At 41.1% G+C, this 137,322-nt stretch overlaps 5 protein-coding genes across 13 annotated transcripts; 3 read left to right on the forward strand and 2 right to left on the reverse strand.

Annotated features, from left to right (window-relative positions):
• The first annotated feature begins 13,153 nt into the window (after positions 1-13,153).
• LOC119723083 lies at positions 13,154-23,810 on the forward strand. 5 transcript variants are annotated; one of them, XM_038193589.1, is made up of 6 exons: positions 13,160-13,276; positions 19,164-19,305; positions 19,932-20,416; positions 21,298-21,517; positions 22,466-22,675; positions 23,357-23,810. In XM_038193589.1, exons 3-6 carry the CDS (start codon positions 20,003-20,005, stop codon positions 23,629-23,631), a joined length of 1,119 nt encoding a protein of 372 aa, XP_038049517.1. In that variant the 5' UTR covers positions 13,160-13,276; positions 19,164-19,305; positions 19,932-20,002; the 3' UTR covers positions 23,632-23,810. The 5 variants fall into 5 exon arrangements, with proteins under 5 accessions (XP_038049513.1, XP_038049517.1, XP_038049515.1 ...); XM_038193588.1 differs by lacking the exon at positions 13,160-13,276 and adding an exon at positions 18,799-18,891; XM_038193585.1 differs by lacking the exon at positions 19,164-19,305 and having other exon boundaries at positions 13,154-13,276.
• A 2,654-nt stretch (positions 23,811-26,464) lies between these two features.
• LOC119723084 (cytochrome c-type heme lyase-like) lies at positions 26,465-31,275 on the reverse strand. Of its 3 annotated transcripts, none has more exons than XM_038193593.1 (5): positions 31,187-31,275; positions 29,200-29,563; positions 28,145-28,416; positions 27,624-27,707; positions 26,465-27,204 (listed from the first exon to the last, which is right to left on the reverse strand). In XM_038193593.1, exons 2-5 carry the CDS (start codon positions 29,542-29,544, stop codon positions 26,982-26,984), a joined length of 924 nt encoding a protein of 307 aa, XP_038049521.1. In that variant the 5' UTR covers positions 29,545-29,563; positions 31,187-31,275; the 3' UTR covers positions 26,465-26,981. The 3 variants fall into 3 exon arrangements, with proteins under 3 accessions (XP_038049521.1, XP_038049520.1, XP_038049519.1); XM_038193592.1 differs by lacking the exon at positions 31,187-31,275 and adding an exon at positions 30,833-30,972; XM_038193591.1 differs by lacking the exon at positions 31,187-31,275 and adding an exon at positions 30,825-30,972.
• LOC119723085 (small integral membrane protein 15-like) lies at positions 31,181-36,291 on the forward strand. The gene is made up of 2 exons (XM_038193594.1): positions 31,181-31,310; positions 35,765-36,291. The coding sequence occupies exon 2, from the start codon at positions 35,781-35,783 to the stop codon at positions 36,078-36,080; it is 300 nt and encodes a 99-aa protein (XP_038049522.1). The 5' UTR covers positions 31,181-31,310; positions 35,765-35,780; the 3' UTR covers positions 36,081-36,291.
• A 3,400-nt stretch (positions 36,292-39,691) lies between these two features.
• Positions 39,692-77,357, forward strand: LOC119723086. 3 transcript variants are annotated; one of them, XM_038193596.1, is made up of 25 exons: positions 39,692-39,803; positions 41,678-41,747; positions 43,871-43,998; positions 47,851-48,007; positions 48,706-48,768; positions 51,081-51,142; positions 51,946-52,023; positions 52,846-52,973; positions 54,121-54,297; positions 55,152-55,254; positions 55,811-55,941; positions 56,521-56,701; positions 58,427-58,549; positions 59,816-60,077; positions 61,471-61,497; positions 62,661-62,787; positions 64,768-64,891; positions 66,556-66,890; positions 67,470-67,604; positions 68,654-68,710; positions 69,968-70,128; positions 71,177-71,387; positions 72,452-72,528; positions 73,237-73,459; positions 75,811-75,945. In XM_038193596.1, the coding sequence occupies exons 1-24, from the start codon at positions 39,786-39,788 to the stop codon at positions 73,410-73,412; spliced, it is 3,111 nt and encodes a 1,036-aa protein (XP_038049524.1). In that variant the 5' UTR covers positions 39,692-39,785; the 3' UTR covers positions 73,413-73,459; positions 75,811-75,945. The 3 variants fall into 3 exon arrangements, with proteins under 3 accessions (XP_038049524.1, XP_038049526.1, XP_038049525.1); XM_038193598.1 differs by lacking the exon at positions 73,237-73,459 and having other exon boundaries at positions 75,811-77,357; XM_038193597.1 differs by lacking the exon at positions 61,471-61,497.
• Positions 77,358-95,064: 17,707 nt separating this feature from the next.
• On the reverse strand, positions 95,065-125,272 carry LOC119723087. The gene is made up of 31 exons (XM_038193599.1): positions 125,133-125,272; positions 123,417-123,461; positions 120,427-120,962; positions 119,971-120,172; positions 119,331-119,568; positions 118,575-118,845; positions 117,823-117,951; positions 117,323-117,486; positions 116,731-116,961; positions 116,069-116,309; positions 115,457-115,783; positions 114,846-115,049; positions 114,216-114,436; positions 113,461-113,664; positions 112,891-113,094; positions 112,422-112,576; positions 111,829-112,180; positions 111,028-111,280; positions 110,375-110,606; positions 109,812-110,074; positions 109,324-109,609; positions 103,758-108,643; positions 102,035-103,564; positions 100,952-101,876; positions 100,381-100,778; positions 99,656-100,147; positions 98,994-99,516; positions 97,907-98,671; positions 97,250-97,665; positions 96,714-96,954; positions 95,065-96,099 (listed from the first exon to the last, which is right to left on the reverse strand). Exons 1-31 carry the CDS (start codon positions 125,176-125,178, stop codon positions 95,921-95,923), a joined length of 15,159 nt encoding a protein of 5,052 aa, XP_038049527.1. The 5' UTR covers positions 125,179-125,272; the 3' UTR covers positions 95,065-95,920.
• Positions 125,273-137,322: the final 12,050 nt, after the last annotated feature.

The following is a 137,322-nucleotide window of genomic DNA, read 5'->3' on the forward strand; positions in this document are numbered from 1 at the left end:
AGTTTCGTTTTTGTGCAGTAAGTCCCATAGCAAGGGCTGTCAGCGCCAGCCAACATGGCTCTCATGAGTCGCGGTCTAAAGGTACCTTACATGGATGGATTTTGACAACTATAACTTGTTGGATGGCGGATGAATAGGCCAACAAGCTGACAAATCGGCAAGGCTTCAGACTTGAAACTTTTGGAGTGAGCCCCAGACATAGGTACATGATGCCCCCAGTTTCGTTTTGTGCAGTGAAGTCCCATAGCAGGGCTGTCAGCGCCAGCCACATGGCTCTCATGAGTCGCGGTCTAAAGGTACCTTAACATGGATGGATTTTGACAAACTATAACTTGTTGGATGGCGGATGAATAGGCCACAAGCTGACAAATCGGCAAGGCTTCAGACTTGAAACTTTTGGAGTGAGCCCCAGACATAGGTACATGATGCCCCAGTTTCGTTTTTGTGCAGTAGTCCCATAGCAAGGGCTGTCAGCGCCAGCAACATGGCTCTCATGAGTCGCGGTCTAAAGGTACCTTAACATGGATGGATTTTGACAAACTATAACTTGTTGGATGGCGGATGAATAGGCCAACAAGCTGACAAATCGGCAAGGCTTCAGACTTGAAACTTTTGGAGTGAGCCCCAGACATATGTACACATGATGCCCCCAGTTTCGTTTTTTGTGCAGTAAGTCCCATAGCAAGGGCTGTCAGCGCCAGCCACATGGCTCTCATGAGTCGCGGTCTAAAGGTACCTTAACATGGATGGATTTTGACAAACTATACTTGTTGGATGGCGGATGAATAGCCAACAAGCTGACAAATCGGCAAGGCTTCAGACTTGAAACTTTTGGAGTGAGCCCCAGACATAGGTACATGATGCCCCCATTTTCGTTTTTGTGCAGTAAGTCCCATAGCAAGGGCTGTCAGCGCCAGCCAACATGGCTCTCATGAGTCGCGGTCTAAAGGTACCTTAACATGGATGGATTTTGACAAACTATAACTTGTTGGATGGCGGATGAATAGGCCAACAAGCTGACAAATCGGCAAGGCTTCAGACTTGAAACTTTTGGAGAGTGAGCCCCAGACATAGGTACATGATGCCCCCAGTTTCGTTTTTTGCAGTAAGTCCCATAGCAAGGGCTGTCAGCGCCAGCCAACATGGCTCTCATGAGTCGCGGTCTAAAGGTACCTTAACATGGATGGATTTTGACAACTATAACTTGTTGGATGGCGGATGAATAGGCCAACAAGCTGACAAATCGGCAAGGCTTCAGACTTGAAACTTTTGGAGTGAGCCCCAGACATAGGTACATGATGCCCCCAGTTTCGTTTTTGTGCAGTAAGTCCCATAGCAAGGGCTGTCAGCGCCAGCCACATGGCTCTCATGAGTCGCGGTCTAAAGGTACCTTAACATGGATGGATTTTGACAAACTATAACTTGTTGGATGGCGGATGAATAGGCCAACAAGCTGACAAATCGGCAAGGCTTCAGACTTGAAACTTTTGGAGTGAGCCCCAGACATAGGTACATGATGCCCCCAGTTTCGTTTTTGTGCAGTAAGTCCATAGCAAGGCTGTCAGCGCCAGCCACATGGCTCTCATGAGTCGCGGTCTAAAGGTACCTTAACATGGATGGATTTTGACAAACTATAACTTGTTGGATGGCGGATGAATAGGCCAACAAGCTGACAAATCGGCAAGGCTTCAGACTTGAAACTTTTGGAGTGAGCCCAGACATAGGTACATGATGCCCCCAGTTTCGTTTTTGTGCAGTAAGTCCCATAGCAAGGGCTGTCAGCGCCAGCCAACATGGCTCTCATGAGTCGCGGTCTAAAGGTACCTTAACATGGATGGATTTTGACAAACTATAACTTGTTGGATGGCGGATGAATAGGCCAACAAGCTGACAAATCGGCAAGGCTTCAGACTTGAAACTTTTGGAGTGAGCCCCAGACATAGGTACATGATGCCCCCAGTTTCGTTTTTGTGCAGTAAGTCCCATAGCAAGGGCTGTCAGCGCCAGCCACATGGCTCTCATGAGTCGCGGTCTAAAGGTACCTTAACATGGATGGATTTTGACAAACTATACTTGTTGGATGGCGGATGAATAGGCCAACAAGCTGACAAATCGGCAAGGCTTCAGACTTGAAACTTTTGGAGTGAGCCCCAGACATAGGTACATGATGCCCCCAGTTTCGTTTTTGTGCAGTAAGTCCCATAGCAAGGGCTGTCAGCGCCAGCCAACATGGCTCTCATGAGTCGCGGTCTAAAGGTACCTTAACATGGATGGATTTTGACAAACTATAACTTGTTGGATGGCGGATGAATAGGCCAACAAGCTGACAAATCGGCAAGGCTTCAGACTTGAAACTTTTGGAGTGAGCCCCAGACATAGGTACATGATGCCCCCAGTTTCGTTTTTGTGCAGTAAGTCCCATAGCAAGGGCTGTCAGCGCCAGCCACATGGCTCTCATGAGTCGCGGTCTAAAGGTACCTTACATGGATGGATTTTGACAAACTATAACTTGTTGGATGGCGGATGAATAGGCCAACAAGCTGACAAATCGGCAAGGCTTCAGACTTGAAACTTTTGGAGTGAGCCCCAGACTAGGTACATGATGCCCCCAGTTTCGTTTTTTGTGCAGTAAGTCCCATAGCAAGGGCTGTCAGCGCCAGCCACATGGCTCTCATGAGTCGCGGTCTAAAGGTACCTTAACATGGATGGATTTTGACAAACTATAACTTGTTGGATGGCGGATGAATAGGCCAACAAGCTGACAATCGGCAAGGCTTCAGACTTGAAACTTTTGGAGTGAGCCCCAGACATAGGTACATGATGCCCCCAGTTTCGTTTTTGTGCAGTAAGTCCCATAGCAAGGGCTGTCAGCGCCAGCCAACATGGCTCTCATGAGTCGCGGTCTAAAGGTACCTTAACATGGATGGATTTTGACAAACTATAACTTGTTGGATGGCGGATGAATAGGCCAACAAGCTGACAAATCGGCAAGGCTTCAGACTTGAAACTTTTGGAGTGAGCCCCAGACATAGGTACATGATGCCCCCAGTTCGTTTTTTTGTGCGTAATCCCATAGCAAGGGCTGTAGCTGTCAGCGCCAGCCAACATGGCTCTCATGAGTCGCGGTCTAAAGGTACCTTAACATGGATGGATTTTGACAAACTATAACTTGTTGGATGGCGGATGAATAGGCCAACAAGCTGACAAATCGGCAAGGCTTCAGACTTGAAACTTTTGGAGTGAGCCCCAGACATAGGTACATGATGCCCCCCAGTTTCGTTTTTGTGCAGTAAGTCCCATAGCAAGGGCTGTCAGCGCCAGCCAACATGGCTCTCATGAGTCGCGGTCTAAAGGTACCTTAACATGGATGGATTTTGACAAACTATAACTTGTTGGATGGCGGATGAATAGGCCAACAAGCTGACAAATCGGCAAGGCTTCAGACTTGAAACTTTTGGAGTGAGCCCCAGACATAGGTACATGATGCCCCCAGTTTCGTTTTTGTGCAGTAAGTCCCATAGCAAGGGCTGTCAGCGCCAGCCAACATGGCTCTCATGAGTCGCGGTCTAAAGGTACCTTAACATGGATGGATTTTGACAAACTATAACTTGTTGGATGGCGGATGAATAGGCCAACAAGCTGACAAATCGGCAAGGCTTCAGACTTGAAACTTTTGGAGTGAGCCCCAGACATAGGTACATGATGCCCCCAGTTTCGTTTTTGTGCAGTAAGTCCCATAGCAAGGGCTGTCAGCGCCAGCCAACATGGCTCTCATGAGTCGCGGTCTAAAGGTACCTTAACATGGATGGATTTTGACAAACTATAACTTGTTGGATGGCGGATGAATAGGCCAACAAGCTGACAAATCGGCAAGGCTTCAGACTTGAAACTTTTGGAGTGAGCCCCAGACATAGGTACATGATGCCCCCAGTTTCGTTTTTGTGCAGTAAGTCCCATAGCAAGGGCTGTCAGCGCCAGCCAACATGGCTCTCATGAGTCGCGGTCTAAAGGTACCTTAACATGGATGGATTTTGACAAACTATAACTTGTTGGATGGCGGATGAATAGGCCAACAAGCTGACAAATCGGCAAGGCTTCAGACTTGAAACTTTTGGAGTGAGCCCCAGACATAGGTACATGATGCCCCCAGTTTCGTTTTTGTGCAGTAAGTCCCATAGCAAGGGCTGTCAGCGCCAGCCAACATGGCTCTCATGAGTCGCGGTCTAAAGGTACCTTAACATGGATGGATTTTGACAAACTATAACTTGTTGGATGGCGGATGAATAGGCCAACAGCTGACAAATCGGCAAGGCTTCAGACTTGAAACTTTTGGAGTGAGCCCCAGACATAGGTACATGATGCCCCCAGTTTCGTTTTTGTGTGCAGTAAGTCCCATAGCAAGGGCTGTCAGCGCCAGCCAACATGGCTCTCATGAGTCGCGGTCTAAAGGTACCTTAACATGGATGGATTTTGACAAACTATAACTTGTTGGATGGCGGATGAATAGGCCAACAAGCTGACAAATCGGCAAGGCTTCAGACTTGAACTTTTGGAGTGAGACATAGCAGACATAGGTACATGATGCCCCAGTTTCGTTTTTGTGCAGTAAGTCCCATAGCAAGGGCTGTCAGCGCCAGCCAACATGGCTCTCATGAGTCGCGGTCTAAAGGTACCTTAACATGGATGGATTTTGACAAACTATAACTTGTTGGATGGCGGATGAATAGGCCAACAAGCTGACAAATCGGCAAGGCTTCAGACTTGAAACTTTTGGAGTGAGCCCCAGACATAGGTACATGATGCCCCCAGTTTCGTTTTTTGTGCAGTAAGTCCCATAGCAAGGGCTGTCAGCGCCACCCATGGCTCTCATGAGTCGCGGTCTAAAGGTACCTTAACATGGATGGATTTTGACAAACTATAACTTGTTGGATGGCGGATGAATAGGCCAACAAGCTGACAAATCGGCAAGGCTTCAGACTTGAAACTTTTGGAGTGAGCCCCAGACATAGGTACATGATGCCCCCAGTTTCGTTTTTGTGTGCAGTAAGTCCCATAGCAAGGGCTGTCAGCGCCAGCCACATGGCTCTCATGTCGCGGTCTAAAGGTACCTTAACATGGATGGATTTTGACAAACTATAACTTGTTGGATGGCGGATGAATAGGCCAACAAGCTGACAAATCGGCAAGGCTTCAGACTTGAAACTTTTGGAGTGAGCCCCAGACATAGGTACATGATGCCCCCAGTTTCGTTTTTGTGCAGTAAGTCCCATAGCAAGGGCTGTCAGCGCCAGCCAACATGGCTCTCATGAGTCGCGGTCTAAAGGTACCTTAACATGGATGGATTTTGACAAACTATAACTTGTTGGATGGCGGATGAATAGGCCAACAAGCTGACAAATCGGCAAGGCTTCAGACTTGAAACTTTTGGAGTGAGCCCAGACATAGGTACATGATGCCCCCAGTTTCGTTTTTGTGCAGTAAGTCCCATAGCAAGGGCTGTCAGCGCCAGCCAACATGGCTCTCATGAGTCGCGGTCTAAAGGTACCTTAACATGGATGGATTTTGACAAACTATAACTTGTTGGATGGCGGATGAATAGGCCAACAAGCTGACAATCGGCAAGGCTTCAGACTTGAAACTTTTGGAGTGAGCCCCAGACATAGGTACATGATGCCCCCAGTTTCGTTTTTGTGCAGTAAGTCCCATAGCAAGGGCTGTCAGCGCCAGCCAACATGGCTCTCATGAGTCGCGGTCTAAAGGTACCTTAACATGGATGGATTTTGACAATATAACTTGTTGGATGGCGGATGAATAGGCCAACAAGCTGACAAATCGGCAAGGCTTCAGACTTGAAACTTTTGGAGTGAGCCCCAGACATAGGTACATGATGCCCCCAGTTTCGTTTTTGTGCAGTAAGTCCCATAGCAAGGGCTGTCAGCGCGCAGCCAACATGGCTCTCATGAGTCGCGGTCTAAAGGTACCTTAACATGGATGGATTTTGACAAACTATAACTTGTTGGATGGCGGATGAATAGGCCAACAAGCTGACAAAATCGGCAAGGCTTCAGACTTGAAACTTTTGGAGTGAGCCCCAGACATAGGTACATGATGCCCCCAGTTTCGTTTTTGTGCAGTAAGTCCCATAGCAAGGGCTGTCAGCGCCAGCAACATGGCTCTCATGAGTCGCGGTCTAAAGGTACCTTAACATGGATGGATTTTGACAAACTATAACTTGTTGGATGGCGGATGAATAGGCCAACAAGCTGACAAATCGGCAAGGCTTCAGACTTGAAACTTTTGGAGTGAGCCCCAGACATAGGTACATGATGCCCCCAGTTTCGTTTTTGTGCAGTAAGTCCCATAGCAAGGGCTGTCAGCGCCAGCCAACATGGCTCTCATGAGTCGCGGTCTAAAGGTACCTTAACATGGATGGATTTTGACAAACTATAACTTGTTGGATGGTGGCGGATGAATAGGCCAACAAGCTGACAAATCGGCAAGGCTTCAGACTTGAAACTTTTGGAGTGAGCCCCAGACATAGGTACATGATGCCCCCAGTTTCGTTTTTGTGCAGTAAGTCCCATAGCAAGGGCTGTCAGCGCCAGCCAACATGGCTCTCATGAGTCGCGGTCTAAAGGTACCTTAACATGGATGGATTTTGACAAACTATAACTTGTTGGATGGCGGATGAATAGGCCAACAAGCTGACAAATCGGCAAGGCTTCAGACTTGAAACTTTTGGAGTGAGCCCCAGACATAGGTACATGATGCCCCAGTTTCGTTTTTGTGCAGTAAGTCCCATAGCAAGGGCTGTCAGCGCCAGCCAACATGGCTCTCATGAGTCGCGGTCTAAAGGTACCTTAACATGGATGGATTTTGACAAACTATAACTTGTTGGATGGCGGATGAATAGGCCAACAAGCTGACAAATCGGCAAGGCTTCAGACTTGAAACTTTTGGAGTGAGCCCCAGACATAGGTACATGATGCCCCCAGTTTCGTTTTTGTGCAGTAAGTCCCATAGCAAGGGCTGTCAGCGCCAGCCACATGGCTCTCATGAGTCGCGGTCTAAAGGTACCTTAACATGGATGGATTTTGACAAACTATAACTTGTTGGATGGCGGATGAATAGGCCAACAAGCTGACAAATCGGCAAGGCTTCAGACTTGAAACTTTTGGAGTGAGCCCCAGACATAGGTACATGATGCCCCCAGTTTCGTTTTTGTGCAGTAAGTCCCATAGCAAGGGCTGTCAGCGCCAGCCACATGGCTCTCATGAGTCGCGGTCTAAAGGTACCTTAACATGGATGGATTTTGACAAACTATAACTTGTTGGATGGCGGATGAATAGGCCAACAAGCTGACAAATCGGCAAGGCTTCAGACTTGAAACTTTTGGAGTGAGCCCCAGACATAGGTACATGATGCCCCCAGTTTCGTTTTTGTGCAGTAAGTCCCATAGCAAGGGCTGTCAGCGCCAGCCAACATGGCTCTCATGAGTCGCGGTCTAAAGGTACCTTAACATGGATGGATTTTGACAAACTATAACTTGTTGGATGGCGGATGAATAGGCCAACAAGCTGACAAATCGGCAAGGCTTCAGACTTGAAACTTTTGGAGTGAGCCCCAGACATAGGTACATGATGCCCCCAGTTTCGTTTTTGTGCAGTAAGTCCCATAGCAAGGGCTGTCAGCGCCAGCCAACATGGCTCTCATGAGTCGCGGTCTAAAGGTACCTTAACATGGATGGATTTTGACAAACTATAACTTGTTGGATGGCGGATGAATAGGCCAACAGCTGACAAATCGGCAAGGCTTCAGACTTGAAACTTTTGGAGTGAGCCCCAGATATAGGTACATGATGCCCCCAGTTTCGTTTTTGTGCAGTAAGTCCCATAGCAAGGGCTGTCGCGCCAGCCAACATGGCTCTCATGAGTCGCGGTCTAAAGGTACCTTAACATGGATGGATTTTGACAAACTATACTTGTTGGATGGCGGATGAATAGGCCAACAAGCTGACAAATCGGCAAGGCTTCAGACTTGAAACTTTTGGAGTGAGCCCCAGACATAGGTACATGATGCCCCCAGTTTCGTTTTTGTGCAGTAAGTCCCATAGCAAGGGCTGTCAGCGCCAGCCAACATGGCTCTCATGAGTCGCGGTCTAAAGGTACCTTAACATGGATGGATTTTGACAAACTATAACTTGTTGGATGGCGGATGAATAGGCCAACAAGCTGACAAATCGGCAAGGCTTCAGACTTGAAACTTTTGGAGTGAGCCCCAGACATAGGTACATGATGCCCCCAGTTTCGTTTTTGTGCAGTAAGTCCCATAGCAAGGGCTGTCAGCGCCAGCCAACATGGCTCTCATGAGTCGCGGTCTAAAGGTACCTTAACATGGATGGATTTTGACAAACTATAACTTGTTGGATGGCGGATGAATAGGCCAACAAGCTGACAAATCGGCAAGGCTTCAGACTTGAAACTTTTGGAGTGAGCCCCAGACATAGGTACATGATGCCCCCAGTTTCGTTTTTTGTGCAGTAAGTCCCATAGCAAGGGCTGTCAGCGCCAGCCAACATGGCTCTCATGAGTCGCGGTCTAAAGGTACCCTCAACATGGATGGATTTTGACAAACTATAACTTGTTGGATGGCGGATGAATAGGCCAACAAGCTGACAAATCGGCAAGGCTTCAGACTTGAAACTTTTGGAGTGAGCCCCAGACATAGGTACATGATGCCCCCAGTTTCGTTTTTGTGCAGTAAGTCCCATAGCAAGGGCTGTCAGCGCCAGCCAACATGGCTCTCATGAGTCGCGGTCTAAAGGTACCTTAACATGGATGGATTTTGACAAACTATAACTTGTTGGATGGCGGATGAATAGGCCAACAAGCTGACAAATCGGCAAGGCTTCAGACTTGAAACTTTTGGAGTGAGCCCCAGACATATGGTACATGATGCCCCCAGTTTCGTTTTTGTGCAGTAAGTCCCATAGCAAGGGCTGTCAGCGCCAGCCAACATGGCTCTCATGAGTCGCGGTCTAAAGGTACCTTAACATGGATGGATTTTGACAAACTATAACTTGTTGGATGGCGGATGAATAGGCCAACAAGCTGACAAATCGGCAAGGCTTCAGACTTGAAACTTTTGGAGTGAGCCCCAGACATAGGTACATGATGCCCCCAGTTTCGTTTTTGTGCAGTAAGTCCCATAGCAAGGGCTGTCAGCGCCAGCCAACATGGCTCTCATGAGTCGCGGTCTAAAGGTACCTTAACATGGATGGATTTTGACAAACTATAACTTGTTGGATGGCGGATGAATAGGCCAACAAGCTGACAAATCGGCAAGGCTTCAGACTTGAACTTTTGGAGTGAGCCCCAGACATAGGTACATGATGCCCCCAGTTTCGTTTTTGTGCAGTAAGTCCCATAGCAAGGGCTGTCAGCGCCAGCCAACATGGCTCTCATGAGTCGCGGTCTAAAGGTACCTTAACATGGATGGATTTTGACAAACTATAACTTGTTGGATGGCGGATGAATAGGCCAACAAGCTGACAAATCGGCAAGGCTTCAGACTTGAAACTTTTGGAGTGAGCCCCAGACATAGGTACATGATGCCCCCAGTTTCGTTTTTGTGCAGTAAGTCCCATAGCAAGGGCTGTCAGCGCCAGCCAACATGGCTCTCATGAGTCGCGGTCTAAAGGTACCTTAACATGGATGGATTTTGACAAACTATAACTTGTTGGATGGCGGATGAATAGGCCAACAAGCTGACAAATCGGCAAGGCTTCAGACTTGAAACTTTTGGAGTGAGCCCCAGACATAGGTACATGATGCCCCCAGTTTCGTTTTTGTGCAGTAAGTCCCATAGCAAGGGCTGTCAGCGCCAGCCAACATGGCTCTCATGAGTCGCGGTCTAAAGGTACCTTAACATGGATGGATTTTGACAAACTATAACTTGTTGGATGGCGGATGAATAGGCCAACAAGCTGACAAATCGGCAAGGCTTCAGACTTGAAACTTTTGGAGTGAGCCCCAGACATAGGTACATGATGCCCCCAGTTTCGTTTTTGTGCAGTAAGTCCCATAGCAAGGGCTGTCAGCGCCAGCCAACATGGCTCTCATGAGTCGCGGTCTAAAGGTACCTTAACATGGATGGATTTTGACAAACTATAACTTGTTGGATGGCGGATGAATAGGCCAACAAGCTGACAAATCGGCAAGGCTTCAGACTTGAAACTTTTGGAGTGAGCCCCAGACATAGGTACATGATGCCCCCAGTTTCGTTTTTGTGCAGTAAGTCCCATAGCAAGGGCTGTCAGCGCCAGCCAACATGGCTCTCATGAGTCGCGGTCTAAAGGTACCTTAACATGGATGGATTTTGACAAACTATAACTTGTTGGATGGCGGATGAATAGGCCAACAAGCTGACAAATCGGCAAGGCTTCAGACTTGAAACTTTTGGAGTGAGCCCCAGATATAGGTACATGATGCCCCCAGTTTCGTTTTTGTGCAGTAAGTCCCATAGCAAGGGCTGTCAGCGCCAGCCAACATGGCTCTCATGAGTCGCGGTCTAAAGGTACCTTAACATGGATGGATTTTGACAAACTATAACTTGTTGGATGGCGGATGAATAGGCCAACAAGCTGACAAATCGGCAAGGCTTCAGACTTGAAACTTTTGGAGTGAGCCCCAGACATAGGTACATGATGCCCCCAGTTTCGTTTTTGTGCAGTAAGTCCCATAGCAAGGGCTGTCAGCGCCAGCCAACATGGCTCTCATGAGTCGCGGTCTAAAGGTACCTTAACATGGATGGATTTTGACAAACTATAACTTGTTGGATGGCGGATGAATAGGCCAACAAGCTGACAAATCGGCAAGGCTTCAGACTTGAAACTTTTGGAGTGAGCCCCAGACATAGGTACATGATGCCCCCAGTTTCGTTTTTGTGCAGTAAGTCCCATAGCAAGGGCTGTCAGCGCCAGCCAACATGGCTCTCATGAGTCGCGGTCTAAAGGTACCTTAACATGGATGGATTTTGACAAACTATAACTTGTTGGATGGCGGATGAATAGGCCAACAAGCTGACAAATCGGCAAGGCTTCAGACTTGAAACTTTTGGAGTGAGCCCCAGACATAGGTACATGATGCCCCCAGAGTTTCGTTTTTGTGCAGTAAGTCCCATAGCAAGGGCTGTCAGCGCCAGCCACATGGCTCTCATGAGTCGCGGTCTAAAGGTACCTTAACATGGATGGATTTTGACAAACTATAACTTGTTGGATGGCGGATGAATAGGCCAACAAGCACAAATCGGCAAGGCTTCAGACTTGAAACTTTTGGAGTGAGCCCCAGACATAGGTACATGATGCCCCCAGTTTCGTTTTTGTGCAGTAAGTCCCATAGCAAGGGCTGTCAGCGCCAGCCAACATGGCTCTCATGAGTCGCGGTCTAAAGGTACCTTAACATGGATGGATTTTGACAAACTATAACTTGTTGGATGGCGGATGAATAGGCCAACAAGCTGACAAATCGGCAAGGCTTCAGACTTGAAACTTTTGGAGTGAGCCCCAGACATAGGTACATGATGCCCCCAGTTTCGTTTTTGTGCAGTAAGTCCCATAGCAAGGGCTGTCAGCGCCAGCCACATGGCTCTCATGAGTCGCGGTCTAAAGGTACCTTAACATGGATGGATTTTGACAAACTATAACTTGTTGGATGGCGGATGAATAGGCCAACAAGCTGACAAATCGGCAAGGCTTCAGACTTGAAACTTTTGGAGTGAGCCCCAGACATAGGTACATGATGCCCCCAGTTTCGTTTTTGTGCAGTAAGTCCCATAGCAAGGGCTGTCAGCGCCAGCCAACATGGCTCTCATGAGTCGCGGTCTAAAGGTACCTTAACATGGATGGATTTTGACAAACTATAACTTGTTGGATGGCGGATGAATAGGCCAACAAGCTGACAAATCGGCAAGGCTTCAGACTTGAAACTTTTGGAGTGAGCCCCAGACATAGGTACATGATGCCCCCAGTTTCGTTTTTGTGCAGTAAGTCCCATAGCAAGGGCTGTCAGCGCCAGCCAACATGGCTCTCATGAGTCGCGGTCTAAAGGTACCTCACATGGATGGATTTTGACAAACTATAACTTGTTGGATGGCGGATGAATAGGCCAACAAGCTGACAAATCGGCAAGGCTTCAGACTTGAAACTTTTGGAGTGAGCCCCAGACATAGGTACATGATGCCCCCAGTTCGTTTTGAAAATGATGCCTACACGTTATGGTAAAATAGAGCGCTTTAAAGGGCCCCAATTCATTAAAATTGAACGGAACTACAAGCTCACAGTCCTGTGCACGGCTTCCCCCATATTTTTTTAAACCATCAAGTTCATGGCCCAAGCATGCCCAAATACCGAAGATTTTGAGGGCATGCAAATCGTGATTTGGCCGGCGTAGGCAATTTCGGACCGATTTACTGGTCTGCAACCTCTATGGCGGCGTCGGACTTTACGACCCACAAGTACAAGAGCCGGTTGTACGCGTACAGCCTGTGCACGGCCGGCGCGCTCTACACATCCCCAGGATCCGTGGGAACCCGTCTGTGAACCAAGGTCCGCGCTAGGGCGACCGTTTTAGCCGATTCTCGGCTAACTTTGACAGAATTTTTGGTTAAAAAAATGAGAGTTTGACAAAAAATTTGACAGAATGGATTTTGTTTTGGAAGGTTGCAGGGGGTGGAGTACAAATTGTTTCCGGGCAGAATTCTGCAAAAATGGTTCTGACAGAAACAGCTAATTTGAACCAAAAATCGTATTTGTTGAAAAAAGCTTCAATCCTTTTCAAACAAACCCTTGCGTAATGGTTCTACTTCTAAATAGATCGATCTATCACTGGGAAACGGAATTTGTCGTGGCCGGATCAACGTACGTTTTGCCCGAAATTTACCTATGTTAATAATTTCATAAACATCTTTATGCGACTATAAATCTGCATGTAATTTTAAGTGTTTATAGCGTATTTCGAGTTATGTGAATTTGGCAGTTTTTTTGATAAATCTGACAGATTTTTGATGTGTATTTAGCAGAATTTGGCTCTCTGACTTTACGGTCACCCTGGTCCGCACCGCGCCGCGTAGTGCAGTGAACGTGTGCGTGCGTACTCTACTAGTCGAGAGAATCAGAAGGGGCTCGACCTGAGCTGAGGAAAGTTCGTTTTCAGCCGACAGTCAAGCATGGATGTCAAGTTTGATGGCAAAAGAGCGTTGGTTACAGGAGCAGGAAAAGGTGTGATTATCGTTCAAACAAATGATTCTTAGGCATGTCAATTTAGTTGTCATTTAGGCCTATCTATTAAATGCTCATCAGGATTTCCAATGGCAATAGGCCTGTGAGTGTGTAGCCTAGCCTGGTGGACTTCCTTTCCTCCCTAGTTAGTATTGCAGTGAAGACTTTGTCCAACCTGGGCTATGTGTAGCCCTGTTGTGCCCATTCTTGAAATCACGCAATCTTAAGAATGTGCGCGCATTCTTAAGAATGAGCGCCCATTCTTAAGAACGAGCACGCGTTCTTAAGAATGAGCGCTCATTCTTAAGATTGGGTGGGAATATCACGTGCACAATTTATGAATTTTGCCCAATCTTAACAAACATTGCACGACATAATTATGTTGAATGAAATGTATAGCGGTTAAAAGGGAAACAATTTATATTTAGAGGAAAGAAAATGTTCTATGCTTCTGAACTCGTATAACTACGATAATTTGAATCAAATTAAACTGTTATTATTGCTTTTTTCTGCCCACTATGGGAAGTTTTGTAATAACGGAGGACTGGGAACTAGTCTGGGAAGTGCTTTGTTTAGGCTAGACAAGTTACAAGTCCTTGTATGTATCATATGCATGCCACGAAAAAAAAAATGATGTCCAGAAGCTGCCAAAATTGCTCTTTTGACTAGACAGAATCCAGCTCTGCGACGTAATGGTGGGGTGTGAACAATAAATTGTGGCAATTTAAATGGGAATAGCATTAGCACTATGGGATGTCGCAGTATTCATTCTCATTCTTCACATTCTTCATTTCTTACGTCCCCCCCCCCCCCCCCCCCCCCGCTTTTATTATCCCAAAAAATCAGAATTCTTTCCACTAGTATTATCATGATTATTATGTCTCTTATTTTTTCCCGGTCCCCCCCCCCCCCCCCATATCAATACGCCTATAGATACTTATCATAATCCACTCTACTTTTTCAGCGCCTTGCGTTGCAACAGTATAATTATTGAGAATCAGTGAACGAGAATGCAGCTAGACTTGCCAAGCGCAGCCGGTGCTCGGCATCGACAAGACCGTTATCTTGTCGCGCATTCTTAAGAATGTGCGCTCAATCTGGAAGAGTTATTTTTTGCGAAGATGGGCGAGGATCCAGTTGCACATTCTTAAGAATGTGCATGCATGCACATTCTTAAGAATGTGTGATTTTCAAGAATGGGCACAACAGCCCCATAAATGTGGCCTATTTACTGGGCTGCCTCCGTAAACGTTACATAGGCCACACATCACATGTACAAAGACGTGTCGCACTTTGCCAAATTTTGATTTTCACATTTAGGCTAGTTTGTAGGGTTTTTTTGCTTTAGAAGCATACTAACCCTCTTTATAGGGTCGCACTTAGTCCGAGTAACTTGGACCCAACTTATCGCCTTTTTAACATTGGGACATGGTCTGGCGATAGTAGGGTCCAAGCTAATACCGCGAGCTGGACAACACCATCCCAAAAACCAACATTTTCCAACAAAAAAAACATCAGATTTCACCTTCAAAACAGCCTCCAAATTACTAGATATGCCACCTGAGGTACAAGTAGACATCGATGATTAAGATGGTTGTACTGAAGTTTACTTACGATCCGGAAAAAAAAGTGAAATTTTCCGTTCATTTCGGAGAGCTTCCCTCGCGATCTTGAACACGTTAAATCTCCTATCATGTTTAATGTTTGAACAACGCGATTTCTTCTTCATGCCCAGCGTACATTCGATGGTCCCCGTACCGAGTGCGATTCCTTTACCGAGCGCGCGCGATGCATCGATTATGATAATGAGTCACGTTTGTAAACACATACATGTGCATTTCGAACTGTAAAAGGAACCGGGAACCAGCTGAACTGGTATCCGCCATAAAAAGCTGCGCTAGTTCCCGACTCTCTATTTAATATCGTTCGAAATGCACATGTGTTTACAAACGTGATCCAGTCTACTCATTATCATAATCGATGCATCGCATATAAACCATGTACAAAACCCATCTCAAACGCCACACGTCGATTTAGCCTGTACATGCATATAAACCATGTGCAAAACCATCTCAAACGGCACAGGTTGATTTTGCCTGTACATGCATTAAAACATGTACAAAAACCATCTCAAACGGCACAGGTCGATTTTGCCTGTACATGCATTAAAAAATGTACAAAAACCATCTCAAACGCCACAGGTCGATGAGCCTGAACATGCCTAAACCATGTACAAAACCCATCTCAAACGCCACAGGTCGATTTAGCCTGTGCATGTAAAACATGTACAAAAACCATCTCAAACGCTGCAGGTCGATTTAGCCCGTATGTATGCATACGTGTAAACCATGTACAAAACCATCTCAGACGCCACAGGTCGATTTTGCCTGTACATGCATTAAACCATGTACAAAAAACCATCTCAAACGCCACAGGTCGATGAGCCTGAACGGTGGCTATGCCACTCAAAATCTCAGTGGGGGGGGGGGGGGGGGGGGGGGGCGACGGCCCCCCCATGAAACCTTGTCCCCCCAGTCGCCCCCCCCCCCCCCAACTGAGATTTTGAGTTTCTAAAAAAATTATCATTGATCTACATGACTCCATGGGCGTCAATCACTTTTTTGAAGGGTGGGGTACAAAATATCAAATGTCCCCCCCCCCCCCCCCCCCCCCGGATTTTTGAACTCGTGTCTCATTTACAGGGCCCTATTATGTACTACAATGTATCTTTTGCTTAGAAAATATTGGTTAAAGTGGTCAGAAATTGCCTCAGATAGCACCACAGAGCATTTAGAATCCAAAATTTTTCTGGGCCCTTAAGCGGGCCCCGAACCCCACGCCTAAAACTCAGAATTCTGGTAGCTGATTCAATGACTCCAACCTCGAAAACAATGTTAAAAAAATTTTCTTATGCCTTTAGCTGAGAAAAATTATGTTTCAATTATTATCTTTTGTGCTAAGATAATTATTGGTTAAAGTGGTAAGAAATTGCCTCAGATCACACCACAGAGCATCGAGAATCCAATTTTTTCGGGGCCCTAAAGCGGGTCCCGAACCCCACGCCTATAGCTCAGAATACCGATAGCTGATTCAATGACTCCACCCTCGAAAACGATGTTCAAATAATTATCTTTTGCTAGGAAAATATTAGTTAAAGCATGGAGGGAAATGGTAAGAAATTGCTTCAGATCACACCACAGAACATCTAGAATCAATTTTTTGTTCGGGGCCCTTAAGCAGGCCCCGAACCCCACGCCGTAAAGGCTTCAAGCGCATCAGTCCTGATCAAGGTATGTCTGCCCCCCCCCCCCCCACACTTTTGAGGAGCGATTGACGCCCCTGCATGAAGCCCCCCCCCCCCCATGAAATGTTCCAGCCCCCCCAGCGCCACTGAAAAATTCCTGGCTATGCCACTGAGCCTGAACATGCCTAAACCATGTACAAAAAACATCGCAAACGCCACAGGTCGATTTAGCCTGTATGTGCATATAAACTATGTACAAAACCATCTCAAACGCCACAGGTCAATTTTGCCTGTACATCATGTACCTGCATTAAAACATGTACAAAAACAATCTCAAACGCCACAGGTCGATGAGCCTGAACATGCCTAAACCATGTTCAAAAAACCATCTCAAACGCCACAGGTCGATTTAGCCTGTACAAGCATCCATGTTCAAAACCATCTCAAACGCCACAGGTCGATTTTGCCTATACATGCATATAAACCATGTACAAAACCATCTCAAACGCCACAGGTCAATTTTGCCTGTACATGCATTAAAACATGTACAAAAAAACCATCTCAAACGCCACAGGTCGATGAGCCTGAACACGCCTAAACCATGTACAAAAACCATCTCAAATGCCACAGGTCGATTTTGCCTGTACAAGCATCCATGTTCAAAACCATCTCAAACGCCACAGGTCGATGAGCCTGAACACGCCTAAACCATGTACAAAAACCATCTCAAATGCCACAGGTCGATTTTGCCTGTACAAGCATCCATGTTCAAAACCATCTCAAACGCCACAGGTCAATTTTGCCTGTACATCATGTACCTGCATTAAAACATGTACAAAAACCATCTCAAACGCCACAGGTCGATGAGCCTGAACATGCCTAAACCATGTTCAAAAAACCATCTCAAACGCCACAGGTCGATTTAGCCTGTACAAGCATCCATGTTCAAAACCATCTCAAACGCCACAGGTCGATTCGCCTATACATGCATATATAAAACCATGTACAAAAACCATCTCAAACGCCACAGGCCGATCGATTTTGCATAAACATGCATTCATAAATACCTCAGACAGTTTAGCTATTCCTATTGGTCGAGAGCCCGTCACGTGGCCGGTCTTAAACAAATGATAAAGACATGGCTAGCTGGTCTTAAACACTTTTCCAGTGTCACAATAAAATGTGGACTCCTAAAAATCAAGTGCCTCTTACCGTTTCATTGGTTGAACGTTCACAATCCTCACGTAGGCATGCGCAACACTACAAGCGAGTCAGAATTTTATAGTTCTAAATTCAAAACGCAACGCCCCAGGTGCGTTCTGCGTGACATCGCGCAGAACATGTTACGCGCGCGTCAATCTCCATAAAAGGGTTGTTTACATCTTACTCACCAGCTGAACACTCCATTATTTTGCTAGAGGGATGTTTCAAAAAGCATGAAGTGAACTTGTTGAACAAAATCGGGATTTTTGAACGAATTATTTGATATTTTTTTACGGATAAGGTATTTATGAATGGGAATAAATATGTGCTCGGTCGGTATTTATCACTCTGTTTAATACCGCTTAGAGTCTGGGTGCTGATAATTACCCTCGCCTCCGGCTCGGGTAATTATCAGCACCCAGACTCTAAGTGGTATTAAACGAGTGATAAAAACCTCCGGAGCACACATTTATTCCCTTATTAAAAACATGTACAAAAAACATCTCAAACTTGAACGCCACAGGTCGATGAGCCTGAACATGCATATAAACCATGTACAAAAACCATCTCAAACGCCACAGGTCGATTTATAAACCATGTACAAAAACCATCTCAAGGCGCCACAGGTCGATGCACTCATGCAGATTTATTCCGTGGCCAGTGCCAAAAACAGGTCGACTTATTTGTTATAACTCCACAGAAATACATGAAAAAGATTCAGGAACAATAAACCACTGAAGAAGGACCGGGTCCGAACGCTTGAGAATTATTTTGGTAAGCACTACTTTGCCGGAAATTTTCTACATCTCCATATAACTTGCATGAAATATTGATAATAATTTATGCACTTAATTCAGACGTAACTAATAATACAAATTAAAGCACGATAAATTTGGCAAAAAGGACACGTAAAACATTCCACAATTAAAATCAGCCTGTACATAATAAAGAAAAACACACAACAAACTTTTTTATAACGAAACACTTCCAGGCTAAATTATCAACGCTAAGCCAGTGAATGACTTGATCAAGTCTAAACCAGCCTCGCACGGCGCCCTCGTGTGGTACGAAACCCATTTTCTTTCGGATCTTTCTGCTGATGCAGCGTTCGACCTGTGGCGTTTGAGAAATAATATCGACCTTTCCTGCTACATGTAGTTTCTGCTAGGTAGGTCGTATCTGCTACTGCCCTGCAATTGCTAAGCCTAGTTCAAGCAGTTTAATTTTGAATTGAGTACAACAACTAAAGTATATACTTGCATTCCTTTCTCCATGCATGGTTGCACAAAGTGGAATATGGGAATAAGTGGAAACCTTGGAAGGAATGCAGTGTCCAGTCGCCACCACTTTCTTTGCCTATGTACAAAGTCTATGGAGAGTCAAGTGCACTTTTAAGACCAAGTATTTTCTAACAAATTTGCAAATGTTTCTCAATCTCAGTCCCAGATTCGTGTCTCTTCAAGTTACGTTTCTGCAATGACCGACCTTCATTGAGATAATTATGATGGAGACAGTGGTGTCGAGATGCAACACTCTTTCTGAAACCTGTTCCTACTCCAGTCCTAGAACTATCATGACTCACGTGAGCGGAGTATCATAGTTCTAGGAGTAACCCGTTCCATGACATGAAGGGATCATTTACGTTCAGCTTGAGTAACTCCAGCTCTAATGCCCAATGCGATAGGCATTAGAGCTGGAGTTACTCAAGCTAGAGTTACTCCAGCTCACTGCTCATCAGAAATTCGACATGGAGCTGGAGCTAAAACTACGATATATAGAAACTTCCAAAAGGCCCTAAAAAAATGGAACTCTCTGTATCTGTATCACAATCCCAACACCGATTCCATGAAACATAATGTCATTAATGAGGTATGTTTGATGGAATCTGGATTGTAAATCCAATAAAAAAATATATCTACAAAATGGTCCAGGTCTATATGTTGAATTCCTGATGAGCAATGGAACTGGAGTTACTGAAGCTATACCGTTCATAAATCACATTTTATTTTCAGTGGCAATCCCTGTGCTGCAGTGCAGTCCAGTCATCTACATAACTTTGCATTGTTGATCATGTTGATGATGAGGAAGTGGCATTAAGGTGGGAGTGGGGCCGGTGGTGGTTGGAAACTTTGTTAACCCCCAAAAAATCAACTCCTTTCTTATCAAATTAAAAACTTCATCTTCGTCTTTCTTCCTTTTGATTCCCAGACTACATTTCAAGTGATTGGCAAAGTTTGGAATGAACAATTAACATGCACTTGTTGATGTGACAAATTTGAATGAACTCGGAACCAGACATCGGCAAGATGTGGCAGTTTATCAAGGCATTGCCCCGTGAACCAGTTATCCGAGGCAGTTCCCTGCAACCCGTCCTCATCTGCCTGGCACTGCTCGGGCATGCCTTCGTGACCCCTGCTGTCGGGCAGTCTAACCGCGTCGTCAAGAAGACGATCACCATTGACCCCACTTCGGGGACAGAAGGGTTCACGGAAGAGGAGAAATACAAGGACATCTTTGAGCTGACGGAAGAGAATTTTGAGGAGTGGGTTGTGGAAGCCGAGGATCCATGGATTGTCCTGTTCACGGATGGCATGCTGAAGAAAGAGTGGAAGACATTGGCCGTATCACTGCGGGGCATCGTTTGGTTCGGGATGGTGCACAGACTACAGCAGGAAGATCTGTTAGATGAAATTGTAAGAGAGGTGTTAATACCCCAGCTATAGTTGGGACGATCCAAACTACAGTTTGGATCGTCCCAACTATAATTAGGAATTCCCAATTTAGGTTTTTCCCTTCACCAACGTTTAAACAAGTATACTCAGTGTGTTACCTCCCGAGTTAAATTTGGAAAAAATCTCTCGGGTGGGACGAACCCACGACCTCCTGCTTTCTAGTGCAGATGTCTTACCACTCGACCACCGAGCTAACGGGATCGGTTGGCTGGTTCGAATCTGATGTACATAGCGGCGGGTACCGCATAAACTATTATAAGATGGAATTTTGCGTCAGGGTAGTGTAAATCAAATTAGGTTTTTGCCCTTCACCGACGTTTAAACACTCTATACTCAGTGTGTTACCTCCCGAGTTAAAGTTGGAAAAAATCTCTCGGGTGGGACGAACCCACGACCTCCTGCTTTCTAGTGCAGATGTCTTACCACTCGACCACCGAGCCAACGGGATCGGTTGGCTGTGTAGCCCGAACACGTACGTGTCCACCCAGAGTTTCACACACAGCTCTTTGGACCACACCATTTGCGATAAAGGGCCCAAGGAGTGGGCTTTCTTAAGAACCATTTACCAGCATTTCCACCGTTTCAAAATTACAAATAATACTCTTTATGAAGTCCAAAACATTTTCTTCTTTGAAAACAAGTTATTCAACGTCACAATATAATTTTCGTAAAGAATTTAATCGAGAAACGATGTAAAACTCCCCCAAAAAGGTGGAAGTTGGTATGATAGTGTACTTTTTACATCAAATTAATCCATTTGATTCAGCCATCAGAGAGTACAGCCTGAGCCTGAAAAGTGACACAACTAGAAAATGTCCAATGTTATTTTTTTTCATTCACAGGACTTTAATGTCCGCAAAAACCCACCAGCTAGGGTCTACCCTTACGGGGGTGGCAAGACGGCCAAATGGACCGATGTCCAGACACCTAGGGAGGCCAAAGAGATTGCAGTCAATAGCTTGCCAGAGGTCACCACCGAGTTGGACCCCCAGCTTCTTAACAATTTTCTCTATGATTCCTACATGATGCACCCGTCAGCATTCCCAGCAATCTTCATAACAGGTGCATTTTAAAGTTTAAAGACAATTTGGAAATTGTGGAGACTCAAAACCACCAGTAGGGCCTAGTGTTCATGAGAAACTGTGTTTGAAAATGGTGACGAACTCCGTTCACGAGTAGTAAATGACGCATTGCGACCACTTTTGAAAGGCTAATAGGGCGGGACACATGCCATTTGCATACTTGTTTACACTTGTCTGTATGGCGTCTAGTACACATGAAACAATTTAAAAGAACACAACCATTGTCTAACAAAGAGACAAAACAGGATTTCATTAGCTTTTAAACTTCGTGTTTATTTGAAACATTTAAATTAAATTAAAAAGGCAATTAAATTCCAGGGTGTCTTAGTCCTCAACATGGCCACCATCTCGTTCATTGCACAGCTGGGCTTGGCACATCGTTCCTGCGACAGCACGGCGAATCACCTCCCTGTCTTGTCTGAGAATGTCAATTTCCCGAGTTATCCTTTCCTGGAGGTCATCCAGATTTGCCGACTGAAACTCTTGCAAGCAAGATCCACAAATCTGAACTGATTGTGCATTCCATGACCAAAACCAAGACAATGTTCTTTTAAATTGTCTCCTTCTTATCCAGCCCTGACCAGTTGGCGCAATTCAGATTTCACCCAAACCCTTTAATCGTCTCCTGTGCAGTCATGCATTAAAATTAATCCAGTGAAATGTCACCAAAAGAAGCAGGAAAAGTTACTCTAAAAGTACATATGAAAATATCTTATCTATATTGCTACAGAATAAAACTGTGGCCAATTTTAAAAGTGTATAATTTTTTGACTCGCACTGTATATGGTATTTTTTCATGAGGCCAATTGGAGGATTTTGCAGGATTGAGGTTACATCCTAGCAAAAAGGCCTAGGGAGTTAGGGTCAAGGCTCATTTTGTGGGATACATGCAAAGCTGATAACAACTTTGATTTTTCTTGGTTTACAGATAAAGAAACGCCTCCAGTTTTTAAGTCCATCGCCCTCCACTACAAGAGATACTTCAACTTTGGTGTGATACGTAACCCAGATCCTTCGTACCTGGAGACCCTGAAGTACGACCTCGGTATCCCAGGATTCCTAGTTCTGGTATCTGATGAATATGTAGATTCGTACGGGTCGGAAGATCAAGATACTGAGTATACCTTCCAGAGCATAGGTATTACAATACGTCTGCCTTTTGATTCATTTGGTTGTCCTTGGCCCAATTAAGTTGCCTCGTTTAACTTGGCCCCATAGAGCTATATTACATTACTAGAGTGCTAACTCCTCATTCTTGCGCGCTAACTCCTCATTATTGCACGCTGAGATGCTTTGAAGCTGTCCTGGGGGCAGACATTTTGAATTCATGTGCGTTTTTGTAGAAAACAATGAAATTATATGGATTGAATTTTGAGAGTGTACTCTAAATGCAATGCACAAGTAGAGCGTACGCAAACAACTTAAGCGTGTCATGACAGTTTTTAATTAAAAAAAACACGTCACGGCTAATCATCTGCAGCGGATACGCACAGGCGTTGCGCTGTTTTGCGTAGAGCAAAATGAAACGCTCATTTGCTGATCGTGTGTTTTGGTTTTTGGCGTATCGGCTTCGGTAACGCACCTGTATAGAATACAAACGCAGATATGCAAATAGCCGTACAAAAAACGTACAAAATTTTGAGTTTTTCCATACATGTAGGTTTGTGCACAAACATGGATGCGCCCAGCAGGCGTCACTTTGTTCATGAGTCAGCGCTCTAGTAATTTTATATAGCTCTATGCTTGGCCCTTGTTCTCAAACTTGAAGATGTACAAAATTAACCAAACTGTTTTTGTTAATTGTTTTCACTTTCATCAGGATACACAGTTCAGAGGCAAGGAGAACTCAACTACCCCAATCTGGTCAAGTTCCTGTATGGCGTCAACCTGCACTATCGGCGCACCTTGCCGGGAACCAACATGGCCGACGAGGAAGATGTGCTCAGGATGGAAGAGGTCATGGATGTCGAGGGACAAAGGTTCGACGTCCGGTACATGGAAGACCTGCGCAACATCCAAGGCCTGGAGCCTGATACTCTCGCGAAGGGCATTAGGGTGAGAGGGGATGCAAGAAAAAGCAGGAACGAGTTGTAAATTCTTTTCCCTACAAAATTGAAATGGGTTTATCACAAGTCTTTTACAAGTAAGGATGCGTTCCACTCAGGCAAGCGTTGCCAATGTTTTTGGTGTTTTTGCGCATAGCCAATGGGAAATTATTAACAATGTTTGCGATGTTCATAAGTGGAACACCCCTCCCCCCACCACCCCCCTTGGGGAATTCACCAGGAATTCCTAATTCTGCTGGGAGCCAATGCGAGGGACGCGACGGATAGGGCCAAGTGGAGAGGAGCCATAGGGAGAAAGCAGGCCAACCCAGAACGGACTGGATAACGGCCTCAAAACCGACGATGATGAATTCCTTAGACAATTGAGGGGAAAAATGTTGCAACCTGATGCCACTTCCGCGATTGTGTGCAAAGTGTATGGAGAGTCGAGGTAAATTTTCTAAGTATTTCCTAACAAAACTGGAAAAAAAATTTCAGTCCCAGATTCATGTCTTATCATTATTTTTGCAATGAATGAGGTTGCAACATTTTTTCCCAATTGAGAATTCCCTCCATGCTGAAACAGTGGTGCATCACTCTGTCAGGTTCCCGTAAGCATGGAAAATTACTGGAATTTCACGCCATTATGGAAAGTCATGGAAACCCACACGTGGTGATGTGTTACATTTGGCTATGGCAGTCTTCCAGTTTACATTCCAGTTTACTATATATTCAATAGGCTTCTTACTTGACTTTTTGACTTGTGATGACAATGTTGACAATCACTGTGTCCATTAGAGGAGTCTGTATGTCATACAGAACCCTCTAATGGACACAGTAATTGTAGCAAGATATATGTAGCAAGATATGTGTTGGAAATTGTGTTGGTAATTGTGTTACTGGAATCTCAGGAATTCGGGGGGGGGGGGGGGATACCCCTGAGCCACAAATTGTGCAGAGTATAGCATGACAGAGTCTGTATGGAAAAAGATGCTTTTCATATCAATTTTTTTTGCCAAACTGATTAAAATAATCATCTTAAGAGGAGCTTCAATACTGAAAACATTTTTTTTTCAATGGAAATTCCTAATAAATTAATGGTTATTGAATTGTATAGAGATGCTTAAATGGTAAATCCACTTTGCCGAAGATTTTATGCAAATCAGTTGCCGTCCCGTCTTTCCAATGAGTCGTGTATTAAAATAGTGTTTTATACATTTTGCACTGAAATTTGTATATTTTAGGTTTAAAAAAAATTTCAATGTAGAGAAGTAGTCAAGTCCATCACAAGTCAAATCTCATATGAGGCCATAGGTAACAGGATGAACGATAGTCATTTTCACATTATTGTCTTGCCTACCCATTTTTAAATCAACACGGGTTGGATAATGTGAAAGGCCCGAGGGGTCGTTGAAAAATTATACAAATATTGAGTGGCTCATTCTGGTATGGGAGTAATTTTATTGCAGGGTAAAATCTGGACTTTTTCATTCACGAGGCGAAGCTGAGTGAACTGGAAAAGTCCAGATTTTACCGAGCGATAATATTCCTCCCATTTCACAATTTAAAGCCACTCAATGATTGTTTTATATAACTGACATATAAATCCTTGTAACCTCTATTTCAATACAAAATTGGTGGGAAAATGTGTTTCTCTCTTCCAAACCACCCCTTAACGAAATGTTTGAACCCACTCTGTAGCTACTGGCTCTTGGGAACAATACGCGTACATTACACGTACGTATGTAATGCTCAAACCAGCATGGATTCGCACACAAATACCGCGCCATGGAACAAGGATGATCCTAACTGTTGAATAGTAAATCCCATTCCCCATGGGCGAATGGGACTTTTTGAGCCGCGGCATGAATGGGAGCAATAACGAATGTCACATGGTGTGAGTTCCACCAATCAAATGACATGGATCTGTATGTCAGTTATATAATTCTTTTTAATTTCTTGTCAGTCAAGACTGGACAAGTTGTGACGTGAGGATATGACTACCACATATACATATGAGGACATATAAGCACATATAAGCAAGATATTTTCTAACAAATTGTCCAAGGAAGGGGAAAGGCTATGCTACTTTTTGTATAAAACCAAAACTATATTTTTTAAGATTCAATATGAGGAAAGTGAGGAAAAAACCTGTTTTGTATGTTTACTGTAGAGTCTAGTAATAATTAGTTGCACAAAGTGTTTACAAACTGTTAGATATGAGAAGTATATTTCAACTAAATTTTTTATCTGTGCACATTTGTGATGAATCGTTTGCATTGAGTGAAATTGGAGAAAGAATTTCGACACTAACACAGAAATGAAATGAGCTGGAAATGGTTAGTTCTATTTTAAAATACTGAAACTTTTTATTGAAATCATCATACAAATTGTAATGCAAACCTGTTTAACCCTAACTCCCTAGCTAGGCCACTTTTTGCTAGGATGTAGCCTCAATCCTGCAAAATCCTCCAATTGGCCCCATAGAGAAATAGCATATTGCCTCAATCCTGCAAATTCCTCCATTATTTCTTGAATAAGTTCCATGGAGGGTTGACCACTGCCTGAATCCTGCAAAATCCTGCGGCAGTGACTGTCCATATGTTGAGGCTTGGCCAGTGACATCCTGGAGCAGTGCGGAGGATTTCAAGCATAATCCAGGCCTGTATTTATGCATATATTTGAGCAAAAACAACACAAGGTCCAGCCCAAGACCTTGACAAATTGCATCCTACAAAATCAGTTACGCACTTTTGCCATGTACATGTAACCTCAATCCTCCAAATTCCTCCACTTTGGCAAAGAGGATTTTGAAGGATTCAGGGTGGTTAGGGTTAATTAGACACCATTTTTATAGTAAGTGGAAGTGAAACATACAGTAATACTGGTAGTAACTAGGGATGATATTGTCAATTTAAAACAAAGTCTGGAAATGGCATAATAAACTAAAAGTAATATTTTAGTGTTAAAAAAACCAAAATCAAACAATTTGAAAACAAAAAATGGAAAATTGAATTTCCTATTTACACTCATTGATGAAAGATAATAATTGGAGATTTCTAATGATAATAACAAAGACACTTTCTGATAAACATGGAAATGAAAATCATGGAAATCATCAACCTGTAAAACGAATAAATATGAGACAGCTAAAAAAAAACAGGTTCATATTGTAAGGGAAATTGCGAATGCCTCAATAAAACTTCTTTGTCCTACATGTATTCTCATTCTTAAACATAGAGCGAGGGGTGCATTAACTTGTTAACATTAAATAAAAAACATGTGAAACCGAACATACTTATAAAGTCTGATTGGACAAGCAACCTCCATTTCAAATCCCCAATTCGAAACTTGCAAATAACTTAAATCATTCCAAACTTAATGACAGCAGTGTATTAACTAAACTCCATCATCTTTTGCATCGTACATCCACCTCCAGTAAGCCACCTTCATGCGGTCCCAAACGGCACCGGGCGAGTCTAGTGCCGGCCTCACGTCTAACAGGGCAAACTTGTAGGTGTCTGTGTCCACCACGCCGCTGTCGTAGTAGTCAATGATGTAGCGGACCTTCTTGCCGCACCGATCAACGATCCAGTCATGGCGGTCAAATGGGCGTTCGTAACTATACATCAATGAAAAAAAAATTAAAATAGTACCAATGCGTATAATTTATTAAGTTCACATATCCACCAGGATTGATCTTTGGGACCAAAAACCATTCAAAGACCATCTCAGCTCCCCGGTAAGTATACTGCTATGCCGCCATTTTGTTGCAGAGCACCTAAAATCATCAATCGTCCTCTGTCCTCGCATGTACCCATCTACTCTTGGGTTTGAGGAAGCAATTGGCGACAAGTGTCTTGCCCAAGAACACAAGCAGGCCTAAGACTGGAAATTATAACCAGCAGAATTGCCTACACATATTGAGTTCCTGCTCGAGGCCACTGCACTCTACATCAAGAGAAAACAGGTTTGATTTTTATTTACAGCTCTAAACTTGAGAGCAGAGTTCCTTTTTTTGTTAATTGCAGTTTGACTTACCCGAGCCACATTCTGTACTTGGCTCTTGGTGAAAGGGCAGTGTACTTTCCTCCAAAGCTTTGTAACTTGGGGTCGCCGCACTCCCTACAAAAATAGAGAAAAGAAGATCAACAAGAAATAAATGTTATGTTGTAGGTTTAAAAAAAGTACATATTATGGTGTTCTCTGAAAGAAAACTATTTAACCTTAACCATTCGAACAGATGGCTAGTGTGAAGAGAAATTCTTTGAGGGTCACAAAAAGCTGCCTCTTGATCACAAAAGACGATTTTGTCAACGGCACTATTTCCAAAAATCAGTCAGATCACTGAAAATCACCTACATTTCTTGATTTCTTCTCAATGACAGCAAGCCAGATAGACAAATTTCATGGGGTGTTAAGAACCAGTACGATCTCTAATCCAAGCTTTTTTGATAATAATACAGTGGGTTACTTCTGGGATAAATGCAAATGATCCTATATCCCTTTAAACTTGGCTTGGAAATGATTCTTGTCAGCCTGGCCAAAGACCCCTCACTCACTTGGCGTGCAGCGCTTCCCACTTGAGCACCTCCTGCCAGGCTTGCTCGTTGTTGGCGTTGTGGATCTTGATGATGTTGTGCATGTCGCCCTGCGAAATGTCGTCCGGCTGCCAGCGCCAGCCTTTCCGCAGCATGGCGTTCCAGAACATCTGCTCCGAGGGGTAGACCCAGTGCTCCCCGTCCTTGTTGCCCTTAGGGATGTTGGAGACTTGTCGGTCGGTGGAGAGGGAGAAGGGCTGGTCGGGGGCGGGTCTTTGGTTTGGGGGCGGCATCTGTATTAAGAAGAAAAGGTTTGTATACATTCAGCAAGTTCGGGCGAGGACCGTTAGACGACGAGTGGTTGATTTGTGACGTAACTTAGACCAAAGCACTATAGAAATGTGCAAATGTCTCTAGTCAAGTGATGGTCAAAATGTCATCACAAAACTTCTTGGTCCTGGTTCCCTGCTGTGCATTATGATGTGTGCGGCTATTAGTAACCAGCTATTGGTAAGGCCCAAAAAAATTGTTCTGCTTCCAGTTACCCTACCTACCCTATTTTGACAGCCCCTACCCTAATTTTCTTTTAGGAAAAATAAGGAAAACCCCCAAAACCATCAATTACATGTGTACTACCTTTTACCCTTGACTACATGCAGACACCTCCATATCGTACACAGAAAAAAATTGCCCCCCCCCCCCCATTTTTTTCCAATGCCATTCAATTCTGGTCAAAAGTGCATGCATGTGGGCCCACTTCAGACCAATACTGAATGACAGGCAACAGCTGTACCGAATACCGATGCACTTTGCAAAAATTTGATAAAATTAAAGTGATAAAATAATTTTGATCTTGATTTGATTTTCTGCTCCCTTAGCAACGGGGGTGTCCATGCACAGGGTATATGTACATAGAGAGTGTGGCTGAATATACGGAGGAAGTCCAGTATTTAAGCCACATTTATGAGGCTACCCTTTGATGCAAAAATATAGGAATATCAAGTACAATGAACACCACGTTAATTAACGACTATTCAATACCTCCCGTCTACACTGGTGGGTATCTGTGCACTCACCATGTTCAGTGGGTCGATGTCATCAGTTCTGCTGTCGGTCATCAGTGCAGGGGATGAAGCGCCTGTCATTGGACACTCGCTGACCGCTGCCCCCGTGGTCATCACTTCAGCCCCTTCCTTCTTGTGCATTGGACATCCGCTGGGTATCTGTCCAGTCTTAGCCATTTTCCGAATGTCTAACTGCTCGTCTTTTCGACTAGAGTGCATGGGGCATTCTTTCGGGGGCGATGTACTCGAGGTTACTCTGGTAGTTGCGGGGTTATCTTCTGTCGATGTGGGTGATGGTATGATGGTTGTGGCAAGGGTGGTGGATGCCTGAACTGTTGTGGAACTAGCGCCGCCCATTTTGTTACGTCACTGATTTCTACAATGCAATAAACAACAGATTAGATGTGATCACAACAAAGCTCTTGATTTTCTCAAGTTATTCCAAGTTCTTAGTGGTACAGCTCAACTGGATCAATTGGCTTAAATAGACCTGTTTTGATGGGTTAATCACGCCAAGAAAAGAATTGGGTTCCGTTTACATGCCATTTCAAAACTAGGTTAAGTAGGTTGGGAATTGTTTTAATTTGCATATTTGTTTATTTAGTGCTGATTGCCTACATGTATTTATTCACATATCGGTATTTTCAGATTACTTTCATTTGCACCAAGACATCTTCCCACTCCCTTCAAAAGGCAAAAATACATAAAACATACAATTTTGTTTTTATTCCTCCATGTTATGGATATTAAGCTGACAATACTTGATCAAAATGGAGAAATGCACAACGTTACTCATGACGCAAAAATGGCAAACGTGATCCGTAACATGCAGTATCAGGGTACGTGAGGGGGGGGGGGGGAGGCAAGAGTCGACAGAAATTGAAAAATTATTGAAATAATGAGTAACCCTTCAAAAAATCTAAAAATTTATTTTAAACATTACTTAAACACAAAAGTAAATTATAAAAGATTTAAAAGCAATGATGAAAAAATAATAGAGAGTTTAATGCAACTACATTGTAGAACAAGAACATTTATTGTGACAGTACACAATAGTTAACTAATGTTTTTTACTTAGTTTTGGACCCCTACTTGTAAAAGTATAAACATTGGTTAATTAAAGTAAAAACATTAGTTAATTAAAGTAAAAACATTGGTTAATTAAAGTAAAAACATTAGTTAATTAAAATGTAGTGAAATAAATATTCCTACAGAAAGTAGGCTGGTATTATTAGTAAAATGATGTTTGACATTTTATTTAGTTAATAGAATAGTTTATCATGTATTCACTGAATCCTGACAGCAGCACAAATTAAATTCATAATCATATGGAGGAAAATCCAAGACAGTTACACTAAATCAGCCTGATGTAATTTACATGACTTAGAAATACAATTGACGAAATGTGCATAATTATCCGTTCCTTGCTCTATATGATTTATATTGATGAAGTGAACAGCTGAAAATGAAGTGGAGAAAGTTACATCATGCATCATCGACGGATTGGAGGTGGTTACTTAACTTAAAATAAAAACTAGTTTTAATTATTCAACCACACGTATGCAAGGGACATTGCGCCGTCATCTCTGACTCTGTATTGTCGGCTAACAAAGGAAAGAAAGGTTTTTTTCCCTTACCAGTGGTCCAGTCTTCAAGATTAATCAAACTTCAACTTTCACTTTATTAAGACAAGTTCCGTTCTTCGGCCCTGTACGATCGACGATCGAACACGCACACGAGCGACCCCGAGCGAGAGATCCTCCTTACATTGCCTTATTACGCAAAACTTACTACATCATTTTTTTTTAATTTGATGAAAGTATAGAACCCCAGTCAACAAAAAAGAAATTTATTTTACAATTAAAATATTTTAATTAAATTAAATCTAATCAAAGAAGTAAAAGTTGATACAATTTTTTTTTAATATTTAAATAAAAAGAAATATAAACGATATATTTAAGGTTTATAAAGAAGTTATAAATACATGCTTTAAAATTACCCAGGAATCCGTTCACAATATGGCAGCGCCCATGGAATTGCGACCTTGAATTTCTTTGTGCCGAAAAAAAACAGTGTCTTGCAGAAAACGGAGCATTGAATTCGGATAGAAACGCCAATCTACTGTAAGGTAAAAGTGTGTTTCCTGTTGCATTTCATGAATGAGAAATGAAGTCAGTATTTGTTAGGGCCAAGCATTTTCCGAGTATTTTCAAAAGCCAATACTGCAAATGTGCAATCAGGATGTGCAAGAATGAGCGCGCATTCTTAAGAATGAGCACGCAATCTGAAGAATGAGCTCTCATTCTTAAGACTGCGTGAGAATATCACGTGCGCAATTTATGAATTTTTGCGCAATCTTAACGAACATTACACAGTATAATTAAATATGTTAAATGAAATGTAGGCCTATAGCAGTTAATAAAGGGGAAATAATTCATATAACGAGGAAAGAAAATGATCTACGCTTCTGTACTCGTAATCGTATAACTACGATTATTTGAATAAATTTAACCTGTTATTAATTTTTTTTTTTCTGCCCACTGTGGGAAGTTTTGTACGGAGGACGTGGAACTAGTCTGGGAAGTGCTTTGTTTAGGCTAGACAAGTTACAAGTCCCTTAAGGCTGTATTTATGAAATGCATGTCACGAACAAAACGATGTCCAGAAGCTGCCAAAATTGCTCTTTTGACAAGATAGAATCCAGCTCTGCGGCTTAATGGTGGGGGTGTGAACAATTAATTGGTGTAAATTTAAGTGGCAAATAGCATTAGCGCTAATGGGACGTCACAGTATTCATTCTCATCATTCTTCACATTCTTCATTCTTATGTTCCCCCCTCTTTTGTTATCCCAAAAATCAGAATTCTTTCCACTGCACTATTATAATATTAATAATATTATGTCTCTTATTTTTTCCCGGTCCCCCGAATATGTGTAAATACTTTCATATCCACTCTACTTTTCATCGTTAAATCTTTTCCTAGGTACCTTGCAACCTCGTCCCCAGTGCTTACTTTATTTCCAACCTCGTTGCCAATAGTAAGCCCTGGATAGGAAACTTTCTTCCTGTATCCTGATTCGATACCGCACTTTGCTGGTAATGGATTTATATCGTGTAGTTGGTGTTGTTATTTCCAACGTGCATTTACACATGTACACTGTACGTGTTTTCACGTTAATTGTAATTTTAACGTCCAAGTCTCAAAAATACTCCTTTCTTTTCCAGTTTGCTCATATTAATATGAAATGTGATACTGCATATTGGCGGGCCAGATTGTAACATGTTGAAAAAAAAAACATTTTTTCGTAACTCACGGCGCCCCAAATTGATGCTGTTTTTACCCCAGACACCGCATACAAAAACAAACGGTAATGTAACGCACAGGCAGGCACCAGACTATTCCTTATTTGCATATGTGTTCAAAAATCTTGCACATGGAAATGATCCAATACCAGGATGAGAGAGCAGGTAGTGGTGGGCGCGTACTGCTCGACACCCGTCCCTGGGGACGAGGTTGGTGACCTTGCGTTGCAACAGTATTATTAAGAATCAGTGAACAAGGATGCAGCTAGACTTGCCAAGTGCAGCCGGTGCTCGGCATCGACAAGACCGTTATCTTGTCGCGCATTCTTAAGAATGTGTGCTCAATCTGGAAGATTTTTTTTTGCGAAGATTGCGCAAGGATCCAGTTGCGCAATCATAAGAATATGCATGCGCATTCTTATGATTGCGCAAATCACAAGAAAGCGCACAACAGGACCCCTGTTTTGTTTTGATCAGATTAGAGTTAAACATGTTTTTTTATTGCTCATAAATCACCTTTACAATCAAAAACAGACTTTTCTCAATCCTAATCCTTTTCTCAATCAAGCTCTAATGCGATAGGCATTAGAGCTGGAGTTACTCAAGCTAGGAATAGCTTATTTTTTTTAAAGAACCCTGAAACAAACCCTTGCACAACAATGGAACAGCAAGGCAATGCTCTAACGATATCCATGCGATTTTAAATGTTCATTGTGAATTTGTGCAATGCTGGGTGATTTGGCAGATTTTGAAGTGGATTTAGCAGAATTTTAACATGGTATTACGGTCACCCTGCCACGTAAGACGGGTACCCACTGGTGGGACTCCCACCGTTTTGCGCATGCAGAACTCAGGGTACCAGAGTACCATGCGTGTCTTTTATTTTCTGATCATTTTGAATACGTTCGTTGTGCCGTATTTTTCATCAAATTCCTTGGCAATGACAGATCCAACACTCATGTAAATTCACAGAAAGCCTAACAAGTAAGTGATTAACCTATAGGGCAAAATTATACATGGTTAACGTCGCGGATCAAAATATAAAATTCATTGAATGTTTCAAAATTACACCGGAACGTTGCGTTGTTTACAACGCCACGTTCACAGGTCTACCATTGCGCATGTTCATTGCAGTGCTGGTACAAAAACGAAAACAACCGGGGACCGGTTTATGGTCAAATATACACTGCCTCTACACTATAACATTTTTGGTTTCATTACATTTTTTGGTTTTTGCCATAACAATCTGTATCCAGAGGAAAGTTTGGGACAATAATTTTTTTTTGAAAATTTCTTTTGAAATTATCGGGATACTAGATATTAAGGAATACAGCTTATCCAAAGTAATTCTTAAATGCACTTGTACACAAAGTAATTCTCAAATGCACTTGTACACAAAGTATCCTAGTTTGTATTGGACTTGAATTTGTTATTACCTCCGCCAAAGAGGTTTAAAGGGACACTAGGTCCTGGAGCAGCCCAATTGGGCTACAAACCGCGCTTTGAACGAGATGATGATAATCGGAAATAACTTTTAAAAGTAGGATATAAACATCCACACAACTATCCTTTCAAAACTGGGCGTTTTTGTTTTATTCCTGTATTACATGTATGCGTGCGAGAACGAATTTCGGGGTCCACTTTTGCGACCCCATAAATTCAAGCTGTTTGGATGCTAGTTGTGATTTCATTCGTACGCGTAAAGTGTTCGCCTTTTGCGGACGTTGAAGAAACCACAATTTTTTGCATTGGTGATTGGTCACCGCGCGCTGTTCCCGAGACACACAACGTGTATAGCGTACATGAGAACGACACGAAAAACGTATTCGTACTCCGTCATATCCGATGTAAACAAGCGGGTTTTTTTCGTCTTTTCTCGGGAACGGTAAGACATTAGGTTGGTTTCCTTTCAACCAGATGTTTGAAATAGGCTAAGTAAACAATCCAAAACATAACATTTTCGGGGATTTCAGGACCTACATGTAGTGCCCCTTTAATGTTTCATCGGCATTGGTTGGTTGGTTGGTTTGTTTGTCTGTTATAACAGGATAACTCAAAAAGTTACGGACGGATTTTCATTACATTTTTGTAAGGGGTGGTGCTCGGTTCATGTAACAAATCGATTAGATGTTGGAAGTGAACTTGGTCTGGGTCAGGATGCGGGAATTTTTTTAAAGGATTCTTCACCATGTTGTATGTGCCAATATGCTACATATGTGTAGAGACGTGTGGGTAATGCAGCAGGGCAATTCCATGGTTACTCACGTTACATATTTGATGTACTTTTGAGTTTCCTTGGGCTGTAATTACCTTACTGAAAAGGTTTAATAACTGTTATCCCCATGGTAGATAGAGTAGACCTACATGTAGACCTACCTAAGCACCAAAGATGTCATCCAGAAAAATGTGTTATGTATGATAAACAAGACGCACAAAATCGGTTACTCACAATACATTTTCGTAACGTGAGTAACATTTTTCTGGATGTCATCTTTGGTGCTTAGGTAGGTCTAGGTCTACTCTATCTACCATGGGGATAACAGTTATTAAACCTTTTCAGTAAGGTAATTGCAGCCCAAGGAAAACAAAAATGTAACGTGAGTAACCGTGGAATTGCCCAGCATGCAGTCTATGAGCGCATAGCGCACACACCATTGAAACCAACAGGTCAATGGACTCGACCAATTGATGCTATGGGGGAGTGGGGAACGTGCAATTAAATGTGGAAGTCCAGTGGAAATGCGAGTATTTCTATTGGGTGTACTGACAACATGGACAATATGGCGGGGATTTGTGTAGCCTTGGCGGAGATTATGCTCTCTGAGTGCTTTCTAATTTCTTTAGCCCTAACTCCCTACATGTAGGCCTTTTTGCCCCTCAACCCTGCAAATTTCTCCATTATTTCTTGAATATGGTCCGTGGAGAGGTGACCACTGCCTGAATCCTGCAAAATCCTCCGGCTATGACTGTCAATAGGTTGAGGCAGAGGCAGTGACATCCTGGAGCAGTGTGGAGGATTTCAAGTATAATCAAGGATTCAATTTATGCTAGGCTGAGCATAAACAACACATGGTCCGGCCAAAGACCTTGACACAGTGCGTCCTCCGAAATCAGCAACACACTTTCACCATGTAACCTCAATCCTGCAAATTCCTCCTATTTGCAAAAGGATTTTGGAGGATTTGGGATGGTTAGGGTTAGTGACTCCTTGAGATATGGGAAGCAAATCAATTTTAATCTTTTGCTTCCCCTGTTACTTACCATGTTAACCCAGGGAGCAGGCAGCAATCATGGCAGACGGTGCTGACGATCCAACCGAGCCGAAAAACCTCGACGACTTCCCCGGCGAAGATGACGGCACGTGGAGATACTGGTTTGAGAAGAACATCATCCTGTGGGTGGCCAAGGACCCCTACGGCTTCCTGTACACGGTGTTTCTCTTCCTGACACCACTGTTCATCATCAGCGCCATCTTGTCCTACATCCTGATGAAGGACATTGACAAGAAAGAGAAAGAGAAGAAGAGGAAAGCGAAGCGGGAGGCCAACATCGCTCGCGCTCGAGGTCGGTCCTCCAAGAAAACCGATTGATTGCTGATTTTTATTTGGTTTTAACCCTGGCAAAGCAGAGTGCTGCTTTATATTGTGTTGATAATGATATCCTTTCTGTTGTTTTTATGTTGATTCACTGCGTAGAGACGGTTGTGTAGTAAACACGGTAAACTGCTGTCAATTCGCCGTCACACTCTTAAGGCTACATGTAAGTGTTTAAAAAAAAGCTTTATGAATTAGAAATAGAGGCCCCCCAAAAAAGGTTTTCAGCATATGTACTTAAGGCCGAGTAAAAAAAAAAGAGTTTCTCGTCGGGGCTTTTAAAAAAAAATGAGGCGGCCCCCTTTCTTTCCCAAGATGTCAGATGGATTCTTCCATTTCCTTGACTCTTTTGCTGATACAAAGTGGTTTCCAAATAGATACAATTGTGTTGGAAACAAATAAAAAGACAACATATTGACACCATTTGCAAATAAATTGCAAACATATGTGATGCAATCAAGCTACATTTTGTAAATGAGTCGTTTGTCAACCCCACTGGTCAACACAAATTTATTACAGATTTGAAAAGAGCACAATCTCAGCATTACTGATGTAAAAACCGCATGCTGATACCAGCGTTAGTTAAAAACTTATGGAAGTCGGAACACCAAGAAATGTGATGAAGTGATGTGATGAAGTGGCCCTATTTTGGCCTGTATTTCCAAATAAAAATTCCTGACAAACGACTCATTTAGCTTGATCGCATTACATATGAATTAAAAAAGAAAAGAAAAAAAAAGGAGGAGGCTGACGTGAAAAAGGAAAAAGCCATGGATGAGAAACTTGTATATTTTTTTGGCTTGGCCTAACACAGAAAAGGGAGTCACATTTGTGGCATTTTCAACAAAAGTACATGTAGTATATGCTTATTCACACTGATCTTGATGTGCATAATGATCTTTGGTGAATTTAGTATCATGGATAAGTTTTTTTACAATCTTAACATGATAATTTTGTTGATTGAAATATAATGTAATATAATCAATGTACATGTAAATGACTCGAAGGCAATTTCAAATGCAAAGTGTTACAGGCAGCAAGTTTTCATGTAATCATTATCATGATAATGCCACTTTGTAATGCATTTCAACTCAAGTGACATTCGTTTTCCCAACTTAAGTGCTCGAGATGGAACAGTTACTTAAGTTGGGAGCTTAGGGTCAAGTTGGGCGTAAGATATTGAAAGATTTATCAGAACATCTGAAATATAAACCCAACAGTTGATATTAGCAGATTTTATATGAGTCTAGAAGTAGTGTTTTTAAGTGTCTAGGGTTTGGAACTCGTAGCTAGAAAACATAAACTGATTGTAAACTTCTTATCTCAAAGGGAAAGTTGGTTAATACAAAAGGCAAGCCAGATTGTGGGGGTGTTGAGCCAATTTATCAGATGTCTTTATTATGTTTTGATAAAAACAAATAGTAGTATAACATAAATGAACTTTAAAAAGTATGCTGTAATGTTTGCAAAGCTGATTGATTAAGATCGGCAAATGTTTTATCATTGGAAATGTGTATTCCAAGATCCATTTAGCTTTAAAAGCTCCATATGTCATTATTAAGCTATAAAATGAAATCATTTTACTTTTTATTTCATGTTTGAAAGAAAATAAGCATATCATTTTCCCAAAGATTGCTTTTAAAGGTAATATTTGCTTTTGCTGTAATTTTCAGAAATGGATGAATTTGGGGGTTAGTATTTTACAGAAAATATTGTTACATTGACCTGTTTAAAGTTTTGTGTTCATAGAAAAAAATACTGTTTTGCAGTCTGGTCGCCTGACCCTACTTCAGACAAAAAGTTATACACGTTGGGGAACTGTCAGGTCAGGGAACCAGACTAGCTGGCTTCACGAATGTGTAACCAATTACATACATGTACAAACAAAATGTGGACTTACTAACTGCAGTATTTGAAAAAAGTTATTTTTTCTCCAGTGATGGATGACCACAAATAAAAATTCAACTTTTCTTGAAAATGACAGCACCCCAGACTTGAAAATTCTAGTTTAATATAGGATTGCAAGTTTTTGATTTACGTCTTGCAACATCTTAAGGGTAAATATACAACATTTGCTTTTGCTGTAGTTTTCCGAAATGGATGGCTTTGGGGGTCAATATTTTATAGCAGATATTGTTTAATACACTGACCTGTTTAAAGTTTGGTGTTCATAGATGCTGGAAAAACCAAAAAAACAAAATGCCGTTCTTATAGTCTGGTTCTGTGACCCTACTTGACAAGGAAAGGTGCAAATTGTGGTTGTCGGGAGTTGTCAGGTCAGGGAACCAGACTAACTAGCTTGCGGATGTGTAACCAATTGCAAGCAAAATGTGGTCTCACTATATTTAAATTGAGGCCAGTATGTGAAGAAAGTCAGTTTTTTTCCAACAATGGTCGGCTGGCAATCGTTGGAAATTGATACAAAAATTCCACTGTTCTTGTAAATGGCAGCACACCAGGTGCCATGATTTCGCAGGATGCATGAGACTATTATTCACTTACAGTCAAGTAAGGAATTTCACAATAATTTTGGTAGTTTTGTTTAATTGATGTTTGCAAATGTTGTATATTACCTTTAAACCCACCATGCCAAGGTGATAAAATTTGGCAAAGTCCTGAAAAAAAGGAACAGAATATGTTTGCTTTCATTAAAAAAATTGCCTTTAGATTCAATTTGTTTGTCATTGAGTCATTCCATTGTTGGGTGTAAACTTTCGTTTTCAGTAATTTTGTTTTTAACCCCGCATACCCTTATATATTAATATCTTCTATTGACCGTATTCCTTGATTCTCAGGAAGATTTGTAGTAGTTTCATAGATGGCTAAGATTAAACAAATCCTTAAAAATGAGTAGTTTCTTCATTTTTCTTTCGAAAGGATGTGATGTAGTGTTATCTTTACTTCTTTCTTACAAGATTAGGCTTCTTGTTGATCAAAATCTGAACTTGAAGTGTATGAAAAACCGTGGGGTAAAATTGAAATTGTTGATTAAATGAAGGAGTTGCATGCTTTTTTCTATGTGGGTGTTGTTCTTTTCACTGTTGAGAAACAAATTTGGCAATCCTGAAGTTTTTTGGTAATTACGTCAACATATTCACCAACTTCACTCCATGTGATCTGGATACAGCATGATTTGCTGTAAGAAATATTCACAGGTGCACGCGATACCTTAATTGAACACTTTTTTTTCAAAATTATTGCCATACCTTAAACAATTCTGGTGAAGTGGATAAAAAAATGGACTATGTATGTGCAATTAAAAGTAAACAGAAATTTCCAAATCATGGTGTCATACGCGTTTATGTACTTAAGAATTTATTAACATACCCATTATCCATCATGCCTGGATAATTTACTTGTGTAACTTGTTAGACAAACAGACTTGAGTTTGGTATAATTTTAATGTTCCAAATAAATCAGTTTTAAATCACATATTTCATTCTCTTGTGTATATACTTCTACTGTCTGAGTACAGATTGTTTCTTTTTTGCTTTTTTTTTGGGGGGGGGGTAGGGGCGGGGTTTGGCTTTTTCCACAATGCACCGACTAATATGGGGCGAGGTGACAAATGGGGGCGAAATTTCCTCGGGGCAAGAGATTGTCTGAATCCCTGACTTGTCTGTACAGCAAGTGAACGTATAATACCCTGGAACCACACTATTCTGTCACCGTGCAACCAAGAACGCGAAAGATGAAGTTACGATGCGACTGACATCGAAGGTTGGTTACAAGTTTTTGTTTTTGGGGGAAATTAATGTAATATTTAACCTAGACTTGATTTAGAAAGAATGTTGCAACCTGACACTACTTTTTTTCATATATCATAAAGGTCAGTCATTGCAGAAATGGGAAAGAAATAATGTTGCATCCTGACGCCACTGTGTGTCACTGACACTGGTGACTGGCAGTGGCAGTTGTGTACCGGTACAAAGTCTATGGTCGCGTCTGGAGAGTCAAGATGTTGTGCGCTTTCTTGAAAATCACGCATTCTTAAGAATGCGCATGCACATTCTTATGATTGTGCAACTGGATCCTTGCGCAATCTTCGCAAAAAATAACTCTTCCAGATTGAGCGCACATTCTTAAGAATGCGCGACAAGATAACGGTCTTGTCGATACCGAGCACCTGCTGCGCTTGGCAAGTCTAGCTGCATCCTCGTTCACTGATGCTTAATAATTATACTGTTGCAACGCAAGGCGCTGAAAAGTAGAGTGGATATGAAAAGTATAGGCGTATTGGGGGGGCCGGGGGGGGGGGACCGGGAAAAAAATAAGACTTTTAGAGACATAAGGCCAAAAAAAAAAATAAGTCGGTCTCTGGTCAGCGCGTGCGTCGATTTTAATCATGCGCGTCGATCTTTTTTTTTCCAAAATGTTCCGCGGTAGCTCCAACAGCGCCCTCTATTTCCGCACCTCAATTTTTTTTACCAAAGAGCACCAAGGAATGGGAAATTGCACCAAGGCAAATGATCGAAAGCACCAAAGCAAATTATGGAGGACACCAATGTACATGAGGACACCAAAAAAAGCAAAATAGTACCCCACCTTGTCTGTAAAATCCAAGCTTGAAGAAAAAAAAAAAAAAAACCAAAAAAAAAAAAAGCCGCGTGGCGACGTCAATTCCGGAACTTTGGTCTGACCAGAGACCAAATATTTTTTTTTTTGGCCTAATACTAATAGTGTATTGGAAAGAATTCTGATTTTTGGGATAATAAAAGCTGGGGGCGGACGTAAGAATGAAGAATGTGAAGAATGAGAATGAATACTGTGACATCCCATATAGTGCTAATGCTATTTCCCATTTAAATTGCCACCAATTTATTGTTCACACCCCCACCATTACGCCGCAGAGCTGGATTCTATCTAGTCAAAAGAGCAATTTTGGCAGCTTCTGGACATCATTTTTTTTTTCGTGGCATGCATATGATACATACTGGGACTTGTAACTTGTCTTGCCTAAACAAAGCACTTCCCAGACTAGTTCCCAGTCCTCCGTTATTACACGAGTACAGAAGCATAGAACATTTTCTTTCCTCTTTATATGAATTGTTTCCCTTTTAACCGCTATACATTTCATTTAACTTAATTATGTCGTGCAATGTTTGTTAAGATTGCGCAAAATTCATAAATTGTGCACGTGATATTCCCATGCAATCTTAAGAATAAGCGCTCATTCTTAAGAACGCGTGCTCATTCTTAAGAATGCGCGCTCATTCTTAAGAATGCGTGCGCATTCTTAAGATTGCGTGATTTTCAAGAATGGGCACAACAAAGACAATTTTCTAGTATTTCCTAACAAAATTAGAAATGTTTCTCAGTCACAGATTCATGTATTTTCCGCATTTTTGCCATGACTAACTGTAATTGAGATGATATATGAAAAAAAAGTGGCGTCAGGTTGCAATCATTTTTTTTCCCAAAGATGTTGAAAGTGGGACGACTGATGAGAAACATTTCCAATTTTGTTACAAAAAACTTAGAAAATGTTCTTGACTAGGCCTATCCATAGACTTTGTACACAACCGCTGAAGTGACGTCTGGATACTACATTCGTTCCCTTGATTTCATACAAACTTCTTTGTTTTGTTCTATAGTTGGTGCGTTCCAGATCACGCGGCCCACTTTATTCCGTGGAATATCTCGATCTTTCTTGTCTTGGAATCGGTGAGTTATTTGGTTTAGTTTAAGATCGGACAACTCGACAATTTGCCAACTCAACTCCAGACAACTCGACCGTTGAGACAACTCGACCGGTGGGACAACTCGACTGTCTGTACTTCAAATGGAAAGACAAGTCATCCGTTGAAGCAAGTCGTCCGTTGAGACAAGTCGACTCACAATTGTTGGAGAGGCATCATCATGCAGGGGCACACCACCGTGCATGGCATGGTGCGCCGCATCGCCGTCGCGGCTGTGCACCACGCTGCATCCTCCGTGCGGCACCGGGCCGTGCCACTGTACACCTGACCGGGCCACTGTACACCTGACTGGGTCCCAAGGGCAGATCCAGGGGGGCCCAACAGTGGCCATGCCCCCCCCCCCCCACCCCACCCTCTCCAACTCCCCCCCCCCCCAAAAAAAAAGTTAACCCAATTTTTTTTTTTTTTAAGTGACATTGCAATAAAGGCATCTTTTCCTCCCAAAAGATTGGTTAAAGTGGTCAGAAATTGCCTCAGATCGCACCACAGAGCATCTAGAAATTAATCCAAATTTTTTTCGGGGTCCTTCAATGGGCCCAAACCCCACGCCGTAATTTTTTGGACCCACTTGTTTGGGGACCACAATTTTTTTGGCCCCCAAAAAATTGTGTTCTGGATCCGTCCTTGCCAGGTCCCGGCGCAGGGTCATGCCACAGATTCTGCGACTTGCTCGCAACACAAACGCAAATGCCCAAACATCGACGGGCAATTATTAACCTCCGCTAGCTACATGCACATGTACATGCAACGTTTCAGCTCCCACAGTGGAGTTGTCTCCATGTCAAATTCGAATTGTCTCAACTTGGTTAATGGTCAAGTAGTCCCACTGGTGGAGTTGTCTCAACGGTCGAGTTTTCCCGAGTTGTGTTGGCAAACCATTGAGTTGTGCGACATATTCCTGTCATTGACATCATAAGCTGTGGTCGATCCAAGACTGGATTTCGATAGTGTTCTCTAGCAATACAGGTGGCCTAGGGGGCGTCAAGTCTCAGGAACTTTGGCACTTCACCCGGGAAATTCTGAGCGTCTTTTGGCTGCACATAACTTGAAATAATATTCCAAAACAAGTGGGTGGACTATTTTTTGGTTCGATGTCTCAAATCTCATTCAAAAGTTAGGCCTAATAACTTTTGTATTGCTAGAAAAATAGCGATTTAAAACGAAATCTATTTTTCTGGGTGAAACAAGAAAATAGCACGGGCGGGGAGAGCAATTTTAATTTTTACGTACCTAAGCACTGTTTATCAGAATTGTATTGAAAATATTCATTATATCCCATGTAAAAGTTAAAGACCATTAAGATGACACTTTGATTTAAAAAAAAAAAAAATCTGAAGTCCCAATTTTCCACGGCTATCTCTGGAGCATATTGCTCAGACTTTTTAAAACAAATCTCAGCAGGGCTGTAATGTAATATTGCTCTTTATACAACACCTGAGTAAATCCCAGTCATCTGATTAGTGGATTGTTGATCACATGTCATTGAATTATTTGTACCAACACACGGCGCGCGCGTGGCGTGCAGCGCACAGTGCAATGGAAGTTCTATTGCACGGTCAATAGAACTTCCATTGAACGGTGTCACTGCTGCTGGTGGCGGCGCTGTTTTAAATCGAGATAAATTGAATATGATGGTTCTCAACCTGTTGAACAGTTTGCATTAATGTAATAATGATGAACTTGTCAAACTTTTAAACAGTTTTTAACCTGAATAAATTGGCTATTAAAAGTCAACCAATCAGATGACAAGGATTTATTCAGGTGTTATATAAAACAAATAATGAACGTTTCACGTTCGTGCAATGGAAAGAATAATTTCATGAGGTGACAGATAAAATATTCCATTCCACTTGGCTTCGCCTCGTAGAATGGAACATTTCATCTGTCACCTCATGAAATTATTCTTACCATTGCACTTTCATTATAATAATAGTTTTGCAATCTTTTAATTGTTTTCATATCCTGCTTGCTTCTTTTTTCCCGCCTGCTTGGGAAAAAAGGGCCTGCTTCTCCATTTTTTCAAAGAGCCTGGATGAGAAACTAGTTTGTTCTCCTCGGCCTTTAGTACTTACATTTCTCTGCTTACAGTTACCATTGATGGGTTGAAGGAGTGTAGTCGGTTGCAGGTCCTGTTACTGCAAGGCAACAACATTGGCATTGTGCAGAACATAGAATCATGCTACAGTCTCTGGAGACTAGACCTATCCAATTGCAAGGTAAAAATTCATTGAATTCAATTAATTCATTCTAATCTTTTGGGTAGTTTTTTCTATTTGGTGGTTTTATGTATATAGTTTGTGTAGTAAAGATATAACTGGACTGTCACAATTGACCTATTGTCGTTTGCGAGTTAGCCACACCCATTAGACAACCCTACATGCCGTTTTTGTCTTTTAAGTTTTGTTTGTCTCAGATTTTGCGCATTCCGCGTCCATTCGTGTATCATGTAATTGGACAATATTTCACAAGCTGCGTTGACGAGATTCTAACGTGATTCTACAGCGATAGGTCAATTACTGTTTTCCCAGCAGTTATTTTCAACTGACCTTACGTGAATGTTTTGTTATTGTGCTAAAATGCCTTTTGGCGATGGGTGATACGTTTTTAAAAAAGCCTTGAAAAAGTTGTCTCTTACGGCTTCGGTGTTAAACCTTTTTGGGGGGGCCGCCTTATTCACAAGTGCATCCATGAATGCAAGATCAAAATGTTTTTACTGCTTATGACTTTTTGCTGTACTGGGGAGTGCGGCCTAGTGGCTACGGTTCGTGACTCATGATCAGAGGGTCAGAGGTTCGAATCCAGCTGCTGATCATATGTTGTGTCCTTGGGCACGCCACTTCACCCTTACTTGCCTCTCTCCACCCAGGAGTATAAATGGGTATACCAGCATTAGTGATGGACTAGCATCCCATCCAGGGGGAGTAGAAATATTTCATGCTACTGAAACTGGAGATATACGCCGGCCCGATGGGCCACATCGGCTCGTGACAGACTTTACTTTACATCTTATCTTTACTTTCACTTAAACAAAACACACAGCAAAACCCTACTTTTGATTTGGCGATAGCAAAGCACAGGAGACATGAGGTCACCATTTATTGACTGACTTGGGGACTTGCAAGTTTTACACTTTGTAAAGTTTACATAATTTAAATCCCCACTGTGCGAATTGCATCTGCAACCTCCACATTATGAAACAGCAGTCCGTACAACTTGACCACCAAATTTTTTCAAATTTTACTGTGGGACTTGAACCTGTGCCTACCAATGACTCTATACAAAACATCTGATGCACTGTAGAATCTTACTACATGTATAACTACAAGACCTCTCACTGAATAATCATGTGTGCCATTGTTGTAAATATTTTAACTGTCGTACTTAAACGCTTCATCAGAGAAGTCAACGTCCAAGCAAAATTTTTTAAAATTTTAAAATCCTCTGAAAAACCTGTGCCCCAAAACATTCAGAATTTTCCTCGTTGAGGGTGCTTGACTTTACCCTTTATCACATTATACAAGTACCCAGATTTTTCAAAACATTAAAAATTAATTTTCACTAAAAATTAAATCTGTGCTTCTCGTGTGCAGTGCTTGCTAGAACTGATCGAAATACTCTCCTCTTCTGTATTTAAACCTTCTGACGCCCTTATTACGTAATCTTTTCACCAGTAATGCGTTGCTCGAATTCCTAAGGCAATTATTTTCCGCTTTACTGTACTTCGAAACGCGGAAATGTATATTACTAGGCCATGGGTCATTCTATGAGTTTAGTCGCCAAACATTGACATTATCCCGGTCCTTGTTATCTTTGTACTTTGTAAGTTGCCATTCAAGTATCACGAAGAATAACTTCAAATGATTTTTATTTGTTGATTGGGTAGTTTGCCATTTATAATAACTCGTGGAGGACAACTGCCTTCATAGATGTCAGATGTAATAGGGACAGGAAAATAAAGTGGACCCCAAATTTATAGAATGACCCATATATCTTTGAACTGTCATTTGATCTTTCTGTGTCAATGGGCCTTATTCACGAGTCGGCCATGTTGAATTGAAAGTGAGGTAAACTCTTCATTTTTGGAACTTGCGAAGAGAAATGAAAGCAAGTAAATTACTAATTAATTCAAGTCTGCTTAAATGAATGGTTTAAAATTTGTAATTAAACATTCCCTAATGTTTTAAGCCAGATAAGAAAAAAATGAAAGTAAAATAAGGCTGCATAAATAGTCTGGCGCCATCCCATTCAACAGTTAACAATTTATAAAATACATTCAGGGAACACGACAAAAATGGCCACCTCGTGTATAAGGTCCATTAAGCCATTGGGGATAGACATCCAATTTATAAACCCTTTGATAAATTTAACCCTAATTTTGCTTCAACCACATTTGAATCTTAATCAATCAATCAATCCAGTTTCATTTCAACTAACCCGTTTATTTACTCAGTTTCTATTCAACTGTACCTCTCTATTCCTGCCGTAGTTGCTAAATATTTACTTTCTCCATTCAATGGAGGATGCCTACCTAGTTATTTGACACTGTTAAAGTTTATATTCAACAGTACCCCCTCCGTACACACAATGGTCCGGGAATGTCAATATTCAAACAGCAGTTTCTGTCAATAAAACGAAAGTCAGGATTCGCATCACAGATTGGCGTTAATTTCCTATCCAGCCTACTGGTACATGCAATTCTGTTTAAGATCTGTACATGTATGTGTGTGTGTTATAGTAATTAAATGTAAATGCCAGTGTTAATTAATACAGAAATTGGATCCTGTTGGAGTACTATTGTGAAACTCATTAATAAAGCTTGTCAGTGAAGACAGTTATGTGGAATGCTTAATTCTTAATTAAGGCAACACACTGAGACCAAGATGGTAAATTAGAATGTTGCCATCACATTGACATAATTGAAAGAAGATTAATTATTATTATAATATGGAATTTTGCGTCGGGGTGATATAAATCAAATTCGGCTTTGCCCTTCACCGACATTTTTAAACACTGTTATACTCAGTGTGTAATCCTCCCGAGTGAAAGTTGGAAAATATCACTGATTATATTGTCACTTCACAACACGAGGTATATAAGGCCGGAAAAAAACAAACCACAAATTATGTGTTTGCTGTAACACACTAAAATTTATCCAGAAAAATGTAGCACAATAATTTCATGTTGCAATTTTTTTTTAATGTTTCCCCTCTGTTGTTTATGCTTCATTTGTTTACTTTTGGGGTGTATGTACCTTAAACTGCATTCTGTAAAATTAACCTTTTTTATTGTTTAATTAACCATTATGACAAGACACTCACATCTACATGTACAGGGTTTTTTATTTTCGAGTAAACTTTAGGGTAAGATTTGAGGCTTTGCATGGTGAAGATACTAAATAATGAAAGGTTTGCGGAAACACCATGTGCGAATAATTTCTCAACTAAGAGAATGGTTCTGAAAAGAACCAGAGGTATAAACTCGACGTTCCGGTCAGTATGCTCTGACCGTCTTCAGGAGAGTGCCTAAACTCTAAGAAAGTGAATACTTAAGTAGCGAAAACTTTAGGGGCCTATTTGCCAAATGTGGCTATAAAAAACTTGATTTTTAATTTGGCTGCAAAAAAATCCACTGGTTGGGCTACTGTAAAAAAAATTGTCCTTACTACAATTTTAAAAATATTCAGATTATATTTTTGATTTTTGATAGTTTAGCACTTTTGTTTTTGAGTTTCAATTTGTGATCCTAATACATTCAAACCATAATCTCGCCTCTCAAGGTGATTTTGGATACTTTTGCAGGTACATGTAAGTAGGTAAGTTCAGGCACAAAAATCGGACCCATTTGCCCAAGCCAGATATACTGGTATTCAGGGTGTTTTGGGTTGGTTCGGGTCGGTTTTCCTTGAATTTCTGGGGAGTTGGGGAGTTCAGATTGGTTTCGGTTCGGATTTGGTGTATACATTGTATCTATAATGTTTCGGGTCGGTTTGGCCTGGTCAAACCAACCAAATGCACAACATTAACACATATCACATATCGTTCATTTCTTTTTTCTTCTTCTGTTTATAGATAAGCAATCTGGATGGGCTGTCAAAATTCATTGCCCTGGGCTGCCTCAATCTTGCCAACAATGACCTGGCCTGGAGCGAACTCATGAAGATACGCCACATGCATGTCTTGGACATGAGTCTCCATGGCAACGAAACATTGGAGAGGGATAAATACTGTGAGTCCTTCAAACATTAACTTATTACCCAGATTTTTAAAAAAGTTGCCTAAGATAAATTGACACTTTTTAGGGTATATAGAATCATTTGCTTGTCATGTATTTTGTTCGTTTCCAATAACAACAACTCTCAAAATACAAAGACGAATGTTCAAAAGCTAACCTGTTGAAGTTTCAGTTCATTGGATATTACACTTTTCGAGAAAATAGTAAAAAAAAACATGCACAACCTTTTTTTTCACGAAAAATAATTTTGTCAATAAAACTTTATTTCCAACGATCAGTCAATTGCCTGATCATTGGAAATCACCTACATTGCTTGATTTCTTCTAAATGACGGCAAGCCAGACGGAATAATATCATGTGGTGTTTAGTACCAGTACGATCTTTAATCCAAATAATAATTTTAGGTAATACTTGTCGGATAAATGCAAATAATCCTACATGTACCTTCAGGGGGGGGGGGGGGGCAATAAGTTACAGTGTTGCAGTCAAATCCATCTCAGCCCTCACAAAGTCCTCACAAAGACTCTGCTGCAAAAGCGTGGGTGGTGCTGGTGGTTTCAATAAAAAGAGTTACAACATACATCAGTTCTGCATTATTTTCTAGGTTGGGTAGGGTAACCGGAAACACAGGTATTTATTTTCTTGGCTTTAAGTTTAAAAAAAGCTGTTTTGTTTCTCCCTTTGTGTTGCAGATCGTATCCATGTGATTGACAGCTTGCCTAATGTCTGGACATTAGATGGCCGAATCGTTACATGTAAGCACACTTTTTTTCCTTTTTTTACCCCTCAGCCGAGAGGCTCGAGGGGTATTGTCATCGCCTAGGGCGTCCGTCCGTCCGGATGTGTGTGTGTCTGTCCGTCCGTCCGTCCGTCCGGGCAGCTTAGTTTCCGGATGATAACTTGAGTTAGAAATGTTGTTTGGGGTTGTAACTTCGGTAGGGGGTTGCCCTTGGGAGTAGGCAAGTTGGGATTGGTTTTGAGGTCAAAAGGTCAAAGGTCAAGGTCACCGTGGTGAGTTAAATGTAAATGGTTTCCGGATGATAACTTGAGTTAGAAATGAGATTTTGGTGTCTAACTTTGGAAGAGGGTTGCCCTTGGGAGAAGGCAAGTTGGGATTGGTTTTGGGGTCAAAAGGTCAAAGGTCAAGGTCAGCATGGTGAGATAAAGGTAAATGGTTTCCGGATGATAACTTGAGTTAGAAATGAGATTTTGGTGTCTAACTTTGATAGGGGTTTGCCCTTGGGTACAGGCAAGTTGGGATTGGTTTTGGGGTCAAAAGGTCAAAGGTCAAGGTCACCGTGGTGAGTTAAATGTAAATGGTTCCGGATGATAACTTGAGTTAGAAATGAGATTTTGGTGTCTAACTTTGGTAGAGGGTTGCCCTTGGGAGTAGGCAAGTTGGGATTGGTTTTGGGGTCAAAAGGTCAAAGTTCAAGGTCACCATTGTGAGTTAAAGGTAAATGGTTTCCGGATGATAACTTGAGTTAGAAATGCGATTTTGGTGTCTAACTTTGGAAGAGGGTTCCCCTTGGGAGAAGGCAAGTTGGGATTGGTTTTGGGGTCAAAAGGTCAAAGGTCAAGGTCAGCATGGTGAGTTAAAGGTAAATGGTTTCCGGATGATAACTTGAGTTAGAAATGAGATTTTGGTGTCTGACTGAGGTAGGGGTTTGCCCTTGGGTACAGGCAAGTTGGGATTGGTTTTGGGGTCAAAAGGTCAAAGGTCAAGGTCACCGTGGTGAGTTCAATGTAAATGGTTCCGAATGATAACTTGAGTTAGAAATGAAATGTTGGTGTCTAACTTCGGTAGGGGGTTTCCCATTGGTACAGGCATGTTGGGACTGGTTCTGGGGTCAAAGGCCAAAGGTCAAGGTCACCACGTTGAGTTAACGGTTAATGGTTTCCGGATGATAACTTGACTCTGGCTGAGGGGTTTCAACAGCAACGCTGTTATTTTTGTCTCTGTTTTTTTTTGTAGGATTAAGCTTTAATGGTAATATACATTGTACAACATTTGCCTTTGCTACAATTTTCAGAAATGGATGGATTTGGGAGTTAGTAGAAAACGTTGTTACACTAACCTGTTCAAAGTTTTAAAACCCTAGTTTTTTTTATGTTTGCAAACGTTGTACATGTATATACCTTTAAGTACTGGTATGATTGTTAAAAATTACACGGGAATCTTCATTTTCCAAGCAGAAATAACTTGATAAAATTTTCTGGCTCGGTAGATGCATCAAATAAAATGTCTTTACAATTGGATTTTCCCATTAACTGTTTAGTCACTGTAGTGCCCTGCCTATTACTCACTGTAGCGCCTGGAACCGCCCCAGCACTCCCTGGTTTCATTGATTCTTCAGTAAATAAACACAATGTAATACAATGTAGAACAGGTTCTAATGGGTTAAACGACTGCAAACCATTTGAGATACATGGAAATGTAGGATTCAAATGAAGAAAGTGGGCGAAGGTAAAGACAGAAGATTCTCAAGTACTGAAAATATCTTCAAGGCCATCCTCGGGTCGACCTTGCGGCGACACTGATCAGTCGGCGTCTGACGTTTCAGGATCAAGCTGCGCCTGAGCTGCGACTGTCAGGAACATATCAGTCGCCATTTTTTGAGACCTGAGTGTAACTCCGACACATTAAGACAATCTGCATCAGTCGGTGCTCACAAAAATCAAGTCGCAAGAGTAAAAAAATTTCAACATTTGTGCCGCGGCAGAACGTGTTCCCGACAGGAGGGAATCAATCGCAGTCGACCTGTGTGTAGTTACGACAGCGCATATGGCTCATCATTTTTTTTTGTGTAGCCAATCAGCATGCAGCAAAAATGGTTGAATGAACAGATGTGGCCGTGGAAGATCTTTTGATTGTTATCAACACGCGCACCGCCAGTTTGAAGACGTCACATAGTGTCTATTCCGCGGAATCATCGTCGTGTCGTGCATGACGTGAGCATGGTTGCGATTTTTTTGTGTCGAGATGCCGCTTGTTCCACGAGAATCACACAATTTCTCAGTTTTGTGAAAAATCAGAAATGATCTTTTAATGGTCTTTTCTTTGCAGCTGCTGAACGCATACAGGTCCAGCACTTTTTCCAAGACTCGGCACTTTCACAACGACCAGTTGTAAGTAATGGTTTTTTTCTTCATGAAGACAAATGAAAACGTAGTGCTGCATATGGACAGATATTCTTGACATGCTTGAGTACAAAATCTTACAGGAGGAGCCTGGTCCAGTCTCGCAATGAAAATATTTACAATTTCATTGTTATTATTAGTTCTGATTTAAAAAAAAAAAAAAATGTTGCAGTCCACATTCTGAATTAAAGACAATTTTATAAATTAGTATAGTTTAAAAATGTAAAATTCATAAAATACAGATTGAATCAGAAAAAGAAAACAGTGGCCAACTAAATATTATACAACGCCTGAATAAATCCCGTCATCTGATTGGTGGATCTTTGATCCCATGACTTTGAATTATTCATCCCAACGCACGGCGCGGCCACACTGCAAAAATAGAGTTTCTATTCCATGGTGAATAGAACCATTGCAGGGTTTCATAACTGCTGGTGGTGGCGCTGTAACACAAATCTGATTAACAAAATGGCAAATTGGCGGACTGATTCACAAAATGGCAAATTGGCGGACTGATTCACAAAATGGCAAATTGGCGGACTGATTCACAAAATGGCAAACTGGCGGATGATACGTGTGAATCTCCATTTGTTCTCCTAACATAAGAAGAAATATAGGAACTCGTAGGTGATGCTGACACTGCTAACACAAAGAAGCAAATAAGATATGCTGCTAAACGATTAGACAAATTTGAATATGGTAGTTCTGTACAGTGTACAGTGTACATTTTTGTACACTGTACAGTGTACAATTTTGTAATGTGTGCTTGCTGTTTATGTTTGTATTTACAGAGACATAAACTGACACGGGAGCAGTTTGTGCCGTCATCTTTGAAGAAGATTCAGGTCAATGGAATATACGGAGAAAGGGTTAGTGAAGAGTTTATGTTAATAGCACCTGACACTCACGTGAAGACGTTACGGGTTTGTGCAGAATTAGTCATGCATAATTTGCACAATGTGCACGAACCATTACACACACAAGATGCATCCCTCCCTCCAGGGATCTCGAAAGTGAGTATTTAAACCAGTTCATATCGGATGACGCGTATACAGGCAGAGGTTTTGTGGTATTTGGAACAGATGACGGATAAACACGCAACGAGCAAGGCCGGAAATATCTGTCTGCGACCCGCTCGCAGCGAGCGCGGCTGGAAATATCAAGGTGTGCTACCCGCAGGTGATGGCCTGAACCCGTCTGGCATCGAGGTTCGTGAAAACAATCCCGCGCCTGGGTCCGGTCAATGTCAAAGTTATCCTGGCACGAACTGGTTAAAGCTTGGAACTTTCATTTTAATAAATTTCACTCATTGACAGTTTACTTGTGTCTCGATGGCTATTTTTCCTCACATTTGTGGGGACTCAGGTTTGGGCAGTGTTTCTTTCATCACCCTTTGATTCCTGCCCTGGTCCACATGTGGATTGGGTTTTCAGTCCCTACCTGATTCCGTTGGTTTTCCCAGAATATTCTTCTGGGGTTTTCTTCCCACTTCTAAAAGTGTACTTTTTTCTTATTTTCTCTCTACTGGTTTCTTCAGGCTTGCGAGATACAGTGCCAAGGGCGCTTTTGAGGAATCCTTGGTTTCATGACCATAAAATAAATAAATAAGCTACCTGCTGCTGTTACTCCTGGTCATTTAATATTAGCACGTGAATGGTGCGTTGATTTCTTATCTCCATTTTACCATGCAGACCACTCACTTCATGATGCGATTTCCAACGAACGGCGCCCTGAACGTCGAGACGGACAACAGGAGACTGAAGTATCTGTGCTTCTGTTTGCAGCGCGATCTTCAGCTGGAAGTACAGCACAGGAAAAGGTGACGTGTGCTCGTAAACGTCTTGGGTGTACTTGGTTCAAATTGAAAAGTAACATTTCAGTGGTATTATGAAAAAAAAGAGAAAAACATTTTTAGCAAAACTGCATTTTTACAGTTATTTCTTCCCTTACTATTTACTATTTACTATTTTATTTCTCGGGAATAAATCAACAAATACATGTAAACAAATGACTAAACTTACAACACAAAAAAACAAAAGCTTTAGATACATAAACAAACAAACAAAAACAAAATACCATTCAGCTCCCGAAGGATTGCCCAAAAGAAACATTGTTTCTGTCTAGGGGTTCTCCTTCCCTTGGGTGACATTGAACTTAGCAGCCAAAAATGGCAAGAAATGAAATGAGAATGGCAGCCCAAATGTGAATGGCAACCCAATTGTGAATGGCAGCATTTTCCAAATTCTGTTTATTTTAGCAAAAGAGACCTTAAATTTTTGCTTTTTTTTTTTTAGCCATTAATTCACTATTGTCATGGGCGTCGATCGTAGGGGGAGGGAGGGGGAGGGGGACATGTCCCCCACTTTTTAAAGTGGGAGGGATATCATATACATGTACCGGTAGTTTGGTCCCCCCCCCCCACTGTTTTTGTACCTGAATAAAAATTGTATCCTACATTTGATTCTAGTTTTCAGAATAGCTGATTGGTTAAAGTGGTCAGAAATTGCCTCAGATCGCACCACAGAATGTCTAGAATCCAAAATCCCTTAAAGCGGGCCCCGAACTGCACGCCGTTACTTCTGATCAAAGAAAGTCACTTTTGAGAAGCAATTGACACCCTTGACATTGTAACTTATTGTAGTGACGTGTTACACCCCAATAATGCCACTGTCCCAACTGTTGTTTGGATTGTCCCAGCTATAGTTCCCAAACTATAGTTTGGGCCATTACTATAGTTGGGTGTAACAAATGTACACATGTTCCAGATTCCTAAGGCCATTTCTCAAACTTAGGTTCATCTCAAGCTTTGGCTTAAACTTTGTACCTACCCTAGTTGGCTTTATTGGCATATAATGTTCAAACCATTTCAAAGATGTTTGCTTCCAATTGCATAAGCCTCAGTTGTAAACAAAGTCAAGGTTTGAAAAATGACCTATATTAAAACCGTGAGTTGTCTGTTCAAACAGTGACCAGAGGTTGAAACTCTACCAGTCCACTTTCATGGAGAGCCTTCTGGATGCCAGACCCAAGGAGCGGGATCGATGTAACGTCCTCCTGCTTCTGTTGGTAGCTTCTTTAGAATTCTCCCTGCCCACCTACCTCGTTCAGGAAACGCTAAGTGCTGCCAAACTGACAGATGTTGGGTAAGTGAATGAATGAATTTTTTTTTTTTTTTTACATTTATTTATTTAGTTTTTTTAATTTTTTATCAAAACATGGTTTTGAATTAAAAAAATAAGAGGGGTATATTTAAATTCAAACATCATTTTTTTATTGGCTTAATTGTGAATTTCTTATTTCAGTGTTCACACAGTTACAGAAAAATTCTGAAAAATCCTGGAATTTAAGCTATTATGGAAAGTCATGGAAAAGTCATGGAATCTCATTTTAAAATTTTGGAGGGAAGCCTGGTTTGTGTACAAACATCTCTTGGATTGTTTACTTATCCTTTTCCAAAGGTCTGGTTGAACGAAACTAACCTAATGTTTTACCGTTCCCGAGAAAAGAAAAAAAAACGGTTGTTTACATCGGGACGTGGCGGAGATTCTGTGGCATACCCATATGTAATTCCAGCCGTGTCCGTTTAGTGTAAGGCCTACACGTTGTGTGTGTGTGTCACATAATACACACAGCACCAATACACACAGCACCAATACACAAATGTTGTTTCTCGCACGTCCACAGAATGAAAAAACTGCGCGGCAGTATTCACAACTGGCACTCAACAGCTCAGTTTTTGAAAGTCAAAAATTTTACCCCCGAAATTTTTTTCTCGGAAGAATTACACAAAAATACCTAGTTTTTATAAGATGGTTGTGTAGACGTTAATATCCTCCTTTTAAGTGTTCTTTCCAGTTAACATCATTTTATTTAAAACGTGTTTTGTAGCCCAATTGGGCGCATACCAAGATGTTATGTCCCTTTAACAGAGGGGCAGTGTGCTAGGAAAGATTGTACACGATGCCTAATTAAGACTTTTTGTCTGGAATGATTTCAGGGGAATCAAAACACTTGAGTTGTTCCTGATGCCTCGAGACCACCGATGTCAAATTGCCTCACTGCTTCTCAGCGCTGTCAAAGTGGACAGAGACAGTAAAAAAGTAAGTACCTCAGCCTAGTGGTCTAGCTTTGGATTTCAACGGTGAAAAGTGGCTAATATTCATTTTGAGAAAACAGAAACAAGTTTTGCGGTATTCAGAACGGATGACAGATAAACACGCAGGGAGCGAGGCCGGAAATACCTGTCAGCGACCCGCTCGCTGTGAGCTAAGCCGGAAATATGAGTGTGCTGCCCGAGGGTGATGGCTTCAACCCGCCTGGCTTGAGGTCAAGTGAAAAGTAGTCTCGCGCCTCATTCCATTCTTGTCAAAATAATCCCAGCGAGAACTGGTTAAGAATATATCACAATTACATAATTACCCAACCAAAAGCCCTGATCCTCAATAATGTTTGGTTAACCTAACTGTTAATTCCAGACTTTTGTGAGGTATCTCACGGATATCTTGTGTGATAGTGCCCATTGTTTTTTGTTTACCCTTTTGGGCAAAAGGCATCCTTGTTTTGCCTCAGCTATCATGCCCCCCCCCCCACTCCCCTTCCGGTGAACAAAACCTCATTGACCATGTCTGCCCTTCTCTTCCCCTGTCTGTCCTATAGGATGGGGGTCTGTATGACCGCTTGTATCTCTGTCTCTATCACACCGTTACTGAGCTTTACAAGAAGATGCATGCAAGTCCTCATACCGCTTCACCACAGGCGTCACCTCGGAATATCGTTTCAGCTGAGGAGTAAGTTAAGAGCGTAGTTGAAATGAAAATGAAATAATAAACTTTTGTACAGGGCAAGTAAAAAAAAAAACGCAACCCCAAAAAACAAAGAAATATATTTCACATAAAAAAAATATCTAGCACCAAATTATTTAAGACTCTCCAGCCCATGTATTTAACTACTTTTAAGAGAGAAAATTATTGCTCTACACGTAAAAAATGTTATCACTATTTCAACAAAGTAACACAAAAATCAGTTTCATCCAAAAAAGCAATTTATTATGTGTTCTAACTGTTCGGAATAATTGGATGTTTAGTCCCATTTTGATCCAAGTAAGCTTTTTTGATAATACATTGTCATTTTGTAGGTTGCTTTTGGGATAAATGCCACTGATCCTGTATGCCTTTAAAGGCTTCTAAGAGTTAAAAAGACGGATGAAGGGATGACCCTGGGATTATCCTAGACCTGACCCTTGACCCTTGACCCTTTTCATTGCTCAAGTTGTGTAAAAAGGCCTATATCACTTACGTGACTTATGACTCATTTTGGGGGGTTGGGTTTATACAGATTTCATAATTTTGTTGTTGTTGGAATTTTAGTTTCAAGGAGTTCAAGTCGCTCCTTGCTGCCGAGGTGGTCCAGCTATTCTGCATCGTGCCCGTCTTCTTTGACTACATCACCAAGGAGTCTGGTGTCATGCACCTAGTATCCATGGCAACGGCAGATGTCTCCATCGTGGATAAAGTGGCGAATCTCATTGAGAGAATCAAGCAACAAGGGGTAGGACATGATTAGGCTCAGGCAATTTTTCTGTAATACTGTATAGCAATTTTTTTTTTACTGAGCAATACCGAACAGTGTTGTAAAAATAACAAGATGCCTACGAACTCGGTACAGAAATTCAGTACCACGGTATTTCCTCTTAACAGTGGCCAGGGCCCAATTTTACGACGCTGCTAAGCACACGATTTTATGCTTAGCGAGCCTCCGTCTATTTCATGGAGACCGCAAGCATAAGCTCAGCAAAAGGCACGCTTACTTCAGAGGAAAAATTTGCTTAACTTAGTGACGTCACAATAGAAATCTCCATGCACGTGCGACTGTTAGCATATCCTCGCCGTGAAATAGTGCTTAAGGTTAGCAAATTTTTCTGCTACGCTAAGCACAACTTTTCTGCCATCTGATAAACAGCGCCGTGAAATTGGGATCTGATACACCGTGCCCTCTGGAGACGTGCACACAATAGGGAACAAAAGATTGTATACGTCTCCACAGGGCAATTTCTATAGATGAATACCGGTACGTCTCCACAAGGTTTTCACGAAGTAGATATATGGATTTTACTCAAAAACTAGGATTTCCAAGGTGGGTTGATCCGTCGCAAATGGAAGAGTTTTAGAAAAGGGATATTAAGTCCGAACTTCAGCCAAAGAAATTAATTCTGGTTAAAACAAGAGCATTTTGAAACTTCACTTTCAAACTCGAAAACCTTACTAAACGAGAACAAAGAAATGTCTCCGCAAGGATACAAATTTCAGTGTGTGTGCCCAGATGTGTGCAAAAAAAAAAGGAATTACAGTCAGGGTATTTAGACAGGCTGTGTCTATTTCTCTATTAGTGACATAGTCCTTGAAGAAAAGTGACTGGCAATACCGAATATGATGGTGTAACATGGACTCCTAAAATCCAATACTGCACAAGCCTAATCCTTATTATAATTTTTTATTTTGTGACATGTTTTTGATCCTTTTCAAAAGTTTTTTGAAGGGATGGGCAAAGTTGAGATGTTGTATTGATTTTATTACTTGCTTGGTGATTGCAGAGTGCTATTCCATCAAATTCCATGCACACATCCACATTTTCGTAATCTTTTGTTTGAGATAAGGAATCTGCTGTAGGCCTGTAAACTTGAAGAGGGTGTTGGGGCAATTTGAGAATAGATGTAATTCTTCATTAGTAATTCTTCATTAAATACAATATAATAAAAAGCATTTTTTACAAAGATGCAAATAATTTTCACAATTTGGAAAGTGCTCCATTATTCACAAATTATTTAGATCTTTGTGTATTTTCTTTCTGAATATGTGATGTGATCAAGCTAAATGAGTCGTTTGTCGGGAATTTTTGTTTGGAGATACAGGCCAAAATAGGGCCACTTCATCACATCACTTCATCACATCTCTTGGTGTTCAAACTTTTATAATTTTTTAACTAAAGATGGTATCGGCATGCGGTTTTCACAGCAGCAATGCTGAGATTGTGTTCTTTTCAAATCTGTAATAACATTGTTTTGACCAGGGTCGACAAACGACTCATGTAGCTTGATAGCATCACATATTTAAAGTATATGTAACACTTCCCAATTTTGTTCAGTGCTAAACTCTTTGACTTATTTGTTTTCATCTTTTGAAATGGATAGTTACATAAGTAAAGACGAGAGTCTCATGTGTGTGCCTGTAACTTAAGTGACAGAAATATTAAGCGTCTCTGGACTTTTCATTTTAGGGTGAACTTCGGAGAATTATTGAAGAGGTAGCTGAGTTTCTGATCGGTGCGCTGAACAGAAACACCAAGAGCGTCCTGAACAAAGGCATCCCAGCCAAGAGCTCCTCAACCTATGTGCTTTCTGTGAGTATCATATGCTCTGACACTTGGGAGAGGGTGGATGGGGATAGGAAGGGGAGATAGGAGGGGGAAGGGATCAGTGTTGTAGTACTCGTACTCAGTACTCGTATTCGAGTACTACTGGAGTACTTTTTTTGGAGTACTCATACTTGTACTCGTACTCGAATGTCAAAGTACTTGTACTCGAAATGACGGTACTCGTACTCAGGCAGCAAAGTACTCGTACTCGACATGTCAAAATTGTACTCGATCATCGAAGTACTCGTACTCGAATAGCAGTGCTCGGGGGGAAAAAAGGTGTAGCTTGACTACATACCACGGCCTTATTTTATCGATAATTTCAGTTTGAATGGTTGATTGGCTTGTGGAGAAATCGAAGTTTCCTGAGTTTCTTCTGTGCACGTCCGGACAAACACATCTAACAGCCAGCCGTGAGTGGGTCTGTATATCTGTTTGACTGGACCTGGGCCCATTACGCACAATGAACCATTTGCCATATGGCCGTATTCGAAAATACAAGTACTTGTACTCGTACTCCTACTCGGAAGTACAGTACTCGGAAGAAAGTACTCGACTACAACACTGGAAGGGATGGGGAGGGGAGGGGGGGGGGGATGGGTTTGAAAACTCTCAACAAATCATCAAGAATGTCCTGTACAACAGAATCCCAGCTAAGAGCTGCTGAACCTATTTGCTTTCTGTATCATGGGCTCATATGCCTCGTGGAAGGGGTGGGGTGATAGGGTTCACGCGTTCGTGCGTGTGATCGCCACCTTGGTGTTTTAAACGGGCAGACTGGAAGAAAGCCAGTCTGCTGCGTCATCGTCTAGATGCCTTCGAAACCATGTGGAGCTTGGTAGATGTTGCAGTTGCAGGCAATATACTCGATGGTTTGCGATTCGCCGCACTCACAGGTGTCGGATGGCTCAGCTTCTGTTTTGTACAGGAAATGCTTAGTACGGCCGACACCTGAGCGTATTCTGTTGAGATTGACCCATGACTTGCTGGGGAGGTCACAGCCGGGTGGCTTGTTTGAAGGGCTGTCAATATACTTCCTGGGGGGATGGGGAGGGTGGGGTGAGGGTTTGAACATACTCAACAGAAACACCAAGAGTGTCCTGAACAAGGGAATCCCAGCCAAGCCAGGCTTGTATACTTGGGGGGGGGAGGGGTTTTAAACCCTCATGGGTTAAAGCAACTAAATATTCTTATTACTGGCTTCCAACACAAACAACTAGTATTTGCCAATTTTACATTGCAACCGTTCAGACGCCCAAAGCCCTACCCAGGAGACCCCAGTCCTCCCCCGTCCACGCCAGCAAGTACCTGACCATCGGCCGGCCCAGCCCAGAACGACCTCTGACCTCCCGCGGCCGACCGGCGACGGCCCAGGGCCTGAGGGTCACAGGACGACCGCAGCAACGCAAGCCCAGGCTGGGGGACAAGATGCTGCTGGCCCCGCAGAATCTGGGGTTTATCATTGCACTGCCGGAGTGTGACGTCGCATTGGTGCAGATGGATAGTATTCCAGGTGGGATATTGTACAAATAGTAACTGCTTTGAGTGATATTGTAAAATTATCTCCCTCAGGTGAAGCTAGTTTTACTGCACCACAAATTGAAGCAGAAAGTATATGTGTTGTATAACACCTCAATTTGGGTTCCATTTATTAATTGTTTTAGGAACACATTTTTGCAACTTTCTACTCCTCTTAAATGTATGAAAACTGTTTGAAATCCCATTTTGGTTAATTTGATTGAAAAGAGCACTTAAACCCATTTAAACTTTAAACAGCATGTTCCATGCTGTTCCAGACAACTGATGGCGCTGTTGCTGTGATATCATTTCAGGACATGCAGGAACCCGAAAATTTGCTCAGTCAAAGGAATCGTGGGGAAAGTTTGCTCATTGGCTTACTGCCATTTACTCAAACAACAACAAATCAGCAAAATATCAAAAAAATTTAAAACTTTTTGTGCTGAACTAGCTGCAACAATGAGGTTTCTGCCTGAAATGATATCACACTTTTGCTCATGAATATGAAAATTTGCATTAGCATAAAAAAGCAAGTAAATACCTTGAGAATGGCAAAACTGAAATTGAAAATATGGTTAACTGGGACAAAAATGTGCATTTTCAAGGATTGCATTAAAAAACACATTGCATTGGACCTTATAGGATTCCTCAAAAGCACCCTAGGCACTGTAGCTCGCAAGCCTGAAGAAACTATAGTCGAAAGGAGACAGGGGGCAGATTTACAAGTTTTAGAGGTGGGAGAAAAACCCTGGAAGATTATTCTGGGGAAACCCACGGAATCAGGCGGGATTCGAACATGGCCGGTCACAGAGGTGGAAGGCGAGGAAAGTACCGCAGTGCCAACCTGACTCCCAGAGTGTGGCTTTTTCCTTTTTCAGAATGAGACGTTTAGGAGGTGTGGAGTTATAGTATTGTCAGCATTCTACAATTTGTATACAATATTTTCCATTATACCTCTGTTGGGCACGATTGGTGGATCTGCTTGATTGGTCGATCGCGCCGCACTATCGATCGATCCTACTTTCACCGGTTATCCTGCTGCCATCAGTCGGTAACCTTGTCTTTTTAATTGAAGGCTCTGGAGGATTGTTTTGAAAAAGGGAAGTAAAGTCTGAGATTTTGTACAGGATCGACCGGTCGCACAAGTACGTTTTCTGCGCGATCGTATGGTAGCGCAGATCCGCCGATGCGCCCAACATCTCTACTGTGTTATTGTTAATACACCAACAAACTTTGTTTATTTTAACATATTGAGTTTGAATGTCATTCCCACCAGGTTCTTGGACTGCAGTAAGTTTCACATGTGATATACATGTATTAATGTTCACATTTCTTTTGCTGACCCGCATTAATTTATTTGTTTTCTGTTGCCCTTCCGACTTCACCAGACCTGATTTTAAACCTAAAAGCTGAAGGTACTGTTTGCAGAGATTATTTTATTGGTTGCCGTGAAAATAGTTAAAAAGAAGCACGAATTGGAAGAACAAAGAAGATGTTGTGTGTGCTGTGCAAGGGAAAAAAAAAAGTGATTTTAGCAAACAAAGAAATGTTCAATGAAGTTTGTTGCAAGTTTGTTATTTGCTTGCTTAAACTGTAAACGTCATTATTCGGCAGTGTCATATTTGGTAGATCCATCACATTTCATCCATCTTGGTGGTCTGCAAAAGGTCTATCAAAGCACAAGTTGTTGTCTAGCAACGTCCTCATCGTTTCATTTGATCTTTTTTTTTTTTTCAGAACAGTTATTTAATACCAGGCAATTAAGACCACAACCGATATGAAAATAGAGTGGGGCCGGGGTGGGGCGGGGGTGTTTGTCTTTTTTCCCAGTCATGTGATATTTGAACAAGCGGTTACTGGCCATGCAACATATAGCGCTCTTATTTCATTGGTTGATGCATACATGTTGGATGCTTGTAGCTTGTTGCTTGCTTTGATTGGCTGTGTCGAGTATTAACAGAGATATGCAATGATTTTTTAGAGGATTTGTAGAGTCTTGAAATATCGCCACTGATGCACATTGAGCTATGAGTTGCACTGAAATGTTTTTGTTTGCGTTTCATTGCTTGGCCTGTAAGCTTGTCCATTGCTTTCTGTAAAGTGCACTGCTTTCTGCTGTGTTGCACCAAGTGTTACTCCTCAAGATAAGTAAGAAGTAAATGAACATGGACAAACAGAAAAAAAACACATGGGGATTGGCAGCTTAGTTACATGAGGTTGCAGGTTCAAATACTGCCTCAGTTAATTTCTTTGTTGTGGGACTCGGCCCCAGGACTGGGACTTCAGTCTTTCTTGAGGCGCAATTTCAGTGACTCAGACTAGACTCGAGTCTGTAGTTATTGTAGTTAATTTCATGACAATAAATCTAAGGTTTCAGTGAAAGACATGTGAGTTAATAAAATAATCTTTCATTTTTGACCACATTTTAAGTTTAAATATTAAAAATGAAAGAATTGGTTGCACTTGTGGAGTTTCACATTTCCTTTAAAAGCAAAAAACAAACACTAATAGATACATAATAAACTTTCCAAGCTGAAATTCAATCTTCTATTCATTCATTCATTCCCTCTACTTACAGCACCTAATGGCTCGGTAGTGACGAGTACCGGCGACATTGACCAGAATTACTGCTACATTGATATGGCACAGGTGGCATGGGATGCGCAGTATCACTACTGGAAACCGGTGGGAACCACAGGCGACAGGTGGGTCCAAACTTTCAAAGGGAGTATTAGAATTGGGTTGATGACAAATTAAGCACAACCGCAGCATTGTTGAGGCAGAGTTGAAAAATTGTTTGCAAATAGATGACATGATTTTCTGTGAATGGAGGTACCGGTACAGTAAAAGGCCACCATGGGCTCCGTGCGCGAAAAACAGAGACAGCACCTTTTTTAAAGCCAGAGTCCATCATTTGCAGCTATCCGAAAAGTAACTGGTTTAATTATTGTTGAAAAACATTACATGGTTGAAAGATAGTAAGGGGACTAAAGTCCCTGTGAAATTATTTTTTCTGGCAAGCTGTCATTTTGAAGAAATCAACAAAAGAAGGCCTTTCCAATGGTGCTTCTTAAGAAGCACCGTAGGAAATTCAAATTAGTAGTTCGTTTTGTTATTCGGCAAAGCGCGCACAAGCATTGGCACGACGCGCTCGCGGTTGCTATAATTCGGTGCGCGACATTGCGTAGCTGCAATCGGCTCAGTGAGAACGTGTCTCGGATGCTGAATTCAGGCCCAATTCAAAACATGATTCAGCTACTTTTGATTTGAAATCGAGATCATAGAATGTTGTTTTTCTCGAAATATACAGCTAAAGCTGAGCTGAAACTTCATCAGGTTGGTTGCTCAGCACCCTTCTTTAGATCTTGAGCACTTTTGTTGCTTCAAACGAACAAAATGCACAAATTACAAATGATGGACTGTACCTTTAACCACTTTCGAGAGGCCAGCGGACGGGACACACAGTATGCATGTACTGGTTCAAGCTTGTGTAGTGCGAAGTACGTATGACTGATTTATGCTAAATGTGCATAAACCCACAACGTCTTTGCGTGAGCGTTTGGGGTCATTGGCAATGAGTTCAAATAATGCTCCCAGTCATCTCACCTATCCTCTTCGGGCCGAGTGGCCCATAAGTGCACTCTCTCCAGTTTGCTCTGATTTTGGCCACAGGTTTGGCTTCATTTCAAGACTTCCATTCCAAGACTTCCATTCCAAGACTTCCATCCTAGCTGTTTCTTTCTCTGCAGTACGCCTCCATGTTGTACTTTCCTCCTGCCCTCAGCAACCCATGTCATTGCTGTCCTACAGTGGCAGTTATCTTCCATTCTCAGAACATGACCAATCCACTTCCATCTTCTAGCCTTCACTTAACTTTTGGCTTGGTTTAATATCGACGTAGTCGGCCTCTGAACGTCTTTTCGGCTTTTGGTCCAGAAGCATCATGCTGTCCACATACATGATATTATCATCCTCTGGTACTGGACCGTCGTCTCCCCAAGACCACTTCCGGCATCAGCTGGGATTTGAGTTTCACTTACAGTTTCCGTAACAGGGCAGGTTGTTGGCCCTGAGCAGTAGGTTTATTACTCAGGGTTTTCCATGCCTTGGCCAGAGCCTTGTTGGCCTAGATGCAAGATGCTAGTTTCCAGTATTGAGGAGAGGTTGACTTGAGTGCTCCATGGTTCACCGGCAGGCTACTTCTTTTCGCTTTTCACCCAAATTGGGCTAGCCAGCCCCAACACCTCTGGCTGTGATGCTGAGCGTATGAACACCCCAGATACCCCTAACGTACCAAGTGGTCTCCCCCAGTTCTCCCTTTCTTATCGTTGAGGGGGTACTTGTGCGTGGAGCCCATACCGTGAGTCTATTGCGTATAAAACCTTCTGCAACTTATCCTGGATAGTTTATTGAGATGGTTCCTGTGACAAAACAGTTTGCAAACTGGCAGTTATTTACCCACTTCCTGTGTGCACTTTGTGAAGTCACTGGCCAGACAGGAAGATGATTCAACCTTTGGCTTTATATGCTAGTTTGTTTTCCTCTTCATTAGTTTAGTGTCTAACCCTGAGTGGTTTCTTGATTTGATTTTCAAAAACATTATTTAAAAAAAAAAAATATTAAAACAATTCTGTTGTTTTTCTGTAAAAAACAATGAAATCTACCCTTTTGACATACTTTTGTAGAATAACAATCCAGAATGTGGATGAGTTACCGCCAGCCAACCCTCCCACCAGCCCGAGAACAGGGAACACGCCCCCTTACAGCCCCAGAGAGGACCCACAGCTACCCCCATCACCAGTGGCTGAGGTGAGTCATAAAACAGGAAGACAAGACAACTTGGAACACGAGACGCACTTGTGTACACATGTATACGCGCTACTGGTAGCGTACAGCGGCACATTACACACGCACTCTTAAAGCGTTGTCTTAGATTTCTGAGGCACTTTTTCTCACTGTGTATGTGTACATGATGTATGGACCGCACGTGTATGGATATGTACATGTACATGCCTGTAGCTGATAAAGCTAAGCATGACGCATGCAGTGCATCTTGTTGATTTGCCAGAAAAATTGACGTGCATTCGCGTATTGCATATCAGCGAACAGGCCGGAGGGATGCACATGCTGGTGGATTGCACGTGTTTGGAATGTTTTGTTTGTTCAAGGTTTGGAATATCACGTGGTATTCAACAAACGCTGTGATTGGATAAGCTTGTGAACGGCAATAGGTCAATTGCAAGAGTACTACACAGATATTTTGGATAATGTGCATGGCCCTTCAGAGGGTGATTTTTGTTATTTTAATTTAGTTACAATGAAAACACAAAAGATTTACTCCTGCCTACCCTAGCGCGCTTTACAAAACCATTTTCCTCTGACTCTGTGTTAAAGGTATATAGGTTCATTTGCAAAACCTAAAAAATGAAACTGCCAAAAATATTAAGAAATGGCAGACTTGATTGTAAGTAAATAATGGCATGAAATATCCTGTGAAATCGTTGAGCCTAGTATGAGCCTTCATTTTCATGAAAAGAGGAATTTTGTATCAGTACTAACGATGGTTATTGACCTAACCATCCTGAGAACAAACGGTTTCTCAAATACTGCATGCATTAAAATGGCGCTGCGAGCCAGCTGTTGACTTCATGTGTACACTAGGGTACGCCAGGTATATACATTGCTTTCCCATGATAAAGCCGGCACTCGGGCACTCCCTGTGACTTATGGGTTCTATGCACGACAGATTCTGCGAAGTGCACTTTGATGGTTGAAAAAGAACAGCGTTTTTTGGTTTTTGCACAACCTATTGAGACAATACATTGAACAGCTCAGTGGAAGGATGTCTGCTATAAATTAATAGCCCTTAAATCGTCACCGACACCACAAACTGACACTCCTGCACAAGTGGGTGTCAGTTCGTGAAAACAGCGTAATCAACAATTTCGGTTTCCCGAACTGACGCCTGGTTGTGAGCGCACATTGGACACTGATGCAAAATAGAACGATTTTTGTTTTCACGAACTGACACTCAAGCATGTTGCTGAAATACAGTACGGAGAAAAACGCTTTGAAAGGTTTGACATGAATTTGATCCATCTGTGTACTTGTGGGCTTACTCAAAAACTTAATTAAAAACTGTTTTAACTAGTGAAATTAAGATCAGTGTCAGTTCGTGAAAACGAATATGTACAAATGTATGGAGCGCGCACTAAAGGTGCCGCACTGTGACGGGTGTCAACTGGTGAACACGAAAAAAAAACGGTTCTGTAAAATACGACCGCGTGCAGCACACTCACACGCAACTGAGTGTCAGTTTGTGGTGTCGGTGACAAAATTATCCATTTCATGAAATTACCACTGATGCCAATGATCCTTTACGCCTTTAAGGCATCGGCTCTGTTTAAGAATTTGTATTGAATACTTTTCAAAGTTCTGTTTTTATTTTCAACTTTCTGTTTTTCAATTTTCAGACTGAAGATTTACCCCGTTCTGTGTCGATGCTCCTCCGCGAACGTCTCAAAATCTCCCCGCAGATTAACTTTGTCGATCTGAATGACCCCGCCCCCGCCCCAGTCAAAAATAAACCTGCCTCGCCCCGAGAAGTCAAGCAGTCAGAGCCCCAAGGCAGTGACAAGCCTCCCGAGGGCGTGCTTTATGACTGCGTGAAATGCGCAATGGAGGTGGTGAAATCCAACAACGAGGGCTTGGCGAGCCCGAGGAAGGATGCAGCGAAAAGAGAAAAGGAAGCGACTCAAGATGGACCAAGTAGGAAAGAAGAGAGACCCTTGTCTGCCCGCTCCTTGGAGTAAGTTTCCTTGAAAACTGCAGCTTCTGTGAATAAGTCGCAAATTTCTTGCGTGATTCAGGGCCAATAACCCATGACACTATAATTCGGGCAATTCGCAATACAGTGCGCCATCAAGAGTTTGCCATGGAGAGTCCATTTTTCAAATTTACGGTTGACAAAACACCGCCCATTTGAATGAATGTCAGTAGACAACATGAGCTAATTTGTTCTAGATTGGGGCATAGCATTTGTGCCACCTTACAAAAAACACCATATTGATAAAAACAAAAGAAAAGGGCATACATATACTCGAATCATCTGCTTATGAAACTCTACTGACCGGAAAAACTTACAATTCACATGTCCCACACTGCAAATTTGTCAACTATCTCCCACAATGCACTGGGAAAAACAAACTCTCCGTGGCAAACTCTTGGTGGCTCACTGCATTGTGAATCGCCCGAATTGATACCATACCAGTATCGCAGGTGAGTCCATCACAAGTCCATCGAAGTTCCATTCTGTGAAATCTATTTTTATTATGATTACGCTCATTGCTACATTGCATGTCACGTTATTCCCATTCCTTTGTATCAGTGGATTGACGGAGAGGGCGGCGGATGATCAAATCTTGGAGGAGATTTCAGAAGCCAACTCCCAGACTGCATCCAGTACAAGGAGGAACAGCCTACAGTCAGTGGAGGAAAGTATGCACCAACAAACTGACACAAGGTTGGTGTCATTTCCAAATCATAAATGATATTTTTTTATACTTATGTAAGACTCAGCGCATACATGTACAGTATGTAAGTAGAGCTTCAAGGGTAACAACGATAGAGAAAGCTGAGTCATGCTCGGCGCAAAAGCCAACGCGAATTAGAATTTGTGAGTGCATGGGAAGTTTTCATGCTGTGAAAGAAATTTTGCAAAAGTTGAACACTTTCTGGCTAATTTTGCCGCAAATTTTTGTGTGAACCAGCCTTTGGACTTCATTTTCCATTCGCATTATACATGTAGGTTGGTTTGTGCACATTCAAAGGAAAACTTGTTCCTCTAGTTGGTAGACACGGCACGCACCCACTGGTTCACGCGCATGCGCCGCAAAGTACGCACAACAAATTTGATTCTGAGTGTCCCAAAACCTGTGCATCTTGGCGTGAGCCTCAAGTACCATCCACAATGCGTTTGAATATCCCCCCCCCCCCAGTTGTCTCCCCAAGCTTTCTCTTTGTGACCATCCAGGGGGTACTTTTGCAGAGTCCATATTTGGGGTGGCATGGGTGGCTAGTGCGTCAAGCGCTTGCCTCTCACCACTGTGGCCCGGGTTCAATTCCCTGCTCGGACCATATGTGAGTAAAGTTGTGCGTTGATTCTCTCCTGTGCCACAAGGGTTTTTCTCCGGGCCCTTCGGTTTTCCTCCATCCACAAAAATTAAACACTTTCGATCTGGCTGTGCTCCGTGGTCATACATGGGTCGTATGGCGGTTGCCTAAGGCGCCTTTACATGCCTTTGGGTCGACCACATTGTAGCCGCGTCGTTCGCAGCTCAACTTCTCAGCTGCGAGTAGGGATGGTTAGCTCCCAAGTTGTTATTATTAGTAGTAGTATTATTATTTTATTCCACTCCAAGAGGTCACACGAATGCTCACATTACTGGTAGCACCATGTACTGACCATGCACAGAGTCAATTATGTTTTTTGTTGGGGTTTTTTTCCGCTACAAATGTGGTTCTCAATTCCCTATTTGGTCATCTCGTGATTCTGTCTTTTTCGTTATCCAGAGATATTCCCATGACGACCAAGCCAGCCAGTGGACTATCGAGAGCATCATCTGCTAAGTAAGAATAGAAACCCCAAAATTCTTTCATTCTTTGAACTATAGTTTCTGTTTAAAGCGTCCATGACATGGATTTTACGCTGGAACATATTTTGTTCAAATATCGATTCCTCAAAATGTATTAACGACATAACATCCCTTTTGTGGTCCAATGTTTTGTTAATCGCACTTTTTCGAGCATTTGATATGTTCCATGCTTTTCCCGACAACTGAGGATACTGTTGCTGTGATGCCATTTAACATGTTTAAGGCACTTGCATGTACTTTTCACTCTTGGTGTTTGCTGTTCAAATGTGAGCCAAATATGTGCTCATCGAAACATTTGTGCACAAAGATTGCTCATTGACTAACTGAACATAAACAACAATGAATACAAAAGCAGCCCCTGCCAAAAAAGCCGAAAGTCTGGCAGTTTTAGATTCTGAAGCATGCAGCCATAACACTGAAGCATCGGCTTGGAAGACATGACAGTTTTGCTCATGAATGTATAATTATCATTAGCGTAAAAACCCTGCCTATTACTAATTGTAGCACCGGAAACCACCTGAGCACTCTATGGTTTTATTGGTTCTTCACTGATTTAATGCAATGTAATACAATGTAGTACAGGTGGTATTGGATTAAAGCCAGAGTCCATCATTTGCAGCTATCGAAAAAGTAACTGGCATAATTATTGTTGAAAAACATACTTGGGTAAAAGATAATAAGGGGACTAAACTCCCTGTGAAATTATTCTTTCTGGCAAGCTGTCATTTTGAAGAAATCAACAAAAGAAGGCCTTTCCAATGGTGCTTCTAAAGTTCTTTTTGTTATTCAGCGAAGTGCGCGCAAGCATTGGCACGACGCACACGCGCACGGTTGCTATAATTCGTCGGATCAGTGCGCGACAGTGCATAGCTGCAATCGGCTCAGTGAGAACGTGTCTCGGACGCTGAATTCAGGCCCAATTCAAAACGTGATTCTGCAACTTTTGATTTGAAATCGAGATCCTAGAATGTTGTTTTTTCTCAAAATATACAGCTAAAGCTGAGCTGAAACTTCATCAGGTTAGTTGTTTAGCACCCTTCTTTAGATCTTGAGCACTTTTGTTGCTTCAAACGAACAAAATGCACAAATTACAAATGATGGTCTATACCTTTAAATGGGTCACGAGGTTGCAATTTCGAGGACTGCTGTAAAAATAACTGTTACCAGTGCCCTTAAAAATTGTCCGCGGCTGGATTTGGAGAACTCACAGACGCATTATAACTGTTTGCAGGTCCACAGTCAGTAGTGTGTCAGTTTGCAGCACGCGGTCCCGCACCATTGAGGTAGACCTGAGGCCCGAGAGCGAGATGTTCTCCGACTACCAAGTCAACCGAACCGAGGAGTGGAAAAGGTCTTCAAAGAGACCTCAGTCATCCAGCAGCCTAGGATGGGGTGAGTTGGGCTACCACATCAGTCTTGTCGTCGAGGCACTTGTGATGGTTCCATAGAGCTGTATTAAATTACTAGAGCGCTGACTCATGTACAAAGTGATGCCTGCTGGGCGCATCCATGTTCGTGCACAAACCTATGGGAAACTGTAAATTGTGTACGGCTTTTGTACGGCTATTTGCATATCTACGTTTGTATTCTATACAGGTGCGTTACCGAAGCCGATACGCCCAAAACCGAAACACACGATCAGCAAATGAGCGTGTCATTTTGCTTTACGCAAACAGCGCAACACGTGTACGTATCCGCTGCAGTATCTGCTGCAGATGATTAACCTTGACGTTTTTTCAAACCGTAATGACACGCTTAAGTTGTTTGCATACGTTCCACTTGCGCGTTGCATTTAGAGTACACTTTTACAATTCAATCCATCTAATTTCATTATGTTCTACAAACACGCACATGAATTCAAAATGTCTGCGCCCAGGACGGCTTCAAAGCGTCTCTGCGCGCAAGAATGAGGAGTTAGCGCTCTAGTAATTTAATATAGCTCCATGGATGGTTCACAATTCCACACCAAGTCAATCACAAGTCCAGTCATAAGTTAAATTCATGTAGGATCATTTGCATTTATCCCGAAAGTAACCTACCAAATTATTATCAAAATCCTTACTTGGATTAATGATTGTACTTGTACTAAACACCCCGTGAAATTTCCCGACTGACTTGCTGTCATTAAGAAGAAATCAAGAAATCTATTGAAGTGATTTCCAATGACCGTGAGTTGACTGATTTTCAGCAAAAAAGAGTACTATTGACAAATCGTGTTTCGTTGTGATGGTTTTTCACTGTTTTCTCAAACAGTGTTATATATCCAAAGAGCTGAAACTTCAACAGGTTAGGTTTTGAACATTCTTCTTTGGATTTTGAGTGGTGGTGTTATTGGAAACGAACAAAATGCATGGAAAGCAAAAGATCCTATATGCCTTTAGATATAAAAACAATGTAATGAAATTATAAAATGGTTCTATTAATGTGATTTTTTCATTAGCTTCGCGTTCTTCTACGCCCACAAAAGGGCGCTACCGTGAGCCTTCCGGTAGTCCAGTGCTGCTCCAAACAGGTACCGATTGGCTAGCTGGTGGCATGAACGTCCATCACATCGAGAGACTGACCAATAGGATGAAGGTTCACCACACTCCGGGGTGGATGGAAGGGATGAGCGGCCGGCGGCCGCAGTCTGTAGGACCAAACAGGTCGAGGTGAGTGTACGCCCCCCCCCCCTCCACCCCATCCCCACTCTTACCCTATCCTCCGACCCCCCCCCCCCCCCCCCCCACACACACACACACACACAGTCGTTTTTTGCTATGCTTCCGAGGATTGGCTTTGTGTTTTCCTTTGTCCCTGTAATATAACACTCTCCCATAGACTAAGCACACAAACCTGCGTTCGAGGACAATAGGCACCTTCCTTCGAGGATCAATGGCCCCTTTGTGCTCCTTTTGTTGTCTGTCCTCAGGCGTAATGCCATGCAGGAACACCCACACACACAAAAACGTGTGTTCACCATCGATCGTGGACATCAAATTGTCTCTCTTTTGTTTGTAATCTAACTTTTTAGGAAGACTCCCATAGGTTTTGTACACGACCCCAATCACGGACGTATGCTGGGAATCGTGGACGATATTGTTCTCTTTTGTTCTCTGGTATTTTTCATCCACGGTTTGAAAAGATGAACACGTGCACACGTACATCATTGTAAATACCGGCAATCGTGGACCCCCTATTGTCCCTAATCCTCATTCCTTTGTTTGCGAACATCTAAATTTTCGGCAAAAATAAGCCCGGCGCAAAGTGGTTAAGGGTTTCCTTTAGGCGAATACAAACATATACCATAGACCCTACCTTGCTCTGGGGCCCTCGGAGGCCCTCGGCAACCCTCAGACCCTCTGCCGATTAGTTCATAGATTTGTCATTTTCCAACAATCTCAACCCTGATAATGCACCTTTGGCATTTGACTCATTGGTTGGTAAATTCAATTGGGCTCGCTCAGTGACACCCATCTCTGTAGTAGAGCTGCAACTGCGTATTTTAAGCAATCAAGCATGCATTACACAGTGTTGAAAATGCTCCAAACACTCGCGCTTGTTGTTCAAAATGTGTTGGAAATAGACGCAGCCGATGCGCGTTATGCAAGTTGACGCTCAAAATGCTGATGCACGTGGATGGTCTGTAGGAAATGACGTCATTTGAACGAGACCTATTGAAAACAAATAACTACCATCTCTGAATTATAACACCTGTCTTGTGTTTGCAATCCAGGAGTCCGCCTAAACAGAGTAGCCGAAGGACAGTCAAATCGGCTGGCATGTCAAGGGAAAGGTCTTCAATGTATGCAGGTAACGGAGACTGTTGGTCAAAAAAGTATTTTATAAATCGTAATGTTTGTCTGCGTTTTCGCTGTTGATGAACATTTAATAGGCATGTAAAAACATTTGCAATTAAACGGACCAACCGATTTAACGAGAAAAATCCTTGCTCAAAGTGAAGATGAGACCGGTACCAAATACCCTGAAACTATTCCCCCTGAAATGGTATTCAGAACAAAAGGTGGTTTAAGAAAATATGCCAGTGGGCACAGTTTTTTAAATACGGTAGCAACTGAATCCAGTTACAAGACCCAAGAAATTGCATGTTTTCTCTGTTTTCTCAAAATGTACAGTAGCCACTGAGAGATGAAAGTTCAACAAGTTAGTTGTTACGCATCCTTCTTAAGATTTTGAGCAATTTTGTTGCTTCAAAAAAACTAAAAGCACAAAAACAAATCTATGTACTTTAAAGAGGAAATGAAATGAAATGAAAACAGTGGATTTTTTTCCGTTTCTTGAGTAGCTCTAGTTAATGTATAGTTTTCCAAGAGCCTGTGAAGGCACACCCAACTTACAAGAAACACTGATAACATTCCTGTGTATGAGAGATAAAGTTTGTGTGTACATGTATGCATGCTTGTTCATAATTCATGATCTCATTATTATTCATAACCATATATGCATAATTCATTACCAAGAGACTAAATGTTGCCACACACCCTCCTGCACCTCTCCAAGTCTCTCACCAGCCTCCCCCATCACCTGCCTCCACCGATATAAACTTCCCACTGACCGATGAGGCGGAACCAGACTATCTCCAACAGGCTCGCCAGCATAACTTCCCGAGGTCAATGACCCCACCCTACGGTGGCCAGCAGAGGCCACCTTCGCCGCTCGGCATGCAAATCAAGTGACCGGCCCTTGCCCAAATTAACCCAGGCTGAACATGTTGTGGCTGACGGTAATTGTGTGAAGGATTGCTGTGTTGCTCATGTGTAGCTAACGCTTGGAGTTCACTTTGCTGCCTGCAAGTGTTTTTATGTCCATGCCAAGATTTGTTGCAAAAAGTCCACCCCTTAGTTCAAGCTTAACCAATAACAGAGTTGTTTTCATCGTATTTTGCATTGCCATTGCCATTGCCAAGTGAATTAACTTTTCATGCATTCGTACTAAATTTAATCCATTTAACCCAGATATGACACTGTCGTTTGAATCCATCACAAGTCCTCACAATGGTGGGAGAGTACAACTTGGCATAAGTTTGCAGACAAAGAGAAATATTTCTGGGAGGAAACAGTATTCTTAAGTTGAAATTTTGGTAAAGGGATCTGACTGGGAAGCTCTTGATGATAGCGGGAGCATACTGACCAATATGGAATGCACACCTTTGGTTCTTCGTAGAACCATTTCTTTTTCAGAGATAGTCAAATTCGCGTGGCACGTCTGCAAACACCTTCCAAGTAGTATTGTTCACAGCAACTTGCAACTTTTAAATGTTCGCTTGAATTTTTGTGCATGGCATTTTATTTGCTGTTTGTTTCATAAGCTCATTTTTAGTGTGCATGTATTGCATGTGTTGGCTTGCCCTTGTCACAGCTGAGGTGTTGAACTTTTTGCATACAACTTTTTTTTCCAGGCTGGCGTGACAGTCTATAGTTGTAAATCATGCGCGAATTTGTTATTAAAGCGGCTGAAATTTTCAGTGAAAAACACAAATGTTTTCATTTCTCCACTGTAGAAAATGGGCTTGAATGCTTGGAAGAGAGCATCTCATAGTCCACATAGTGGCCATTCCATATTATTTTTTTTTACAAAGAGACAAAGTATATATATTTCTAGCCAAATGAAATTTGTCTCTTAATGTAATTTTTTTGCATGGAGAGAAAAATTGACTAAACAGAAGAGAAATTCACTGTGGTTCATTCCCTTCCAAATCAGGTTTCGGCAATTCCTTGAAAGAATTTCAAAAAAGCTCAGTCGTTGGACCCAACTGGCATTTACAGCTGCTTAGAACTAGAATTCATATGTTTGACTAAGTACCTCCTAATTCTAGAAGTACTTACTGCCTTGATTGCTTGAAGTAGTTAGCTAGTGGGATTTACCATAATGAGGGTAGTGTTTTCATGATCACATCCATTCCAGGGGCCAATTGCAAACACAACCACAAAGCACAGAAAATGAAGCACAGCAAATGTTTGCTAAAGTTTTAAACACATCGACTGCAGTCCTAATTTAAATGTGCCACTATTTTTTGGCACATTTAGATTACATGATTCCAGGGGTTAAGATCGCGCAAGGCATGATGGGAACCAACATGGTGCTGCTAAGTCGTACCCATGGAAGCAAGGTTGGTGCAAGGGCGGATCCAGAACACAATTTTTTGGGGGGGGGCCAACAATTTTTTGGTCCCCCAAAATTTTGGATTCTAGATGCTCTGTGGTGCGATCTGAGGCAATTTCTGACCACTTTAACCAATGTTTTTTGAGGGAAAGATGGTGGTGTACTCATTGCCTGCCTTTTTTGCGATGTCACATACAAAAAAAAAAAAAATTGGTTTCGTTTTTTTGTTGGGGGGGGGGGCCATGGCCCCCTTTGGCCCCCCCCCCTGGATCCGCCCTTGGGTTGGTGCAAGGTGTATTGCTTGTGACTGGTTTCGTGCTCATCAAGGCGGGCTGCTGAGTAATATTTCTTTCTAATAATAATGCCATGGAATGGGAACCAGCTGCAAAAAGTGCTGAAGTAGCTAAGACGTGGGCAGAGTTTTCATTAAGTCACAAGTCAATCACTATAGTCAATCACAATTCCTCCAGTTTGAAGGCAAGTCACAAGTTATTCAAATGAACTGTGACCAAAGGTCTTCCTTTCTTGTTGTCACTTGTTATGTGACTTGTGATTTCACATCTGATTTCAGTTGTGACTTACTTGTGATTTAAATTGTAATTGATTTATGATTTGACTTGTAATTGACTAGTTGATTGCAACTCTGCAAGAGAGACATGATTCCGTTGATAAGTTAACCAGTTTGCGCAGCAGGCCGTGTATGCATGCAAAAGTTTTGCGGTATTCGGAACGGATGACAGATAAACACGCAGGGAGCAAGGCTGCCCAAGGGCAATGGCTTCAATTCCACGCCTCGTTCTGTTCTCATCAAAATAATCCCGGCGTGAACTGGTTAATCCATTTTGGAAAAGAAAAATGTTTTGCTGTCTTGGTTCCAACTTTGGTTACTGAGGCCCCAGCTCTGAAGCCAAAGCTGAGGTCTGGAAAAGACTTGACCGATTCATAACAAATTTGTTTTGTTGCTTTCAACAGACTCCCTGCTAATGACACCATCAGCCAATCCCTCGTTCTTCTACCAAGACGTTTCCAGACTGACAAACCCGATGTACAACGTCCGCAGTGGTAAACCGTTTCTAGTCAGGGCTGCTCGGTTGACATATGATGGTACATGACAGAGAAGGGTTGTCTACATCTAAAGTATGGAAGCTTATTCAATTTATAGCCAGGTCTTGAGTTCTATAGTTTTTTTCAGAGATGTAAATGTGGAGTGCCATGGCCTCGTGGTCTGGAGCATGGAATTCATTCATAACAACTAAGATTTAGCTCAGTGATCAAAGTATATACATGTTGAGAAAACAGAAAATGCATTGGGGTCTCGTAACTGGATTCCATTGCTAACTTAAATAAAAAACTGTGCCCGCGGGCACACTTTTGTAAACCACCTTCAAGGATTGTTTTCTTTCGAATGATACCATTCTAGGCGGACTAATTTCACAGGGTATCTGGTACCATTCCTATCGTCACTTTTAGCAAGGATTTTCTTGTTAAATTAGTAGGTCCGTTTCCGGCTAATTGCAAATGTTCCTATGTGCCTTTAAGCCAGAATGTCTCTTCTTCTTTTGCTTGGTTTTTTTTTATAACAGGGTAAGAGAAGCAGAAAGTAAAAAAAGAAAAAGAAAAAAAACCACCCAAAACCAAAACAAAATAACAACCAACAACACCCCCCCCCCCGCAAAAAAAACAAAAAAAAACCCAAAAACCAAATGAACGAAAAGTCTACAAGGAAACGAATTTGGAAAATCTTTCCTCATTTTAAACAGTAACCACCTAATAATTGGATTGTAGTTTTTAAAATTTTGTATACAAATATATTTATAAATGTTCTATTACAAATATTGTATGTATGTACATGTATTCATTTGTGCTGAAAGTGCTTTCATTGAAAATTATTAGTGTGTGAGTGTAAAGTTGGAAGTGTGTGACATTTCAATACGACATGTAAATATTTGGTTTTATAAGTTGTGAGATTTATGCATGTAAAGAGTGCAGTGGAACAGATCGTAAATTCAAAATGTATGTTTTTCTGTTGGAAAATTTAATGTATATTGGATTTCTGTGTGAGAATCCCTTTAATTAAATACTATTCACATATTAACCAGTTCGCGCCGGATGACGTGTATACACGCAAATGTTTTGCGGTATTAGGATGTATGACGGATAAACACAAGGGAGCGAGGCTGGAAATATCTGTCAGTGACCCGCTTACAGCGAGTGAGGCCGGAAATATGAGTGTGCAGCCCGAGGGTGATGGCTTCAACCCGCCTGGCTTGAGGTCAAGTGAAAAGTAATCCTGCGTCTCGTTCCGTTCTTGTCAAAATAATCCCAGCGTGAACTGGTTAGTACCATTAGAGTGCTTTATTTTTAACAAATGAAAATAAATACCATGTGATACACTCTTAGCCAATCAAGTGGCAAAATCTTTGGACACGGTAGACGAGGTTTCTTAGTATTGCTGTCATTGTGATGTAATTCTTTTGATGGTCGATTTGAAATAAAAGAATTTACAAATTTATATCGAATTAGTGTTGCCAAGTTGATTCTTTTTTATTTTTTGTTTTTAGGTTTTTATATAATATTTTGTTCCTTAGAGACAATATTTTCATGATGTCCGAATCACCGAATGTTAGTTATTATGTCAAATTGAGGAGCAGAGCACTTAACAAAAATTTAATTAAAAAAATGGAATACATGTTTTAAATTTAATGCACAGGCATGGGATGAATGCCACTCAAAATGTGACGTCATGATATCTATATGCAATAGACCTACTTAGACGGAATGATGTCATGTTTTGTTTACATGTGCGCGTTCCTATGGGAGCCAGGTGGGAACGATACTCTTCTAGCTCCCATAAGAAAGGGCACATGTAGACAAAGCGTGAAGTAATTATGTCTTAGGCCTATAAACCTCTAGGGGCGACCATAGTGCAGTACATGTGTATGGTCGCCAAAAGGGTTGCAGTCTTGCAGACCAGTAAATAAATTTACATTGACCCCAATGATAAATGCCCCCAATTCAGGAAAAATACTCACAACTCTCTGAGGTGTTCAAGACGTACATCAAATTAAAGCTTATTTCATCATCTTTCATTTTCCGTTCAATTGTTGGGGGTTTACTGATGACTTTTGGGAGAAAATTCCATCCAAAGATGATCACCCCTAAAAGCAGTCTTGAAGCCCATCGCCATTTTGAAAAATGGACGCCTACGCTCCATTGCAAAATAGAGCCGTTTTAGGACCTAATCATCATCCACATTTCACAGATATACGAGCTCGCAGTCCTCTGCACGGCTTCCAACCTTCTCTTTTACAAATCATCAAGTTCACGGCCTTCAAAATGCTCCAATACTGAAGATTGTAAGTGCATGCAAATCGTGATTTGGCCGGCGTAGGCATGCAATTTCGGACCGATTTACTGTCTGCACCCATAGAGAGGTACCGATGACGACGGTTTTCCCGCTGAACGCACTCAGTTGTTTTGGTTATATACCTTTATTATTTCATAATGACTCTTGAAATTCATAAGGCTTCTGTAAGACATTATCTTCAATTAATGGGCAAAATTTCAATTCAATACAACGTGGATTGCTGGAGTTACCTGAAACACAAGTGTGGTTGCTTTACTAACACTGACTTCAATTTGTATTTTTTTTTCGCGCTGAACGCACCACAATTGTTTCGGGTATATTAACCGTAATGTTTAACATTTGCTTTTGAGATTTACAAGGCTTCTTTAAAACGTCGCGATCAATCAATGGGGAAAAAAATCAATTCAATTCAACAGACAAATCTGAAGTTATCGTCTCCACAATTACAACGAGTGTGTTGTTTTGTAACATTAAGATTGACTTTAGTTCTGATTGTATTTTTCGCAGAACGCAGTCAATAATTGTTTTGGTCCGAACTCAAATATTTGATAATTCCAGGCGCGGATCCAGAGGGGGGTTAAGGGGGTCAAAACCCCCTCAGCCCTGTATTTTTTTCTTCTCCATAGAAATTCCTGGGGGGGGGGGAATGCGAACCCCCCCCCCCCCCCCCCGCTCCGACACCCAAAACTTTCTTTTGCTAGTAATATGGCCTACATATAAGGGGGTATATGTACATTATTCTGTGATATAGTATTAATAATCGTCGGATTTGAACAGCACCCCCATTGAAAGTATGCCCCCCCCCCTTGCATTAAAAAACAGGAAAAATATATAATTATTTTAAAAATGACACGGTCCGCCTGTCCACAACAATCGGATATGAACATCTGACGGGCCTGGACATCCCCCCCCCCCCCGCAAAAATTCCGGGTCGCCCCTGAACGCACATGATGCCTTTTCAAAAAAGCCTGCACAATCACGGTGTTCATTGTTGCGTAACGATAAGTAGATTTAGCACACGTACGTATAGGCCTACGACTAACGAAGCTGCCGTATATATTTTTCCAAACATAACAAATGAAAACAGTTGGATCATTGCTGCCCGAATTTTCAACTTCTGGTCGTCCATGGAGCTATTTAAAACAGATGCACCCAACAATGATCAATGTTTCTCCGCCTGCGGTTTAGAAGATTCGTTTTAGAGCAGAATTCTAAGGAAGCCGAATGGCCTAGTGGTTAGATTCGTCGTCTACGAATCGCGGAGCCCGGGTTCGAATCCCGTCGGTGTCTTTTTTGCATTTTCAATGCACGCATTCAGTCATTATAAGATGTTTAATTTCCCATCGTAAATCACCAACAGTACCTTAGCTTAATCGGTAAGCACTGCTGCTGGTACTGTCCGCGAGTTCCAGGTTGGCGCCTTCGTACAGGTTCAGGGCATGTGGTCCACTCGGAGGATCAGGGCTTAGGGGCCGCCCTGTTCCTCCCTTAGCTCTTTGCTTTTACATGGTGCCTGGCCCTCCGGGGTTATATGGATGGATAGGGAAGGAAGTGTGTATTGGTCGGGGACGCCGAGACCCCGGAAGAGAACTAAGGGATCGGCTGGGGCATTGTTATGGCTCAGACCGATCCCTGAAAGCTTGACTAGCACATAACTTTTTGATTTTTTTTACCCTCTATCTTTTATACTTTGGTTTAGTTTGATATCTACAGCTGCTCGGCAGGTCTACGGGTAGTATCAAAATTGAAACAAAGGTGTATGTCATAAATCAATGTATATATCATAATTGACTATAATCAAAACGGAGTTTCGTTTGATCAATTTGACTATCATTATATAATGACGCGATTGCCAATTGACGTAAGAAAGGCCATAAATTTTACCGGGAAAGAATAAAGATGTACATTGTAATATAAATATTATTTATACATCTTTCAAATAACGTGTCTTTAATTGTGAGCATTCCAAACAATACAGTAATTCGCAATAGTAATAGAATGGTATATGATAGCACGATCAATGCGTCTCTATTAAATTTAAAAATATATAATTTAGGCCCCTTTGTGTGAAATATTCTTTGATTGACTATGAGCATTCCATACGAATGAGTTAATTTGCAAAATATAGCAACAATAGAAAAGAAAGGAAAAAAGAAAATTCCTTTACCCTTAGAACTGGAAAAATAATTTGTTTTAAAAAAGTCAAATGGGACACTTCATGTATTGATTTAACAGTTTGCAAGGAGTTAGCCTTACATTTTAGCATAATTTGGAAAAAACAGATGGTTCTGGAAAATTGCAGCTTGTAAGGGGTTAACCTTGCATTTTTAGTAAAATTTAGATGTTCATGAAACATTTCAAATCGTAAGGCCAAAAAAAAAGTCTCCGGTTTCTGGTATGCGCGCGCGTCGCTGTGGCCATGCGCGTCGGCAAAATGATTTTTTTTTTCAATACAAGATGATGTCTCAAAACCGCCAAACTCACTGGTTTGACTGGAATCCTGCTGCTGCACAATTTTAACGTGTTTTTAGATGGGGTTATGATCGAGAATAAGCTTTATGTGGCCTCTCTGGACTCCCATATATTTGCACTAAGTTTAGTCGGGCACCATTTGCAGTCATCAGCCGACATTTGAAGCCAAAAAAAAAAAAAAACAGGTAAAAAAAAAAAAAAAAAACGCGTCGCCGCACCACTTTTGGGGCAAGCTCCATACCAGAAACCGGAGACTTTTTTTTTTGGCCTAAGGGGTGAACCTTGCATTTTTTTGCGAAATTGGGCAAAATCAGATCTTTCTGGAAAATTTCAGATTGTAAGGGGTTAACCTTGCTTTTGTAGTAAAATTTGGCAAAATAAGATGTGTATGAAAAATTTCAAATTGTAGGGGGTTAACCTTGCATTTTTTAGCAAAATAGGGCAAAATCAGGTGTTTATGGAAAATTTCAGATTTTAAGGGGTTAACTTTGCAGTTTTAGCAAAATTGGGCAAAATCAGATTTGTATGAAAAATCAAAAATTGTAAGAGGTTAACCTTGCCAAATTAGGGCAAAATCAGATGTTCCTGGAAAATTGCAGATTGAAAGGGGTTAACCTTGCTTTTTTAAGCGAAATTGGGAAAAATCAGATGTTTCTTGAAAATTGCAAATTGTAAGGGGTTAACTTGGCATTTTTGGCATAACGGGGGAATATCAGATTTTTATGAAAAATCTCAAATTGTAAGGAGTGAACCTTGTATTTTTAGCGAAATTGGGCAAAATCAGATCTTTCTGGAAAATTTCAGATTGTAAGGGGTTAACCTAGCTTTTTTAGTGATATTTGGCTAAATAAGATGTGAATAAAAAAATTCAAAAGCTCTTTGCTTTTACATGGTGCCTGGCCCTCGGGTTACATGGATGGACAGGGAAGGAAATGTGTATTGGCCGGGAACACCGAGATCCCGGAAGAGTCCTAAGGGATTGGCTGGGGCATTGTTATGGCTCAGACCGATCCCTGAATGCTTGGCCAGCACATAACTTTTTGATTTTTTTTTTTAGCCTCTATTTAATTTTTTACTTTGGTTTAGTTTGATATTAAAAACGAAACAAAGGTCTATGTCCGAAATTAATGAATATTTAATAATGGACTATAATCCAAATTAAGTTTCGTGCGATAAGTATGACTACTATTATTAATGGCGCAATTTCCAATGACGAAACGCCATAGGCCTATACAATATACATCTTACAAATAACGTTTCTTGAACATTCCTAACAAATATAGAAATTCGCAAAACAGGAAGAAAAAAGCCCCTCACCCTTAAAACTGGAAATACAAAATTGCAAAACAAAGTCAAGTGGAACACAAGAATGTACATTCCATTAAATTGGGTTTAATATAAATAACTGTCATTGACATGCAGGCGCGGATCCAGAGGGTATTTTTTGGGGGGGGGGTTCGAACCCCTCCCCTGCTCTTACAAAGCTTTTTGATGTTGCGGATGCCAAGTGTCCAGAGAAAAAAACATGTTTACATTTCAAATTTGTTTTGTGCCGATAAAAAACCCACACTGCGAACATTCCTGGATCCGCCCCTGAATTCCCACTGAAATTTATTAGACTTCTTCAAAACGTCACGACCAATCAACAGACAAAATTTCAACTAAAAACAACTGGTATTACTGAAGTAATCGTGTTTACAACGAGTGTGTTGTTTCGTTGCTTTCACATTGACTTCAACTTGGATTGTATTTTTTTGCGCAGAACGAACTCAATTGTTTTGGTTACATGTACATGTACTTAGCTAGGCCTATTACATGTACCTTATACTTCAAATATAATTTTGCCAAAAATTGACTCTTCCTCCTAACAACTCAACACTGCTGAACGATGCAAGTGGAGTATGACTCAATATTTAGAGGCCACGACATCTTCACAGGAAGTTTGAAGAAATTTCATTTTTCAGCCCAAATGGGAAATTTACAAGGGGTTAACCTTACATTTTTAATAAAATTTGGCCAAAAAATGACTTTTCTCTAAACAACAAGAAAATGTCACATGATGCAAGAGGAGCTCGATTTCATATTCATACACCAATTATTTTGAAGATTTTGGCAAAAGCAATTGGTTTTCGAAAAAAAAATAATACTTTGACTGATTTTGCCCAAATTTGCCATGCGTTATTTGCTTAGAATAGCCCATCTGACGAGCAACGGGAACATATTCTAGGGAGCCTTTGCCTTCTTCACAAGGAGTTTCAAGAAATTTCATTTTTCAGCCAAAATTGGAAAATTTACAAGGGGTTAAACTTACATTTATAAAACTTGGCCAAAAACTGGCTTTTCTCTATACAACAAGAAAATGTTTCATGGTGCAAGAGGAGCATGATTCAATATTCATACAATAATTATTTGAAAGATTTTGAAGATTTTCAAGCAATTTCATTTTTCAGCCAAATTTGGAAAATTGTCAAGGGGTTAACCTTACATTTTTAATAAGAATTGGCAAAAAAAATACTTTCATAATTGGTTTTTGAAAAAAACCTAATATTTTTTGACTGATTTTGCCCCAAATTTCCGATGCGATATTTGCTTAGAATAGCCCTTGTAACGAGGAAACAATGGGAACATATTCAAGGGACCCTTAGGCATCTTCAAGAAGTTTCAAGAAATTTCATTTTTTAGCCAAAATTGAAAAATTTACAAGGGGTTAACCTTACATTTTTAGTAAAAGTTGGCCAGAAAACTGACTTTTCTCCAAACAACAACAAAATGTCACATCATTTTTACCCAAACTTTTCTTTTCAAAGGCACATTTTTTTTCAAATCGAATTGGAATGTGTTCAGGGCTACATGAGGCATCTTTCCTGCAAGTTTCAAGGAATTTCATTTTTTGGCCAAAATTGACAAAAAACAAGGGGTAAGCCTTACATTTTTAACCAAATTTGGCCAAACATTTACTTTCTCCAAACAACACAGAAATAACTCTGGAGACGAGGGGAACATGAATCAATATTCAAACATCCCCATTTTGGCAGATCTAGGCAAAAATCATCCATTTTGGGGGGAGGAAATACATGTAAATAAAACCAAAATTTGACTGTTTTTACCCCAAATTTTCGGCCAGATTTTCTTTTCAAAGGCACATCTGTTTCCAAATCGAATTGGAATGTGTTCAGTGTTACTTAAGGCATCTTTTCTGCAAGTTTCAAGGAATTTCATTTTTTGGCCAAAATTGACCAAACAACAAGGGGTTAGCCTTACATTTTTAACAAAATTTGGCCAAAAATTGATTTTTCTCCAAACAACGCAGAAATACCTCTGGAGACGAGGGGAACATGAATCAATATTCAAACATCCACATTTTGGCAGATCTAGGTCAACAACCATCCATTTTTGGGGGAGGAAATACATGCAAATAAAACAGAATTTTGACTGTTTTTACCCCAAATTTTCGGCCACATTTTCTTTTCAAAGGCACATCTGTTCCCAAATCGAATTGGAATGTGTTCAGTGTTACTTTAGGCATCTTTTCTGCAAGTTTCAAGGAATTTCATTTTTTGGCCAAAATTGACAAAAAAACAAGGGATTAGCCTTACATTTTTAACCAAATTTCGCCAAAAATTGATTTTTCTCCAAACAACGCAGAAATACCTCTGGAGACGAGGGGAACATGAATCAATATTAAAACATCCACATTTTGGCAGATCTAGGTCAAAAATAATCCTTTTGGGGGGAGGAAATACATGTAAATAAAACATAATTTTGACTGTTTTTACCCCCAATTTCCGGCCAGATTTTCTTTTCAAAAAGGCACATCTGTTTCCTAATCGAATTGGAATGTGTTCAGTGTTACTTTAGGCATCTTTTCTGCAAGTTTCAAGGAATTTCATTTTTTGGCCAAAATTGACAAAAAAAAACAAGGGGTTAGCCTTACATTTTTAACCAAATTTGGCCAAAAATTGATTTTTCTCCAAAAACGCAGAAATACCTCTGGAGACGAGGGGAACATGAATCAATATTCAAACATCCACATTTTGGCAGATCTAGGTCAACAATCATCCATTTTGGGGGAGGAAATACATGCAAATAAAGCAGAATTTTGACTGTTTTTACCCCAAGTTTTCGGCCACATTTTCTTTTCAAAGGCACATAAGTTCCCAAATCGAATTGGAATGTGTTCAGTGCTACTTTAGGCATCTTTTCTGCAAGTTTCAAGGAATTTCATTTTTTGGCCAAAATTGACAAAAAAAACAAGGGGTTAGCCTTACATTTTTAACCAAATTTGGCCAAAAATTGATTTTTCTCCAAACAACGCAGAAATACCTCTGGAGACGAGGGGAACATGAATCAATATTCAAACATCCACATTTTGGCAGATCTAGGTCAACAATCATCCATTTTGGGGGGAGGAAATACATGCAAATAAAACAGAATTTTGACTGTTTTTACCCCAAGTTTTCGGCCACATTTTCTTTTCAAAGGCACATAAGTTCCCAAATCGAATTGGAATGTGTTCAGTGTTACTTTAGGCATCTTTTCTGCAAGTTTCAAGGAATTTCATTTTTTGGCAAAAATTGACAAAAAAAACAAGGGGTTAGCCTTACATTTTTAACCAAATTAGGCCAAAAATTGATTTTTCTCCAAACAATGCAGAAATACCTTTGGAGACCAGTGGAACATGAATCAATATTCAAACATCCACATTTTGGCAAATCTAGGTAAAAATAATCCATTCTGGGGGGAGGAAATACATGTAAATAAAACCAAATTTTGACTATTTTTTCCCAAATTTTCGACCAGATTTCCTTTTCAAAGGTATATCTCTTCCCAAATCGAATTGGAATGTGTTCAGGGCTACCTTAGGCATCTTTCCTGCAAGTTTCAAGGAATTTCATTTTTTGGCCAAAATTGACCAAAAAAACAAGGGGTTAGCCTTACATTTTTAACCAAATTTGGCCAAAAATTGATATTTCTCCAAAAAACGCAGAAATACCTCTGGAGACGAGGGGAACATGAGTCAATATTCAAACATCCACATTTTGGCAGATCTAGGTCAAAATTTCATCCATTTTCGGGGGAGGAAATACATGCAAATAAAACAGAATTTTGACTGTTTTTACCCCAAATTTTCGGCCACATTTTCTTTTCAAAGGCACATCTGTTTCCAAATCGAATTGGAATGTGTTCAGTGTTACTTTAGGCATCTTTTCTGCAAGTTTCAAGGAATTTCATTTTTTGGCCAAAATTGACAAAAAAACAAGGGGTTAGCCTTACATTTTTAACCAAATTTGGCCAAAAATTGATTTTTCTCCAAACAACGCAGAAATACCTCTGTAGACAAGGGGAACATGATTCAATATTCAAACATCCCCATTTTGGCAGATCTTGGCAAAAATCATCAATTTTGGGGGGAGGAAATACATGTAAATAAAACCAAAATTTGACTGTTTTTTTCCCGAAATTTTCGGGCAGATTTCCTTTTCAAAGGTATATCTGTGTTCAAATCGCATTGGAATGTGTTCAGGGCTACCTTAGGCATCTTTCCTGCAAGTTTGAAGGAATTTCATTTTTTGGCCAAAATTGACAAAAAAACAAGGGGTTAGCCTTACATTTTTAACCAAATTTGGCCAAAAATTGATTTTTCTCCAAAAAACGCAGAAATACCTCTGGAGACGAGGGGAACATGAATCAATATTCAAACATCCACATTTTGGCAGATCTAGGTCAACAATCATCCTTTTGGGGGGAGGAAATACATGTAAATAAAACATAATTTTGACTGTTTTTACCCCCAATTTCCGGCCAGATTTTCTTTTCAAAAAGGCACATCTGTTTCCTAATCGAATTGGAATGTGTTCAGTGTTACTTTAGGCATCTTTTCTGCAAGTTTCAAGGAATTTCATTTTTTGGCCAAAATTGACAAAAAAAAACAAGGGGTTAGCCTTACATTTTTAACCAAATTTGGCCAAAAATTGATTTTTCTCCAAAAAACGCAGAAATACCTCTGGAGACGAGGGGAACATGAATCAATATTCAAACATCCACATTTTGGCAGATCTAGGTCAACAATCATCCATTTTGGGGGGAGGAAATACATGCAAATAAAGCAGAATTTTGACTGTTTTTACTCCAAGTTTTCGGCCACATTTTCTTTTCAAAGGCACATAAGTTCCCAAATCGAATTGGAATGTGTTCAGTGCTACTTTAGGCATCTTTTCTGCAAGTTTCAAGGAATTTCATTTTTTGGCCAAAATTGACAAAAAAAACAAGGGGTTAGCCTTACATTTTTAACCAAATTTGGCCAAAAATTGATTTTTCTCCAAACAACGCAGAAATACCTCTGGAGACGAGGGGAACATGAATCAATATTCAAACATCCACATTTTGGCAGATCTAGGTCAACAATCATCCATTTTGGGGGGAGGAAATACATGCAAATAAAACAGAATTTTGACTGTTTTTACCCCAAGTTTTCGGCCACATTTTCTTTTCAAAGGCACATAAGTTCCCAAATCGAATTGGAATGTGTTCAGTGTTACTTTAGGCATCTTTTCTGCAAGTTTCAAGGAATTTCATTTTTTGGCAAAAATTGACAAAAAAACAAGGGGTTAGCCTTACATTTTTAACCAAATTAGGCCAAAAATTGATTTTTCTCCAAACAATGCAGAAATACCTTTGGAGACCAGTGGAACATGAATCAATATTCAAACATCCACATTTTGGCAAATCTAGGTAAAAATAATCCATTCTGGGGGGAGGAAATACATGTAAATAAAACCAAATTTTGACTATTTTTTCCCCAAATTTTCGACCAGATTTCCTTTTCAAAGGTATATCTCTTCCCAAATCGAATTGGAATGTGTTCAGGGCTACCTTAGGCATCTTTCCTGCAAGTTTCAAGGAATTTCATTTTTTGGCCAAAATTGACCAAAAAAACAAGGGGTTAGCCTTACATTTTTAACCAAATTTGGCCAAAAATTGATATTTCTCCAAAAAACGCAGAAATACCTCTGGAGACGAGGGGAACATGAGTCAATATTCAAACATCCACATTTTGGCAGATCTAGGTCAAAATTTCATCCATTTTCGGGGGAGGAAATACATGCAAATAAAACAGAATTTTGACTGTTTTTACCCCAAATTTTCGGCCACATTTTCTTTTCAAAGGCACATCTGTTTCCAAATCGAATTGGAATGTGTTCAGTGTTACTTTAGGCATCTTTTCTGCAAGTTTCAAGGAATTTCATTTTTTGGCCAAAATTGACAAAAAAACAAGGGGTTAGCCTTACATTTTTAACCAAATTTGGCCAAAAATTGATTTTTCTCCAAACAACGCAGAAATACCTCTGTAGACAAGGGGAACATGATTCAATATTCAAACATCCCCATTTTGGCAGATCTTGGCAAAAATCATCAATTTTGGGGGGAGGAAATACATGTAAATAAAACCAAAATTTGACTGTTTTTTTCCCGAAATTTTCGGGCAGATTTCCTTTTCAAAGGTATATCTGTGTTCAAATCGCATTGGAATGTGTTCAGGGCTACCTTAGGCATCTTTCCTGCAAGTTTGAAGGAATTTCATTTTTTGGCCAAAATTGACAAAAAAACAAGGGGTTAGCCTTACATTTTTAACCAAATTTGGCCAAAAATTGATTTTTCTCCAAACAACGCAGAAATACCTCTGGAGACAAGGTGAACATGAATCAATATTCAAACATCCCCATTTTGGCAGATCTTGGCAAAAATAATCCATTTTGGGGGGAGGAAATACATGTAAATAAAACCAAAATTTGACTACTTTAACCCCAAATTTTCGGCCAGATTTTCTTTTCAAAGGCACATCTGTTCCCAAATCGAATTGGAATGTGTTCAGTGTTACTTTAGGCATCTTTTCTTGAAGTTTTAAGGAATTTCATTTTTTGGCCAAAATTGACAAAAAAACAAGGGGTTAGCCTTACATTTTTAACCAAATTTGGCCAAAAATTGACTTTTCTCCAAACAACGTTGAAATACCTCTGGAGGCGAGTGGAGCATGAATCAATATTCAAACATCCACATTTTGGCAGATCTAGGTCAACAATCATCCATTTTTGGGGGAGGAAATACATGCAAATAAAACAGAATTTGACTGTTTTTACCCCAAATTTTCGGCCACATTTTCTTTTCAAAGGCACATCTGTTCCCAAATCAAATTGGAATGTGTTCAGTGTTACTTTAGGCATCTTTTCTGCAAGTTCCAAGGAATTTAATTTTTTGGCCAAAATTGACAAAAAAAAACAAGGGGTTAGCCTTACATTTTTAACCAAATTTGGCCAAAAATTGATTTTTCTCCAAACAACGCAGAAAAATCTCTGGAGACAAGGGGAACATGAATCAATATTCAAACATCCCCATTTTGGCAGATCTTGGCAAAAATCATCCATTTTGGGGGGAGGAAATACATGTAAATAAAAAAAAAAAATTTGACTGTTTTTAACCCAAATTTCCGGCCAGATTTTCTTTTCAAAGGCACATCTGTTCCCAAATCGGATTGGAATGTGTTCAGTGTTACTTAATGCATCTTTCCTGCAAGTTTCAAGGAATTTCATTTTTTGGCCAAAATTGACAAAAAAACAAGGGGTTAGCCTTACATTTTTAACCAAATTTGGCCAAAAATTGATTTTTCTCCAAACAACGCAGAAATACCTCTGGAGACAAGGGGAACATGAATCAATATTCAAACATCCCCATTTTGGCAGATCTTGGCAAAAATCATCAATTTTGGGGGGAGGAAATACATGTAAATAAAAATAAAAAATTTGACTGTTTTTAACCCAAATTTTTGGCCAGATTTTCTTTTCAAAGGCACATCTGTTCCCAAATCGGATTGGAATGTGTTCAGTGTTACTTAAGGCATCTTTCCTGCAAGTTTCAAGGAATTTCATTTTTTGGCCAAAATTGACAAAAAAACAAGGGGTTAGCCTTACATTTTTAACCAAATTTGGCCAAAAATTGATTTTTCTCCAAACAACGCAGAAATACCTCTGGAGAAAAGGGGAACATGAATCAATATTCAAACATCCCCATTTTGGCAGATCTTGGCAAAAATCATCCATTTTGGGGGGAGGAAATACATGTAAATAAAAAAAAAAATTTGACTGTTTTTAACCCAAATTTTCGGCCAGATTTTCTTTTCAAAGGCACATCTGTTCCCAAATCGGATTGGAATGTGTTCAGTGTTACTTAAGGCATCTTTCCTGCAAGTTTCAAGGAATTTCATTTTTTGGCCAAAATTGACAAAAAAAACAAGGGTTTTCCTTTTTTTTTTTAACCAAATTTGGCCAAAAATTGATTTTTCTCCAAACAACGCAGAAATACCTCTGGAGACAAGGGGAACATGAATCAATATTCAAACATCCCCATTTTGGCAGATCTTGGCAAAAATCATCAATTTTGGGGGGAGGAAATACATGTAAATAAAACCAAAATTTGACTGTTTTTACCCCAAATTTTTGGCCAGATTTTCTTTTCAAAGGCACATCTGTTCCCAAATCGGATTGGAATGTGTTCAGTGTTACTTAAGGCATCTTTCCTTCAAGTTTCAAGGAATTTCATTTTTTGGCAAAAATTGACAAAAAAACAAGGGGTTTTCCTTTTTTTTTTACCAAATTTGGCCAAAAATTGATTTTTCTCAAAACAACGCAGAAATACCTCTGGAGACAAGGGGAACATGAATCAATATTCAAACATCCCCATTTTGGCAGATCTTGGCAAAAATAATCCATTTTGGGGGGAGGATAGACATGCAAATAAAACAGAATTTTGACTGTTTTTACACCAAATTTTTGGCCAGATTTTCTTTTCAAAGGCACATCTGTTCCCAAATTGCATTGGAATGTGTTGAGTGTTACTTTAGGCATCTTTTCTTGAAGTTGGAAGGAATTTCATTTTTTGGCCAAAATTGACAAAAAAACAAGGGGTTAGCCTTACATTTTTAACCAAATTTGGCCAAAAATTGACTTTTCTCCAAACAACGCTGAAATACCTCTGGAGACGAGTGGAGCATGAATCAATATTCAAACATCCACATTTTGGCAAATCTAGGTAAAAATCATCCATTCTGGGGGGAGGAAATACATGTAAATAAAACCGAATTTTGACTATTTTTTCACCAAATTTTCTTTACGAAGTCACATCTGTTTCCAAATCGAATTGGAATGTGTTCAGGGCTACCTTAGGCATCTTTCCTGCAAGTTTCAAGGAATTTCATTTTTTGGCCAAAATTGACAAAAAAACAAGGGGTTAGCCTTACATTTTTAACCAAATTTGGCCAAAAATTGATTTTTCTCCAAACAACGCAGAAATACCTCTGGAGACAAGGGGAACATGAATCAATATTCAAACATCCCCATTTTGGCAGATCTTGGCAAAAATCATCAATTTTGGGGGGAGGAAATACATGTAAATAAAAATAAAAAATTTGACTGTTTTTAACCCAAATTTCCGGCCAGATTTTCTTTTCAAAGGCACATCTGTTCCCAAATCGGATTGGAATGTGTTCAGTGTTACTTAAGGCATCTTTCCTGCAAGTTTCAAGGAATTTCATTTTTTGGCCAAAATTGACAAAAAAACAAGGGGTTAGCCTTACATTTTTAACCAAATTTGGCCAAAAATTGATTTTTCTCCAAACAACGCAGAAATACCTCTGGAGAAAAGGGGAACATGAATCAATATTCAAACATCCCCATTTTGGCAGATCTTGGCAAAAATCATCAATTTTGGGGGGAGGAAATACATGTAAATAAAAATAAAAAATTTGACTGTTTTTAACCCAAATTTTCGGCCAGATTTTCTTTTCAAAGGCACATCTGTTCCCAAATCGGATTGGAATGTGTTCAGTGTTACTTAAGGCATCTTTCCTGCAAGTTTCAAGGAATTTCATTTTTTGGCCAAAATTGACAAAAAAACAAGGGGTTAGCCTTACATTTTTAACCAAATTTGGCCAAAAATTGATTTTTCTCCAAACAACGCAGAAATACCTCTGGAGAAAAGGGGAACATGAATCAATATTCAAACATCCCCATTTTGGCAGATCTTGGCAAAAATCATCCATTTTGGGGGGAGGAAATACATGTAAATAAAAAAAAAATTTGACTGTTTTTAACCCAAATTTTCGGCCAGATTTTCTTTTCAAAGGCACATCTGTTCCCAAATCGGATTGGAATGTGTTCAGTGTTACTTAAGGCATCTTTCCTGCAAGTTTCAAGGAATTTCATTTTTTGGCCAAAATTGACAAAAAAAACAAGGGGTTTTCCTTTTTTTTTTTAACCAAATTTGGCCAAAAATTGATTTTTCTCCAAACAACGCAGAAATACCTCTGGAGACAAAGGGAACATGAATCAATATTCAAACATCCCCATTTTGGCAGATCTTGGCAAAAATCATCAATTTTGGGGGGAGGAAATACATGTAAATAAAACCAAAATTTGACTGTTTTTACCCCAAATTTTTGGCCAGATTTTCTTTTCAAAGGCACATCTGTTCCCAAATCGGATTGGAATGTGTTCAGTGTTACTTAAGGCATCTTTCCTTCAAGTTTCAAGGAATTTCATTTTTTGGCCAAAATTGACAAAAAAACAAGGGGTTTTCCTTTTTTTTTACCAAATTTGGCCAAAAATTGATTTTTCTCAAAACAACGCAGAAATACCTCTGGAGACAAGGGGAACATGAATCAATATTCAAACATCCCCATTTTGGCAGATCTTGGCAAAAATAATCCATTTTGGGGGGAGGATAGACATGCAAATAAAACAGAATTTTGACTGTTTTTACACCAAATTTTTGGCCAGATTTTCTTTTCAAAGGCACATCTGTTCCCAAATTGCATTGGAATGTGTTGAGTGTTACTTTAGGCATCTTTTCTTGAAGTTGGAAGGAATTTCATTTTTTGGCCAAAATTGACAAAAAAACAAGGGGTTAGCCTTACATTTTTAACCAAATTTGGCCAAAAATTGACTTTTCTCCAAACAACGCTGAAATACCTCTGGAGACGAGTGGAGCATGAATCAATATTCAAACATCCACATTTTGGCAAATCTAGGTAAAAATCATCCATTCTGGGGGGAGGAAATACATGTAAATAAAACCGAATTTTGACTATTTTTTCACCAAATTTTCTTTACGAAGTCACATCTGTTTCCAAATCGAATTGGAATGTGTTCAGGGCTACCTTAGGCATCTTTCCTGCAAGTTTCAAGGAATTTCATTTTTTGGCCAAAATTGACAAAAAAACAAGGGGTTAGCCTTACATTTTTAACCAAATTTTGCCAAAAATTGATTTTTCTCCACACAACGCAGAAATACCTCTGGAGATCAGTGGAACATGAATCAATATTCAAACATCCCCATTTTAGCAGATCTAGGCAAAAATCATCCATTTTGGGGGGAGGAAATACATGTAAATAAAACCAAAATTTGACTGTTTTTACCCCAAAATTTCGGCCAGATTTTCTTTTCAAAGGCACATCTGTTCCCAAATCGAATTGGAATGTGTTCAGTGTTACTTTAGGCATCTTTTCTTGAAGTTTCAAGGAATTTCATTTTTTGGCCAAAATTGACAAAAAAACAAGGGGTTAGCCTTACATTTTTAACCAAATTTCGCCCAAAATTGATTTTTCTCCAAACAACGCAGAAATACCTCTGGAGACGAGTGGAGCATGAATCAATATTCAAACATCCACATTTTGGCAGATCTTGGCAAAAATCATCCATTTTGGGGGGAGGAAATACATGTAAACTTTGCATGAGGAGCATGATTCAATATTCATACACTAATTATTTGAAGGATTTGGGCAAAAATAATTGGTTTTGGGAAAAAAAACTAATATTTTTCCTAGATCGAATAGCCCATCTGACCAGGAAACAATGGGAACATATTCTAGGGACTTTAGACTGCTTCTCAGGAAGTTTCAAAAAAATTCATTTTTTAGCCAAATTTGAAATTTTACAAGGGGTAACCTTGCATTTTGAATAAAAGTTGGCCAAAAACTGAATTTTCTCCAAACAACAACAAAAATGTCACATGATGCATGAGGAGCATGATTCAATATTCATACACTTATTATTTGAAAGATTTTGGCAAAAATAATTTGTTCTTGGAAAAAACTAATATTGTTTGACTGATTTTGCCCAAAATTTGGGATGCGATATTTGCTTAGAATAGCTCATCTGACCGGGAAACAATGGGAACATATTCTAGGGACTTTAGACTGCTTCTCAGGAAGTTGAAAAATTTCATTTTTTTGCCAAATTTTAAATTTTACAAGGGGATAACCTTGCATTTTGAATAAAAGTTGGCCAAAAACTGAATTTTCTCCAAGCAACAAGAAAATGTCACATGATCCAAGAGGAGCATGATTCAATATTCATACACTAATTATTTGAAAGATTTTGGCAAAAATAATTGGATTTTGGGGAAATATATTTTTTGACTGATGTTGCCCAAAATTTGTGATGCGATATTTGCTTACAATAGCCCATCTGACTAGGAAGCAATGGGAACATATTCAAGGGACCCTAAGACATCTTCACAGGAAGTTTCAAAAAATTTCATTTTTTCAGCCAAGATTTGAAAACGTACAAGGGGTTAACGTACAAACAAAAGAGGGACAATAGGGGGTCCCCGATTGCAGGCAAATACACACTTGTGAGTTTGTCTTACATACGCAGTGTGGACTTCCGAACAAAAGACGTCCACATAATGTAGGTAGCACCGACGTTGTGTGGACTTACCCCACGTCCACACAGTGTTTCCCCATTTCTGGAAAACAGGTTTAGAGGCATTTTTGGGTTAGGTTTATCTGTAACAGAATGAAGAGAAACACTAAAGGGAATCATAGAAAAAAAATTGGGTTGAAAGAGTTTTCACAGTTTGAGAAAAATGATTTTTTTCACTGGTTTTTCTTAACTACACGAAAGCAATGGAAAGTCCACACTAGTCATGTGAAACAAGTATACGTGTACTTGTGTGTGTTTTTTTTTCTTTCTTTTTTTTGGACGCAATTTGATTTACTATCATTTCAAGGTACGATTTTTACAACTTATGGGGTTTCAACAGTTTTAATGTTCCTTATTAGTTTTGGGATGTCGAAATTGTGCACTCTTGACGTCCCAAACGATGCTCCTAGTGTCATGAAAGCTGATTGTTTCACAACCATTCAAGTGAACCAGTCCAGAGCTAGAATACAAGAGGTGCATGGTCACGATTTGACGTCTTATTGAGCTATTTTGCTGAAGTAGTTGGGTTGAAGTACAGCTATCAATCTTTTGGAGTAAGAAATATTTGGTCAAAAGAAGTTTTTTTTAAATGTGGAAGAACCGAAAAAGCAATATTCCAACATCAGTAAAGGTTTTAGCTTGCAAGGAAAGAAACTTTTATTGATATGAAATTACCTTTTTTTACGTCTTTAACTTAAATAACATAAGCCACAAAAGTACAAAAGAAACTAGCGAAAAGGGTATTAGTCAAATTAATGCTTGCAAGAAAACATTTATTAAAACCCGTGTTCTTTAATTCCCTTCACAATTCCCCTTTAGTTCGTCATAACTTCTAATTGCATTGATAGTCAATTTGTAAGGCAAGGTAATCCAAGAACATAGAGAAAAACGGAGATCTTATTTTGAAATCAGTGTCTATAGTCTACAAGATTGAAACTCGAATTTTTGGGATAGTTTTCTAACTACTAGCGGATATAAAGTACTGTGCTTTGACTATGTATGTAAAAAGTGCAACGTTAAATGGATTTTGAACACCTTCCGAGATCACTAGATGTGGTTTAAGTTCTTTCTGAGCTACAAAGTAAAAATGTTAAAGAATAGAGGTAATACCTTGCCTAAAAGAAACAGCATTAAGATAACATACCACACAACTTAAATACTTGCATTAAATTAACACTCAAATCACCAAATCAAGACAGTTTTTTTTCTGAAAGATGTTGAAGAAATTTTTTACTTAACAAGTTTACACCAATCCAAATCGTCAAAACGAAGGCTTTTCTCTTATACTTTTTTACAGTTCATTCGTCCATGTTAACAACTCATCGTCCACATCTTTGTATAACAAATATGTGAAAATCGATACGACCTGTTTTGTTCCTACTAATATGCAGCACCTTATCTTCACTTAAAAACCTTCATTTTAAGTTAATCGTTTGTTAGAAGTCAGAGGTCGTTTGGGTATTTGAAAGTTTTATTTAAGGTTAAGGCTTAGATCCAGAGGTTCTGGCACTCGATGGTTGCGAGTCCGTACGGGTTGATGACGCACGTGCACTGTCGCTGCACCTCACCGGCCATGATGGGGACGGCATCGTTGCGTACGGTCTTAGGCAGCATCGTTAGCAGGTCCTCACTGCCAGCCCTCAACATGTCCAATCGGAAGATGGAGCCTGCAGATGGAGAATTCAATAAAAACAATAAGATCAGTCACATGAGATTCCAGTGCTCACTGGACACAATGAGACATAATGCTGTGATGCTTCCAGACCCAATATTCTTCTCGGAGAGGAAAGGATTTTAATGGCTGATTTTCTGAAATCAACACAAACAGTCAGTCTAAATTTTAAAATAACCCTTATACTTTTATGACTACATCACCCCTATCAGTGGTGAAAAACCAGCAAGGCGAAAGGTGGTAGTTGATCGCATCAAGTAGTATTGACTGCGTTACAATATCCTTTGCTGGGATAGGGAATCTGTGTGAAACTGCAATTATTCATTGGACATTCCCGAAATTATCTGAAATTGCATTTGTATTGCCTTGAGCTCTCTCATCTCATGTGTGTTCTGCATTAACAATTATGTCCAAACATGAAGTGCTTGCACCTAATGAAGATGGCAAAGTGCATTTCTTCCATAGATTTTCCTTGAAGGTGATTTGACTATACCACTCGAACTTGAGCAACACAGAAAACGCATCTGCATCTTACGTGCAGAAGATGGAAGCACCTTCTGTGCTCCACCTGCATTGGCAGGATAACTTATTTATTTCAAGGCGACTTACCGCGTGTGGCAATGGCCAGCTTGGCGTAGTTTCCAGTTGGGATATCCAGGAACTTGGTGATCTTGGAATCCTTGGCATCCTTCTTGGCTGAGATGATGGTGTTATCATACTGGATGCCCACCGGTGCCCCAGAGTAGGACTTCTTCTGGAGGGACTCGTAGTCGGAGACGACGTACAACACGATGCCGCGGGAAGTCAAGTACCTTTGGATTTCGGTCAAGTTGTAGCGGGAGTTCTCGTACTGTCAGGAAAAAGAAAGGAATTATCTGTTAAGGATGCTGATTCATTAAAACTGAAAGTGTGGCTGGCCATGACATCAGATTTGGAATTGAGAGGTCAGTAAATGCAAGGGACGCGACGGACAGGGCCAAGTGGAGGAGAGCCATAGGGAGAAAGCAGGCTAACCCAGAACAGACTTGACAACGGCCTTAAAACCGACGACGATGAGGGTAATTAAGATTTCAAAATATCAAGAAGTCCAAAACCAGCTTTGCAACACTAGAAGATTATGACAAAATGTCAAATTTGATTCTTACCTGACGCTCACTCTCAACGATGAGGATGATAACCTTAGCAGCACCTGGACGGAACTTGTAGTCCGAGGCCAACTTGACGGCATCAAAGGCATCAGTTGGGTAGGTACCATTGAACTCCAGGCTGTCCAGGCCTTCTGACATGCGATTAGCCCTGTTGATGAGTTGGCCGTGGATGGAGTGTGAGTGAGCCCCCTCGTGGACATCAATACCGCCGAAGGCTGCCAGTCCATAGCGGTTATCGGTCAGCGGAGATTTGCTGAGGGTCTTCTCCAGCTTGTTGGCCAGGCTCTTCAGATTGCGCATCATCTCTGGGCCTCGGAAGCGCTCGTTCTCGGAGATGGTGAAGATGATGTCAGCACCGTAGACAACCTTGCTTTCAATCCATATGGAATCCCTTGGGCGATCAACGCATTGTTCTGGGGGTTGGACAAATAAAGCAATGTCAAAGTCAGTATTATGTAATTACCATGCTACATTTCCACTTTTATGCTATGCTGAGAGTCATATGAAAAAACTAACCGTGCTTCCACTGTAGCTTATCCTCTCCCATTAAGAAATGGAAATTATTCTTAAAATTGTTGATGAAGTGCATATTTAAATTCAGACTGCAGTTTCAGAGAATAAGAATTGAAAATTGAATAAGAAACTGTTCCTTACCACAAGGATCAATGATGCCGATGTTCTTGGAGCGAGCAAGCTCAACATAACCGAAGGTAAGTGCACAGATATCTCTGCACTCCTCAGCGTGGCTGATGCACTCTTGCTTCCATTCAGTTGGGCTGAGCATCTCAAAAGCTGCCTGCAATGGAGAGTTGTCCTCACTGAAATACTCAGCACACTGAGCCTTCAGGATGTTGCGATTCTCCTCGTTGCAGCCGAGGATGTCACTGGCTGGGTGGTTGTAGCGAGTGATCTGGCACTGCGGACGGTCGGTGGTCTCGTACGCGTTGATGAAGTCGATCAGGCTGGTTGCGTTCTCTCCGTTGGGCTTGATGCGATCGGTCCTTGCCTCACGGTCCAGGTTGCCCAGGAGACCCCGTGTCTTGCCATGGTACCAGGAGCTGAGGGAGATGGTGCACAGGAAGCGCTCAGAGTTGCAGAAGAGCTTGATGCCATAGGTGGAGGTGACATTCACCCATGGGCCATCGTGGACAATCGTCACACTCTTGTCAGCTGACTGGAAGGGGATGTTCTTGGGAATTTCCTCGCCATTGAAGAAGACTTCGTTGCCTCTGCTGATCTTCATGTGCACTCCCTTCAGAGCCAGGAACATGTTGTACTGGTTGCTGAACAAAGTGAAGTTGTTGTCAATGTAGTCGGTGGCCATGACGTACGTGCACTCGGGATCAACGTAGCCAGGGTGCTCATAGAGGTGGCTGTCAAAGGTCAGGATGTGGAGATCATCAAACACCATAGCAGTCGCTGTAATGAAAAAAAAGAGAGAATCAAAATACAACAAATTAACAAAATTGTCTAAATGAAGCATTTAACTGATTTCCAGAAATCCCATATTCAGTTAGCAAGCATGAGAATGGTTCTCTTTACTGTGACTTAATCATCTTCCCCCCCCCCCCCCCCAAATTGTAGCTTAGAATACCATGGGGGAAGTAAACACACCACAAGCACCGGTTTTAGGCTTTAGTCTTGTTTGAAACTCATAGCATTTTGTGTGAGCAAATTCAAAGAGTCACTTCATGTTGAAAGGAGAGCACTGGTTTTCATTTCAAGGACTAAGTAAACTTACACTCAGAGCTGAATGGCCGGTAGTAGCGCAGCGCCAAGATCTGGTCAGTTGGGATCATCCTGGGAAGGGTCTTCAGGTACTCAAAGAATTCCTTTATCTTCTCGATGCCTTGCTCAATCTTCTCGCGGTACTGGGGATACTCAGCCTCAATCATGTTGCGGATCTCCTCAGCCCAATCTCTCAGCTTCTGCACGTAGGTTGGGTAACGCTCCTCAACGTAGTCGATCCATTCCTGGACCAACTCGTTGGCCCTTTCCATGTAGATGGGGTACTGCTCCCGGATGTAGTCGATCCATTCCTGGGCGGTCACTTTGGTCTTCTCCAGGTAGACTGGGTACTGCTCTTGGACAAAGTCGTAGTACTCCTGGGCAAGCTCCTTGGTCTTCTCATAGAGGATGGGAAGTCTGGTCTCGAGTTCGTCACGGATCTCCAGGGTCTTGTTCTTGATGAACTCAATGAAACGCACGGCATGCTCGCGAGCATTGGGGTATTCCGTCAGGACAAGCTGATAGATCTCTTCCATCTAGTGAAAAATACAAACAAACAAAAAATGTAATGGAATGTCATTTTGATTACCTTTAAAACAAAATCTCTGGATTTCCCTTTGTCCAACATGCTGGTGAAAATTCAAAAGACTTTAGTTGTATATGTTCAATGCTCACCTTATTAGTGACATTCCTCAGGAACTCAATGGTGTTCTCCTTCCAGATCGGGTACCTCTCTGTGATGGTGTCCTTCAGCAGGGTGTAGTTGCCCTGGATGTAGTCTGACCACAGGATCCACTTCTCCTCGAGGTTGCCTCTCAACATCGTCCAGTTACCCTCAATATTCTGTCTCAGGATGGTCCAGTTGCCTTCGATCTCTTCCATGGTGGGGATGTAGTCTTTGACTGTCTGCTTCAGCTCGGTCCACTTGTCCTTCAGCTCTTCAACAGTGGGGATCTTGTCCTGGATCTTTTCCTTCAGGTCAGTCAGATTGGCCTTGATCTCCAAGAGGATGGGGTACTTCTCAGCCAGCTGATCAAAGTTCCTCAGTTGCTCAAGGGTCGGCAGCTTCTTGTACTCCTCGCTGATGTTCTGCTTCAGCTCAAGGATCTTCTGTTTCAGCTCTTCCAGACGCCCCTCAACGATTGGCTTGTTGGTGTCGTATACCTCCTGAAAATATATACATATATGTTTGTCTCTCAATTTCGGTTTAAATGAGCCAAATAAAGTTCACATTTGATCAATAAAAATATTCTCAAGCATTTTAGAATGAGTCCAATTGTATGATTAATGTTTTCTCCAGAAACACTTGGGTGTAATTCTTTCAATTTTTGGTACATCGGGGAATGTCTTCATCAAAAAATGATCAATCAAAGTTGAGCTTCCAATTGATTTTGACATACCTTGATGTAAGTACGGATCTCCCTCTGTGTCTCGTTGGCGATCTGAAGCCACTCCTTGATCTTGGTGATGGATGGCTCAATGATGTTCTCTTCGATCATGTCTTTGGTCTGAATGACAATGCGCCATTGCTCCTCGGTCAGGTCAGGTGTCTCGCGGAAGCTGGCCCAGGACAGAGGGTGGCTGATGTTCATGGCGTAGCTGTGCTCGCCCACTCGCCCTACGGTGTTCAAACCATTGTCGATGATGAGCAGGCCATTGTCGATGATGTAAGGGATTTCATCAATGGCAACACGCACAATATAGGTGATGGTGTCTTTGGTGCCATAGACAAATGTGACGTAGCGATCAAAGGCACGGAAAGGCAGCTGGTCAAGCTCATAATAACGGATGGCCCATCCTGTATGACACATCAATAATAAATCAAATTCATCAGAGGATTAGAAAAGATGGACATTGAGTAGATATAGAGTATCATTCTTAAGTAATCAATTCTAAAATGCAATACAAAGTAATATTTTATTAAAATAATTCAAGTGTTCCTCTAATTCGAATACTATTAAGTGCACCTACCTGCCATGGTGCCATTGACATAGGTGATAACATCCTTGGTGGTGCTAACGGTCAAATCCCTAACAAGGACAGCATATTCTTTGGTGAAGTCGATCTTGTCCTCTACATACACCCTTGTCTTCTCAATAAGCTCCTTGGCCTTCTCAACGTATGGAGTCTCCTCCTTCAAGTAACGCCACTGCTCAAGAGTGTATTCTTTGACAAGCAGGTACTTCTCCTCGGCAATCTCCTTGACAAGCAGGTACTTCTCCTCGGCAAGATCCTTCACAAGGTAGTAGGTCTCCATGGTGACATTGTAGGTCTTGTTGAGGAAGACTTCAGTCTCGTTGGCCCAGATCTTGGCGATTTCAACCATCTTCCTGACGTTAGATTCGACAGGGAAGGTCAGGATCATATCTTGGATGATGTAGTAGTTCTCTTCCAAGACAAACCGGATCTGCTCAATCGTTTCCTCCAGGGGCTGGAAGCGGGTTTGGTTGGCCCACTGCAGCACCTGTTTGATAACATCAATGGTCTTGCTGACATCTTCTCGGGCCAAGAAGTCATTGAACATCTGTACAAGCTTGGTGTACTCCTCCCTCTGCTTGAGTTCCTCGATGAAGTCAAGGGCCATATCACGGGTCTCTTCCACGATCAGCTTCACCTCCTCAACCGTCTGCTCTAGGGGCTGGAAGCGGGTCTGGTTCATCCACCTTAACGATGCCCTGACCTTCTCCAAAACCTGGGCGACATCCTCACGTGCTAGGAACTCCTCAACCAGTTCCTGGGCTTTCTCATATTTACCTTGCAAGTAAAGCTTGATCTCATCCTTGGTGACTTGCAGAGGCTGTGTGCGAACTCTTTTGAGCCACTGCATGAACTCTGTTTTCATTACCTCAGCTTCACTTCTGAGGGAAGTCCACTGCTCGTTAGCCAACAGGTAGACCTAGAAACAAAATAAAAATGTAAAGAAAAATTAGTCATTACAGTTTTCGGCACAATGTAATAATACAATTGTATTTGTATCCAGATTATCTCAGAGAGAAATAATGTTTTTAAAAGCAAGCAGTTTATAATGCAACATTTGTAAAAAGTACAACTCACCTCATACAGGTTCTTGTCAAAGTACTGGCGCATATAGGTATTAAGCAAGTGGTCCTCTTCCATACTGAATGTTTCCAGTTTGGTCATAGTCTCCAGGACAAACTCTTCCAACTTAAGGTAATAATCTTGGTACAGCTCTTCAACTCTGTAGTAGTAGGTGCGGTACAGCTCCTCAATCCTGTAGTAGTAATCAAGGTACATCTGTTCGGCCTTCCTGTACCACTCATCAGTGAAACTGGAGATGCGGTTGTAACCATCTTCGGCAACTTCATAGAGGGTTCTGTCAGTGAAGCGCTCCATCAAAACCCTGTTGACAAAATGCTCAGGATCCTTGCTGATCTCCACTATTCTGACAGAGATGTCAGTGGCATACTGCTTTCCCATTCTGTAACCCTTCTTGGCATACTTAATTGTGGACTTGCCCAGCTCAACGGTCCTCTTGAAGACAATGACCATCTTCTTGGTAGTGTCTTTGACAAGTTGTTTAGCATATGCCATCGCATTGACTCTGTACGGCTCGCTGTATTCAATCATCCAGATGACATATGGTCTAGAGATGTCAACAATCAGCTCAGTCTGGTTGACAGCCCAATCTTTGTAGTAGTTGGCATAATCGAGGACAATCAATGAGACATTCTTAATTGTGTCTGTGTAGTTGAGAGCATACTCCAGAGCACACTTTGAGAAATTGACGGTCTTATTGTAAACAAGGATGGTGTAGTTACCGACTTCATAGATGGCCCATTCGGTGATGTTCTTGGTGTTATTGAGTGCCCACTCAGCAGAATACAGAGTGAAATTCTTTGCCAAGCGACCATACATCAGAGATCTTTCGTAGGCAATGTTGCCGTACTCGAGGGTTAAGTCGTAGCTCTTAGTGGCAACGTCATTCATGGTCATGTCCAGACATTCCAAGAGGAGGGCATTGATGGGATTTTCAGGATCCTTGGAGATCAAGATAATCTCATCAACAATTTCATTGATCTTCTCCAATGCCTCATCATACTTGGTGTTGAACACCTCAGAGTACCTGTCAATAGCCTCTCTCAGTTTCCTCTGGAACCTTTGTACCTCTCTCAAAGACTTGAAGCTCTGGATGGTGGAGTCCACAGTGGTGAAGTCCATCCTGCTGACGATGTCTCTCAGGGTGTCATTAACCTCCTGGAGGTAATCTTTAACTTTCTGGATGGAATCATTCAACTTCTTCTCCAGCTCCTTAACTTCTTCTCTCTCACGGAAGGTCTCGTAAGCTTCACGTGGGTTGTAGTAAGTGTAGTTGAGGAGGCGGATGGTGTTGTTTGCAATCTCAAGGGTTTGGTTGAATACTACATAGGTCTGGTTGAGTGCCTTCTCCAAGTAGCTCTGGGTGGAGTTGCTGATATTACGAGCCATCTTTAGGAGGTTCATGTAGACATTCTCATTGAATTCCTTGATGGCTTGGACTGTCTCCGGATTCCAGCTGACATTGCTGTAGATCACACCAGTGTTGTTCAGTTTCAGAAGCCAGGTCAGATCAACTGTCTTAACATCCTGGAAAACAAAAAAATATAGAGGAAAACTTGACATTATGGACTGTGAAAAATAGTCAATTTACTTCAGCAAAGTTTTATACATTGATTAACTATGAAACCCCAAATAAAAATGTAAAACTTGTGTTAATACTCCAAGAAAACTTTAAAAAATAGGTTTGCTCTATCAAAGTAAAAATGAAAAATAAAGTTACCTCCATCTGGTGGAAGAGGGTCATGATGAACTCATCACCGACTGCATTCAGGTAGTTGTCTAGGCAGAGGGAGCCTCGGGATGGGATGGTCACATTAAACAGCAGGTGCTCGTTATCAGAAGACTGCCTCGTAATGAGCTGATACTTGTTTCCCATCAAGATGAGGTCAGAAAACATCTCTGCTTCTTGGAAGAAGTTGAAAGCATTGTCCACGTCCAGGGTAGTGCGGATGCCTGTGGCATACATCGGGGAGTTAAAGAAGATCCAGGTGTTACCTATGATGCTGTTAAAGACACGCACACCACGGAACTGGCTCAGGGTGATGGAGGAATTCTGACCAGCAGTGAAGTAGTCAGAGACCAGATCCCAGACAAGGGTGGCATTGGCTCTTTCAAAGTGGGTCAAGTTGGTGAATTCATGCAGGCCAAAGTCAGCGTTAACATTCAAGTTGGCAAGAAGGCTGTTTGCAACTGTGGAAAAGCTGCCATTGATGCGGTCGAAGGTCAACAAAGTGTTGATGTTGTGAGCCTCAACACCTCCCTTCACTATAACATCACCGATCAGGGTGCTTGCATTGACACTGCTGGTGGCATTGATCTTCTGGAAGGTGATGAGAGATGTGAAGTTGTTCATCTCGAGGGTGTGCAGCGTGGTCAGGTTAGCCAGTCTGCTGGTGAAGTTCAGGCTGACGTTGCCCATGATGTGCTCGAATTGGCCAACTCCAGTCATGTTGCGGATGAGCATGTTGGAGCCAGTAGTCAGATTAGCCAATTTGCTTGTCACATTCAGACTGGCATTTGCGATGATGCGGTGGAACCTACTGAAGCCTGTCATGTTGTTAATTTCCATGCTGGCAGAGCTGTTAAGCTTGGCCAGACAGCTGGTGAAGTTCAAGCTACCATTGGTGAAGATTCTGTCGTACACCATCAAACCAGTCATGTTGTTCACTTCCATGCCTGTGCCAGCAGTCAGATTGGCCAACTTGCTGGTGAAGTTGAGGCTGGCATTACTCAGCATGCGGTCGTACATCATCAGACCGGTCATGTTGTTGACTTCAGAGTTGACTGCAGTGGTCAGGTTGGCGAGCTTGCTGGTGATGTTCAGGCTGGCGTTGTTGATCATGCGCAAGAAGCGAGCAAATCCGGTCATGTTGGTGATCTCCATGTTGGTGGCAGATGTCATGTTGACCAGTCGGCTGGTGAAGTTTGCACGTGTGGTACCATTTAGAAGCTCATACTTGTTGAAGCCACTCATGTTCCTAAGTTCCATGCTGCCGCTGGTCGTTAGGTTAGCCAATTGGCTAGTGACGTTAGCTTCAATAGTGGAGTTGATGCGGGAGAAGTTCAGAAGGCTGCTAAAGTTGTGGAAGCCAATGTAACCCATAGCTGTGGTGTTGATGAAAGGGGTACTCACGTTAGCCTTGGCTGTTGCGTTGATTCGCTCAAAGGTGAACAGCTTGGAAGAGTTGTGGAACTCAACTGCAGCCTCACCAGATGAGTTGATGAACCTGCTCTTCAGTGCAGCAAGGACACTGGCATTCACACGGGAGAAGTTGAACAGGCTTGAGAAGTTGTGCATCTCAATACCAGCCTGGCCGGTGGTGTTGAAGAAAGGAGTGCTGAGGTTGTTATTGGTGGTGGCAATGATGCGCTCAAAGGTCAAGATGCGAGTGAAGTTGTTGAATTCAACATCAGTCTGGCTGGTGCCATTCACATACCTGCTGCTTGCATTGGCGCTGTTTGTAAAGTTGATACGCTCAAAGTTGAACAAGCTGCGGAAGTTGTGGAAGCCAAGCTCAGCAACATTGCCGACAACTCCAAGAGGAGTGCTGACATTGACACGGCTAGATGCATTGACACGATCAAAGTTGAACATCTTCCTGAAGTTGTTCATCTCCACACCATGTTCAGTGGTAACATTGAGCATAGCACTGGAGACGTTAACGGTGTTGTTAGCACGGACAAGGGCAAAGTTGTACAGGCTTCGGAAGTCATTGAATTCAGCAGCAGAAGCGGTAGCCACCTTTCCGATGAGAGAGGAGAAGTTAGTGCTTGTGCTACCATTGATCAGATCAAATTCAAACATGCTGCGGAAGTTGTTGAACTCCAAGTTGCCAATGTGGGTCAGGTTCATGTACCTGCTGGTGAAGTTTAGGAGACCAGTATTATTGACCAGGCGGAAGTTGAACAGCTTCCTGAAGTCATTCAGATCTGAGCTTGCATAAGCTGTCAAGGTTCCCACCGGGCTGCTCAGGTTGTAGTTGACGCTGCCATTGATGCGCTCAAAGTTGTACAGGCCATTCATCTGGTTAGTCACCTGAGAGTGGACAGCAGTCAGGTTGAAGAAGCGAGAGGTCATGTTAGCTTCCTGTGTCAGGTTGGTAAACTCAATCTGGAAGAGACCAGACATGTTGTCAATCACTTGGTCGTGCTTCAATTTCAGCTCCCCAAGCGGTCCCTTGCCTTCATAGACGATGGTGGCATTAGCTTTCTCGAAACTCAGGACATCACGCATGTTGTAGAGACCATAGAACTGTGTCAGATTCATTACAGTGATGGGGGTAGTGATATTGGTTAGTGTATCCAGAGAAACAGACTCAAACTTCTTCAAAGATGCGAAGTTGTTCAGCTTCAGTGCCCTGTGTTCAGTGACATTCATGAGACGAGACTGGACCAGAGACTTTCCATCGTAATTGAACTTCTCAAAGTTGAAGAGACCATAGGAGTTCTGCAGAATCAGATTGCTGAGGGTGGTGGCATTAATGTAACGAGCAGTGACATTAGCAGTGAGTGTGTGGTTGATCTTTGCAAACCTCATCAGACTCTCGAAGTTGTCAAGCTCGATGCCATTGTACAGCTCAACATTGCCCAGGATGCTGGTCACATTTGTGGCCATCTTGCTGGAAGCCCTGTCGAAGTTGAAAAGACCTCTGGAGTTGGTGATCTCATTATCAAAGACATGGGTTGCATTGAGGATGCTGGTGTTGACAAAAGTGTGGTAGAAAGCTGTGATCTTGTCAAAATCCATCAAGGAGCGGAACTCAGCAAATTCAACACCGGTGTTTGTGGTCATGTTGCCCCACTTTGTGTGCAGAACAGTGGAGAATCCGCTGTTGGCATTGGTGAATTGAGTGAGGGACCTGACATCGTCAAGGATCATGCTGTAGTCAGTGGTCCAATTGACCCATCGGGAGTCAATCCTGTGGCCAAGAGCAGCATCGATGCTCCTGAAGTTGAAAATAGACTGGAACTCATTCAGCGAGATGCCAGAGTATGTTGTCCAGTTGCCAAGGGAAGTGTTAGTGCTGTGCTCGACGACTCCCATCACCTTCTGGAAGTTGAATGGAGACCTCATTTGATGGAGAGACAGCTCTGACTCAGTAGTGGTGTTGTACCAAAGTGATTTCAGGTCATGCTTGGCTCCAAATACGGCATCCTGAAACTCGAAGAGAGACTGGAAGCTTACGAGATCCATACCAACTCCAGCAGACCAGTTGCCCCATGTGGTGTTTGTATTGTGCACAGCAGAGGATCTCACCTCATCAAAGTTGAAGAGAGAGCGAACATTGCTGATCTCAAAGCGACCGGTGTTGGTAGAGTTGGCCATGGTGGTGTTCATGCGGTTACCGGCTTGCAGGTAAATGCGGTCAAAGTTAAAGAGGGAGCGGAAGTTGGTGAAGTCAATGATGGCATCGTTGGTCCAGTTGGTCAAGCAAGAGCTCATCTTGTTCTCCCCAGATGCATGGATGCTATCAAAATCAAACAAGGAGCGGAAGTTGCTGAGCTGAAGGAGACCACCAGTAGTCATCACAGACCACGGAGAGGTGATGTTGTGGGTAACTCTACCGTCTATGAGATTGAAGTTGAAGAGAGAGCGGAATCCTTCCATGACGTAGACAGCCCCAGTTGAGATATTCGACCAGCGAGAGGTCATGTTGTACATAGCCCCAGCATCAAGACGCTCAAACTCAAATAGGGAACGGACGTTTTTCAGGTTGAAGTTGGCTCCGGTGGTCCAGTTGGTCAAAGTAGAGTTGAAGCTGTGGTTCAGCCTGGTGGTGATATCATCGAAATTGAAAAGAGAACGGAAGCCGTCAAACTTCATGCCAGTGACCAGGGTTGAGTTGGCCCACTTAGAGGTGGCGTTGTGCATGAAGAAAGAATCGATGGCATTGAAGTTGTTAAGATTGACAAAGTTGTCAAAGTGAACCCCAGAATCCATGGAGGAATTCATCAGTGGGGAGGTGAGGTTGTGCTTCAGTCCTCCGGTGATTCCCTCGAATCGCCAGGGTCGGTTCATCCTTGTGATCTTGAAGTCACCATTGACGGTGAGATTGGCAAGACGAGAGCCAAACAAGAAATCATTCTGGACATCTACCCCCAAGTTGCTTGGGTCGACCCTGAGGATGCTGATAGTGTGGTTACCAGTCACCTCTGGCATGCGACGCCCCTTGACACGGTAGCTCAGACCGCTCCTCCATCCCTCCTCATTCAGCAAGACAGATGTGTTGACCCTCAAGCCAGATCCACATTTAGAGCGGTTCACCTCAAACTCAAAGACGTTGTAAATGAGGTTGCCATCAACAGCAAAGGAGTTGTCCAAGGTGAGGTTGACAAGGCTTGGTGTCTTGGCGTGGACGGTGTTGATCAGCTCCAAGCGGGAGCTGCGAACACTGTTCACAACGTTAGTGGTCATCTGCTTCAGACCCTCCCAGTTGAGCTCCTTGGTCTTGTCGTAGGCATCCACGGCAAACTCCTTGATGTGAACAAGTCTGAAATCCCTGATGGGGCCACTGGGTGTCAGGACATTGGTTGTAGTGGCCTGGAGCCATGGGTGGTACAACATGGCATTCAGGGACAAAGCATCACGGCTGAAAGTCATGTTGGCTGTAGAGGGCACAAACAAAAGAAAGAATCCTTGTGAATTAACTATAATATTGAGAAATCAATCAAACTACACCTTACCTCAAAATTGAGTGGTTCTACTGTAACGATACCATAGGAATTGGAACAATGAACATTGCATATCTCCTCAAAGGAAAAGCACCATGTTGGAGCAACTGAGTCGGTGTAACAAGCCCCCCCCCCAAAAAAAAAATATACTGGAATTAACTTTCTTTTACAGGGTGAGTAAAAAGAAAGTGACCCAATTAGAACAAATATTTTTAACAATATGTGGCTTGCTCCATTTCATAAAAATAACAATTTATAACAAAATATTTTGTCATACTTTTATTATTCAGCATCATCTTTAAATCATGTTTTAAGGAAAAGAAATCCGAACGTCTCTCTCTTCAAAATGGATTTGGAGTCAGAATTTGATTGTTCCCTCGATGAAGTTAATTTTTTGCCTTGTTAAACTAATGAATTATATTTCAAAGAACAATTTCCTGAATTTCCCGTTTGGATAGTGTTATATACGTTTTTAACGTTTATCCGCTATCAAAATGGGAAGAAAAAAAACCAGGAAAACATGGTCTGTGTCATTTCAAATGACTCTTTTTACAAGGCTGTTTGTTTATTTGTTAAAGTTCCATGAACTTTGCAACACTGAAGATGATTCTCACCAGTCTGGGTCATGTTGAGCAGATCGGTGTAGGTGTTGTTGTGGGTTGTGTTGTAGCCGACAACCCATCCCTTGACCTCATCCTGGTGCAAGGTGACGTTGAAGGTGTAGTTGTAGACTGGGGTCAGGATGCGGAAGGAATAGTAGTTGCCATTGTCGGTGTTGCTGACCAGGTCAGAGTCAAGGACCAACAGGGGCTGCTCATCCAGCGTCATGGTGGTGTCATTCAGGTGGATGATGAAGTCCTTCTCAGAGCTCAGGATAGCACCCTGGGTAGTGGTCTTGAACTGGAAGGGAAACAAAATTTGAGGATTGATATTAATAATCTTGGGAGAACCATGCATTCAAAAGTATAGCTATGTATCCCCAATTACCACAAAAAGGAATCACTTCTCAGCTGAAAACCGTAAGAATAATCAGGTGACAATGCATGTTTGATTGGGTTTTGAATCTTGTTTAAGTCCACAAATTCAAGATCTTTCTAATTACCTTGAGGGATGGGACGGTGGTGTTGAACTGGGTCCAGTAGCTGAAGTAGTTATTGGCCAGGGGAGTCTCGTTGGCAACGCGGCCGCTCACGCTGAAAGTCAGACGCTCCTCGCTGTACGGGCGGGGCAGACTGACATTCAGGTAGGCCATGTAGATGGCGGGCGTGGGCTCACTGGCATCTACGGTCTCATTGCGGAGGCACAGCTCAGTGGAGACATTATAGGAGATTGTCGTGGTAGCGAAGGCCCTGTCACCGTACAGCTCTACAGGTAGTAGAAAAAGGCCAGAATTTTGTCAATGAACTACAAGTTGTTTACCTCAATCAGTTTTAAGGTCAAAAACATTCCAGCAGTAGTAATGCCACATGTTAACATTCATCTTCCACAGTGTTTTTGCTTTACCCTACAGTTATATCTTCAAACTTTGATAGCTACAGTTGTCAGCAATTAATGTAAGTAAGATCAGGAGAGTTCATTGAAAAAGCTTCAAATTTGATGGATTTGTGGCAATGGGAAAAATGCATCCTGCTAAAGGGCTAGAGTAATGACTACTACGCTACTCACTCATGAAAGACCAGTCCTTGTAGAGCTCAAAGCCAGGCTTCAGGACTTTTTCGGTGGTCTCGTAGCCCAGAGTGATGGTGTTGTTGAGCTCCTTGGGGCTGAAGATCATCTGGTGATCGTAGACAATGGCCTTGTTGTGACGGATCAGGGAGATCTTGAGGTCCTTCTGAGTGTGGGTCTGGTCCAGGATGGTATCCACACTGGAGACGGTGGAGTTCAGGATGGAGATGTCCTGCACAGAGTGAAATCACAAAACGAGAAACGGTCAATTTAAGCGCAGTTTTTTTGATAACTACTTTCATGAAGTTTTATTTGTTTACCATTTTATAGCCCAATAAAAGTGTTTGACATACACTGTTTAATGTGGGCCAAATAACTTGCAAAAGATGTTTAATGTTTTGGGCTGCCCGGCGGTTGCCCGCTGGCATGAAGTCACAGAGCACATGGTTTAAACCTATTAAAGAGGAGCTACTGAAATATTGGCTATAATATCTTATACTTTTACAGACTCAAAAATACACATGATTGTATGTCTTCACAATTTTGTGATGATTCACTACAATAATATGAGATTCTATTTCCATAGTTTTAAGCACCTATTTTTAAATGTGAAGCCAGGAGGGCGAGTTACAAGTCCCAAAATGCAATCTTACCAGAAGGCTGTTGTTAAACTTGAGCTCCATGTCGTTGTTGTAGTTGTCCTGGTGTCGTTCAATGTGGCTGGTTGCCTGCAGGTTCTGCTCGAAGACGCTCAGCAAGATCCTGGAGTCGGAGATCCTGCTCTCGGCACTCAGGTCCTGCTTGTTGTACTCGATCAGCGCGGTGTTCTGACGGTACTTCTCGTGGTTGATGGTGTAGCCGTACTTGGGGAAGAGGATCTGCTGGTACAGAGGTGTCTCATCATCCCTGAAGAATAAACAAGAACATGAATTTTCTATTATTCAAATACGTCTAATGCAGTTTGAGACTAAACTTTTACCAATCACGTTCTTCTTTAAATTTCCTTCACGTCTCCCGATTACTTATTAAATCTTGAATTTCTTTTCATCTTCACAAGATTATATCTTGAAAGATATATAGCTTCCTTGACATTGCCAGGTAAATTCTCTGTCTAGGTACGATGAGGATTTCAACTAGATGCTTTTTTGAATCTAAATTAAAACCAGGAACCAGCCTATTAATTTGACTGCAACTCGTTAGGCAAAACTTTGCTTTATTCCTTACATGGTCCCTGCATGTTATTGAAAGTGCATATGAACCAGTGAAAGATAACTGCCTTCACTTGCCCGAAGTGATAGGTTTAACAGTGCTGTTTTTGGTTATTTCTGTAGTTTGTGTACTGTGCAAAAGACCTACAATTGTAGGACGTCTTTTGAAAGGACCACAGTTCAAAATAATTTATCAAAATTTGAATGTGAGATGTAATAAGTTTCAAGTGAGGATGACCCACTTACCAGTAGTAGTAGTTGGTGGCGCTAGCTCTCCAGTTGTTAGCAGTGCTGACGTACTGTGCAACGTTGGCAAAGTACAGGTCCATTACCGAGGCATTGAAGACTGCGGTGTAGTTGGTCTTCTCCAAGGTGGTCACGTTCTTGAGAGTGGTGGAGATGGAGGCCTTGTAGTCTGGGCCGGAGGTGGCATTGGCGACCAGGTGGAAGCCAGAGGTGAACGTCGACGGGTCCTTGAGGTTAAGAAGACCGGCGAAGGCATAGGTCTGGAGCTCAGGGATGGAGAAGTTCCACTTGGCCTCGTACTTGGCACGATTGAAGGTGATGAGAGACGAGATCTCTCTGGTCAGTTCCTCGCCTGTAATTGCAATTAAGTGGATGTTGAGCTTTATTTCCACCACAGACTACATCATAAGTCGAAACCTTTAGCTTTTAAAAAACTTAAGATACATTAACAAACCCTATTGGATTCCATGTTAGATTAGAAAAAGGATAAGGCCACAGTACTAATTGAGCTTCCAAGACCTTTTGCAGGAGATGCTGGAATGGATAAATGGGCTTCATCCAACTAGAAATCAAACTCAAGAACTATTTCTTACCAGGGGCAGTGAAATTGACCAGGATGACATCGGTAATCTCAGCCGGGTGTTGGCTGGGCTTCCTCTTGGCGATCATGCTCAATGTCTTCTTAGCCGGGCTGCCTCCCTTCTTCAGCATCTTGTACTGGAACTCCAGGGTGTATGTCTTCAGAGCCCTGCAGAAAATTCACACAATAATACATAAACAGCCAAAGAAAATGCTGGTATTAAAACTGTGCAATCAATTGGGTTGAGTTACATTTTTGAGTATCATTTAGAAAAATGACTTCATTAATCAAGTTTCATTTCAAGGGTTCTGTAATGCTATTTTTTGTTTGATCCTATGTTTTGAAAACCTTCACCAGAGACTGTTTAGTAGCTAAACTCTCTAATTTCCTTAACTCTCTCCCAAAACTTTTATGCTTCCAAAGTTATAATCTTGCTCTTTTTCCCCTTCTTGAAAAAAATGGTAGTATCCAGTAATACTCACTTGTCGGTATTGTCTAGTGTGATGTTAAAGCTGCTTGGGCCCGTGATGGGGAAGCGAGGAGCCATGTCGACATAGCTGGCATTGGGGTAGGCCCAAGCGACACAAAGGTCAACACCCAGAACCTGCTTGGTGACTCCAACACATTTCTTGACTTCCACGCGGTCCTGTTGTACGCCAGGGATCCACTGGATGCCACTATCAGGCCTAGAGAGGATCGACAAATGGGTAAACAAGTTGTTGAGAAATGAATTTTTGTCGGTGACTTTTTTCTGCTTTAACCATGTTTAAGCTAATTAACCCTTTAGCCACTGTAGCACCTCAAACTGCCCTGCCTATTACTCAATCTAGCGCCCCAAACCGCCCGCGCACTCTATGGGTTTATTGGTTTTTCAGTGAATAAACACAATGTAATACAATGTAGTACAATAAGGGCTGAAGTACTTCTAATAAAGTTATATAAAGAAAAATCCTAAAGATAAACTCTAAACCGTTGGGCAACCCACAAATTTGGTTTTGTCACAAACCACTGAATAGATTTAATAACTCAGCTGAAAAGTGGAAGATACTTACTTGATCAGGAAGTAGTTGGTGGAGAAGTTGAAGAGGTTCATGGGTCTGTCAGTGTTGTTGAGGTTCAGCTTGAGGTGGGCACCATTCAGCGTGACGTTACCCTCGATGTGTGAGGCGTGGTAGGCCGTGGCGTTGGCCAGGACGGCAGCCTCACCCAGGATGGGCACGTTGACTCCCATGGTACCGATCACCTCCACAGAGGCACTATAAAAAAGTTTTAAAAATATAAAAACCCATAAATCTAGTGCGAAAGATTTGCAAAGGAACTGGAAAATGGTTGACAACTGAACTGGTATGTCATTCGGACATGATGCCACCAGCGTTAACTTGGAACGATCAGGAATTTTTTGCATTTTAAAACAGCCCTTAAAAATACTTCATTAAGCCATAGGGATTTGAATGAATATTTGTAGGTTGGTTTGATCCTTGTTATTTTCTACATGTGTCTTTCCATAAATTTGGGATCTCATTTTTTTCTTTTTTCCTAATTTCATCTGATATAAGATTTTGATAATTCAGGCCACACAAATAAAAAAAATAGTTTAAAGTCAATTTTAATGACACTTGCATGGCAAATTACACAGGTCAGGTATACCAGGGACACAAAAAAGTCACACTTTTGGACCCTAACTTTATGGAATGACCCATAGATGTGTGTCTGAGGTTGATTCTATGAGAGGAGTGTTCAATAGTATCCTATAATGTCCAACAACATCCATTTAGATCACTTATTCTCCGTCCGATGTATGACATACCTTGGGCTGATCCTGCCAGAAGCATAGGCCTTCATGGTCATGGGCTCGAAACCCAGAGCAGCGCGCATGCGCAGGCTGAGCACGGCGGTTCCGTTGACTGAGCAGTTGAGAGGCAGACCAGCGCTGGTGGGGATGATGAAGTCGCGCTCCAAGAAGATGAAGCTCTTAGTGATATTCTTCTCGATTCCGTCAGCAACATTGTCCATCAGTTCCTGGGCATACTGGAGCAAGAAAAATTCATACAAAAATCTGTAAAATTCATGCGAAATCTATTTTGTTTACATTCAGTCATTCTCCAGTATTCACTAATATTTGAATCTATCCTGTGTTGGGTCCTTCGGAAGGGCACTCTTTAAATAGTGACAAGTGTCGAATAAAGAGTATTGCTCAGAGCAAGTATCTTTTACGTCTTGGAAAGGACTGGATCGTCAGAGGATTTTTAAAAATGACATTGAAAGAGGATATATGCGTTCATTGGCTTTAGTTTTATGGCTCTGCCTTTGTCAAAACCAATTCATTCAAACAACTTTCCTAATTAATGAGTGAGTTATTGTGAGGGGGTCGAAGAAATGCAAAAAACAAGCTGTGTATTGCCATCTAGCTCAAAGGCAAAACTAGAGCTGCGCTCACCTTCTTGGCCACAGTCTTGATGTTCTCAACGCTGAAGTTCAGCTTGGGGATGATGGACTTGATGTCCTCCAGGCTGACATAGCCCAGTTCGTTACCCAGCATCTTGATGTAGACGGAGGCATGGGGCATCTGGGGCTCCTGGGGGATCATGTTGTGGATCCTGTTCAGCTTGTCCTCAAACTCAGCGGGCAGGGCCTGTCGGAGCTGGATCGGAATCAGAGATTGGTGTTTATGACGACAGCTTAAACGATTTCACTGAATATTACTAACCATAAATAATAGTTCAACCTACATGTAAATATAACATGCGCGTTAAAGTTGACCTCTTGTCAGGTATTTACAAGATGCACTGCTTTGCTTGCTTTGATTTCTGCAAGCAGAAACTATCAGAGTATGTTGCATTCTCAGATGCAGATGAAATGCAAATAAGAGCTTTTCAACCCGAAAAGCACCAAGTGTTCACTGCTTATGTTTAATAAAATCAAAAAGGGCAGTGTTGATTTGAAGAATATAGATCTATTCTGTACTTTAATTAGAAAGTGCTGGCCTGGTGATGCCAAAAAAAAATGCAGGTTGAATTTTGAAAAGACCAGAGCAATCTCTCCACTTACGATCTCATTCATATGCTCGGTCATTGGACTCTCAGTCGCGGGCATCCCAGTGGGTCTGGTCAGGCTGAACTTGTCCAGGATGGTTTGCTTGGCTTCTCTCAGCTTGGCCAGGAGGAGTTCGTTCATATCAGCCCACGGGGTGCTGCGGAGCTCCTCGATTGTGATCTTAGCCTCCTCAACCAGGAAGGTGTAGGCCTCCCAAATCTTGGACAGGATCGTGGTGTCCATGTTCTTGAAGAGGCTGCCCAGGATGTCATCAGGGTAGTAGCCCATGGGGCCGAAGAAGGCTTCCAGGGCTGGCTCAAAGCCTTGCATTTCAGCACCAGCCTGGAAATAACAAAAATAGCCAAGTCAGTACAATTAAGACATCATACCTTTTGAAAAGGGTCTTTTAAGACAAAGGAAAAATATGCCTTGTCAGAAATCCTAGATCTCCAAAACGTTTTCACAAATCAACAGTTTTGCAGTTCACGAATGAAAAGTTTGCATGTAGTCGTTTCAAAGATTATGATGTATGGTGGTGCATGCTGTGTACATTTCACTTTAATGAAGACTCTTCGTTTGATTCAAAATGAAGTACAGTATTTTGGAGGGAAGCAGAAACCAACCAACCTCAAAGAGGTTCCAGCTCTGTCCGAGGACGTTGATGGTGGTGTTAAGCATGACGTGATGAGGCAGGTAGTGCTCCGGGTTGAAGATGATGTTGGACTCAAGCTGCGTGGCCATGGTCTTGTTCAGGTACGGCACAGTGATGGCCTTGGACTTCTCGATGTTGCGGGAGTAGCGCAGCGGATCCTTGGGGTACTCTGGGAGTTGGCGGTTGCCCATGGCAGCGATGAACTTCCTCTTAAGGCTGCGGTTAAAAAATTGGGATTTTGTTCTTCATCATCAAAAAAATCAATTTGTGGTCATCAGTTGTATACCCAGGTGAACATTGAAAATTACAGAGAAAACCAGTTCAACTGGAAATTAATGACTGGGTTCGAACTGGTTCAACTGGTTTTGACTGGTTTAACTGATGGTTTACCAGTACAAAACCAGTTCAACTGGTACCAGTTCAAAACCAGTGCAACTGGTTCCAGTTGAAACCAGTTGAAGCAGTTGAACTGGTTTCAACTGGAATTTTCACCTGGGTAATTTCAGAACTTAATGATCATCAATAATTAATCACTGGTTATTTCAATTTCTGATATCACAAACATTTCATTGATCAAGATTGACTGTTTAATGGTCTGTTATCATCGAAATGGATTATTATTTTTTTGTTTACTTACTCTTGAACCAGGGGCTCCTCAGACTCCAAGACATTCTCAATGTGGGAGAAGACGAAAGCCTTGACCTGCATGAGAGGCTCGTTCAGCATGATCTCAACGATGGCTTCCAGGTCGGTCACGGAGGGATGGCTACGCATGATCATCAGGTAGGCAGCGATACGAGAGTGGACAGACCTGGAGGAGTCACCCAACACTTCCTTCAGAGCATTGCGGACTCTCTTCTCATCAGTGCTATAAAATAAGGAACAATTCATGAACCTCAAAATGTTACCAGAGCAACATTCGATGCCTCTTGGCAAGTTACATTTGAGAAATTTCACAAAAACAAAAGTACCAAATAAATCTATATTTCAAGAAAATAACTTCAATCAAAGTCTTATTTTTTTCGCATAGCAATAAAATTTCCTTAAAATTTGAGTTGAACAGTTTGAATTGAACAGTTTAAGAAGGGCATGTAATTTGAGTTGAACAGTTTAAGAAGGGTATGTATTTTGATACCTGAGACAGGGTACATCAGTGAATTTTATAAACCTAACAAAGAGGTTTGAGTTGGTCTAATCACTGGATACATCATAGGGTGTGAATGTTGTACCTTGGGATGTTGAAGCGACGGAATGCCTGGATAGCAGCCATGGTGGTGTTGTGGTGCAGGTCTTTGCGGGCAATGCAATCCTTCAAGCGAGGTACAATCTGCTCCGAGGTGTAAAACTCATCGCTGTCGAACTTCTGGACGGCCTCACCCATGTTGCCAATGCTCTGCAGAGATGAGAGACAAACAGCTTAGACTTTTGAACAGAGCATCTCCCAGACAAAAAGGTTAGTTTCCATAACCTAGGTTTGGTCTATTAGCTCACCCCACCAACAAGCTAAGAAGATTTTTGTTCTGAGAAGTTGTAATCTTGTACAGATTTACTTGTATCATCTGAAACAAAAACAACATCTACCCCTGGTGTGAACTTTTGGATTACATTAACAATACAGAGTCGCAGTCTCACTTTAGACAGGAACTTATAACAATGTGACCTGAGATCACGGCAATCCCCAAGTATGTCTACAGGGAACATGACCAAGATGTCGGAAGCTGAAACTCACCTTCAGGGCCAGGAGAATGCGGCGATTCTGCTCAATCCTCTCCTCTCCTTGGATCTCATCCGGGATGGAACAGTCTCTGCCGAGCATGTCACGCACCAGACGGATGGACTCCTTCAAGGGATCGGGGAGCTAATGAGAGAAAAGGAATATTCAAAATCTTTAGAAAATTGCATCTTAAATCAAAAAGTGAAAACTTGCTCACAATTGCAATTAAAGTTTCTAATTTGCCTTGTCACGTTGTTAAAACGTTGTCATGTGGATTAAACCATACTAAAAATGTTGGTGTAATTTAAAAATATAATTTGATCACCATGCAGAGACATACTCCCTTCTTTTTGTAATTGAATAGGTCATACATTCTCTTACTTAACACTGTCAAAAAGGTAACTTAATGAAGGCTTTTTCTAGATTCTCTTCAGGAAAGATTCTCTTTCAATATTTCAAATTCCCCCATGTGTATAGTATTTGTGGTTGTCCAATTGTTAGTTACTTCAGTTTGTTTAGCAAGGCATTTCCACATTAGCCCCCGGATTCAGAACATGTCTCCATATTTTTTCCTTTCGATATACTGTTCCTTCTCAAGTCATTATTTTTTGTTTAGACATATTATGCATTACTTCATTTCGCTTCAATGTAATTGCATTATGGAAATAAATGTTGACTGAAATTGACTTGAATAATGCATTCACTCTCAGTCATGGAGCAAACAAGACATTTTAGCTTCTCCTTTTTTTCTGTCTGTCACTGCTTACCCTGCGAGCATCTTGCAGCTCAGCCTCTTGCTGGATGTAGTAGTTGTGGACCATGATACTGAGGGGCAGCAGGACGGACTGTCTCTTATGGGTCTGAGCAATGCGCAGGCTCTCCTCGATCAGGGTCAGAGGAGGGTACTGGCGGAAGGCCATGACGTACATGATGGCGTCGGAGATGGGAGATGGTACGGTCTCGTCAATGATCAGGTCATTCATCACCTTGAAGCAGGGGATGCTGCCGCACTGCAGAAGAGCGTCGTACATGTAGGTCCTACAAACAGGTAACACACATAAAACTAACCAAAAGTTGTAACAGTGGTTTCTGTTTTAACAGATATTGCCTTCCTAAAGGGAAGTTGAATCACTGAACTTTTAACAACCGAATAATCATGTTTTGCAGGACAATTGGGACAGCATCAGTATTTTTTCTTCTGTTTGTATCTGTTGGACAGCGTACAAGGGCTTTCAATGTCTTCTTTCTATGTTGTAATCGACAACATTTGTAATCGAGGGCATCTAAAATGATTACAGTAATGTGTTTGGCTATTCCTGTTAAAGTAAAAGATTGTGCGTTTGATCTTCTGTGATCTGTACACACCAAGAATATATTTACATGTTACTAATATCATTTTTTTTAAGAACACCCAATTTCAAGCTCAACACCCTATTTCAAGCTCATCTTCAGAGGTGCTAGCTGGGGCTTTTTTATTGACACCATGGCTCCATAATGAAATGGAAGTTGAAGCCTTTACTTACTTGGCAATCTCCACATCTTGGCTTCTGACATTGTCAAAGAACTGCTTCAGAGTTGGGTAGTTCAGGGTGCGGAGGTTGACCACAAATTCACCGAAGAGGCGGGCCGAGTCAAACTGGACTTCATCAAGGGAACCACGGACAAGCTCATCCAAGACGGCAGCGGCATGCACGGCACTCTCAGCGGCAGACTGCTGCTGTTCCTCGAATTCGTACATGAGGTCCTTCTTGATCATTGTGTCTACGAGAAAAAACAGGCAACACATTCTTTTTGTGAGGGATAACGTAAATGGTAATAAACGACTGGTGTAACTTCAGCATTGAAAACATCAAACATTGTATTGTGAGGAACTGTGTAGATAATCATCAAAATATGTGATCATTTATTCACTATAGATCATATATTTAATATTAGAAAACAACAGTATTAAAGAAATTTGAATTAAGTAGAGAGGTAGAGACAAGATTTAAATGTTTGGAGAAACCAGACAATAAAAGCTAACATATTTGTGGTATTTAAAAAGTCTGTCTTGAAACTCTTAATATTTTCTGCTTTGGAACGTAATTTGGATTCAATATAATAAATTCATTGAGGCAAATTCTAAACATTTTTCCATTTATCCATCCTCTTCGAGATACTCACCCTTGAGCTTCAGGATGGAGTTCATCTTGGTTGTCTCCTTGAACTTGAGTTCCTGCTGGACGAAAGACATGACACCACGCTGTCCGTCATAGCTGAATGGATTGAAGACGTGGCTTTCCCTGCAGTTAACCTTCTTGACGTTGTCGTCACGCAGCTCGTAGCTGCACACCCTGGTTGAGTTGATGAAGTTGTTGGCAATTTGCTGAAAAAAAAGATCATGAGTTAGGATGGATTGACTGGTTTGAGGAAGCTATTAAGCCTCAGTGATGTTTGATCAACTAGCTGTTGAAAGTGAAACTGTTTGAATTGGACATCTAATTTATTTGAATATTTACTGTTCTAGTGGAAATAGTTGAGAGTTCTGGACCTCACAAGGTATTGCATTAAAGACATCTGCTAGAAAAACAGTGTTGACTTGCTTGAAAGCTACGAGAAGATGACATGATGAGGACATACCACGCTGGTGAGGAATGAAGTTGGGGAGAGCGTAACAGCCTTCTGTTGGGGACGGCTGCAGTTGTTGAGGTCAGTGGAGATGGAGACTTCCTGGGCGCGGCCAAGCTTGGAGCGGTCGATAACCACGCGCTTGGAGGTGCAGTTTCCGTTGACGGTCGTCTCAGAGACGGTCGTCTCCTCACTGAGATCATGCTGCAGCATGCTGACGATACCCCTCTTGATGTTCAAGATGTGGACGGGTTCGTCCTGGTGGGCGTACATCTCGACCAGCTTGCCATTGTCCATTCTCAACACAACCTCGTGCTCGGTCATTGACTGGGAGAACTGCCTGTTGTTGGGTAGGCGGTCTCCCTCAACGTTCTTGAGATTGCATTTCTCAGTCTTCAGGACCAGCATGCAGTCCGAGTGGGCCTCTATTAAGACGTCGCAGTCGATGTTCATGCCGGTGACCTCATGGCTGGTGCCCTGAATCAGGGTGGATACTGAGGTGTCGTATTTGAGTAGGTAGCTGGAGCCGGACTCGAACAGCCTGTCGCCTGGTAAAAAAAAAACCCAAATCAAAACGACAATCAGTACATGAGCAACACATCATCATTAACCGTTGCATAATTATATTATGCCATTTCTGCATCTTTAAAGTTGCACTCCCAATGTTAATTTCAATGTAAATGGCTATTGTTCTAGCAATACAAAAGCTATTCACTTTTAATTGAGACATCGAACAAAAAAATACGTCCATATTTCATTATGGAATAAGTACTTTGCAAATTTAAGAATATTTGTGGCCTTACAATAATTCATGCTTATGTGTTATGGACACAAAAGCAACCATAATAAAAAGTATAATTTCAGAGGGTTGAAAATGCCCAAAATAGAAAAAAAAAGTAGTTTTTTAATTAAAAAACCATGCAAATTGAAAATTGAAAAAAAAAATTCAAATGTACTGAAGAGCACGGGTATAGAAATACGAATGTAAGCGTCCGTTGACCTTCTCGATCAACCACCACCACCACACAGGTGTTTAATACAAAGAAAAAAGTATCAGAAAGCGCACACAGATACTGACTTGGACCAAGTTTAAACTTAAAAAAAGGCCAATTAAAATTAAATCCACCTACATTTGTGTGAAGGGACAAGTATACATCAAACAATAAAGACAAGAAGTAGTCTTAAATTCACTATATCTCAACAAGTTTGGCCACTGACCATGTCTTAGTTAGTATTAAAACAATGTCCAAATACATCCCGTTATCTGATTCGTGGGTGTTGATCACATGTCATTGAATTTATAATCGTCCCAACCCCCGGCCCAGCTGCACCGCAAAAAAACCCAGAAGTTCTATTTCATGGTAAACAGAAGTTCCATTGCACGGTCACACGATTGGTGGCTCTGACCAATCAGATGACGAGGATTTTTTTTCAGGTGTTGTGTAAAACAGATAATGAACGTTTCACATTAGTGCAATGGAAAGAATAATTTTGTTCGGTAACAGATGGATGGGTCTATTTCACTCAGCTTCGCCTTGTCACCTAATGAAATTATTCTTACCATTGCACTCATAAACTGCAGCAGTAACAAAAATGCTTATTTTCTGTGGAAAACTTAGGGTTTTTTGCAGTGGGGTGTTCAGAGAAAATAAAAGCGCCAAAACAAATCGATCTGTGATTCCTAAATTTTCTCATTAGATGCTCCAGAATGCGAGAAATTGTTGGGCTAAACATCAGCTTAACAACCCCCTTCCAAATCGGGACCAGAGGTGAATTAATTTTACTTTTCACTCAGTTGAAACAGACAGGGAATGTGCAGCACCTACGGACTATATCTAAAATCTTTCACAAAAGAAGACTGAGAAATGTATCTTAATGTTCAACAAATTCATAAACACTTTCATTTTGAAAATCAAAATTTTTATCCCAAAACGAGCCAGAAAATACATGAAAAAGACAGCAAATTGCTATTAACCTGGGCACAAAACACGAAAACACCTAGTTGATGACCACATGTTCGAAATGGCATTTTGAATTTCCCGCCAAAAATATCAGAGCATCAAAAGATGGACGTCATAAAAATCGTTCCAATTTCATATCTCTATCAACTCGTTATCAAGCCCCTTAAACTAATTAAAAAACCCTGAACTTTTTTAACTGGAGAGAAATTAAAAAAACCTTGACTTAATCGGAAAAAGTTCAAGAATTCCCTATCATATTAATCTTTTGGCAGAAGTCACCACCTAGTACTGATTTGAAACGAAAAGAAAATCTTTTTGGTAAACTACGAGATAACGGTGTACCGTTATATTTACCCTACTTAACTACCTTAACCAATTAACTTTATTGGCCATTGTCAGCAGAAGTATTAGTTCCTGACTTTTGGAACCCTACTGATTAGCAGGGCTTTTGTTCCCAGCTGATCCTTGCTCATCGCGATAACGCGTATCAAAAGTCAACAGTGGGGATCAGCGATCTCTTTTTAAATCCCATCCACACCTGCCATTTAATCAATCTTTTGTTGGAGAAATGACACATCGTGAATGACAGTGCGAGTTTTTGAGGCGACCTCGAACAATGTGATTGCGAAATCTAGTAGCTGAACATTAATGTGAAAATACGCCGGCCGGCCGGCGATATATTTTTTTTTAAGGTTACCCTGTACTATTGTGTAAATAAAATATTCGCGGCCGGGAAAAGGCTACGGAATTAACAGATTTTAAACTCGCGACGTAGTTACAACATTAACTGCATACAGTGTCGTCGGCTATATTGCTCAAAAGACGAGGAATCAGACATTAATACATAAGGAATCAGACGTTTCATTCGTGTGTTTTCTTCTTCCAATATAACCCGGTTTTTGTACCAGATTTGTGCATCAACTAATAATTCCGAAGTTTTAACTGAAAAGTATTGAGTTCTGTTCTAGAAAAACTGAAACGGAATTCCTTTCGAAGAAAGAATACTGTCTTAGAAGATGAAAAACAAAAGATGTTACTCACTCATAGGAGGGCATTGCTGCTCGTCGCCCCTAAAGGCTACGGGCCCTGTTAAAACAAAGCAAAGAAAATAAAATCAATCTCAGGTTTTGTAAAATGTGATGGACAAAATTAGAATTTTTTTTATTGAAACAAAAATTAAGAAACTGTAGGATTAAATACTATTATTTCCCCCTTGATTCTATTTTTTTTTCTCAAGATTTAGGCAATCTTTTCGTTTTTTAATAAGAATACTGCGTGCCTTGTAGATTAATTCAGGCGCATCTTTTGTGGATTGTGGCCGCAAAGTAATTAAAGCGTATTTTCAGAGGGTTGACAAAATCCAAAAGTACTTTTCTTCCTTTTAAATTGTTCATTTAAAATCGTTAATTATAGAGCATCTTGAACCTGTACACTTTGTGTATAAAAGTTGCATCTAGTTCAATAGTAATATACAGAAAGACCACTTTTTCTCAAGCCTGAAGATTTGTATTTCTTTAGCTACTTCTAATGTCACTCCTGAGCACCACGTGCGCTTTCCAATATTCAAAGTCCCCCCCCCCCGCCAAACTCGTTCATTTTACTTCCCCAAGTACCCCATAACCAATAAGATTTTAGCATTACAACACTTTCTCTTACATAATCATTAACCGTTTTATGTCCCCTCCAGGAAAAAAAAAGGTAATGCAGGAAAAAACTATTACCAAATCGCTGTAACAATAACACGTCCATACAGAACTACACAAATTGATGCCCTTGTTCTTTATATTGACAGTTTTACGAGCTTATTTTGTAGAACAGGACCATTTTTTTTTAAAACAATAGTCAAATAAAAACTGGCCTTCAAAAGAGGGAAAAAACACAAAGCCATTTCGCAATAACTAACCGCAAACTTTTGCCGCCCGCGCCAAGTCAGCCCCCCGCGAAGCGATTGCTATTGGGCGCAAACATAATTAGCATACAATGGGGCCGGGCATGCGCAGTACTCAAGAGCGTACTGTTTATCAGTTGCCATTCTTTAGCGATCAGCTGGAGGAAAGTAAACAAGTTTATTTTCGAGTTTCAGCTGTTCCCGAACAAAGGCAGCGTGGATTCGATCAGCGCATGGAGAAATATTAAGTGGGAGAGCCGGCGCATTTTGACAGGAACAAAAACACTGCGGCAAGTAACATTTGCACAGCTCAAAATCTAGAAAACTGCAAGAAAAGACTTTGTGTGCTTTCGATCCTCTGTCCTTGCTCTATGCATAGAGCTACAAAAACTGGACACAGTTAAAGGGGCTGATCGTGATTCTAAAGTACGTGGTCCAACCATGGTCCAACATATTTCATTCTTATCGATAAACAAGGTAAAAAATACTATGTGACAAGTAAACTGAAGAAAATTGTTTAATTTGAAATAATAATAATTATCGATCTCTTACTAAGAGCAAAGACGTATTAAAAGTAAAATGTCACATTTACATTTTTTTGCAAAAGACATCGGAAAACAAAACAAAATACACACTGTTTGCAAGAAATAATGTTCTAAGATTATTTTCAGTTTTCAGGTTCAGCTGTATACGAAAGCCTGGAAAAGATATATGCAAGCACTGTCGTTCATTTAACATTGTGCTTGAGAATATTCACTAACAGCAAAATTCACTTAAAGAAAAAAAACCAGTTAATAAATGCATACATGAGACAAAAGAAATTACCAAGTCCATAATGAATAAAAGAAAAGTTTTGAGAGTGTACTCACAGGCCAAGGCGCTGGCTACCGTAAGGAGAAGGATGCAAAATCTCATCTTGCGGCTCCAATCAACAAGACGATGAAAAGTAAAATTGCCAGCTGACAGACCCGGCGCGCTTTATATACCCCGCCTTATCTCAACCCAGGGTGAATTATTGCAACACTTAGGACGATGGTTTTGAAAGTTCCTTTCAAAATCACTGCTTATACAGCATGTACATAGCAGCTGTCAGCGTTTTTTTTTTTTTTCTTTCGAGGTCTTGCATAATTACGTGAAAACTCAGCGATCATGATCTTTGGTCGTGCCCCGGTATTGACAGTAATTATTAACCATGGATTTCCCCCGGCATCCAATGGGAGGCCTGTTACTGAGCAAAGGGCATCCCTCGGATCGTCACTGCCGGAGCAATATACCCTCGCGACCCTGGGAGCTCCGTGTTGTTGACGAGCCATAGTTGGAGCATAGGTGAAGGGCTTGTTAGACTAGCTGTCAGTCGACCACCGTTTTCTTTACGCGGACTCATGGATTTCGAACAATGGGAGTTTCTTGTTTGTCTCCTTTTCAAGCGCGGGTACTCAAGGGGTGGAGAACTTGACTCGGGGTTGGGGGGGGGGTTCTACGTTACGCCAAGGAACATCACACCATCACGAGAGTCATGATTTCTTAAATTACTTCTGTCATGATCTAATTAATATTTTGCTATAACAGAATGAGGAAGAAAATTGAACACACAATTGCAATGTTGGCAGCTTTAGCGCAATCCATCATTACGAAGGAATAAGAATTCCTCATCATCGATTAAAGTATCTCACAAGAAGTATACTGGTTTTCTCCACAAGTTGAAAGCCAATTTCGTTACTTTCGGAAAAAAAGATAAATAATGAAATAAACATAGACTGTAAAAATGTCAAAACTCATATTTAAAAGTGCACGGATTTTTTTTAATATCCATTAAGACATCAACGAAGAGGAAAAGGAATATTTTTAATGAAAAAAATAATATTTCCCAATTTTAAGTCTGAAAGTTAGAAAGCAATCAGCTTTGTATGTGTCTTTGTCCATTTGTGTTTTTCAGAACTGTTTGTAGGATAGCCTAATGAAATTCACCCCATTAGACTTTCAAAAACTCTAGGCTAATTCCCCCCCCCCCCCCCGCTTGTAAGAAGGTGAAAAAGCTCACGACATCCTTGAGCCAGATTGAGTGGAAAATCCCTGTTATTTAATAACACCTCGAACCCCGAAATCAAATTATGAATGCCATTTTAATAACACATTCAAATAGATAATACATAATCTTTTTTTCGGGTCGAGGAGTTTTCTCTTTGCGTGCACACGCACTTCCCGCGTGATTGCCAAACTTGATTGACCAATCACGCGCGCCGTTACACGTGAACAGCTAGGCAACTTAAAAATAAGGCGCAAAATGAAAACAAAGCGGTCGAGTTTTTCCGTGCATGCTTTTTGAAACATAATAGGCAAAGTGTAGCTATTGTTGTTGTTTGAAAGCAATCTTTCCGGTAACCTGGGAAACAGGGCTATTTCAACTCGAGGGCGTTCAGATCACCGTTGACTGGCAAACTTGATTTTAAGGACGCGCAAATTTGCTAGCAATATCAGATAGGGACGTCAAGGGCCCGAAAAATCCTCATTCTGTCAACATAATACAGTACGTGCAAAATTAAGTAATTACCCAAAAATCAAGAGTGCTCAATGTCCGACTTTTTTACTGATAAAATGATCGACCCATGTTTTGCATAAAGTGTAGGCCTACGATTTCTTTTATACAGAGAGTGCCAAAAAAGTGCAACATTCAGAAAACAAATAATTAAAACTGTTTGAAGTTTTTTTTTAGTCTTTAATGAAATTATATATTACATTAAAGCATGACTATTTTTCAATCCACTCTTTTTACTTCATTCCATCTGGGTCCCTAGATCCAGAACTACCATAAATTAAGTGAAAGGGTGTAAATTTTACTTGGGCCACTCTCATCTGGACATGCTGAATATGGGTTAAGCATTGAATAGGCACTGAAGTTGGTGACATCACAGGTGAGAGTGGCCCAAGTAAAATGTACACCCTTTCACTTAATTGATTGTATTTCTGGATCTAGGGACCCAAATGGAATGGAGTAAAAATGAGTGGATTGAGAAATAGTCGGGCTTTAATGTGACATATAATTTCATTAAAGAAAAAACATTAAACAGTTTTAATTATGTGTTTTCTGAATGTAGCACTTTTTTTGGCACACTAAAGTTCACATCCACCGTTCAACAACATATTTTGTTAAGGCCTTTTGTACATTGGAGTGTAATAAAGTTATTCTTCTAAGTTCAGTTGTAACGCGAAAAACCCTTGCCACTAATATACCGTATGGGTTAGTTAGGGCGGAGTCGGAGGGTTTTGTATCACTAGGAGTAGGCCTGATTTTTGGGCATTGTAACTAACTTAATCTAACAACATAGAACACTCCTTGAGATAAATACACTTAATGCATCAGGTCTATTTCAGTTTTGATTACCCAGCACTTTAACTGGCTCAATACATAATAGTGAAGAGCTAGCCGATAAAGTACTGGGAAACACCTTCATACCGTATTTGGTGATTTCAAGTACCTAGCACGTAGGCCTGTATCTATGTTGTTTGTCCCCAAACAAAGCATATTTCTGTCGTTATTTAACAATTTATTTTAATCTTCTCAGAGAACAATCTAGACGTCACCTCAAGCCCACAGATAAATGATGATTTCACAATAGGTTGAAAAATAAGTCAATGACAGGTCAGCACAAAACGTTTTATTTTACGTGACGCATTGGAGCGCGCCGAGGGGTGACCGCACACGACGCAAGCCCGGTTCCCCCTTTGAAGCGAGGCGTGTTCCTGGGTTCCTTATTCGTCAGAGTTCATCTTAAAATTCTTCTCAGAATTGTAATATTGGGTTTTACCCTTCACCGCGTTCTAAGCACTGTATACTCAGTGCTGCTGTCCGAGAAATAGCGGGAAAATTCACAAGCTCATTCGATGGGACTCGAACCCACGACGGCCTGCTTACTAGTGCAATCGTCTCACTACTCAAGGGTGGATCCAGAACACATTTTTTTTTTTGGGGGGGGGCAAAACAAATTTTGTTTCCTCAAGAGAAGTTGATTCAAACATTTACGGAGTGAAGCGGGCTGGCTGGCCCCGGATTGGATTCTAGATGCTCTGTGGTGCGATCTGAGGCAATTTCTAACCACTTTTACCAAATTGTTTTTTAGCAAAAGATGGTGGTGTATACGCAGTGGCTGCCTATTTTTGCGACGTCACTCAAAAAAAGAAGATTGGGTTCATTTTTCTTTGGAGGGGGGGGGGGGGAGGGGATGACCCCCGTTGCGCCCCCCCCCCCCCGGATCCGCCGTTGTCACTACTCAGAATTATATCAGGGGCACCCCCAAACCCTCACAAGTTCACCCCCCTCCCCAATGGAACTCAGTTCACTGCATGAGAGAAAGCCGTGGGTTGGATGGGAGGGAGGTAGAAAGAGTGAGGGAATCAGAGGCGGATCCACGTTTGGATCAAGAGGGGGGGGGGGGTAGCTGACAGGGGGGGGGGGGAGCAGTCATTTACTGGTTTTCTGCATGATTTACCCATATTTTGGCGGCCCAAGAGGAGGGATTAAACCCCCTCACACCCCTCCGCAAATCCGCCACTGGGAATGGAAGTAATTTACCAAATTTGAAAGACCGAGAAAACGCTCGGGGATGACTGAGACGCAAAAATATCAAACTAAATTCATACTGCAAAACGAGAATACTTTTTAGCCTGTAAATGTACTATAAAATCCATGATTCCAATATCGACCAAATGCGAGATCTATGACAATATTTGATGACGTAATTTTCAAAAAGAATGAGACAAACTGAAAGTTAACTTCTTTTCCGACGTAGGCCTACGTAGGCTAAAATGCCGTTACCAAGAAGGGGCCCAATATTTGTGGGACTCGGACTTATTTTGGAGTATCGGCTGCTGCCCCGAATCAGCTTTAAAAAAAAAAGGGTACAATGAAAATGAAATCCTTTTACTTTAAGCAAAACAAATTGACAAGAATAAACCCGTATTTACACGCGCAACCCCCGGCAAACAGATAAGACAAGATAATCAAAATATTTCATTGTATGAGGATTCCTTGATCGTGTATATCGAAACTCTGAACCAACAAACAACTCTTGCGCAATATGGTGCACGCACATCAGACAGACTGTACTTTCTTGCATGTATAGACATATTGTATTCAGCTGACATCTTATAGGCGTGTTTTGTTTATTAATTTATTAGCAATGAATACACTATAGATCGTATCCTTGTGGAACAAAGCACACACCTCATAGATGGTGGCAGTGCAAACCGTCTATAGGCTGCTTTTAAGTATATTCTTATGTTTAGATAGTAAAAGAGTGTTGCATAATATTCACTGGATGTGTGTGAGCTGCCGTGACACAGCAGGAAAATCACAAAATTGTCACTTAATAAACTTCACCGTTCAAATGACTTCTTCATCACAACGCAGCTCGTGTATTTCATTAATGCGCCTATCAATTGTTTCCCCCACCCCTACCCCGGGCTGCCCCACCCAAGACGTGGGGATTGTGACTTTTTGAAGTGACAAAATCCTCCTCCCTCGGGCAAAATTGAAGTGACAATCTACGACCAAGCCGCGACATACATACGTGGGGCGCACTAGTGATGGACTTTCCTGTAGTACGCCAATGGTAACAATGCAATTTGAGTGACCAAAATCCCCACCCTGGGGCATGAAAAACGTGACAAAATCCTGACATCGGACCAGGGGCAGCGCGGGGGAGGGGGAAGAGGGAAAACAAGCTTGATAGGTGCATAATTCCAAATCGTAAGCAATAAAATAACTCCCTTTCTCCGACAGTGTCATCACCATTTCGTGCTGTTTTGTTTTTGTTTTTGGAAGGGTGGGGTTGTGGGCCGGGGTACACCCAACACCTCATGGTGAACATCGGTGTTTTTAAAAATTTATTTCGCGCATTTTATGTTAATTATTATTATCGAAAGTCAGCCCTTAAAGTTTGATGCTCAATTTGGATGAAACCATTGCCATTAAAAAAACATTCGATTGGAAATATGTGGAAATCATGAGAATTGATCACGTCAAGAGACGACAAATGACAACGGCAGTACAATGTTGATCATGTTTGAATTAGACCATAAATCTTTAAGTCCCCCGAGTTGGTGTAATTTATATTTTTTTGGCTATGGAATGCAGATGATCCAAGAATTCGAAAACTGGACGGTAGGTCGCTTCAGCGTGCAGAGTTCAGTTCCGTAAAAGGGGCATATCCATCGGGACCATCCCCCAAACCAATTTTCGACATGTATCTTCAAATCCCGTTCATTGAATACACAGTGACGTAGCTACGGGGGGGGGGGGGGGCGGGGAGGGGGTGGGGAGGGCACGTGGGCACATTCCCACATCTCACACCCATCAGATGTCCGTGGCCCCGCCTCCCCGGGTGCCCCCACTTGAAATCTTGCATTGAAAACAAATTATACTGCAGTGTTCAAATGCTACTTTCATTTAGTACCTTTAGTGCCCCAACCCCTCGAAAAACTGACGCACCCCAGTTGCCCCCCCCCCCCGAGGTTTGTATAGCTTATACGCCCCTTAGTAATACACCACTAAAAAAAGATCGTTGAAATAGACTTATATTATACGTAGTGAAAGTGTATGTATGATCAAGGCTTTTAAGCGGTTTGATCCAAGTTCATCAAACTTCCCTCTGCACGAATCAAATTGCGCTTGACATGCAGTGAATTTGCTTGGATCACGTTCCGAGAGCTGGCTCCAACTTTAAAGGTCCGTTGTCAAAATTTTCAAAAGAGGAATGTTTCGATTTATGAAACTTCGCCATTATTGTGCTTAAAACGCAACGAACAGTTTTCTTGTAATACCGACCTAATATCGATAAAGGCACCGAACCTATGTTTTACAATGTGAATATTGCAAACAAATTATTCATGAGATGTTTTATGTAATTGCTATCATTTTATTAATATCTAGAACCTTCTTAACACGCATAAATCTTGCGCAACGCTTCACAGATAGGATTGACCATACTGGTGAATCACCACAGCCACCTTGAAACAAATGCATTTCCTCATATGCGGAAGTATACTTGTATGACTGAATTCATCTCTCATTGCCTGAGTACTTTGCACAATTGTATTCTTTCTTCTTCGAGGAGAAGTGTTTTGCTCGATGCACTTCCTGAAACTAATAGGTCTTGTTTTTCTTGTCTGTAAGTATCAGTCTGACCTTCCAAGTAAGCGGAAAACACGGTAGAACAAGTACCAGACGAATGTAAAACATTAAGTATGGTAGGGTTCATTACACGCGACGCCATTTTCACGTGCAGAAACATTAATAAAAATCAGAGAAATTCTATAGAATTTATACTCAGATAGCTCATTTCAAGGCCACGACGGAGAAGACATAAAAATGAACACGTAGAACAGAAAATTTTAAGAAGAGGTTCGGCCAGTTACCAAGGTGAACCAAGGTTTACCATTCTAATTAGAGACGCGTCCACTATCCTCAACTCGGATCCATGCCATTTGGGGGGGGGGGGTTCGAACGTACAGTGTATACAAACGGGGGGAAAAGCCGAAGGATCATGATGATTAAAAAAGTGTCAGGCTTGTAGAGTATCCAACATCAAGCCGATAAAGTCTTAATATCTGTCGATCCGGACAATTATTTTTAAAATGTCATCAATTTCTTTAATTTTGCGGCCAGCCTGTGGAAAGTTGGTTGATTAACATTTAGTCCTCAATTTTTATCAAATGGTATCATTAAGGGTAAATTTGTATAAAGGAAAGATGTTGAGTATACTGTCTTTTAACTTCAAGCAACATGCTGAAACGCTTCTTTGGTAAAGTTGATTCTGCGTAACCGCGCATGCGTGAACAAAGAGTATTGTTCGAACAAAAAAACTATGAGAAATGCACAGCGAGCACGCACGCATTTTTTTTGCGAAAATACAATCATTCATGTCATACAATATACCATTATGCACTTGTCAAAACTTGAGCACCGACTCCATTAAAAGGACTAAAGTTCAAAGAGAATGTTTGTATCTATCGCGAATGGACGCATAAAGTTCAGCCACCAAAGGTTTACTGGCGAACAACAGAACCGGGAGAAACTAGCAACAGTAGAACAATGCGCTATTTCGGTTTCAGAACTCATTATTCCGTGTTTGCTGAACCGCGTGGCGGGGTTGCCCTGCATTGTCATGTCAAGTGCCAAGGTCAAAGGTTACGTTCATAAAGAGCTGTCAATCGATGGGTTGGGTGTACTTTAGAAAAGCCAGCGGATTTTCGGAGCACGCAACATATTTGTTAGGAAGTCGCTATGACTACATGTATGACATTTCTCTCGTGAAATAAAACGGGCGTGGTTTTATACATAATTGATTTTTCAAGTTGTCTTTGAGTTTGCAGTCAGCTGTCAGACACGAGTTCTGATTGGCTAAAAGTTGATCCTCAAATTTGCATACTATACGCGCTCCAGCGATCACGTTGTCAAATTATAGGAAAAAACCTCAAATTTGTCGGCCTCAAGAGGACGAACTGTTTAATTATTGAAGAACAATGTAGCTCTCATTCGAGGTTTTTATTGGGATTGTTAGAGTGAGCCAAAAACAACGAATATATATTTTGAAAATTCGTTAAAAAAATAAAAAGGAGTTGTTAAAGTTTAGTAACGCAATGTTAGGATGATGAAATTCATTTGGACTAAACACAACACCAGCAACAAAGACAACTGAACAACTTGCCATGGTTAATAATTATGTACAATCATGCATCATATTTTATTGAAATAAATAATTAATAAGCATCAAACACTACCCTGTTATATATATTTAAAACATATCATTCAACAGGAACTCCTGTACTTGAAAAAGAAACTTTAAAAATCCTATCTTATCCTAAGTTCCTGTTTTTCTCTGTAATGCCTATCCTCAATTTACTTTACCGTTTCTTAAAAAATTGCCTGTGATTATGTTTACATATATGTTTCTGAAATCTCATTTAGTGTTAAGTACATTTGTATCACTTCTTACACAGTTTATTTATGCTTATTCAAAGCACAAACTTTACCAATGAGATGACTTTGAAAGATCGAATCTCCTTGTTGGGAGGTTTTAAATCTACTACATGTACATTAATTTAATAAGGCGCTTTTTTGTTAAGGATTTGTATACATAGCTATACTGTATTTGAACTTTCCCCTCTTACTAATTTGCTGCATAGGTCAGCTGTGTTAAACACTGCTTAAAGGGAATATACAACATTTGCTTTTGCTGTAACTTTCAGAAATGGATGGATTTGGGGTTAGTGTTTTATAGCAAAGATTGTTACACTGATCTGTTTAAAGGTTTGTGTTCATAGATGCTGGAAAAACCAAGAACAAAAATGCTGTTCTTGTAGTCTGGTTCTCTGACCCTACTGCTAACGAAACTAGCTGGCTTGAACCTGTTCACTGATGTGTAACTGTAAGTGATTGCAAACAAAATGTGGTTTAACTAAATTTAGATAAATTGGGGGCAGTATTTGAGAAAAAAAAGTTTGATTCTCCAATGATGGTCAGCCGACCATTGCTGGAAATTGACACAAAAATACCACTTTTCTTGAAAATGACAACACTCCAGTTACCATGATTTCACAAGATGCTTGAGCCTATTATTCACTTACAGTTCAGCCAGGTATTTCATAATAATTTGGTAATTTTTGGGGGTTTTTTTATGTTTGCAAATGTTGTATATTACCTTAAATCTGAAATAACTGCACCGATGTGAATCGCTTCACACACAAATACTGACTCTTTACAAAATACAGTTGCTCCTTACTATAAAAAAAAATCTCACAATAGTTAAAATAAACTATATCTTTTTAATCCAATTTCAAATTAGTAAGTTTAGTCTGATCATGCAAATGTGTTTTAAAGCCATATGTTGCAACTGTTAGCCCAAAAATATACTCTTTATCACAGATTGCATCAGCTAAATGGTATGGCACCTGCTCCCACAAAACTGGGACAAAGTTAACAATTAGTTTTCTTTAAGTTTTGGCAGTTTCAAAAAATTCCTGGTGTTCTCAGTAAATGCTGAAGACTAAGATAAAACAATAATACAGGGTGTCCCCCCAAAAGTTGTGCAAGCAGATATCCTTTAATATTTTTTGAAAAACTATTTAACATGAGCATTTCATCTTGATGGAGCATATTAATAATACTATTGTGTATAATCAGTGAAAATGACATGGAAATCCGTTCATGCAAACCAGAGATCTAACAGATTGTAAAAGGCTATGGATTTTTCACCCGTTCCTATGGGATTTACACAGTTAGTGATCAGTGCCTCAGATTGTCATGGGCCTTTTCACTCTGATTTAAATTAAGTTAACTGTGTAAATCCCATCCCATTGGAATGGATGAGAAACCCACAGCCTTTTACAATCTGTTAGATCTCTGGTTTGAATGAACAGATTTCCATGGCATTTTCACTGATTGTACACAAGAGTATAATTAATATGCTCCATCAAGATGAAATACTCATGTTAAGTAGTTTTTGAGAAATTAAAGGATATCTGCTTGCACAACTTTTTGGGGGACATCATGTTTTTGTCAGCTTTGCCTGGGTTTTGTGGCAGCAGGTCTCATTTTAGCCGATTTCAATCTTTTGATTGTCAAAATTTCTTCACTGATACCGGCATTTGATTTTTTTTCATGACTTGTTCAACAAATAGTCCTGTTTTATAAAAGACATATTTCATAAGACACTAATCATTGTTACATATAACATGCGGCATAGAGATTATAGATATATAGCAAGACAAATAAAATGCTGACACAGAGCATAACAGTGTGTGTTTTAAATTTTTTTCTTTTAAAAAATTCCAGATTTTTAAAAAGAAAGAAATGTTAATACGGGATAACAGTTTGAAAACGAGACCCAGCAAGAAAAAAAGAAAGAAAAAGTTGGTTTAGAAATTCATTAAAAGTTCAATAAAAATATCACAAAAGTGAGTTATTAAAAAATTATGACAAGGTTTTTTAGGTGAAGTTAAAACAAACACACAGAGGCAGACATACAGGCTGAATACGCAACAAAGATGAAAAATGACAAAAACGTATTACTGAAGTAAAAGAAGGGATTTAGGGAAAAGTCAATAGATAGCTGTGAGATTCTGTCCTTGGAAGTGAAATGTCATAAATATTCATTATTGCAATTTCTTGTACACAAAGAGCTTGCTATTTCACAACAGACAACAATGTTGAGAAAAGGCATTCACGGTCAATGATTAATTAACTCAAACCTTCCCAAATCCTCCAAAATCCTCTTTGTAAGATTTTGCAGGATGTATGGCAAAGATGCGTGGCTGAATTTGGAGTATGCACTGTGTCAAGGTCTTGGGCCAGACCTTACAAGTGTTGTTCATGCTCAGCCGTGCACAAATTTAGGCCTAGATTATACTTTAAATCCTCTACAATTCTCCAGGATGTCAATGGCTCTGCCGCAACATATTGACAGTGATTGCTGGAGGATTTTGCAGGATTGAGGCAGTGGCCACCCCTCCAAGGTCCACATTCAAGAAATAACAGATGATTTTGGAGGATTGAGGCTGTATGCAATATTTACATGGAGGCAGTTGGAGGATTTTGCAGGTTTGAGGTTGCATCCTAGCAAAAATGCCTAAAGAGTTAGTGTTTGTGACTAGACAACCTCGCAGACAGATATTGTCCAAACTTACAGAAGGTGCCGTCCAACTATTTACAAGGAACCTGGCACGTTTTAATAGCTGATCTTTGAAGATATTTTTTTTTTGACAGAGATGTGTTTTTTTCCTCATTAGCATAAGCTTTAAAAATCCTGGGGTTAAAATGTCAGCAGGAATCGAACCTAAGACCTTCTGCATACAAGACCAGCAGCCAATTTCGCAAAACTGTAAGCGATGGTGTAACCCAACTTGTGCCACATTTTAATTGCACAAGTTGTGCAACATTTTCACTTGTGCAACATTTTAGTTATGTCACATTTCACGAAAGAATCACAGTGCATAAGTCCGCTTTACGCAACAAATTATGGTGTAACTTATGCAATCAATTTAGGTTGTGTAAGTTACGGCGTAGCAACTGAACATAGACTTTTTAACTGAATAATCATCAGTTATCAGGGTTGATACAAGACGCTCCCAGCTTTGTTTTTAAAGCAAGAAGATGGAAAACTTGAAAGAATTTTTAGACTTGCGGCACGATTCTGAAGAAAGTGGGACAAAATTGTTTTCAAAATGGCGGGCAGAGGTGATTCGACGACTGTGACTGCACAGAAATCATACACAAACAGCCATTGTATTGTTATTATCCTGACCCAAGAAGTTTAAATTAGTTTAAATGTTGTGCAGCTATGCTGTGTTTCATAAATTTATTACACAGCTTCACAACAAACTGGTGTTACTCACAAACCCTACACATGGCATAAGTTACACAATGTTTCGCGAAATCAGCTGCAGATGTCGTGACCATTCATGGACTTGAATTAGATGCAGCAAGTGCAACCATACTTGTTCCAAAAGTTACAAATACATGTATATGGGTGAGATTGATCTCATTCAAGGCTCGACAAACATTAAAACCATGAATGCTCATCAGAACATATGATCAAGTAGATCTGCAAACGCAATCATTTCATCATCTACTCAATGGTTTATCGCTGACAAATCTAGCTGGGCATGACGAGAAAAACAGCTCGTTGTGCTGAGTCAAGCATAAAATATCAAACTGATATTTGCACAAGTAAAAAAAAAAATTAAAAAAAATTTCCCCTCCCACATTTTTGTTTGCAGAGATTTCAACCGTTTATCTCTCATCACTTATACGCAAAAAATATTTACACAACAGATTGCGATAAGTTACGAGAGAGAAAAAAATACCTAATTACACAACACCCGTATTAACGAGTGGTATCTTCTGGAGTTACTTAAAAGACAAAGGAGCGTCCATTATCTAAAGGTAAATCCAAAATGTTATTGTTGTGAACCCTTAAAACCTGGATACAAAAATAGGTCCAATAGAACTTTGTTCCTTTGGGGAAAGAAAACAAATTAATAGAAAAGGGGAAAAGTTGATGA

Source organism: Patiria miniata, unplaced genomic scaffold (assembly GCF_015706575.1).
Source record: "Patiria miniata isolate m_02_andy unplaced genomic scaffold, ASM1570657v1 HiC_scaffold_16, whole genome shotgun sequence".
NCBI classification, from domain to species: domain Eukaryota; kingdom Metazoa; phylum Echinodermata; class Asteroidea; order Valvatida; family Asterinidae; genus Patiria; species Patiria miniata.

Coding starts and splice junctions, on each gene's coding strand:
- LOC119723083 (XM_038193585.1), top strand. CDS start 20,003: ATGAACTCGGAACCAGACATCGGCAAGATGTGGCAGTTTATCAAGGCA. Junction 20,417..21,297: donor AAGATCTGTTAGATGAAATT/GTAAGAGAGGTG, acceptor TTTCATTCACAG/GACTTTAATGTCCGCAAAAA. Junction 21,518..22,465: donor CCCAGCAATCTTCATAACAG/GTGCATTTTAAA, acceptor CTTGGTTTACAG/ATAAAGAAACGCCTCCAGTT.
- LOC119723084 (XM_038193593.1), bottom strand. CDS start 29,544: ATGGGCGGCGCTAGTTCCACAACAGTTCAGGCATCCACCACCCTTGCC. Junction 27,708..28,144: donor TGGGAAGCGCTGCACGCCAA/GTGAGTGAGGGG, acceptor CTATTTTTGTAG/GGAGTGCGGCGACCCCAAGT. Junction 27,205..27,623: donor AAGTACAGAATGTGGCTCGG/GTAAGTCAAACT, acceptor ATTGATGTATAG/TTACGAACGCCCATTTGACC.
- LOC119723085 (XM_038193594.1), top strand. CDS start 35,781: ATGGCAGACGGTGCTGACGATCCAACCGAGCCGAAAAACCTCGACGAC.
- LOC119723086 (XM_038193596.1), top strand. Junction 51,143..51,945: donor CACTTTCACAACGACCAGTT/GTAAGTAATGGT, acceptor TTGTATTTACAG/AGACATAAACTGACACGGGA. Junction 54,298..55,151: donor GCCAAACTGACAGATGTTGG/GTAAGTGAATGA, acceptor GAATGATTTCAG/GGGAATCAAAACACTTGAGT.
- LOC119723087 (XM_038193599.1), bottom strand. CDS start 125,178: ATGAGATTTTGCATCCTTCTCCTTACGGTAGCCAGCGCCTTGGCCT. Junction 118,846..119,330: donor CAAGATGTGGAGATTGCCAA/GTAAGTAAAGGC, acceptor ACCTGTTTGTAG/GACCTACATGTACGACGCTC. Junction 100,148..100,380: donor AGATCCGTACTTACATCAAG/GTATGTCAAAAT, acceptor ATATATTTTCAG/GAGGTATACGACACCAACAA.